The sequence below is a fragment of the Amblyraja radiata genome, chromosome 20, assembly GCF_010909765.2.
Source record: "Amblyraja radiata isolate CabotCenter1 chromosome 20, sAmbRad1.1.pri, whole genome shotgun sequence".
Taxonomy (NCBI): Eukaryota; Metazoa; Chordata; class Chondrichthyes; order Rajiformes; family Rajidae; genus Amblyraja; species Amblyraja radiata.
The window spans coordinates 2,176,986-2,321,164 of record NC_045975.1 but is presented as its reverse complement, the minus strand read 5'-3'; the positions used below and the strand labels follow the sequence as shown (position 1 = coordinate 2,321,164).

Genomic DNA, 144,179 nt, shown 5'->3' with positions numbered 1-144,179 from the left:
TGCTCTACAATCCCTGGCTCAACTACCTGCTCTGGCAGCTCGTTCCATACTCCCACTTCCCTCACCCCTCAGGTTCCTATTAAAACATTTCCCTCTCACCTTAAACCCATGGGTGCCCTATATCGGAGTGGTGGCGTGGCTCTGGCTGCAGCGGCTCACCGGCAGTCCCGTTTGTTTGTGTTTTTTGTGTTGTTTATTTTGTTTTGGTTAGTCTAGTTTTTGTTTCTTAGTTTGTGTTTTGGGGGGGTGGGGGGTTGAAACGGGGTTTGCAGTCTCTCCCTGCGGGGGAATGCGACTTTTTTGTCGTATTCCCCTTCTCTGTCTCCGTCTGCGCTGAGGCCTAATGGAGCTGATGGCCTCGAGGCTCCGGAGGCAGAGCCCATCAGGACTCGCCCTGAGCTCGCTCCCGTGAGGGTGGTCTGGCTCAGGGCTGGAACAGTGCTGGAACAGTGCTCCCGTGAGGGCGGCCAGCCCAAGGGTGGAACGAGGCTCCCGTCGGAGCGGCCGAGCTCGGGGAGGTGCGGCGCTCGCAGCCCAAGGGAGGTTCGGCGCCCATGTCGCGGCGGCCCGGCCCGAGGGAGAAGCGATGCCCATGTCGGGGCGGCCCGGCCCGAGGGAGAAGCGACGCCCATGTCGGGGCGGCCCAGCCCGGGGGGAGAAGCGATGCCCATGTCGGGGCGGCCCAGCCCGGGGGGAGAAGCGACGCCCATGTCGGGGCGGCCCAGCCCGGGGGGAGGTTCGGCGCCCATGTCGGGGGCGGCTCAGCCCGAGGCTGAAGACGGCACGATACTCACGTGAGGGTGGCTGGGACGGTGTTCTGGCGGTGGTGGCCTGAGTCCGGGGTTCGGCCACGGGCCAGCGGCTGCGTCTGCAGGACGGCAGCTTCGACCACCCCGGGCCGCGGTGTTTGAGCCGCGGGACTGATTTATAACATCGCCCGGGGGGTATCGCCTCAGCGCAGAGGGAGAAGAGGAGGGAAGAGACTGCAGACCTAAGACTTTTGCCTCCATCACAGTGAGAAGGTGTGGGGTGGACTCACTGTGGTAGATGTTAATATGTGTTTATTGTTGTTTTTATTGTATTATATGTATGACTGCTGCAATTTCGTTCAGACTTCAGTCTGAATGACAATAAAGGCTATCTATATCTATATCTATCTATGTCCTCTGATTCTTGATTGCCCTACTCTGGGTAAAATACTCTGCATACACCCCTCAACCTTCTGCACTCCAGGGAATAAAGTCCTAGACTGCCCAACCCCTCCCTATATAAATGCAAAAAATAATTAATACTAATAATGATTGTATAAATATAACATTATTTATAAATAATAATAATATTAGCATCATCATTCAGAGTAGGGCTCTTAAAGATAACAGAGTCAGGGGATATGGGGAGAAGGCAGGAACAGGGTACTGATTGTGGATGATCAGCCATGATCACATTGAATGGCGGTGCTGGCTCGAAGGGCCGAATGGCCTCCTCCTGCACCTATTGTCTATTGTCTATTGGAATCTGGGATTTTCCCAAGATATTGACGTGGGATGCCAGTGTTGAATAATCCAGTCAACACATGTTTCACCATCAGATTTATATATTTACTTGTATCTTAGGAACATGTAAATATTCCTGGGATATAAGTAAAACTTGTATCCCTCTCTCGCTCAGAGTAGGGGAATCAAGGACCAGAGGACAGCCACAAAATACTGGAGAAACTCAGCGGATCAGGCAGCATCTGTGGAGAACATGGATAGGTGACGTTTCACAGAGTGCTGGAGTAACTCAGCGGGTCAGGCAGCATCTCTGGAGAGAAAGAATGGGTGACGTTTTGGGTCAAGACCCTTCTTCCAGAAGACATAAGTTTAAGGTGAGGGGGGGAAGATTTACGAGGTACCTGAGGGGTAACTTTTTCACACAAAGGGTGGTGGGTGTTTGGGACGATTTGTTGCAGGAAGTAGTTGAGGCTGGGACTATCGCAACATTTAAGAAACATTTAGACATGTACATGGATAGGCCAGGTTTAGAGGGATATGGGCCAAACAGAGGCAAGTGGGATTTGTGTAGCTGGGACATGTTGGTCAGTGTGGGCAAGTTGGGCCGAAGGGCCTGTTTCCACACTGTATCATTCTATGACTATGATTCTAATATTATTTATAAATAATATTAAAAGTATAATAATTCATAAATGTTGGATCTTCCCTGGATGCATTCCAATGTCAGGGTTAATTACTCCAGCCTGAGGATTTATAGCTCTACTTGCACTCCAGGAGTGCATTGATGTGGGATTGTGGGCAAGTGGCCTAATATATAACAATTTGCTCTGGCAAGCTTGCTCCAGCATAGAGCGACATAACTTCAGTGACATCCTAACGCAGTCGTAAGAATCGACAAAGACACAATTGTGTTTTTCTTTGCACGAATGGATCAGCCATTAACGAGCTACAGTTCTTCAAATTTTAATTTAATGACTATGTCAAGTTTTGCCTATTTGATCTGATCTTTATATAAGAGATTTGAAGAAAAACTCTAAATTTATGTATGATTCATATTATCCCTGGGGTTAATGGTATCATTATAATCCATTTATTCCATTTGGTCACATAAACAGCCTTTGTCAGAGAGACTTGATGATCTATGTACAGAGTGTATTGTGGAAACTATCAGTTGTAATTTGTCTGGAGCTGTGAAATGTACTTGTAGCAGTTGCCAGAGGCTGGGACTGGTCTACACAGTAAAACAGCAATTCATTTGTGCAGATCCCCCTTTGTCAACTTGCTGCTAAGTCGTGTATGTACGACTGAGTCGTGAAAAAATCATGAGAGGAATATATCGGGTAGATGCACAGAATCTCTTGCCCAGAGTAGGGGAATCGAGGACCAGAGGACATAGGTTCAAGGTGAAGGGGAAAAGATTAAATAGGAATATGAGGAGTAACGTTTGTAGCGTGTTGTCGTCAGCAGAAAGACAATACGTGATTATAATCGAGCCGTTTACAGTGTATAGATACATGATAAGGGAATAACGTTTAGTGCAAGGTAAAGCCAGCAAAGTCCGATCAAGGATAGTCCCAGGGTCATCAAAGAGGTAGATAGTAGTTCAGCACTGCCCTCTGTGACCTTGGTGCTCCGGTATTCTTCCACGCTCCAAAGACGTTCAGGTTGGTAGGACAATTGGCTTCTGTAAATTGTCCCTTGTGTGTGTAGGATAGTGTTAGTGTGCGGGGATCGCTGGTCGGCACGGACTCGGTGGGCCGAAGGGCCTGTTACCACACTGTATCTCTAAACTAAACCAATGTACGGGGTGATCGCTGGTCGGCGAGGACACGTTGGGCCGAAGGGCCTGTTTCCGTTCTGTAGCTCTACAGTCTAAAGACATCAAAGGTTACTGTTTGAGATGTCCTGCTAAAGCTGCAGAGCAGATGTGGAGCCAGCAACATCCACAACTAGCAGAGACTCAATGTGCAAGACACATGGATGGGCTGGAACTGAAGAGGGGAAGTTACATTATCTAGTCAGGAAATCTCTTCAGCTGTCTCAGGATACAATAGCCCCGTTAATAGAGGCAAGTATGTTTCAACGTTGCCTCATGGAGAACTGTAGGGAACAGTGACTGAGGGATCGGGAATGTTGAAACCGTTCCCTTCAAACTTTACCTTAGTTTAGTTTTGAAGATACAGCGCGGAGACAGGCCCTTCGGCTCACCGAACCACACCGACCAGCAATCCCCGCACATTAACACCAGCCTGCGCACACTAGGGACAATTTACACTTATTCCAGGTAAATTCCAATTCACCTACAAACCTGTATGTCTTTTGAGTGTGGGAGGAAACCGGAGATCTCGGAGTCAGCACCCATAGTCGGGATTGAACCCATCTCTCTGGCGCTGCAAGCGCTGTAAGACAGCAATTCCACCCTGGGCGTCTGGGCAGCAAAGCTGTGCTCATTATGGGGCCATGGTCACTCAGCAACACTCCACTTTTCATTAGACACATGTCTGCTTCACGCACGTACACATGGTGGGGAACAAAGTAGTCAAAATGCTGCAGTAACTCAGCGGGACAGGAAGCAACTCTGGGGAGAGGGAATGGGAAACGTCACCCATTCCTTCTCTCCAGAGATGTTGCCTGACCCGCTGAGTTACTCCAGCATTTTGTGTCCATCTTCGGTGTAAACCAGCATCTGCAGTTCCTTCTGACACGTTGAGCAGAAAGTATTTCATCTCAGAAGACAAAATTTACAATTAATTTAGTTAGTAGTTAATTAATTTATGTCTCGCATATATAACAAGACTGCCGCATATTCATTAATGGGTGATACTCTTTGAGAAATCTAAATATGAAACTCAGCATTTGAATTCAAATGTTGAATTGAATTGAATACTTTATTGTCAAATGTGACAAGTCACAGTGAATTTTGCTTTGCCAAGGTATGCAAATAGTTCCACATAAAGGGCGTTTACAGAGTTACAGAGTAACATCCACGCCGGCTCCCCCTTTATTCTTCCTCCCCCCTCCCTCATGATGCCCCCCCCCATGGTCGAGTCCCCCTAGTTCTCCCCCCTCCCCATCCCACACAGCGTCCCTCCATGCTAGGCCCCCCTTTATTCTCTCCCCCCTCACAGTGCCCCCCCCCACGTCGGTTCCTCCTTCGTTCCTTCCCCGGTAACGGCGTCCCCACTTCCACGTGTCCATTCACGTCTCCCGGTCGGCGCCATCATCAACCGCCCCACGTCAAAAATGTTTTGACACACAAGTGAGTAAAATAATAAAGGATGGAAATGTCAAAGACTAGAGGGCACAGCTTTAAGGGGAGAGGGGCAACGTTTAAATGAGATGTGCGGGGCAAGTGTTTTACACAGAGGGGGGTGGGTGCCTGGAACGTGCTGTCAGGGGTAGTGGAGGAAGCAGATACGATCGTGGTGTTTATGGGATTTTGGATCGGCACATGGATATGCAGGGAATGGGGGGATATGGATTACGTGCAGGTAGATAAGAGATGGTCTTGGCATCATGTTCAGCACAAGGGACCTGTTTCTGGACTATACTGTGCTTTGCATGTTCTAATGTACACAAACCATGGGGTCTCGTTAACTATAAACATAAGGATAAAGTAATTAAAGACACAAAGTGTGCAGAAAGGAACTGCAGATGCTGGTGATAGACACCCAATGCTGGAGTAACTCAGCGGGTCAGGCAGCATCTGTGGAGAACATGGATAGGTGACGTTTCACAGAGTGCTGGAGTAACTCAGCGGGTCAGGCAGCATCTGTGGAGAACATGGATAGGTGACGTTTCACAGAGTGCTGGAGTAACTCAGCGGGTCAGGCAGCATCTATGGAGCTAAGGAAATAGGCAACGTTTCGGGCCAAAACCCTTCCGGGTTTCGGCCCGAAACGTTGCCTATTTCCAGAAGGATTTCGGCCCGAAACGTTGCCTATTTCCAGAAGGATTTCGGCCCGAAACGTTGCCTATTTCCTTAGCTCCACAGATGCTGATGCACCATAACTCAGCGGGTCAGGCAGCATCTGTGGAGAACATGGAGAGGTGACGTTTCAGGTCAGGATCCTTCTTCAAACTTCTTCATCAGGTCTGAAGAGTCCTGACCAGAAATGTTGCCTGTCCGTGTTCTGCAGAGATGCTGCCTCGCCCGTTCAGTTACTTCAGCACTCTGTGTCTTTTTTTTTGTAAAACTGCATCTGTAGTTCCTTGTTTCTACTGTATGAAACACCTGTTGTGAAACCAAATTTTCTGAAGCAATTGCCCACATGCATCCCGGTTGGGCGACCGTATATGAACCAGGCATTCTCCCAACTAAGGATCAACATTTAACACCGGTGAACGAGGGTAGCCTGGACCTATTCTGCTCGGCCAGTGAGCTCTGCGGGCCTCTGTACCAATATAGAAGTTTCTTATAGAAACTTACAAAAGTCTTAAGGAGTTGGACAGGCTAGATGCAGGAAGATTGTTCCCGATGTTGGGGAAGTCCAGAACTAGGGGTCACAGTTTAAGGATAAGGGGGAAGTATTTTAGGACCGAGATGAGAATTTTTTTTTTCACACAGAGAGTGGTGAATCTGTGGAATTCTCTGCCACAGAAGGTAGTTGAGGCCAGTTCATTGGCTATATTTAAGAGGGAGTTAGATGTTGCCCTTGTGGTTAAAGGGATCAGGGGGTATGGAGAGAAGGCAGGTACAGGATACTGAGTTGGATGATCAGCCATGATCATATTGAATGGCGGTGCAGGCTCGAAGGGCCGAATGATTTGTGATTTGTGCTTCTTGGTAAAACATTGACGTCGGTAGTTATCACTTATTACAGTTCAGTTCATAAGGTCATAAGTGATAGGAGCAGAATTAGGCCATTTGGCCCATCAAGTCTACTCCACCATTCAATCATGGCTGATCTATCTCTCCCTCTTAACCCCATTCTCCTGCCTTCTCCCCATAACCTCTGACACCCGTACTAATCTAAAATCTATCTATCTCTGCGATTAAAAAAATATCCACTGACTTGACCTCCACAGCCGTCTGTGGCAAAGAATTCTACAGATTCACCTTCCTCTGACTAAAGAAATTCCTCCTCATCTCCTTCCTAAAAGAATGTCCTTTAATTCTGAGGCTGTGACCTCTGGTCCTAGACTCTCCCACTAGTGGAAACATCCTTTCCTCATCCACTTTATCCAGGCCTTTCAATATTCAGTAAGTTTCAATGAGGTCCCCCCTCATTCAATACAATACAATACAATACAATACCTTTTATTTGTCATTTGAACCTCACATGAGGTTCAAACGAAATTTGGTTTCTGCAGCCATACAAGAAAAGAACCAAGACACACTCCAACACAATTCACACAAACATCCATCACAGTGAATCTCCTCCTCACTGTGATGGAAGGCAAAGCCTTGTCTCTCCCCTGCTCTCCATTCCTCTCCCGAAGTCGAGGTCAAAGCCCCCGGCGGGCGCTAGTAAGTCCGCGGCCACTCAAAGCCACGCCGGGCGATGTAGAGCCCTGCCCCGGGTCTTGATGTTGGAGCCCCCGGCGGGCGCTAGCAAGTCCGCGGCAATTTACAGCCACGCCGGGCGTTGTAAGGCCCCGCTCCAGGTCACTCTCAACCCCGCAATTCGAGCGGGAGAAGTCGCCGTTGCCGGTGCCCCGCAAAGCGGTCTCCCACCGGGGACCCGCGAGCTCCCGGTGTCACCATCCACCGGAGTCGGGTCGCAGCAGCGCGCCACCGCAGCTCTCCACGCTCCGTAGCTGGCTAGCTCCATGGAGGTAGGTCCGCAGCTCCACAGCTCCGCAGGCTCCGTGACTTGAGCCTCCGGGTCGTTCCGGTTGGAAGCCGCTCCACGGCGCTAGGCCCCAACGGCAACGGAGACCCGACAGGTAAAAGGTCGGGTCTCCATGCAGGGAAAATATTTAAAAGTTTCCCCCACCCCCCACACATACACATTTAAAAACCCACTACAAACTAAACCCTCAACGGGACAAAAAAATAAAAAATACACAGACAGACTGCAGAGGCCGCTGCGACCTTGGTCGAGCCGCCCACTAGCAATTCTTCTGAACTCCAGCGAATACAGGCCCAGTCGCTTGTTATTAATCATTACATCTCAGTGCAAGTGGCTGAATGTCTGGTAAATACGTGTCTACACTGAAGTGGTTGGCTGTAGGCATGGGTGAATTAGGGACATAGAGAAAAAAATAGGTGCAGGAGTAGGCCATTCGGCCCTTCGAGCCTGCACCGCCATTCAATATGATCATGGCTGATCATCCAAAATCAGTACCCCATTCCTGCTTTCTCCCCATAGTCCTAGATTCCGTTAGCCCGAAGTGCTAAGTCTAACTCTCTCCTGAAAGCATCCAGTGAATTGGCCTCCACTGCCTTCTGTGGCAGAGAATTCCACAGATTCACCACCTTCTGGGTGAAAATGTTTTATCTCATCTCAGTCCTAAATGAGATTTATTCACCCCTTATTCTTAACGCATGACCCCTGGTTCTAGATTATTTTTGAATTATTTTGAGCGACAACTCAGTGAGTCTCCTGGATAAATCGAACCTTCCCCCTGCCTGTGGACCAGACACACGCCAATAAATCTCCCGTTTGATGCTTGGAAGTGTTGACCTTTGGAATATTTGAGCCGTTGTCGGCACGGCTAGGCCATGTAAAATATACCAGCTGACACCTAATAACTGCAGCTACTCTGGAGAGCTCTGACAATCACAGTCAGTGCCTGACAAGAAACAGATCCATTGACTAAGAACTAATTTGATTGCAATCAACAATTTGCCTTCTGCCAGCAATATATGATCTCATGGTCACCCCCCACCCACCGACCGTGTGTGAATGTGTTCATTATATTGTCTACAGGATTGAAATATGCAAAACAGTCATTTGGATCCAATTGGCTAATTGAAGTGTTATGATTCACTACAATTACAATTCTACCTCCTGCACCTAAACCTCTCAACACAACATTCAAAGCCTTTCTCTCTTTTAGTTTAGTTGAGTTTAGAGATACAGCGCAGAAACAGGCCCTTCGGCCCACCCAGTCCGTGCTGACCCGCGATCCCCGCACACTAACACTATCCTACACGCACTAGGGACAATTTACAATTATACCGAAGGCCAATTAACCTGCAAACCTGTACGTCTTTGGAGTGTGGGAGGAAACCGGAGCACCCGGAGAAAACCCACGCAAGTCACGGGGAGAACGTACAAACTCCGTACAGACAGCACCCGTAGACAGGTTCAAACCCGGGTCTCTGGCGCTGTGAGGCAGCAACTACTGCTGTACCACCGTGCCGCCCTTTTGTACTCAGTCTCTCCCTTTGAAAGATGGATGGTGTTTGCATCAAGTACTCCTGCTGGGAGACTGCAGCAATTCCACATTCTCCAGGTAAAGACCAGTTTTGCAATCTGATCCGGGACCCTCTGTCTTCAGATTCCAAAAATATTAATACAGGTCCACCACCGATTGTCCGGCAACCACTGAAGTGGCACTCCCTTTAATCCGGACAGAATTACGAGAGTGCACTTGAAATCCCCCTCTGGAAGCCCCCCCCCCCCGAAAATGTGACGCCTAGGCTGCGTAAATCTAAATCTGATGACAATCTGAAACACAATGGAAAACCTCGGTATGTCAGGCAGTATCTGTGGAAAGAGGAATAGGTCTTTGTAGAACATGGAGCTCCCAACACTCAACATGCAAAATACAACATACAACACGCAACATACAGCACGCAACATGCAACCTGCAACGCGCAACATACAACGCGCAACATACAACACACAACATGCAACATACACCATACACCATGCAACATACACCATACAACATACAACATACAACATACCACTACAGCACAGGAACAAGCCCATTGGGCCACAAGGTCTGTGCCGAACATGATGCCAGATTAAACTAATTCAAAGAAAGAGTCACACATCATGGAATCGGGCCCTTCAATACCAGCATGGGCAAGTTGGGCCGAAGGGCCTGTTCCCGTGTTGTATGACTCTATGATTCAAAAATGGAAATCCAAGAAGAGCATAGACTATAATTAGTGTCCGAGTCGCACAGTGTGGAAACAGGCCCTTCGGCCCAACTTGGCCATGCCAACCAACATACTCCAACTACACTAGTCCCAATTGCCAGCGTTTGGCCCATATCCCTCTAAACCTGTTCTATCCATGTACCTGTTTAAATGTTTCTTAAGCGTTGCGATAGTACCTGCCTCAACTACCTCCTCCGGCAGCTCATTCCATAAACTTAACTCTGAGCTTTACGCGATGACATTTCATGATGAAAGTGTGTCGCAGCCCATGGTTCTGGGAGCAGGCGTGGTAGACATGGCAGTGAGCTCCTGGATGCCTTTCACAACGTGATCCTGTGGTGCCTGCGTGGCATCATTTCACACCCATGTTGTCCATGAAATGAATTGTAACTGTAACTGTAACTTTAAGAATAAGGGGTAAGCCATTTAGAACGGAGACGAGGAAACACTTTTTCACACAGAGAGTTGTGAGTCTGTGGAATTCTCTGTCTCAGTGGAGGCCGGTTCTCTGGATACTTTCAAGAGAGAGCTAAATAGGGCTCTAAAAGATAGTGGAGACAGGGGATATGGGGAGAAGGCAGGAACGGGGTACTGATTGGGGATGATCAGCCATGATCACATTGAATGGCGGTGCTGGCTCGAAAGGCCGAATGGCCTCTACTCCAGCACCTATTGTCTATTGTCTATTGACTATTGTAATTGTAATTAATTGATTAGCCAAGTATGTAAAAACATGCAAGGGATTTGATTTGCTTTACAGCCGTACCGAGAAAGCACCAAGACACACAACTACATAAAAATCAACATAAACATCCACCACAGCGCACTGTGATGGAAGGCAATCATCTTCTTCCCTCGGTACACAAAATTGCTGGGGAAACTCAGCGGGTGCAGCAGCATCTATGGAGCGAAGGAAATAGGCGACGTTTCGGGCCGAAACCCTTCTTCAGACTGATGGGGGGTGGGGGGGGGAAGAAAGAAGGAAAAGGGGAGGAGGAGGAGGAGCCCGAGGGCGGGCGGAGGGGAGGGTGGGAGGAGACAGCTAGAGGGTTAAGGAAGGGGAGGAGACAGCAAGGGCTTGCCAAATTGGGAGAATTCAATGTTAATGCCATAAGGACGCAAGGTCCCCAGACGGAATATGAGGTGCTGTTCCTCCAATTTCCGCTGTTGCTCACTCTGGCAATGGAGGAGACCCAGGACAGAGAGGTCGGATTGGGAATGGGAGGGGGAGTTGAAGTGCTGAGCCACCGGGAGGTCAGGTAGGTTATTGCGGACTGAGCGGAGGTGTTCGGCGAAACGATCGCCCAACCTACGCTTGGTCTCAACGATGTAAATCAGCTGACATCTAGAGCAGCGGATGCAGTAGATGAGGTTGGAGGAGATACAGGTGAACCTTTGTCGCACCTGGAACGACTGCTTGGGACCTTGAATGGAGTCGAGGGGGGAGGTGAAGGGACAGGTGTTGCATTTCTTGCGGTTGCAACGGAAAGTGCCTGGGGAGGGGGTGGTGCGGGAGGGAAGGGAAGAATTGACGAGGGAGTTGCGGAGGGAGCGGGCTTTGCGGAAGGCAGACATGGGGGGAGATGGGAAGATGTGGCGAGTGGTGGGGTCACGTTGGAGGTGGCGGAAATGGCGGAGGATTATGTGTTGTATTTGCCGGCTGGTGGGGTGAAAGGTGAGGACCAGAGGGACTCTGCCCTTGTTGCGTGTGCGGGGATGGGGAGAGAGAGCAGTGTTACGGGGTATGGATGAGACCCTGGTGTGAGCCTCATCTATGGTGGCGGAGGGGAATCCCCGTTCCCTGAAGAACGAGGACATTTCCGATGCCCTGGTATGAAATGTCTCATCCTGGGAACAGATGCGGCGTAGGCGGAGGAATTGGGAGTAGGGGATGGAGTCTTTACAGGGGGCAGGGTGGGAAGACGTGTAGTCCAGATAGCCATGTGAGTCAGTGGGTTTGTAATGTATGTCGGTCAGGAGTCTGTCCCCTGCGATGGAGATAGTGAGGTCAAGGAATGGTAGGGAAGTGTCGGAAATCGTCCAGGTGTATTGGAGTGCCGGATGGAAGTTGGTGGTGAAGTGGATGAAGTCAGTCAGTTGTGTGTAGGTGCAGGAGGTGGCACCAAAGCAGTCGTCAATTCCCTCCTTGTCTGTACGTCTGTCTAAGTGAGCATTGAGAGGCAGTAACAGTTGTAGCATTGGGGCTGGGAATGCAAGTAGGGCCCAGCGTGGATGGGATACAGAGCTGGCAGTGAACGCCAGGAGTCGCCGGCAATGCTCATATTATCAACACACATTCTGTCTGATTGACTCTCTTATAAAACAGTGTAGGAAGGAACTGCAGATGCTGGTTTAAACCAAAGGTACACACAAAAAGCTGGAGTAACTCAGAGGGACAGGCCCTTCTTCAGACTCGACCCATTCCTTCTCTCCAGAGATGCTGCCTGGCCCGCTGAGTTACTCCAGCACTCTGTGAAACGTCACCTATCCATGTTCTCCACAGATGCTGCCTGACCCGCTGAGTTACTCCAGCATTTTGTGTCTATCTTCTTTTTTAAATAGGTTTCTTTAGCTTTTGGTATCAAGTAAAAGCTTGCTGCTTTTGTGAGGGGACAGCATAGGACCATAAGATCATAAGTGATAGGAGTAGCATTAGGCCATTCGGCCCATCGTCTACTCTGCCATTCAATCATGGCTGATCTATCTCTCCCTCCTAACCCCATTCTCCTGCCTTCTCACCATAACCCCTGACACCTAATAATAATAATACATTTTATTTATGGGCGCCTTTCAAGAGTCTCAAGGACACCTTACAAAAATTGAGCATGTATAGGAAAAACATGTAAGGGGAATGAAATAAATAGTAGAGACATGACTAGTACACAAAGTAAAGACAGAATTCAATACAAAACACAGTATGAGGCAATTAATGCACAGATGAAAAGGGACGGGGACGTGGGGCTAAGGATAGGCAGAGGTGAAGAGATGGGTCTTGAGGCGGGACTGGAAGATGGGGAGGGACACGGAATTGCGGATCAGTTGGGGGAGGGAGTTCCAGAGCCTGGGAGCTGCCCTGGAGAAGGCTCTGTCCCCAAAACTGCGGAGGTTGGACTTGTGGATGGAGAGGAGACCGGCTGATGTGGATCTGAGGGACCGTGAGGGTTGGTAGGGGGAGAGGAGGTCAATGAGATATGTGGGGGCCAGATGGTGGAGGGCTTTGTAGGTGAGGACCAGGATTTTGTAGGTGATCCGGTGGGAGATGGGAAGCCAGTGAAGTTTTTTGAGGACTGGAGTGATGTGATGCCAGGATTTGGTGTGGGTGATGAGTCGGGCGGCTGCGTTCTGGACCAGTTGGAGTCGGTTGATGTAGGTGGAGCTGATGCCAAGGAGAAGTGAGTTGCAATAGTCCAGTCGGGAGGAGATGAAGGCATGGATGAGTCTTTCAGCAGCAGGCGGAGTGAGAGAAGGTCTGAGTTTGGCGATGTTGCGGAGATGAAAGAAGGAGGTTTTAATGACATGGCGGATGTGAGGCTCAAGGGAGAGGGTGGAATCAAAGATCACGCCAAGGTTGCGGGCCTGGGGAGATGGGGAGACAGTGGTGCCGTCGATGGTGAGAGTGGGGTTATTGATTTTGCTGAGTGTGGCTTTGGAGCCTATGAGGAGGAATTCTGTCTTATCGCTGTTGAGTTTGAGGAAATTATGTTGCATCCAGGTTTTTATAGCTGACAAACAGGAGTTGATATGGGAGAGGGGGGGGTTGTGGGGGGATTTGGTGCCAAGGTAAATCTGGGTGTCATCAGCGTAACAGTGGAAGTCCAGGTTGAAGTGGCGGAGTATCTGACCAAGGGGGAGGATGTAGATGATGAAGAGGAGGGGGCCGAGTACGGAGCCTTGGGGAACGCCTTGAGTGACTGCGGCTGTAGCAGAGGTGTGGTTGTGGAGAGAGATGAAGTGGGATCTGTTGGAAAGGTAGGAACGGAGCCAGCTGAGTGCAGAGCCTTCAATGCCGAGGTCCTTGAGTCTGGTGAGCAGGATGTTATGGTTCACTGTATCGAAGGCTGCGCTCAGGTCGAGGAGGATGAGGATGTTGAGGGAACCAGTGTCAGCAGAGGTGAGGAGGTCATTGAGGACTTTGAGGAGAGCAGTTTCTGTGCTATGGAGGGGGCGAAAGCCAGATTGGAGGGGTTCAAGTAGGTTATACGCAAGGAGGTGGGAATGAATTTGCGACGCAACGATACGCTCCAGGGTTTTTGAAAGAAAGGGGAGGTTTGAGATTGGGCGGTAGTTAATGAGAGAGGAGGGATCAAGACCAGGTTTCTTTAGGATTGGTGTAACGGCAGCAGTTTTGAAAGCGGAGGGGACAATTCCTTGGGACAATGAGGAGTTGAAGAGATTAGTGAGGTAGGGGCAGAGTACGGGGAGGCAGGACTTCAACAGGGGAGAGGGGAGAGGGTCGAGGGAGCAGGTGGTGGGTTTGGAAGAGCTGATGAGTTTGGAGATTTCAATAGGGGTGACCAGGTCAACCTGTACTAATCAAGAATATATCTATCTCTGTCTTAAAAATATCCGCTGACTTGGCCTCCACAGTCATCTGTGGCAAAGAATTCCTCAGATTCACCACCCTCTGACTAAAGAAATTCCTCATCTCCTTCTTAAAGGAATATCCTTTAATTCTGAGGCTGTGATCTCTAGTCCTAGACTCTCTTGAAGAAGCAGTTGTCCTTCTTCAGAACAATGGGTTTTAATATCTCACCAAACATTAAACACTACTGTTGACATTATTCAACCTCATGGTCAAGTCGGGGGGAGTCCCCCCCGCCACGGGTACCATGTAATCCCGTGCTACCTGCTCCATGGTCGGATAGTCGGAGACTAAACCGTCTCCCCCACCTGGTTTGCCAGGTGAGGAGGGGGCTGTGGACCCCCAGCAGGACCTAAAGCAAGACCTGTCAAAGGGCGGATGAGCTCCTAGCGAGCCAAAGGCCATCCACACTTCAGTAGAAGTTGTGATCACTGTCGTACGTAGCATTGTAAGGCACCGTGCCCGTTGATGGTTTCAACGACGATGGTGATGGTGATGGTGATGGTGATGGTTATTATTATTATTATTATTATTATTGTGGAAAAACAAAGCTTGCAAACATGCACATCTTATGTGAAACCTGTGCACACATTGCTGCAGTAATGCTGGCACAGAGAGGAGATTGCCAAATGTTTTTTCTGTATTAATGGGTTTTCAGCTCCACTGTTCTGTATCAGCGACGTCGTGTAGCAAATTGCCCACCTTGCACCCACGGCAACGTGGCACTCCTTCACCACAGGCCCTTCGGCCCATCAAGTCCGCGCTGTCCAGCGATCCCCCTACACTCCACTATCCTACAGACAATTTTTTTATTACCAAAGCCAACTTCATTGGGTTTTCTCCGGGATCTCCAGTTTCCTCCCACACTCCAAAGACGTACAGGTATGTGGGCTAACCAGCTTGGTATAATTGTAAATTGTTTTTTCTGTATGTGTGTGTACGATAGGTTAGTGTGTGGGGATCGCTGGCCGGTGCAGACTCGATGGGCCGAAGGGCCTGTTTCTGCGATGATTCTCTAAACTAAACTAAACTGGACCGTATGATTTTTTTTTAAACTGGAGATAGCCGGGCTTTTTACGTCCACAGATAATATATTTTTTTAAAGGCTGATTGTCAACAAAGTGCTTGTTACTCTGCAGATGCCGATTAAAGTACACGTTCCAACCATGGGGAAGGGTTTCATACAAATGTTCATTTCCCACGGTTTACGACAATCTCTGCAAAATAGACAGATTCGGCCAGTCTTAAAACAAAATGGGATCTTGTGTGTTTTAAAATAACTTGGCAAAACAGATGGATTTACACCTTCACATTTTATAAAATCCTTCGGATTATTTTTTCAGCTGCAAAGCAAAGAGATTGTATAGCTTCAATGACACGCACACTGACAGTACTTGTCTGCTGCAAGTTTCCACTCCCTCAACAGCCTTGCAATCCCTTTTTAAATTACTTTTGCAAGTGATCTACAATAATTATAGGCAGCATGGAGTAAATGAGGTGCTTGTGGAGTATAAGGAATGTAAAAAGAATCTTAAGAAAGAAATTAGAAAAGCTAAAAGAAGATATGAGGTTGCTTTGGCAAGTAAGGTGAAAGTAAATCCAAAGGGTTTCTACAGTTATATTAATAGCAAAAGGATAACGAGGGATAAAATTGGTCCATTGGAGAAACAGAGTGGGCAGCTATCTGCAGAGCCAAAAGAGATGGGGGAGATATTGAACAATTTCTTTTCTTCGGTATTCACCAAGGAGAAGGATATTGAATTATGTGAGGTAAGGGAAACGAGTAGAGTAGTTATGGATACTATGAGTTTCAAAGTAAAAGAAGTACTGACACTTTTGAAAAATATAAAAGTGGATAAGTCTCCAGGTCCTGACAGGATATTCCCTAGGACATTGAGGGAAGTTAGTGTAGAAATAGCCGGGGCTATGACAGAAATATTTCAAATGTCATTAGAAACGGGAATAGTCCCCGAGGATTGGCGTACTGCGCATGTTGTTCCATTGTTTAAAAAGGGTTCTAAGAGTAAACCTAGCAATTATAGACCTGTTAGTTTGACTTCAGTGGTGGGCAAATTAATGGAAAAGATACTTAGAGATAATATATATAAGCATCTGGATAAACAGGGTCTGATTAGGAACAGTCAACATGGATTTGTGCCTGGAAGGTCATGTTTGACTAATCTTCTTGAATTTTTTGAAGAGGTTACTAGGGAAATTGACGAGGGTAAAGCAGTGGATGTTGTCTATATGGACTTTAGTAAGGCCTTTGACAAGGTTCCTCATGGAAGGTTGGTTAAGAAGGTTAAACTGTTGGGTATAAATGCAGGAATAGCAAGATGGATTCAGCAGTGGCTGAATGGGAGAAGCCAGAGGGTAATGGTGGATGGCTGTTTGTCGGGTTGGAGGCCAGTGACTAGTGGGGTGCCTCAGGGATCTGTGTTGGGTCCTTTGTTGTTTGTCATGTACATCAATGATCTGGATGAAGGGGTGGTAAATTGAATTAGTAAGTATGCAGATGATACCAAGATAGGGGGTGTTGTGGATAATGAAGAGGATTTCCAAAGTCTACAGAGTGATTTAGGCCATTTGGAAAAATGGGCTGAAAGATGGCAGGACAAATCAAAATAGGACGTACATGATAAATGGTAGGGAATTGAAGAATACAGTTGAACAGAGGGATCTGGGAATAACCGTGCATAGTTCCTTGAAGGTGGAATCTCATATAGATAGGGTGGTAAAGAAAGCTTTTGGTATGCTAGCCTTTATAAATCAGAGCATTGAGTATAGAAGCTGGGATGTAATGTTAAAATTGTACAAGGCATTGGTGAGACCAAATCTGGAGTATGGTGTACAATTTTGGTCACCCAATTATAGGAAGGATGTCAACAAAATAGAGAGAGTACAGAGGAGATTTACTAGAATGTTGCCTGGGTTTCAACAACTAAGTTACAGAGATAGGTTGAATAAGTTAGGTCTTTATTCTCTGGAGCGCAGAAGGTTAAGGGGGGGACTTGATAGAGGTCTTTAAAATGATGAGAGGGATAGACAGAGTTGACGTGATCAAGCTTTTCCCTTTGAGAATAGGGAAGATTCAAACAAGAGGACATGACTTCAGAATTAAGGGACAGAAGTTTAGGGGTAACATGAGGGGGAACTTCTTTACTCAGAGAGTGGTAGCGGTGTGGAATGAGTTTCCAGTGGAAGTGGTGGCGGCAGGTTCGTTGGTATCATTTAAAAATAAATTGGATAGGCATATGGATGAGAAGGGAATGGAGGGTTATGGTATGAGTGCAGGCAGGTGGGACTAAGGGAAAACAGTTGTTCGGCACGGACTTGTAGGGCCGAGATGGCCTGTTTCCGTGCTGTAATTGTTATATGTTATATGGTTATAAGTACAGAATGTGTGCACTCGCAGTTTTGGTCAAGTTACTCCTGTGTCTCTTTTTCTCCCTGTCTTATGAACTGATCTTCATTAGTATGATGGGCCTGTCCCACTTAGGCGACTGTCATAGCAGGTGGCCGAAAAAACGGTGACTGGACCCCCCCCCCCTTCGACATAAAATTTGAAATAGAATCATTACTTTAACACCAAAAACAAAGTCAGCACCAGCGACAACCTACATCACCCGGCGACAACTACGACAGCGCCTACGTCAGGAGAAGTCAAGCTTTAAATCCAGCGGCGACCAGAAAGACGCTACGACTCTTTGGGCGACTGAGGAGACGACTCACGACCGTACAGGCAACACCCCGGCGACCATGTGGGGACCGCCTAGTCGCCTAAAACATCGCCTTTAAGGGTGTCAGGGATTATGGAGAGAAGGCAGGAGAATGGGGTTGAGAGTGAAAGGCAGCATAGAGTCATAGAGTGATACAATGAGGAAGCATGCCCTTCGGCCCAACTTGCCCACAATGAACAACATGTCCCACCTGCCTGCTCTTGGTCCATATCCCTCCAAACCTGTCCTACCCATGTACCTGTCTAACTGTTTCTTAAATGATGGGATAGTCCCAGCCAAATGACCTGCTTCCATGTTGTATGATTCTGGGACTCCATAACTCAATGCCCAGTGACGGAAGGATCTGCAGTTCCTTGTGTCTCTGTGAGTTATAGAGTCACAGAGAGGCCCTTCGGCCCAACTTGCCCACACCGGCCAAAAATGTCCCAACCAAGCTAGTCCCACCTGCCTGCTCTTGGTCCATATCCCTCCAAACCTGTCCTATCCATGTACCTATCTAACTTTCTTAAATGATGGGATAGTCCCAGCCTCAACTACCTCCTCTGGCAGCTTGTTCCATACACCCACCACCTTTTGTGTGATTAAGTGACCCCTCAGATTCCCATTAAATCTTTCCCCCTTCACCTTAAACCTATGTACTCTGGTCCTCGATTCCCCTACTCTGGGCAAGAAACTCTGTGCATCTACCCGATCTATTCCTCTCATGATTAAACACACAAATTCTATCAGATGCATTTCAAATCTTTGTTTAGAGAATTAAGATATTTTTTCAATTACGTCAACATCTGAATAAGAGAGTAATTCTTCAATTCAAGAAGCATTCTGGAAATACCTTGACATTTAGTAATTAGAAATTAAAATATTAAATTAATTAATATTAGTTAGAATATTTTATTCCTTCAAAGGGTTTCTCTAGGTCAAGAATTAAATCTTATATTAATTCTTAGGCTATTGATTTAAAATAATGTCTTTTAAATTCAGCAATACAATAAATATTGAAAAAGCTCCAAACAATTTAAACACAAAATGCTGGAGTAACTCAGCGGGACAGGCAGTGTTTCTGCAGAGAAGGAATGTGTGATGTATCGGGTCGAGACCCTTCTTCAGAATGAGAACCCTTAAGGGCCTGTCCCACTTACGCAACTTTTTCGGGGACTGCCGGCACCCGTCATAGGTCATTGCAGGTCGGCGAAAATGTTCAACATGTTGAAAATCCAGCGGCAACCAGAACAAGGTACGACTCTGGGCGACTGAGGAGACGACTCACGACCGTACAGGCGACATGTCACGGGGTGAAGACTCTACGGTCGTGAGTAGTTGCCCAGAGTCGTACCTTGTTCTGGTCGCCGCTGGATTTTCAACATGTTTTCGGCGACCTGTAACGACCTATGACGGGTGCCGGCAGTCGCCGAAAAAGTCGAGTAAGTGGGACAGGCCCTTGACCCATAGAATTTAATTTCATCTCTATTAGGGTCAGTCATAAAGTGATACAGCGTGGAAACAGGCCCTTCAGCCCAACTTGCTCACACCGGTCAACATGTCCCAGCTACACTAGTCCCACCTGCCTACGCTTGCTCCAAACCTGTCCTATCCAAGCACCTGTCTAACTGTTTCTTAAACGTTGGGATAGTCCCAGCCTCAACTACCTCCTCTGGCAGCTGGTTCCATACACCCACCACCGTGTGAAAATGTTACCCCTCAGAATCCTATTAAATCTTTTCCCCTTCACCTTAAACCTGTGTCCTCTGGTCTTCGATTCCCCTACTCTGGGCAAGAGACTCTGTGCATCTACCCGATCTATTCCTCTCATGATCTTATACACCTCTATAAGATCACCCCTCATCCTCCAGCACTCCAGGGAATAGAGACCCAGCCTCCTCAACCTCTCCCTGTAGCTCAGACCCATAGGCACCGGAGTGCAATGAAATCTCCTGTACGGAGCAGTGTATAACACAGCAATGATAAATACAGCAATAAGTACAGAGGGTGAACCAGCAGAATTGTCTGAGTAATACAAAACTAGAATAAGTGAATGATATAGAACAAAGCACAAGTGTACCTGGGACTGGGATATCGGAGAAGTGATTGGTTCTCTGGTCAGGCAGCAATGGGGAAGAAGCTGTTCCTTTGTCTGGGCATCTGGAAGTCTGGACGTCTGGACGTCTGGGCATCTGGAAGTCTGGACGTCTGGACGTCTGGGCGTCTGGAAGTCTGGACGTCTGGGCTTTCAAGCTCCTGGATCTTCTCCTTGGATCATGGGGAATGTCCATGAAGGCAGCATCCTTGACGGTACGCAGATAATGGAGTGGGTGGGAGGAGGTGCCCAGCCTGAGATGGACCGGTTGGTCCACCACTCTCTCAGGGTCAGGCGGTCAGGATCAGACCAGCGGCCACACTACGCTGAGATCCACCAGAATACCTTCCGTAGCGTGTCTGTGGAAGTTGGAGAGAATCCCGGTGGACATGCTGAACCTTCTCAGATGCCCAAGAGAGGAACAGCGATGGTACGCGTTCTTGATCATTGCAGGGATCCCATTACACTGGCGGTGAGGTTCGTCTGAAGAAGGGTCCCGACAAGAGGCCATCCATCCTGTATCTCCAGAGATGCTGCCTGACCCGCCAATGATCAGAATGGTCACGAAAGGCATTCAGCTCACCTGTAGATCTGTTCAATGCAACAAAGGCACGGACAAGAGTTTCATCCGCAGTTAAGTGGAGGAGGGGGGGAAGGGTCAGTGATTTTAGAATGTCTGAGTGGTGGCAAAAACACACAAAATACATGAAACATGAAATTAAAGTGACGAGTGGAAAGGATTGGGGGTGTGGGGGGGAAGGGGAGTGTGTGGGGGGGGTGTGTGGGGGGGAAGGGGGGTGTGTGGGGGGGGGGTGTGGGGGGAGGGGAGGGGGTGGGGGGGGTGTGTGGGGGGGGGGGGGGTGTGGGGGGGGGGGGGGGATGTGTGGGGGGGGAGGGGGGGATGTGTGGGGGGGGGGACATCTCAGTCTAGCCCACGACAGAAGGGGGAGGAGTTGTACAGTTTGATAGCCACAGGGAAGAAGGATCTCCTGTGAGGTTCTGTGCTGCATCTTGGTGGGACCAGTCTGTTGTTGAAGGTGCTCCTCAGGTTGACCAGTGTGTCATGGAGGGGGTGAGCTGTATTGTCCTCAAACTGTGGAGCATCCTCCCCTCCAAGACCAACCTCCCATGAGAGGACACTTTGGTTCCGTCTTCTCTAAGGAAGACATAAATAATCTGCCGGAAATAGCAGGGGACCACGGGTCAAATGAGATGGAGGAATTGAGTGAAATCCAGGTTAGCCGGGAAGTGGTGTTAGGTAAATTGAATGGATTAAAGGTCGATAAATCCCCAGGGCCAGATAGGCTGCATCCCAGAGTACTTAAGGAAGTAGCTCCAGAAATAGTGGATGCATTAGTGATAATTTTTCAAAACTCTTTAGATTCTGGAGTAGTTCCTGAGGATTGGCGGGTAGCAAACGTAACCCCACTTTTTAAGAAGGGAGGGAGAGAGAAAACAGGGAATTACAGACCAGTTAGTCTAACATCTGTAGTGGGGAAACTGCTAGAGTCAGTTATAAAAGATGGGATAGCAGCACATTTGGAAAGTGGTGGAATCATTGGACAAAGTCAGCATGGATTTACGAAAGGTAAATCATGTCTGACGAATCTTATAGAATTTTTCGAGGATGTAACTAGTAGAGTGGATAAGGGAGAACCAGTGGATGTGGTGTATCTAGACTTCCAGAAGGCTTTCGACAAGGTCCCAAATAAGAGATTAGTATACAAACTTAAAGCACATGGTATTGGGGGTTCAGTATTGATGTGGATAGAGAACTGACTGGCAAACAGGAAGCAAAGAGTAGGAGTAAACGGGTCCTTTTCACAATGGCAGGCAGTGACTAGTGGGGTACCGCAAGGCTCAGTGCTGGGACCCCAGCTATTTACAATATATATTAATGATCTGGATGAGGGAATTGTAAGCAACATCTCCACGTTTGCGGATGACACTAAGTTGGGTGGCAGTGTTAGCTGTGAGGAGGATGCTAGGAGGATGAAAGGTGACTTGGATAGGCTGGGTGAGTGGGCAAATGTTTGGCAGATGCAGTATAATGTGGATAAATGTGAGGTTATCCACTTTGGTGGCAAAAACAGGAAAGCAGACTATTATCTAAATGGTGGCCGATTAGGAAAAGGGGAGATGCAACGAGACCTGGGTGTCATGGTACACCAGTCATTAAAAGTAGGCATGCAGGTGCAGAAGGCAGTGAAGAAAGCGAATGGTATGTTAGCTTTCATAGCAAAAGGATTTGAATATAGGAGCAGGGAGGTTCTACTGCAGTTGTACAGGGTCTTGGTGAGACCACACCTGGAGTATTGCGTACAGTTTTGGTCTCCAAATCTGAGGAAGGACATTATTGCCATAGAGGGAGTGCAGAGAAGGTTCACCAGACTGATTCCTGGGATGTCAGGACTTTCATATGAAGAAAGACTGGATAGACTCGGTTTATACTCGCTAGAATTTAGGAGATTGAGGGGGGATCTTATAGAAACTTACAAAATTCTTAAGGGGTTGGACAGGCTAGATGCAGGAAGATTGTTCCCGATATTGGTGAAATCCAGGACAAGGGGTCACAGCTTAAGGATAAGAGGAAAATCCTATAAGACCGAAATGAGAAAAACATTTTTCACACAGAGAGTGGTGAACCTCTGGAACTCTCTGCCACAGAGGGTAGTTGAGGCCAGTTCATTGGCTATATTTAAGAGGGAGTTAGATGTGGCCCTTGTGGCTAAAGGGATCAGAGGGTATGGAGAGAAGGCAGGTACGGGATACTGAGTTGCATGATCAGCCATGATCATATTGAATGGCGGTGCAGGCTCGAAGGGCCGAATGGCCTACTCCTGCACCTATTTTCTATGTATCTATGTATCTATGTAGGACACCATGGCTACAAACGGTGTGTTGGGCTTTATTTGAACGGAGAGGGAACTGGGCCAACAGCTCAGGAAAGGAGTTTGTCAGGAAAGGTCCTTAGGGTTTGACAACCAGCTCAACACATAATGACCTGAATTCCCATCGTTGCACCTGCAAACATTAGTGTGAAAGCTGCAATAGCGTTTGTTGTTTTCACAGCGACTGAGCTCAGCATATCACAGCATCCTCTCCGCCCCCTCATAGCCCATCACCCCTGCTTGACATACGCCACACTAGGACATGGATTGAGACAGTGTGCAGGTGACTGCAGTGATATTTACATGGATGTTGCAGGCTCCCGCTCACTGCCACCTTGAACTACACCCGCTACTCATTGCATGAGCTGCCACCGTACTTGTTAATAAACCCACATTCACACTGGCTTTGTGAATGTGCGTGCGCTCTGTACGTTAGATAACACAAGTCTTGCATTTTAATATAAAAACTATCTGTCCACATGCTGGAATGTGAAATAGTTGATAGGAAGTGGGGACAAGAGGCTACTTGATGTACAGTAATGTACTAATCACAGTCATGTTTTCCTCATTGACTTGAAGTTTGGCTGGAATTCCATGGCTTCAGGACTTGTGTTTCAAACACTGACTCTGACATCGTTCTTCGCCTTAAGCTGCGTTTCTCCTGCAACAGCAGGATGTGGCCTTGGGCCGAGGTCTCTGCTGGCCCGTCCGTAACACTGAGGCTGTGGCATCCATAACCTTACTATTGACACATGGGTTTCTGACTCTGGAGAGCACGGCCTCTCAGTCAAATGCAGTCTCTCAAAATAGGTGCAGGAGTAGGCCATTCGGCCCTTCGAGAAGCTGGCTGACCCCCTGAGTTACTCCAGCACTCTGTGAAACGTCACCTATCCATGTTCTCCACAGATGCTGCCTGACCCGCTGAGTTACTCCAGCACTGCGTGTCGTCGTGTTGTACGTGGGTGCAGCATGTTCCAGGCACCCATTGCCCTCTGTGTAAAATAAACAAGCCCCGTACATCTCCTTTAAACTTTGCTTCTCATCTTGAGACTACGCCCCCTATATTTGATTTTTCCACCTTGGGGAAGAAGGTTGTGACTATCTACCGTATCTGGGCCTCTCATGATGTTCAACACTTCTATCAGTCTCCTCTCACCCATTGACACTACAGAGAAAACAATCCGTCTGTCTAACCTCTTCCTGTAAGATTCTCCCTGTAGCAGATAATACCTGGTAATCCCAGCATCATTCTAATTAACCTCCACGACACCATTTCCATTGCCTCCACACCCTCCACCCTGGGGAAAAGCTTCTGAATGTCTACCCTATCTACACCACTCATTATTATGTACATTTTGATAAGGACTCCTGACAACCTCCGGCGTTCCAGAATGTTCTCCCAGCAAGAGCATCCGAGGCATGATCATAAGTGATAGGAGCAGAATTAGGCCATTCGGCCCACCAAGTCTGCTCCGCCATTCAATTATAGCAGACCTGTCATATTGTCAAGCTTGAAAGGGTTCAGAGAAGATTTACGAGGATGTTGCCAGGACTAGAGGGTGTGAGCTATAGGGAGAGGTTGAGTAGGCTGGGTCTCTATTCCTTGGAGCGCAGGAGGATGAGGGGTGATCTTATAGAGATGTATAAAATCATGAGAGGAATAGATCGGGTAGATGCACAGAGTCTCTTTCCCAGAGTAGGGGAATCGAGGACCAGAGGACATAGGTTCAAGGTGAAGGGGAAAAGATTTAATAGGAATCCGAGGGGTAACTTTTTCACACAAAAGGTGGTGGGTGTATGGAACGAGCTGCCAGAGGAGGTAGTTGAGGCTGGGACTATCCCAATGTTTGAGAAATGGTTAGACAGGTACATGGATAGGACAGGATATGGACCAAGCGCAGGCAGGTGGGACTAGTGTAGCTGGGACATTGTTGGCCGTTGTGGGCAAGTTGGGCCGAAGGGCCTGTTTCCACACTGTATCACTGTGACTCCAACTAGTTAGTGACCTGGTGAGTTCTAGATTCCAATTGTTCCAATATTACATTTGTACTGCCTTTGTTTTGAATTAATAATTCCATTTGAATGTAAAAACAAGGAACTGCAGGTGCTGGTTTATACCAAAGACAGACACAAAGTGCCGGAGAATACTCAGCAGGTCAGGCACCATGGGTGATGTTTCGGGGTCGGGACCCTTCTTCAGCCTGAGGATGTTCAAATAATGGAAGCGAAACTGATGCGTATTCAATGTCTTTGCTCAGACGCAGCTGTTCATGAGAATGTCTTCTTCAGTCTGAAGAAGGGTCCCAACACAAAACGTCTCTGCCACAGAATGTAGTTGAGGCCACAGTTCATTGGCTATATTTAAGAGGGAGTTAGATGTGGCCCTTGTGGCTAAAGGGATCAGGGGGTATGGAGAGAAGGCAGGTACAGGATACTGAGTTGGATGATCAGCCATGATCATATTGAATGGCGGTGCAGGCTCGAAGGGCCAAATGGCCTACTCCTGCACCTATTGTCTATGTTTCTATGTCACCCATCCTTTTACTCCAGAGATGCTGCCAGCCACACTGAGTTACTCCAGCACTTTGTGTCCATCTTTGGTATAAACCTGTACCTGCGGTACACCAGGTGGCAGGTGGGACAAGTGTAGCTGGGGCATGTTGGCCGGTGTGGGCCGGTGTGGGCAAGTTGGGCCGAAGGGCCTGTTTCTACTCTCTGCCACTTTAATTCCGTGCAGCCGTGACTATTTTGGGTACATTTCTCTGATAATGGGGTGCAGATTAAGTTTCTTGTTTTTGCTTATTGGAAAAGTTGAAAAGGTTTGACTGACAACTGGCTACATGTCTTCATTTATGAGAGGGAGCAAATTAATATGAAGCAGACAACAAATCGTGTTGAAGATTAAGTGGTAAATTTATCTGCCTAATGGAATCAAAGTGCCTTGAATATATTTACAACTGCAAGTAATGAAAGTAGAGCAAAGATGATTTATTTGATCTCAATTGATAATATATGAGGAAGTTGGCTTATTTTTCCAAAAGTTAAAAACATGGGTTAAGGAATGAACAGATGTCTTTATTTTTAAAAATAAGGTTAATTTCAGGAAACGGCTATTTTTGTAATTATTTCCTATAACTAGTTGAAATTCCAGAAAATAATATCGTTCTCCCTTCACTTCGGAGACTGTTGTGATGAATTAACTGTCCTAAATCAGTCATAGTGCTTCATATGGTTCATTATAGCACAGCTGAAACAAAACAGATCATGGAACGTATACACATGAGCAGCCTATTGATGTTCCTGGTGACCCATCTTAGTCTGAGCCACCAGACCCAACATCTATACACCTTTCCCACTCATCCACACATCAGTTTTCTCCTTCAAAGTAGCCATGTTTACTTTAGTTTAGTTTAGTTTAGTTCAGAGATGCAGCACGAAACAGGCCCTTCGGCCCACCGAGACCGCACCTACCAGCGATCTCCACACACTCACACTTTCCTACACACACTAGGGACAATTTACACTTACACCAAGCCAATTAACTTACAAACCTGTACGTCTTTGGAGTGTGGGAGGAAACGGAAGGCCAGTCTGAAGAAGGGTCTTGACCAGAAACGTCACCCATTACTTCTCTCCAGAGATGCTGCCTGTCCCACTGAGTTACTCCAGCATTTTGTGTCTATCTTCGAGTATTTGCAAGCCGCTGTGTTTGCCTTTCATTCTGTGACGAGGCTGTTGCTGCTGCTTCCACAACCCCAATAATAAAGAGGAAATGCTGTCTGCTTCATCTCAGGCCGTTTATCATTTGTCTTGACCTCCTGTTTATTTGGTCTCTCAACACAGCCTGCACCGTGTTCCCCAGAGCCATCTAAAGGCAGTGGCTGTACATGGATCACAGCCACGCTCTGTGCTTGCCTGTGTCCTCCCCACGCTGCCCGCTCCACTCGAATGCCTCCGACAGCGCAACAGTCCGTCATAGAGAGACTGCATGGACACAGGCCCTTCAGCCCATCCAATCAGCGTAGACTACCTACATTAACTACTATCTACCTCATTGGTGACCCTCGGACTATCTTTGATCGGACTTTGCTGGCTTTACCTTGCACTAAACGTTATTCCCTTATCATGTATCTGGACACTATAAACCGCTCGATTGTAATCATGTATTGTCTTTCCACTGACTGGTTAGCATGCAACAAAAGCTGTTCGCTGTACCTCGGTACATGTGACAATAAACAAAACTGAACTGAAATTAACTGAACATTAACTTTGCACTAACCATATATTCAGTCTGGGGAAGGGTTTCGGCCCGAAACGTCGCCTATTTCCTTCGCTCCATAGATGCTGCTGCACCCGCTGAGTTCCTCCAGCAATTTTGTGTACCTTTTAATTATCAAGTCCTCCCCTCCATCCCTGATTTTCCCACTCGTCTCCACGTTCCCTGAAAGTGGAAGCACAACAATACAATACAATACAATACGAATTTATTGTCATTTGAGCCCCAGTGAGACTCAAACGAAATTTTGTTTCCACAGCCATACAAACAAAGACAATGTCCTACAACGAGATAGAACGCACCACCAGACCCAGGAACAGCTTCTTCCCCTCTGTTATCAGGCTTCTGAACGGTCCTTCCATAAGCTAGGGTACTGTCCGATTCACCTCTACCCCATTGCGGACATTGGACTTTGTCTGTGGAACTGATGCGCTACAATGCTGAGAACTATATTCTGCACTCTGTATCTTCCCCTTTACTCTACCTATTGGATTTGAGTTTGACTCGATGGTATTTATGTCCAGTATATCTGATCTGTGGATAGTTTGCAAAACAGAGTTTTTCACTGGACCTCAGTACCTGTGATAATAAACCCAAACCCAAGATCTTAGTGATTGGGGATGATCAGCCATGATCACATTGAAGAAGGGACAACAGATGGCACAATGGGCTAAGTGTTCGGCTGGCAACCGGAAGGTAGCCGGTTCGAATCCCGCTTGGAGTGCATACTGTCGTTGTGTCCTTGGGCAAGACACTTCACCCACCTTTGCCTGTGTGTGAATGTGTGTGAGTGATTGGTGGTGGTCGGAGGGGCCGTAGGCGCAGATTGGCAGCCACGCTTCCGTCAGTCTGCCCCAGGGCAGCTGTGGCTACAGAAGTAGCTTACCACCACCGAGTGTGACTGAGGAGTGAATGAATAATGCGATGTAAAGCGCCTTGAGTATTAGAAAGGCGCTATATAAATCCCATCCATTATTATTATTATTATGGGTGGTGCTGGCTCGAAGGACCGAATGGCCTACTCCTATTGTCTATTGTCTATCATCGTGTGGGTAGATAGTGACCAATGAATCTACCGTGCCCGTGGTAATGCCGAACCCTACAGCTGTGGCAGGTCGATACAACCTGTTCTCTCCAGGTTTCCATGCAACATCAGCAGAAGGTACAATATTACACTGCACATAATCACAAGGAACTGCAGACGCTGGTCTACGCAAAATTACACAAAGTGCTGGAGTAACTCAGCGGGTCAGGCAGCATCTGTGGAGAACATGGATAGGTGATGTTTCAGGTGCGACCCACAACATCTTTACACCTACAACAAACTGCACTACAACAAATTACACTAAACAAATTAAATTGTTTTAATTGAATTGTGAAACAAGTTACACTGCAAACTGGTTACAAAAATGCTGGAGAAACTCCCACTGCTCTGGGTGTCAGCTGCTCTACATTGGTGAGACCAAGCATAGGCTTGGCCATCGCTTCACTTACTCCACTGCAAACTGGTATAGTCTCTGTGGGCCAAATAGCCTTTGTATATGTGCTGTAGATGCTACAAACAAGATAATACTATCAACAATCCATTCTGGGTCTTCTCCATGAGATTCCAACATGTTATTGTGAGAAACATGGAATTCAAGCTGATATGAAACTGATTTCAAATGTAATGATCAATCAGTAATTCACTTTCATTGAAGTGAAAGGGGATGAGAAGTTACACTTGAACAACTGGACAAGTGTGTGGGTTGTACGGGGTTGGGTAGATATGGGCCAAACATGGGCAGGTGGGAGTAGTAAAGATGAGGGTCTTGGTCAGCGTGGGCAGGTTGGGCCAAATGACCTGTTTCCATGTTGTATGATTCTGGGACTCCATATCTCAATGCCCAGTGACGGAAGGATCTGGAGTTCCTTGTGTCTCTGTGAGTTGAGTTATAGAGTCACAGAGAGGCCCTTCGGCCCAACTTGCCCACACCGGCCAACAATGTCACAGCTACCTTAGTCCCACTTGCCTGCGCTTGGTCCATATCCCTCCAAACCTCTCCTATCCATGTACCTGTCCAACCATCAAAGCATATACTGCGTAGAAACAGGCCCTTTGGCTGGTTAACAGGAAAACACAAAGTGCTGGAGTAACTCAGAGGGTCAGGCAGCATCCCTGGGGAACATGCATTTGTGATGTTTCGGGTCGGGACTTTTCTTCAGACTCCAGAGTCTGAGGACACTTCAGAAGGTGATGAATGTACCCATAGGATAGACACAAAATACTGGAGTGTGTGTCTTCGGTGTAAACCAGCATCTGCAGTTCCTTCTTACAATGTATTTGTGTTCTCCAGAGATGCTGCGTTACTCCAGCACATTGAGTCTTTTTGTTGGGTAAACCGGCATCTGCAGTTCCTTGTTCGTCCAACATCTGATGATGCTCCAGGAGTCAGTCGCTCGGTGCAATACCTGCACGATGGATGTATGCATCGGTAGCCACTGCCACGGTGATCGGAATGCTTCTGAGGAAGTCCGTGGAGCTAAATTCCGCCTCTGATCCCTAATCCCCTTCTTTGACCCCAGGTTATTCAACCAATATGTGTTGAAAGCTTGTGCTCCAGGCTACTGGAGCCCAGGACCTGATTGGTGGGGAGAAGGGACACAGTTGTATTGAAGTTAGGTCAAGTTAACAAACAAAGGGCAGTGGGCAGAGAGAGCTCACGACATCTTTGACTAAAATAGCACTTCAACTGGTTCACTCTCAATAGGAGATCTTTTTTTATAGATGACCTCTCTTTAGGGTCACCGTTTTTGTGTCTGTTTCTTTACTTTTATCAAATTTTCTTTCCTGACTCGATTATAATCACATGCCTTTTTTTTTTTAAAAGGAGAAAAAAAAGTCCTGTTTAATCCTGATTTTCAACTCTTGGGAGCAGGGCAAATTTCAACTCTGCGGTGAAACAGACCTCTAGTTATTCTCACTGCTGCATCTCAGTCCCAATAAAGGGATTGACTGAGGTTATTTTTATCCCCAATAACCAATTATGGATATTAATCCATTGGCATAAAACAAAGCAGCTCAAGCAGTTACTTAACTCAAATCACACCATGTTTTGTTTTTATTTCAGAGATTCCACACAGAATATATTCATCTACTGGCCACATGTCTCACAGTCGAAGACTTCCGGTGATTGGTGTAAGGATGGCTTAGAAATAGATATTGACTGAAAATTACCACATGCCATTCTAGAAGTGCAGTAGATAAAAACTCTGTAATATTGGCTGCCACTGTGCCAATCATGTCTTTCATTGTATGCTAATTTCATTACCTATTGAACGAAAATCAACTAATGTATTCAATTAGAAAGGTCATGTCTAAAGTCTAGATACGTTTGAATGCCGCGTAAACAAACTCCATGCTTGCAAATGGTTTGTCAAAACCGCGAGTTCTATGCATCTAATTTGAACACTATCTCTCTGAATTATGATCCTTTTGGCCAAATGGATCTCTTGCTTGGTGGCAACACAAGTGTGCACAGATGCTGGAATCTTGAGCTGCGGCATCTGTGGAGAACATGGATAGGTGACGTTTCACAGAGTGCTGGAGTAACTCAGCGGGTCAGGCAGCATCTGTGGAGAACATGGATAGGTGATGGTTTGGGTTGGGACCTTCTTCAGACCCAGCTTCAGACTGACTCTATTTCATGGCACAAACATTACAACAGTGAGTATCAGAGTGACAAACACACTCAAGGCTCCTCAACATGGCTGTGTTGTGAAATAAAATGCCCGTCACTGTGGTGACTTGTATTGAAGGTACAGGAGCCTAAAAATCAAAGATCATAGAACGGAGCAAGATGGTCCACTCCTGCGGAATCCAATGGACTGACGTGTAGTACGCAATGGAGCGTAGCTGCCGCCATTTCAGTAACCCCGGCCCGACTTCAGTTATGCCTCTCGCAGTGTAATCTGTGTTGCGGGCGAACAGTTTGTGTGTTTTTAAATGTTTTAAATGTTTTTTACATTTTTCTTTTTAAATGCAGTAAACCCCCATCACCGTCAGCACTGCCTTGGTCACTATTTGCTGAAGTAAGTGTATGTGTGGAAACCTGTCCGATTGTTAATCTGACTGGAAGCCAAATCTGACTGGACACACGCTGATACACACGGAAACGGCACATGCCTCGTACAGGGAGGAACTGCAGATGCTGGTTTAAACCGAAGACAGACACAAAAGGCTGGAGTAAATCAGCGGATCAGGCAGCATCTCTGGTGAAAAGGAATAGGTGACATTTCGGGTCGACTGGTCTTCTTCAGATTGACAGTCAAGGGAAAGAGAAACAGGAGATATAGGCAGATCTTCCATTCATTTGTCCTTAGTACCGTCTATATCTCTTGTTCCTCTTTTCCCAGACTCAGTCTGAAGACGGGTCTCGATCCGAAATGTCATCTATTCCATTTGTCCAGAAATGCCGCCCGACCCGCTGCATTTTGTGTCTATCCTTTAATCTCTCAGCCTGATGTAGCAGAATCTCCCTGAATTAGCTTGTGCTGCCTCTGCATGAATCTTAGATACAGAGCAAAATTGTCTTGATTCTGGATCAAGGACACAAAGAATCCAGCTATAGCTTCATACACCAGCCTAGAACCTACTCCTGCCAAAGGTGAGGTCAGTTTCATCAATCTCCAGAACAAATACAGAAGACAGGAACACGATGTTACTAAATTGACCGCAGTATCGCTGTTAATTTACTGGGCAAGGTGGGACTGGGTTGGCCAGGATTTTTTTACTATTATTGATACATTTTTCTTGTGATTTCTCTCTGCTTCGCCTACTTCATTCAACTCCAACCTGTCTCCTTTCATTCTCCAATTTCATTATCGCCGTTGCTGCAATTTTCTGAAAAAAGGCGAGTGTGTGGATACATGTATAAGCTTGACATCAACCGCTTGGTGTCGTTTAGACAGGCGGCACTATGTGCCAAACATGTTAAAACACACACTGCTTCGTAGACTCACCATGCCAGCACCAGTCGAGTAACAGTCGTTCCCGTCAAAGATCGTTTTTCGTGTGGAACCTGAAGAAAGACAGGTCGGTTCGCCTACATTGTCCTGTCAGGACTTTCATATGAAGAAAGACTGGATAGACTCGGCTTGTACTCGCTAGAATTTAGAAGATTGAGGGGGGATCTTATAGAAACTTACAAAATTCTTAAGGGGTTGGACAGGCTAGATGCAGGAAGATTGTTCCCGATGTTGGGGAAGTCCAGAACAAGGGGTCACAGTTTAAGGATAAGGGGGAAATCTTTTAGGACCGAGATGAGGAAAACATTTTTCACACAGAGAGTGGTGAATCTGTGGAATTCTCTGCCACAGAAGGTAGTTGAGGCCAGTTCATTGGCTATATTTAAGAGGGGGTTAGATGTGGCCCTTGTGGCTAATGGGATCAGGGGGTATGGAGAGAAGGCAGGTACAGGATACTGAGTTGGATAATCAGCCATGATCATATTGAATGGCAGTGCAGGCTCGAAGGGCCGAATGGCCTACTCCTGCACCTATTTTCTATGTTTCTATGTTTCTACATTGGCGATTCCAGCAAATTATAGCAGAGCAGTACGCTCCGCTTGTAGATGTAAGCCGGCTACGGGAATGGTGCTGAAGATAACCCATCACCTACTACAGCTTTGTATCAGAGTGAACCATCTTGCTCCACTCTGTGATCTTTGCTCAACACTGTAACATCCAGGTCCAGGCTCATTGTTCCATATCAGGACAATGCAACATTCTTGACTCTAGACTGGGCTCTTCAGTGCAGTAGGAAGTAAGTTTAATTAATTGTGATACACTTGATCAATTAGCTTTGCTCTTTAAATCTAAATTAAACCTCAGTGCCTCTATTGAACGCATCAAAGAAGCCAAATGGGTCATGGGACTTGTTTCCTTCCGCTTCTTCTCATTGTATGAAACAATTTCAGACTAAAGTGCCTCAGTACAGACGGCTACTCGTTAGATGAGCTCGCCTCGTTAATTCTGGATTGCTAATTATAGCTGAATACTTATATTTTTCCTCCTATTCAAAATATTTATTAATAAACTCAAACAACATAATTCAAATTCTTTTTTAAAAAATAATACTAAAACCAAGACAAGTGAATCTACAACAAATGGATGTACAGCATGGCAGCTCAAACAATCCCTTTCCTGTTAGAATATTGCAATAATCCTCTACGTGTTCTAACTGCCCAAAGGGAATACCAGCTATGGATTCTTGTGTTTCAATCACAGCATTAAAGGATGTTCTTATTTAATGCTGTTTGTCTAGACTTTGGTCAAATTGTTGATGGGGAGAACATTTTACAGTAATATACACGAGAGGCTGTGATGATTAGTGAAGTGTTTAGCAGCCCATGTAAATCTCGCATCGATCAGTGACCTCTGGAGCATTGGTGTCAGAGAATGTGGAACCAAATCATATCTTTGTGTTGCAAGAAGGGTCGCGACCTGAAACGTCACCTATCCATGTTCTCCACAGATGCTGCCTGACCCGCTGAGTTACTCCAGCACTCTGTGAAACGTCACCTATCCATGTTCTCCACAGATGCTGCCTGACCCGCTGAGTTACTCCAGCACTCTGTGAAACGTCACCTATCCATGTTCTCCACAGATGCTGCCTGGCCCGCTGAGTTACTCAAGTATTTTGTGTTTTCTGGTTGTACCATTCTCATTTATTTCCAACCTATTCATCATGGAGTCAATGTTTAAGAAAGAACTGCAGATGCTGGAAAAATCGAAGGTTGACAAAAATGCTGCAGAAACTCAGCGGGAAACTGCTGAATTTGTCCAGCATTTCAGTCTACCATCACAGAGTCATAATCCCTCACATGTTCTAATTGCCCAGATGAAATACCAGTTATGGATTCGTGTCTGAGGGTTGAAATCACAGCATTAAACAATGTTCTCATTCAATGCTGCTTTAACCTGGTTAGTGGAGTGAATGAATAATCAGCATGAAAACAGGCCGTTCGGCCCAACACGTCCATGCCAACCAAGATGTCCCATCTACACTTGTCCCATCTGCCTGCTCATGGCCCAAAACCCTCTAAACTCTTCCTGACCAAATGTCTTGTACATCTTGTTTAAGAAGGAACTGCAGATGCTGGAATATCGAAGGTAGACAAAAATGCTGGAGAAACTCAGCGGGTGCAGCAGCATCTATGGAGCAAAGGAAATAGGCAACGTTTCGGGTCGAAACCTGTCTTCAGACTGATAGACTGTCTTGTACATCGTGTTACACATCCTCCTATTTGAGTGGACATGGCTTCACCTGGACGTGGCCAGTGGGGCCAGAGATTCCATTTCCTCCACTCCATGGACTTCTTCACTTAATCCCCACTCTCTCCAAGTAGAGAGAGAGTGCTCTAGTCTTTCCCAGTCACCCAGCAGCTGGCACCTCCAGCACCTCATCCTTCATCATTACCCCCGCTACAGTGGCATCCCACCACCACCCACATCCTCCACTCCCCTCCTCCAGTCTTTCATGTTCCCACACACAAGAGGGAAACGCTCTGACTACCTTCTCTAAACCTCTCATGGTTTTATTTCCTTCTCTCAGGTCTTGCCTCAACCTCGAATGCAGAGCTACATAAACGTTGAGCTACATAGACCTGGGGACATTGGCTCTGTCTTTATGCACTATAATTGTTTGGTTTATGTGTGTGTGTGTGTGTGTGTGTGTGTGTGTGTGTGTGTGTGTGTGTGTGTGTGTGTGTGTGTGTGTGTGTGTGTGTGTGTGTGTGAGTGTGTGTGGCTGTGAGTGAGTGTGTGTGTGTCTGTGTGTGTGTGTGTGTGTGTGACTTTGTGTGGTTGTGTGTGAGTGTGAGTGTGTGTGTGTGAGTGTGTGTGTGTGCGTGTGTGTGCGTGAGTGTGTGTGTGTGTGTGTGTGTGAGTGTGTGTGTGAGTGTGTGTGTGTGTGTGTGAGTGTGTGTGTGTGTGTGTGAGTGTGTGTGTGAGTGTGTGTGTGTGTGTGTGAGTGTGTGTGTGTGTGTGTGTGTGTGTGTGAGTGTGTGTGTGTGTGTGTGTGTGTGAGTGTGTGTGTGTGTGTGTGTGTGTGTGTGTGTGTGTGTGTGTGTGTGTGTGGTTGGGCTGGCATCAAAGCCTGTGTTAAAATGAATATTTCCTACTTGCTCCACCTTGTGGTCGTGTCTTGCAACTGTACTCCAGGTTTGCCAGCGCTGTCTCAGGGGAGATGAGGTCGAGGGCCACAAACAGCAGCCTGGACAGTAACGCCCTGACACGGAAAACTAATCAATTAATTTAAAAAATATTGAGAAATGCTCTTTAATGTCATAAAATTCTAATTAACACTTTTGACATTAGAAACACAGCGCAGAACCAGGGGATCGGTGTGGCCATGGAGCGGCACGGTGGCGCAGCGGTAGAGTTGCTGCCTTACAGCGCTTGCAGCGGTGGAGACCCGGGTTCGATCCTGACTACGGGTGCTGTTGGTGCGGAGTTTGCACGTTCTCCCCGTCACCTGCATGGATTTTCTCCAAGATCTTCAGTTTCCTCCCACACTCCAAAGACGTACAGGTTTGTAGGTTAACTGGCTTGGTGTAAGTGTAAAATTGTCCCTTGTGTGTGTAAGATATTGTTAGTGTGCGGGGATCGCTGGTCAGCATGGACCCAGTGGGCCGAAGGGCCTGCTTCTGTGCTGTATCCCTAAACTAAACTAAACTAAATAATGCTTGAAGTCTGGGAATGACAGTCGGGGAGTGTGGATCAGCTGAATACTGGCCGAGGGAGAAATAATAGTGAATTATTAGCTCAAAGTTGAAAGCAGCAAAGTGGAATGGACATTTATTTTATGAAATCCTTATTTGGATTGTCTGTAGTTGGCTTCAGACAAAGAGACTGGTTCTGGTATAAATGATGTGTGTAATAGAACGATGTGAGAAAGATTCAGAGTTGTGGCTTGTTTCACTTCAATAGACAATAGGTGCAGGAGTAGGCCATTCGGCCCCTCGAGCTGGTGATGTGCGGGGAGAACGGTCACAGCTATAATTGACAAGAGTTTAGTTGTGGAAAAAGGTGAAAGGAGAATGGAGCATCCTGGTACATCTGACGAAAGACCGTCACGATGGCATGAGGCTTTAAACTCGTTCCACAATGCATGGATCTGAAAGTTATGGCCAACTTCATGTTCAAACTTTAAGGAGCATATTGTTCAGAAAGTGGTCAATGTTCACCAGAAAACATTTGAAGTCAAAGATCTTTGAAAGCATAAATTGACGAGTCTTGTCCCATTGTACCATGGATCGGACAGGTTTGGAGGGATATGGACCAAATGCTGGCAGGTGGGACTAGTGTAGTTGGGACATTGTTGGCCGGTGTGGGCAAGTTGGGATGAAGGGCCTGTTTCCACACTGTATCACTCTATGACTGATTGGGGATGATCAGCCATGATCACATTGAATGGCAGTGCTGGCTTGAAGGGCTGAATGGCCTACTCCTGCACCTATTGTCTATTGAGTCTATGTCTCCATTAATCTACAGGAGGAAACAAGCTGGTAGATATTAACTATCCTATGTACGTAATTTAGTTTGATTTTGGAACATATTGTGCTAAGTTGCACATCACGGAAACAGGCCCTTCAGCCCAACTAGTTCATGCTGACCAAGATGTCCCATCTACACTAGTCCCACTTGCCCATGCTTGGCCCAAATACTATAAACCTTAGGTAGATGCAAAGTGCTGTAGTAACTCAGCGGGACAGGCAGCATCTCTGGAGAGAAGGAATGGGTGGCGTTTCAGGTCGAGAGGATCACCTATTCACCTATTCCTTCTCTCCAGAGATGTTGCCTGTCCCGCTGAGTTACTCCAGCATTTTGTGTCTGTCTTCGGTGTAAATTTCTTCCTACCTATAAACTTTTTCTATCTACTGTGTGCAAATGTTCAAATGTCTTTTAAATTGTGATATAGTCCCTGCCTCAACGAGAGTATCTCATCTGGCAGCTTGTTCCATGCACCCACCGCCCTCTGGGTGAAAAATATTTCCCCTTGAATTCCCAATAAATCTTTCCCCTCTCACCTTCGATCAGTTCTTGATTCCCATCTCTTGGGAAAGAAAGACTCCATGCATTTGCCTATCCCCCACATGATCTTGTACACATCTATAAGATCAGCCCCCAGCCTCCTGCGCTCCATGGAATAAAGTCCTAGCCTGCACAACCTTTCCCTATTGCTCAGACCCTCGAGTCTTGGCAACACTTCTGATTTTCCCTTCTCACTCTCAAATTGTAGATTAAAACTTATCATATAATGGTCACTACCTCCTAATGGTTCCTTTACCTTGAGTTCCCTTATCAAATCCGGTTCATTACACAACACTAAATCCAGAATTGCCTGCTCCCTGGTAGGCTCCAATACAAGCTGTTCTAAGAATCCATCACGGAGGCACTCCACAAACTCCCTTTCTTGGGGTCCAGTACCAACCTGATTTTCCCAGTCTACCTGCATGTTGAAATCCCCCATAACCACCACAGCATTACCTTTACTACATGGTAATTTAAATTCTTGATTCAACTTGCACCCTATGTCCAGGCTACACTTTAGGGGCCTGTAGATAAGTCCCATTAGGGTATTTATACCCTTACAATTCCTTAGTTCCATCCAAACTGACCCCTCATCTCCTGTTTCAATGTCACCCCTCACAAGGGACTGATTTCATTCCTCACCAACAGAGCTATCCCTCCCCTCTGCCCACCTGTCTGTCTTTTCGATAGGACGTATACCTTGGATATTCAGTTCCCAGCCCTGGCCCTCTTGCAGCCATGTCTGTTATTCCCACAACATCAACATTTCTAACTGAGCCCCAAGCTCATCCACTTTATTTCTTATACTTTGCGCATTCATATACAACACTTTTAATTCTGTATTCACCTCCCCCCTCCCACCAGTTCCTATTTCACCTGACCTTACTCTCTTATCCCTTCTTGCACTTTCCGTCCCATTAATTTTGTAACTTTTCCTGTACTCTCTTCCCCTTTAACTCCATCTTTATATTCACAATTTGTCGGCCCCTCCCCCCCGCTATTTAGTTTAAACCCACACGTGTAGCACGAGCAAACCTGCCTTCCAGAACATCACTCCCTGATGATGCTGCCTGACCCGCTGAGTTACTCCAGCACTTTGTGTGTATCTCCAGTGTAAAGCTGCACCTGCAGTTCCTTCCTACACAATACTCCAAGTGCGGCCTCACCAACATCTTTGACAATGTCAATATTGGTCAATTCTGACACAATGCATAGAGTCAGAGCTTCCTGCCTTGTACAATTGCAAGACCAACAGGCATCTATAATTGTGAGACAAAATACTTGCTATTTTGTACAAAACAAGCGAGCGTACTTATAATCTGGTGAACTACTCTCTACATTCACAGGCAATTATAATCAAGGAGTAAATGAGAGCATTTAACCGGTGCTCCACTGCTTAAACTGTGGATATTTGTCAGACTCCTGCCCCTTCATAATGTCAACATGGATAATAACCTTGCAGCTAATGGCATGATCTCAAATATCCTGAACAAAGCAAATGTTCTCATCAAACCCAGATCAGACCATCACCATGAGATAGTTTTCAACATCACGTCCACCTTAGGAAATCATAGAAACATAGAAAATAAGTGCCGGAGTAGGCCATTCGGCCCTTCGAGCCTGCACCGCCATTCAATATGATCATGGCTGATTATCCAACTCAGTATCCTGTACCTGCCTTCTCTCCGTACCCCCTGATACCTTTAGCCACAAGGGCCACATCTAACTCCCTCTTAAATATAGCCAATGAACTGGCCTCAACTACCTTCTGTGGCAGGGAATTCCAGAGATTCACCACTCTCTGTGTGAAAAATGTTTTTCTCATCTCGGTCCTAAAAGATTTCCCTCTTATCCTTAAACTGTGACCCCTTGTTCTGGACTTCCCCAACATCGGGAACAATCTTCCTGCATCTAGCCTGTCCAACCCCTTAAGAATTTTGTAAGTTTCTATAAGATCCCCCCTCAATCTTCTAAATTCTAGCGAGTACAAGCCGAGTCTATCCAGTCTTTCTTCATATGAAAGTCCTGACATCCCTGGAATCAGTCTGGTGAACCTTCTCTGTACTCCCTCTATGGCAAGAATGTCTTTACATTTGTTTTATCATCTACGTTTTATCATCAATAACAACATATATGTTGTGGTCCTTCATTCACTGCTGCTTATGTTTACAATGTATTGGACGCTGGCCAGTTACACCGATATCAGTGTACATGTCGACATCTTTATAGTCAACGTGTGGTGAATCCATGGAACTCATTGCCACAGTCGGCTGTGGAGGCCACAAGTCAGTGGATACATTTAAGGCAGAGATAGATAGATTCTTGATTAGTACAGGTGTCAGCGGTTATGGGGAGAAGGCAGGTGAATGGGGTTGAGAGGGAGAGATAGATCAGCCATGATTGAATGGCAGAGTAGACTTGATGGGCCGAATGGCCTCATTCTGCTCCGAGAAGTTATGATCTACGTTCCATTTAGTTGTAGGTTAATTTAGCATCTCTACAGTGTGAGCGCTCCATTGTATAGTTCAATGGTTTCATGTGCTTTATTGTGATATGAACAAAACACAGGGAAATATTTGGACAAAAGTGCTGGAGAAACTCAGCGGGTGCAGCAGCATCTATGGAGCGAAGGAAATAGGGAACGTTTCGGGACGAAATCCTGAAGGAAATAGGCAACGTTTCGGGCAGAAACCCGGAAGGGTTTCGGCCCGAAACGTTGCCTATTTCCTTCGCTCCATAGATGCTGCTGCACCCGCTGAGTTTCTCCAGCACTTTTGTCTACCTTCGATTTTCCAGCATCTGCTGTTCCTTCTGAATCAGGGAAATTATTTTACAGGTCGCCAGAATTGAACCATTTCCAAAGTCCAGTCCACGTGCTCTGTCTTGTGGAGCGCTGCCGTAAGAATCTCATTACAATGAAATAAAAATCTCACTGTGTTTTGCACATGTAAGCTGACCTAGTGTAGTTTAGTTTATTGTCCCGTGTACCGAGGTACAGTGAAAAGCTTTTTCCTCGTGTGCTAACCAGTCAGTGGAAAGACAATACATGATTACAATCGAGCCGTCCACAGTGTACAGATACAGGATAAGGGAATAACGTTTAGTGCAAGGTAAAGCCAGCAAAGTCCAATCAAGGATAGTCCGAGGGTCTCCAAAGAGGTAGATAGTAGTTCAGCATCGCTCTCTGGATGGTTCAGTTGCCTGATAACAGCTGGGAAGAAACTGTCCCTGAATCTGGAAGTGGGCGTTTGTTTTCACACTTCTGTACCTCTTGCCCGATGGGAGAGGGGAGAAGATGGAGTGGCCAAGGTAAGACTGGTCCTTGATGATGATGCTGGCCTTGCCGAGGCAGCCTGAGGTGTAGATGGAGTCGATGGAAGGGAGGTTGGTTTGTGTGATGGTCTGGGCTGCGTCCACAATTCGCTGCAATTTCTTCGACTTCCTCTGTCTGAACATGCTTACATTCAAATAGTCAAGAAAAGGAGATACAAGGAACTACAGATAGACACAAAGTGCTGGGGCAACACAGCGGGTCAGGCAGTAACTCTGGAGATAAAGGATGGGTGACGTTTTGTGTCGGGACCCTTCTTCTGTCTTCAAATTCTGACCGAATCTTCACCTATCCATGTTCTCCACAGATGCTGCCTGACCTACTGAGTTACTCCAGCACTCTGTGTCCTTTTTTATCCTGTAGCTAATCATCACATCTCGATTGCTTTCTTCATTCGGGAACTAAGTTTGAAACAACATATTTTTCCAAAGTGATGATGAATCAGTGTGCAAAAAACCATGGAATATACGACAGAACATTCCTCTCTTCCCAACACCGACTCTCAGGGACAAACTATTTTCTTGGTAAGAGGCAGTCACGGTGGCGCAGCGGTAGAGTTGCTGCCTTACAGCGCTTGCAGCGCCGGAGACCCGGGTTCGATCCCGACCACGGGCGCTGTCTGTACGGAGTTTGCACGTTCTCCCCGAGACCGTGTGGGTTTTCTCCGAGATCTTCGGTTCCTTCCCACACTCCAAAGACGTGCAGGTTTGTAGGTAAATTGGTAAGTATAAAAATTGTCCTTTGTGTGCGTAGGATAGTGTTTATATGTGGGGATCGCTGGTTGGCACGGGATCGATGGGCCGAAGGGCGGCCTGGGGATTATTTACACCAGCGGACAACTCCAGGCCAGGGAATGCAATGCTGTCCCTTCCTGCCAGTGAAACGATCCACTCTGCCCCCCATTTCTGTCCCAGGCTCGAGACTTGCAAGAAGACTTGTGTTTCTCTCACTTGCGGGCGTGTGGAGACCACCCCTGCGTTGAGGAATGCACCACCCAATCGTTGCAGTTGTTATTGTGAAGTTGGTTGCAATGTTCAGAGTTTGCCAACAGATATTGCCCACAAACATTCTCCAACGTGGTTTGTGTTGAAGAAGGAACTGCAGATGCTGCAAAAATCAAAGGGAGACAAAAATGCTGGAGAAACTCAGCGGGTGAGGCAGCATCTAAGGAGCGAAGGAATAGGTGACGTTTCAGGTCGAGACCCTTCTTCAGACTGATGTGGAGGTGGGGGGCGGGTCAGTTTCTTTGTTGAACTAAAGTACGGCGCATGTTGCAATCAAAAGCGCTTGAACAATTGGTTGGGAAGAAAGCCAAACCCCCCACCTCCACATCTGTCTGAAGAAGGGTCTCGACATCAGTCTGAAGAAGGTTCTGGACCCGAAACGTCACCTATTTCCTTCACTCAATAGATGCTGCCTCACCCGCTGAGTTTCTCCAGCATTTTGGTTTATGTTTAGTTTAGTTTAGAGATACAGCGTGGAAACAGGCCCTTCGGCCCATCGAGTCCACGCCCACGACCAGCGATCCCCGCACACTAACACTATCCTACACACACTAGGGACAATTTTTACATTTGCACCAATCCAATTAACCTACAAACCTGTACGTCTTTGGAGTGTGGGAGGAAACTGTAGACGCCGGAGAAAACCCACGCAGGTCACGGGGAGAACGTGCAAACTCCGTACAGACAGCGGTCGTAGTCGGGATCGAACCCGAGTCTCTGGCGCTGTGAGGCAGCAACTCTACCGCTGCGCCTCCGTGCCGGCCTGTCGTGCATGGTGTGACTGCCAAAGGCGGCAAGGTGTGGGCATTGAGGGGAAGAGGGGCAGAGGTCATGGGTCTGGGTCTTGGTTCACAGGGGTACAAATATAGTGGGAAGTTTGAGGAAGAAAGACAGGGAGTGATCAGTGGGTGACGGAGGAGGTACTGCAAGGACACTCACACCAGCTGGAATAATGACACCATTAAGACAGCAGAGAAAATCCCGTAAGGATGTTCCCAGGACTCGAGCGCCTGAGGTAAAGGGAGAGGTTGGGCACAAGTTCATAAGTTATAGGAGTTGAGTTAGGCCATCCGGCCCATCGAGTCTACTCCGCCATTCAATCATGGCTGATCTATCTCTCACTCCTAATCTCATTCTCCTGCCTTCTCCCCATATCCTCTGACACCCGTACTAATCAAGAATCTATCTATCTCGGCCTTAAAAATATCCACTGACTTGGCCTCTACTGCCCTCTGTGGCAATGGGTTCCACAGATTCACCACCCTCTGACTAAATGGTAGGCTAGGATGCTCGACCTTGGAGTGCAGGAGGCTAAGGAGTGATCTTATAGAGATGTATAAAACCATGATGGGAATGAACAGGGTGAACACACGGAGTCTTATACCCAGAGTAGGGGAATCAAGAACCAGAGGACATGGGGTTAAGGTGAAAGGTTTAATAAGAGGGTGGGGGTGTGTGGAACGCCAGAGGAGGTAGATACAGAGTGCTGGAGTAACTCAGCGGGTCAGGCAGCATCTGTGGAGAACATGGATAGGTGACGTTTCACAGAGTGCTGGAGTAACTCAGCGGGTCAGGCAGCATCTGTGGAGAACATGGATAGGTGACGTTTCACAGAGTGCTGGTGTAACTCAGCTGGTCAGGCAGCATCTGTGGGGAACATGGATAGGTGACGTTTCACAGAGTGCTGGAGTAACTCAGCGGGTCAGGCAGCATCTGTGGAGAGACGGAATGGGTGACGTATCGGGTCGAGACCCTTCTTCAGTCTGAAGAAACGTCACCCATTCCTTCTATCAGTTACTCCAGCAATTTGCGTCTATCTTCAGGTTAAACTAGCATCTGCAGTTCCTTCCTACACGTATTGGCCAGTTCTATACACCCATAGCTTACTCTAAGTAGACAATAGACAATAGGTGCAGGAGTAGGCCATTCGGCCCTTTGAGCCAGCACCGCCATTCAATATGATCATGACTGATCATCCACAATCAGTACCCCGTTCCTGCCTTCTCCCCATATCCCCTGACTCTGATATCTTTAAGAGCCCTATCTAACCCTTTCATGAAAGCACCCAGAGAACTGGCCTCCACCGCCCTCTGAGGCAGAGAATTCCATGGTATGAAGGGTTTGGTACATGTTGTGAAAGTTACAGTCCACGTGATCTTGGTTCATTATTCTGCTGCAGGCTCACAATGAGAATGAAAGTCATTAAAATATTTGGGCAGCGGCTGCAATGTTGCAGCAACCACTTAATCTCCTTCCTAAAGGTCCAACATTAACCCAAATTGAGAATGTCGTCCAACCATGACCAGCTAGAACATTGCATCGTGACGGAGACCGTATGGTTTTGGTTTTAAATTTGAAAACCTAATTCTATTCACAAAAGTGAAATCTGGAGCCAATTAGAGCAGTCTCGTCTGTGAGCCTTCATAGACAGCAAGGAAAAGCCGATACATTCCTCACACCATGCTGGTAAGAAGCACATACAAATGGCCAGACCACCAGGGAATCCAACACTGACTCACTCTACCTGCCCTGTCAGCATTCTGCTCCTTATTCCTGCATCTCCTCAACATCGCAACAGATTCCACCCAGAGGCCTGGCCTCCAAAGTTGTCTTCAAGAAGCCTCTGTTTCCAAGGCCCTCCCCATCATCATCTTTACAGACACAGCATGGAAACAGGCCATTCGGCCCACTGAGTCCACGCCGGCCATCGCTCACACTAGTTCTATGCTATCCCACTTTCTCATCCACTCCCTACACACTAGAGGCAGTTTACACAGACCAATACCTCTTGCCCCCTCCCCCCTCCTTCTCATTCCCTTCCCTCCACTTTCTCACAGCGGGTAGTGCTGCTGCCTCACAGCGCCAGGGACCCGGGTTCCATCCTGACTATGGGCGCTGTCTGTACGGAGTTTGTACGTTCTGAGTTACTCCAGCACTCTGTGAAACGTCACCTATCCATGTTCTCCACAGATGCTGCCTGACCCGCTGAGTTACTCCAGCACTCTGTGAAACGTCACCTATCCATGTTCTCCACAGATGCTGCATGACCCGCTGAGTTACTCCAGCACTCTGTGAAACGTCACCTATCCATGTTCTCCACAGATGCTGCCTGACCCGCTGAATTACTCCAGCACTCTGTGAAACGTCACCTATCCATGTTCTCCACAGATGCTGCCTGACCCGCTGAGTTACTCCAGCACTCTGTGAAACGTCACCTATCCATGTTCTCCACAGATGCTGCCTGACCCGCTGAGTTACTCCAGCACTCTGTGAAACGTCACCTATCCATGTTCTCCACAGATGCTGCCTGACCCGCTGAATTACTCCAGCACTCTGTGTCTGTTTATTTTGCTCTCAGTCTGACCGAGAATGAAAGGCATTGACAGCTTAAATTGTTGAACAGATAAAGTCCAGTTCAGAGTTCAGGGACTCTGTCCCATTAGTCATAAAATCATCTATTATTGTCCTGCCCCCCCCCCCCCCCCCCCCCCCCCCCCCCCGACACCTTTGTGTATTTCATCTCATTGTTAAATAGATAAATGGTTTCTGACTAATTTAATTAGAAAATGATGTTCCACAGTTGGCCTTCCTTTAGATGAATAATGTCTGAATGATTGAACGTTCAACATGACAGTCCACTTTGACCTCCAGAAGTCCCCGTGCTGGATGTATCCAGGATTTTCCAGTTTTCCGCTGGAATGAATGAAAGATAAAGGGAATGTCAAAGTGTTTATCGGGTCAGTATGTTGAATTCCACCCCGTCACGGTGAATCACTATCCACACTCATGCCTAGGTTGGAACTTCAATTGAAACTATCAAAATGGACTGCAGCAAAAACATCGTAAACTAAACAAAATGAACAGCATGCTGACATATTTAGACTGTAAACCACTGGCAGGTTTTATTTTGGAAAGATAAGTCATCTGCTGCTGGCCACGATAAACAACAGCCTTTAGAAGTAGATGTTGTTGTTCAGCAGAGAGTTTGAGAAATACTCAGTGATACAATATAAAATGAATGATACTGCTCTAGCCAGAGGCCATCATAAATGAATGAAAACCCCTCTGATGAACAGTTGGCAATCCGTTCTTGCAGAGCTGCACGCCGTATGTTCCTTGGCTGTGGGTAATGTTGTAATTCAAAGCCCATTGGACAGGTAATCACACACCTGGTTGGCTGTATTCATCACTGCAGTGTGGGCAAATAGTCTGGGGAATATCAAGACATATTTCGCTTGGGCAGTTTACAGCCCAGCAGTATGAATATTGATATCTCTAACTTCAAGTAACCCTGGCATTCCCTCTCTCTCCATCTCTCCCCTACCCAAGTTCTTGTACTAGTTTCAAAGTTGTCTTGTTGAGTCATTGACTGTAACTTGTTTTCACCTAGCTGCCGCTAACAATGGCCTGTTTCCTTTATCATAGTTACTTTTCAGCATATCTTTCATTCCTTTGCTCTGTATTTCTCTATATCAGGGGTGGGCAACCTACGGCCCACGGGCCGAATCCGGCCCGTAACCCAAAATCATCCGGCCCGCAGGCGGTTTTTTAAAATTTGTTTTTGTGACCTGGGAACTGCAGCCAATCCCCGGGAAGTGAGGAATCTGGGAACCGCAGCTCGTACCGGTAGGTGATCTGCGCAATACAACCAGTCCCCGGGACGTGAGGGATCTGGGAACTACAGAAAACAAATTGGAAAAACTCGTGAAAACTAATGCGAAAAACAACACCAAGTGTCACACTAGTTAGTATGTATTATTAGTATGTATTATTACTATATGTATTATTACTAATTTATGTATTATTACTATATGTATTATTACTATATGTATTATTACTAAATGATGTATTATTAGTATGTATTATTACTATATGTATTACTAATTTATGTATTATTAGTATGTATTATTACTATATGTATTATTACTAAATGATGTATTATTACTATATGTATTATTACTAAATTATGTATTATTACTATATGTATTATTTATGTTATTACTAATTTATGTATTATGGGTAAGTATTATTACTAATGACTAATTTAGTTTGTATGTATTATTATTACCTCCATTCATTAACCATGGCGATAGACGTGGCCTGCCATCCGCTCCCCAACGTGGGTCCTGGCCCCGTTGCAGAACAAGGTTACAAACCCCCTGCTCTATATCGCCGTCTATATCTCTCGTTTCCCTTTCTGTCTCGACCAAACTCGTCACCTAGTCCTCCTCTCCAGAGATGCTGCCTGGCCCATCGAGTTACTCCAGCTTTTTATGTCTATCTTGGGTTTAAACCAGCATCTGCAGTTCCATCCTGCATATAAAGAAATTGGAATTAGCTTAAAGATTCAGATCAATTCTGGTTAAAACTGCCAAATGGCCTTTGGTCGTACGTAGGCAAATGTTGAAACAGAATTTAGTATCTATCATTTACAACTCTTGGATAACTTTTATGAATGATGATGTTTCAAACCAAATATTCTTGGAAAACAATTTGTTTGAGAACACAACGTTCTCTAATTATGACTTGAGTTAGGATTAGTAAGATACACTTCCTAGATAGAGAATGGGACAATTCCGCACTGCCTGAGCCAATAACAATAACTGTTGCCAGGAACTTTACGCGGACTAGCGACGCAGGTTCTAAAGTTGCAGTAGAGTTTGACAATTGGGTTCTAAATGATTCTTGTGAAACTTGACTTATTCAAATTAAATAGACCATCAATCATTGAAGAACGAATGCCAAAACATTGACCTGTCATTGTCCAGCAGATTGAGACGTCCAATATCAAATATTCCCACAATATTTCCCCACAGTCAGTCTGAAGAAGGGTCCCCACCCAAAACGTCACCTATCCATGTTCTCCACAGATGCTGCCTGACCAGCTGAGTTACTCCAGCACTCTGTGAAACGTCACCTATCCATGTTCTCCACAGATGCTGCCTGACCAGCTGAGTTACTCCAGCACTCTGTGAAACGTCACCTATCCATGTTCTCCACAGATGCTGCCTGACCCGCTGAGTTACTCCAGCACTCTGTGAAACGTCACCTATCCATGTTCTCCACAGTTGCACCACAGAAGGTTGTTTCTCAGACTGGAGGCCTGTGACTAGTGATGTGCCTCAGGGTTCAGTGCTGGGCCCGTTACTGTTTGTCATCTACATCAATGATTTGGATGAGAACATACAGGGCAAGATTAGCAAGTTTCCAGATGATACAAATGTTAGTGGTTTTGCAGATAGTGAAGATGGTTGTGAAAGATTGTAGCAGGATCTGGATCGATTGGCCAGGTGGGCGGAGGAATGGTTGATGGAATTTAATAGAGAAGTGCGAGCTGTTGCATTTTGGGAAGTTGAACGAGGGCAGGACCTACGGTAAATGGTAGGCCACTGGGTAGTGATGTAGAGCAGAGGGATCTAGGAGTACAGGTGTATGGTTCCTTGAAGGTCGAGTCACAGGTAGATAAGATGGTCAATAAGGCTTTTGGCACATGGGCTTTCATCAGCCAGAGTATTGAGTATAGAAGTTGGGAGGTCATGTTGCAGTTGTATAAGACGTTGGTGAGGCCACATTTAGAATATTGTGTTCAGTTCAGGGCACCATGTTATAGGAAAGATGTTGTCAAGCTTGAAAGCGTAGAGAGAAGATTTACGAGGATGTTGCCAGGACTAGAGGGTGTGAGCTATAGGCAGAGGTTGAGTAGCCTGGTAGCGCAGGAGGATGAGGGGTGATCTTATAGAGGTGTATAAGATCATGAGAGGAATAGGTCGGGTAGATGCACAGAGTCTCTTGCCCAAGAGTCTCTTGAATCAAGGACCAGAGGACATAGATTTAAGGTGAAGGGGAAAAGATTTAATAGGAATCTGAGGAGCAACTTTTTCACACAAAGGGTGGTGGGTGTATGGAACAAGATGCCAGAGGAGGTAGTTGAGGCAAGAACTATCACAACATTTAAGAAGCAGTTAGACAGGTACATGGATTGGACAGGTTTGGAGAGACATGGACCAAGCGCAGGCAGGTGGGACTAGTGTAGCTGGGACATGTTGGCTAGTGTGGGCAAGTTGGGCCGAATGGCCTGTTCCCACGCTGTGAGTCTATGACCCGAAACATCACCTTTTCCTTTTCTTTAGAGATGCTGCCTGACCCATTGAGTTACTCCAGTACTTTGTGTATCTTTGCTAACTTTACAGACACCTAGCCAGCCATGTGTCACCAAGGCTGGTGAAAGTCACCTTTGGGCAAAACGCTAACCTATACTGGAAAAAATATTACAAAGTTATTTTCCCAACCTCAGGACAGATTTCCTTGTAGCAACTACCTTTGAGGCGAGCTCCTATGAAGTGCAATGTGCCAAGGTCATTGGCCAGCCACAGAGATGCCAAGGTCATTGGCCAGCCACAGAGATGGCATCACTTTCTAATAATATCATGTACATATAATCAACAGAAATGATGGAGGTCTGTGGAAGTTCCTCACCAGAACATCAACTCTTTACATGCAACGACCCCTCGATACAGACATGGAATGTCAAACTGATCAATAGACATCAGGCAACACGTGCAGGAGTAGGCCATTCGGCCCTTCGAGCCAGCACCGCCTTCAATGTGATCATGGCTGATCATCCCCAATCAGTACCCCGTTCCTGCCTTCTCCCCATATCCCCTGACTCCGCTATCTTTAAGAGCCCTATCTAGCTCTCTCTTGAAAGCATCCAGAGATCAGGCCTCAACCGCCCTCTGAGGCAGAGAATTCCACAGACTCACAACTCTCTGTGAGAAAAATTGTTTCCTCACCTCCATTCTAAATGGCTTACCCCTTATTCTTAATCTGTGGCCCCTGGTTCTGGACTCCCCCAACATCAGGAACATGTTTCCTGCCTCTAGTGTGCCCAAACCCTTAACAATCTTATATGTTTCAATAAGATTCGCTCTCATCCTTAACTCCAGATCGCCATCAACAAGGCTGTGCGGACCAGCGCTTGAACCCAGAGCTTCTGACCTGGTTGTGGTTGAGTCGATATAACCTCCCTCTGACAACTTGGAGACAAAACCATTTATCCCTCATTCCAAAAAAGTCGAATGATCTAATAAAAGGGGTCACGGTGGTGCAGCGGTAGAGTTGCTGCCTCACGGCGCCTGGAGACCCGAGTTCCATCCTGACTACAGGTGCTGTCTGTACGGAGTTTGCACGTTCTCCCTGTGACCGTGTGGGGTTTCTCCAAATCTCAGTTTCCTCCCACACTCCAATGACGTACAGGTTTGCAGGTTAATTGGCTTCAGTAAAAACTGTAAATTGTCCCCTAGTGTGTAGGATAGTGATAGTGTATGGGGGTCGCTGGTCGGCACGGACTCGATGGGCCGAAGGGCCAGCGTTGTATCTCTAAACTAAACTGAACTAAACCTCTCACTCTAGATTGATATTACTGATGTTGCAAGTGCTGATTCTATTCAGATCAAAATTATTTGTGTGTAGTTTCCCCCGATTTAAACAATGTGGTTAATTTAATGTTCACTTCAGACTGAGGCTGAGCTGACATGTTTTATGATTGAGCAGATACTAAATATGTTTTAACAGTTTTCAGACAACAGAACCAGTCAAAGTAACGCAAGGTTTTAACAAAAAATCATATTCAGACCATCTGACGAGATCTGAAACACAGATGATTATCTTTAGCAAGCATCCCTCAGTCAGGTTTCATATGGATCTCACCGTCTGTAATCAAAGCAGCAACTTGAAAATGTTTTGGAGCATGGCTTGTCACACCCTCGTGTTGTATTAATGTAGTCCGCAGCTTAGAATTTGTCATCTAACACACAAAGAACTGAAAGGATGTCACAGCCAACAGATAAATGGAGAGTGGAGATATAGACGTTGATATAGAGAGAACAAATGAATGAAAGTCACCAGAGATGCTGCCTGACCCGCTGAGTTACTTCAGCATTTTGTGTCTCTCTTTGGTTTAAACCAGCATCTGTAGTTCCTTCCGACACAGGTAAATGCAAATATGGTTCGACACACACAAGTAACTTAGGGTGGTGCAGCGGTAGAGTTGCTGCCTCACAGCGCCAGAGACCCGGGTTTGATCCCGACCACGGGTACTGTCTGTACATAGTTTGTACGTTCTCCCTGTGACCTGCGTGGGATTTCTCCAAGATCTTCTGTTTCCTCCCACACTTCATAGACACACAGTTTTGTAGGTTAATTGGCTTGGTATGAATGTAAAATTGTCCCTAGTGTGTGTAGGACAGGGTTAGTGTGCGGGGATCGCTGGTCGGCACGGACTCAGTGGGCCGAAGAGCCTGTTTTCCCATTGTATCTCCAAACTAAACTCAGCTATCGCTGTGTTAGGGCCACTACAAGATGGATGCTTTTCCAGAATGTAAAGGTAAATTGTTACAAAGGAAATATTTACGACAAAGATGAAGCAAAAAAAAAACCCCCAGAAAAAACAGCAGACTGCAATTGTACAGAAAATAGCCAATTATAAGATTTAAAATGTTGGCTGTTGATTAAATCTAGAGTAATGCGACTTGTTACACTTGCCATCTGGTAAGGATTGGTTCTGGCAAATTATCGGGAACATAACTGACGGGGCAGCTCCAGTCGTGGGTTAGATCAGGAAACACGAGAGTCCACAGAAACCGTGACTCCGGGCAGTGTTTAAATACTTCACGGGAACTGCTATCACTTACCCTGCCAATATTAAGTGTTGTGAACCAGAAGATAGACACAAAATGCTGGAGTAACTCAGCAGGTCAGGCGGCATCTCTGGACAGAAGGAATGGGTCTTCAGACTGATGTCAGGGCTAGAGGGAGATACGTAGGTAAGGAAGTACAAGGTGTGAAAACAGGACAAGGGGGATGGAGATCAAGGAACAATAGATCCGTGCTAGCTGGGAGAAGGTGACAACAAAGATAACAGAGATGAAATGTAGTCAGAGACAGTAGGACTGGTGGGAGAACTGAGAAGGGGGAGGGGATAGAGAGAGGGGGAAAGCAAGGGCTATTTGAAGTCAATGTTCATACCACTGGGGTGTAAGCTACTCAAACGAAATATGAGGTGCTGCTCCTCCAATTTGCGCTGGGCCTCACTCAGACAATGGAAGAGGCCCAGGACAGAATGGTCAGTGTGGGAATGGGAGGGGGGAGTTGAAGTGTTGAGCCACTGGGAGATCAGGTAGGTTTAGGTGGAATGAGCGGAGGTGTTCACCGGGCCACCTGGTCGAGAGGAAGCTGCAGGAAAAATGTTCCCAATGTTGGGCGAGTCCAGAACCAGGGGCCACAGTCTTAGAATAAAGGGGAGGCCATTTAAGACTGAGGTGAGAAAAAACGTTTTCACCCAGAGAGTTGTGAATTTGTGGAATTCCCTGCCACAGAGAGCAGTGGAGGCAAATTCACTGGATGGATTTAGAGAGTTAGATAGAGCTCTAGGGGCTCGTGGAATCAAGGGATATGGGGAGAAGGCAGGCACGGGTTATTGATTGGGGACGATCAGCCATGATCACAATGAATGGCGGTGCTGGTTCGAAGGGCTGAATGGCCTCCTCCTGCACCTATTGTCTATGTTTCTATGTATTTACAGCCTGCAGGCAGGGTGGAGAGGGTTGTAATGGTGAGGGGAGAGAATGGGGCTGCAGTTACTGACAACTCATGAGAGCCTATGGACCACAGGCTCCATGCTGAACCACAAAACCCACCCACAGACACCCGCCATTCATGTAAACGCCTCTATTTACCCCCTATACAGCCACGACACAAAGGACCACTCCACCACTGATTCTCCAGCACCCTTGGTTCCAGAGCCTGTGTGGATTATCCCTGTTGCACAACCAACAGAGGTCACGGAGTCCAATGGTCCCGGAATGTTCCGCCTCGGCCGCGGAGGGGGGGGGGGGGGGTGGGGGGAGACACCGGCCAGCAAAGTCGGCCGTGGAAGTCGACTACAGGAACGGATCTGCCGGCTCCCAGTTCCAGAACCCCAGCTCCAGGGGGCAGGTTTCCTTCTCTCCAGAGATGCTGTCTGACCCACTGAGTTACTCCAGCTCTGTGTGTCTATGTTGGAATGACTACACTGCTCTCTCCTTCTTTACTGTCAGTTAACCAATTTATCCATTCTAAACTATTACTCACACCAGCCCTTAACTAACAGAGTAGCCAGAGACCCGGGTTTGATCCTGACATCAGGTGCTGTCTGCACGGAGTTTGCACGTTCTCCCTGTGACCGCGTGGGTTTTTTCCGGGTATTCCCGTTTCCTCTCAAATCCCAAAGACGTGCAGGTTTATAGGTTAATTGGCCCTCTTGCCAATTGCCTGCAATAAAGGTTCCATTGCCACTTGTGGGCGGAGCACCAAGATAAATTCCTTGTATGTGAATACTTGGCCAATAAACTTATTCATTCGGTACACAAAATTGCTGGGGAAACTCAGCGGGTGCAGCAGCATCTATGGAGCGAAGGAAATAGGCGACGTTTCGGGCCGAAACCCTTCTTCATTCCAGCATCTGCCTTCGATACTCCAGCATCTGCAGTTCCCTTTTGAAAACTTATTCATTCATTTGGTTCTACTTTGATTTGCAAACATAAACTGCATAATAGGAAGATGTTGTGAAGAGGTAGACACAAAACGCTGGAATAACTCAGCAGGACAGGCAGCATCCCTGGAGAGAAGGAATGGGCGATGTTTCGGGTCGAGACCCTTCTCAAAGAAGTATATTAGACTGCCATTATAAAATTTTGCTTTATTCCAATTTACAAATGTCACTATCTGCAAGATATTGCTTCTTGTTGAATTTGTTGTTCATTTCATCGTGTCGAGATTTCATTTCAGTTCAAATGTAGTCAATTTCTAACCTATTTCTGAAGGATTGGAGATTACGAAAAGGGGAGGTGCAACGAGACCAGGGTGTCCTTGTACATCAGTCACTGAAAGTAAGCATGCAGGTACAGCAGGCAGTGAAGAAAGTGAATGGCATGTTGGCCTTCATTGCGAGAGGAGTTGCGTATAAGGGCAAAGAGACCACACCTGGAGTATTGTGTGTAGTTTTTGTCTCCTAATTTGAGGAAGGACATTGAGGGAGTGCAGCGTAGGTTCACCAGGTTAATTCCCGGGATGGCAGGACTGACATATGAGGAAAGAATGGGTCGACTAGGCTTGTATACTCTGGGTTTAGAAGGATGAGAGGGTATCTTATGGAAACACATAAAATTCTGAAAGGATTGGACAGGCTAGATGCAGGAAAAATGTTCCCGATATTGGGGGAGTCCAGAACCAGGGGCCACGGTTTAAGAATAAGGGGTCGGCAATTTAGGACTGAGATGAGGAAAAACTATTTCACCCAGACAGTTGTGAATCTGTGGAATTCTCTGCCACAGAAGGCAGTGGAGGCCAATTCACTGGATGTTTTCAAGAGAGAGTTAGATTTAGCTCTTAGGGCTAAAGGAATCATGGGATATGGGGAGAAAGCAGGAACGGGGTACTGATTGTGGATGATCAGCCATGATCATATTGAATGGCGGTGCTGGTTCGAAGGGCTGAATGGCCTACTCCTGCACCTATTGTCTATGTTTCTATGTTTCTGTGTGTAAGGAACGTTGCCACATTTGAAGATGATTCGGCAATTTTGGTTTAATTTGAGTGGATCACGAAGATGATATGTTAAATATTTATGAAGAATTTTTCAACAAATATTTATTTTTTTTAACGCAAGTTTTGAAATGAATGTAAACAATTTAATCTACAAATGAAAATTGCAAAGATTTGCGGCAACAAGAAGTGTTGAGAGTGTGAATGTTACACAGTGCCTGTAAAATTCAGCTAACGGCCCTCAGAGTGAATTCAGAAAATAATTCAACTTGACCTAACTCTGCGGGCTGGTGTAACCCTAACCCTCCACGGCAACTGACATGGAGATGTAAACACTATCAGCTCGATCTGACACGCAGGCCGCGGAGAACATTAGTTGGGGACTCTGCTCCTCTCCAAGATCAGAAATGAAATTGCAAGTTGCATTCTGACAAAGGCCACTTTTGATTTAATTAAGTGCAGGTATGTTATTGAAGTTTCCAAGCAAGGTAATTGCAACTGACGCCGGCACCATTGGTAGTCTCACGGCCAGACTACACAAGCAGGGCTGGTGTTTAGTGTCTCTGAGGAGCTGCGGATCCATCCGTACTCAGTGTGGTCAGGAATGTGGTGTGTGTGAGGGAGACCACTGCCCCCGGGGGAAAGCAGCACAGCCTCAAAGAAAGAATCAAAGGTTCATCTCCTCCACTTGGCATTGCCCCAGCAGCTCCGAAACACACTCAGCAGCATCAGCGCTCCATATGGGCAGAGACAGTGGCCGTCAATCCCCTCATTAACACTTCCCCTCCCAACACATCTGCAGCGATTAGCGCAAATCACTCCCTCTACACTGTAGAGTCCACAGAGACCAGGTCAAATGTGGAGGAAGGAACTGCAGATGCTGATTTATCAAAGGTAGACACAAAATGCTGGAGTAACCCAGCGGGACAGGCAGCATCTCTGGAGAGAAGGAATAGGTGACGTTTCTGGTCGAGGCCCTTCTTCAGACTGATGTCAGGGGAGTGGGTGGGACAGAGATAGCATGTAGACAGAGACAGTAAGACTGGTGGGAGAACTGGGAATTGGGAGGGGATGGAGAGAGAGGGAAAGCAAGGGCTATCTGAAGTTAGAGAAGTCAATGTTCATACCGCAGGGGTGTACGCTGCCCAAGCGAAATATGAGGTGCTGTTCCTCCAATTTGTGCTGGGCTTCACTCTGACAATGGAGGAGGCCCAGGACAGAAAGGTCAGGTAATCTGCTAATCAGGTCATCAGGCCATCAATGCATCAGTTCATAAACACGTAGGAGCAGAATTAGGCCATTTTAGACCACTCAATGGCCGGGGGGGGGGGGGGGGGGGAAGGAGGAAACATTTTTCCAGTCACTTACCTCGACAGAGATGCGATTTTTCTCCGTGTCGCATCTCCGCGACCTTTCCTGGAGACCGGCGCGGACTTGCCATCACGGAGCGCGGCTCCCTTTGCCAAGGATCGCCAGAAGAAGAGCTCGGACCGCGGGGCCTGTGGACTTTAACACTGTGAAGCACTAAGAAGAGGCTGACTCGGGAGCTCCATGCCGCGGAGTGTTCCAATCCGCCCCAACGCCGGAGTTTCCATCATCCCGACGAGAGGGCTTCGGACATCGGACATCGGACCGTCGGCAGCGGCGACTGCGGAGGGTTCAGCCCCGACCACCACGGGTGAACAAAGGAGGAAGATGACTGAACTTTATTGCCTTCCATCACAGTGAGGAATGTGGATTCCACTGTGGTGGATGTTTATGTTAAATTTATTTTATCTGTGTATTGGGGTCTTTTCGCTTAGTATGGCTGTATAGTAACTCAAATTTCACTGTACCTTAGTTGGTTAAGCGACAATAAACGCAGATTTGAACTTGAACTCGAAGAAGGGTCACGACCAGAAAGGTCACCCATTCCTTCTCTCCAGAGATACTGCCTGACCCACTGAATTACTCCAGCATTTTGTGTCTATCTTTGATTTAATCCAGTATCTGCAGTTTCTTCCTTCACAATATATTTAACAGTATGTCCAGCGAACTCCAGTGAATTATAATTGTCCATGAAGCACTTTGCTGATTTGTGTTCGGACCCTGGATTCTGGACATCCTGGTCAGCGTGACCAACCTTACACCTCCCATCAGTCTCGAGCCTCTTTGTGTATCTTCTCTCTTCTTCCTTGTGGGGAATAATCTGCGGCTGGGGTTCCAGGTGTGATCTCGCCAAAGCCCTGTGGAATAGCAGCGACACATCCTCCTTCTTCAATAACACCAATATACTACTTGCCTCTTGGTGACACAGTGGCGCAGCAGGTAGTGCTGCTGCCAGAGACCCGGGTTCAGTCCTGACCACAGGTGCTGTCTGTACGGAGTTTGCACGTTCTCCCTGTGACCTACCTGCGTGGGTTTTTTTCGGGTGCTCTGGTTTCTTCCCACATGCCAAAGACGTACAAGTTTGTAGGTTATCCAAATCTGAGGAAGGACATTATTGCCATAGAGGGAGTGCAGAGAAGGTTCACCAGACTGATTCCTGGGATGTCAGGACTGTCTTATGAAGAAAGACTGGATAGACTTGGTTTATACTCTCTAGAATTTAGGAGATTGAGAGGGGATCTTATAGAAACTTACAAAATTCTTAAGGGGTTGGACAGGCTAGATGCAGGAAGATTGCTCCCGATGTTGGGGAAGTCCAGGACAAGGGGTCACAGCTTAAGGATAAGGGGGAAATCCTTTAAAACCGAGATGAGAAGAACTTTTTTCACACAGAGAGTGGTGAATCTCTGGAACTCCCTGCCACAGAGGGTAGTCGAGGCCAGTTCATTGGCTATATTTAAGAGGGAGTTAGATGTGGCCCTTGTGGCTAAGGGGATCAGAGGGTATGGAGAGAAGGCAGGTACGGGATACTGAGTTGGATGATCAGCCATGATCATATTGAATGGCGGTGCAGGCTCGAAGGGCCGAATGGCCTACTCCTGCACCTAATTTCTATGTTTCTATGTTAATTGGCTTCAATAAAATTGTAAGTTGTCCCTAGTGTGTGTGGGATAGTGTTAGTGTGTGGCGTGCACCAGTTGGCGTGGTCTCAGTGGATCGAAGGGCATGTTTATGTGTTGTATCTGTAAACTAAACTAATAGCTTGGTGCAATTGCACATTAACTTAGTGATGTGTGCAAGAGAGAGTTAGATTTAGCTCTTAGGGCTAACTGAGTTAAGGGACATGGGGCAAAGGCAGGAACGGGGTACTGAATCTGGATGATCAGCCATGATCATACTGAATGATGGTGCTGGCTCAAAGGGCCGAATGGCCCTACCCCTGCACCTATTTTCTATGTTTCTATATTTCTATGGAAGAACTCACTATGTGAACCACCACTTACTCATCTCTGCTCTGTGAAAGTGGTTGTTAATCTTCTCAATTCTCACATTAAACTCAGTAATGCTTTGTTCACATTTCCATTGGCTTGGACAAGTTCAGGGATGGGAACGTTTCAGAGGGATTTGGGGCCAAACAGGGGAAAATGGGACTAGCATCTTGGTTGGCATGGACAAAATGGGCTGAAGGGCCTGTTTCCGTGATGTATGGCTGTGTATATCCCATGCAACCTCTTTGCCTCTCACACTTGCCACTCAGATCACTGCGACAGCTAACTGCTCCATAAAACCTAGAACAACCATAACATTAGCTCTGATCATTAAATAAAGTGTTAAAAGAGATAAGCAACAAATATTGGAGTCCACTTATCCTTCTGCATCTCTTCAACTGTGCGAAACCAATTAAAGGAAAATAAATTAAACTTTGAAAGAGTGTTAATGTTTTAAACGGGCAGGATTTATTCTCCAGGGTGAAATAATGGCATGTAGACCTCCAGAAGTATTACATTATTCACACTTTTATTAGTTCTGAATATTTTTCTGAGATGTAGAGGCTTTGAACAATCCCGCAGCTTGTCAGGAGTATTTTATGGACCGTGAAGAAGCTTCACGGATTTACTCCACCAATAACATTCGACAATGTCGCTTAGTCTTTTTAGTTGCATAAATGGACATCAGAGATGCTGGTTTAAACCGAAGATAGACACAACATGCTGGAGTAACTCAGCGGGTCAGGCAACATCTGTGGAGAACATGGATAGGTGACGTTTCACAGAGTGCTGGAGTAACTCAGCGGGTCAGGCAGCATCTGTGAAGAACATGGACAGGTGACGTTTCAGGTTGGTACTGGGGGGGGGGGGGGGGGGCGTAGAACCAACAGCCAGATTTTGGCATCAACTACCAGTTTGCTGTTGCTATGGCTGTAAATGGTACTGGATAGACTCGGCTTGTACTCGCTAGAATTTAGAAGATTGAGGGGGGATCTTATAGAAACTTACAAATTCTTAAGGGGTTGGACAGGCTCGATGCAGGAAGATTGTTCCCGATGTTGGGGAAGTCCAGGACAAGGGGTCACAGTTTAAGGATAAGGGGGAAATCTTTTAGGACTGAGATGAGAAAAACATTTTTTACACAGAGAGTGGTGAATCTCTGGAATTCTCTGCCACAGAATGTAGTTGAGGCCAGTTCATTGGCTATATTTAAGAGGGAGTTAGATGTGGCCCTTGTGGCTAAAGGGATCAGGGGGTATGGAGAGAAGGCAGGTATAGGATGCTGAGTTGGATGATCAGCCATGATCATATTGAATGGCGGTGCAGGCTCGAAGGGCCGAATGGCCTACTCCTGCACCTATTTTCTATGTTTCTATGTAAACTGCAGAATGATCCAATCATTCAGAACGTAGTGACAGTGATCATGAGTGCAAACACACCAAAAATGAACAGTTTTCAAATATAACTTATCCCAAACATTAACAATTGCCTGATAATGATTCAAAAGGCTTTCATTTAAATTAATCACCTATTGAGTAGAGCAATCATTTCTACTCTAATTTAATCCAACTTCAGTTAAAATAGTAACTATGTCCGACTTTGCAAAACCAAATTCCCTTTAGTAAATTCAGAAAACATATTCAGATCTGTCTGTCTGTCTGTCTGTCTGTCGGCCTGTCTGTCGTCTGCCTGTCGGCCTGTCTGTCTGTCTGTCTGTCTGTCTGTCTGTCTGTCTGTCTGTCTGTCCTGCAGATGTTGGTTTAAACCGAGGATAGACACAAAAAGTTGGAGTAACTCAGCGAGACAGGCAGCATCTCTGGAGAGAAGGATTGGGTGACGTTTCGTGTCGAGACCCTTCTTCTATCTATCTATCCTTACTTCTCTTTCCTGTTACAAGATTTAAATAATTACTGAATATTAAAACAAGTGTTTAATCATTAAAACAGTATGTGTTAACTCATAATTACAGATGTAGCCCCACACATCTGTGACCCTCACCATTTGTTGCTCAGACAAATATTGTCAGCACCCCAATTGAATATTTACTCATTTCAATTTCAAAGTAGGTTTGGCGAAGATCAGTTTGAAGTACCAGACTATTTCTACGTACAAACCTTAGACCAAATAAGGTCAAAGGGAAATATGTACAGGGCCAATGTGGTGAATCCGTGCTTTATCCAGTTTCAGATGCTTCCATTGTAGAAACTAGATACAGTAGACAATGTCCCCACAGGGTACGACACTCACCGCAACCACGTACTGGTTTGAGTTTGGGTTTCACAGTCCTGGCTCAATCTCTAGCTGGATCCCGTCAGAAATGAGTTTGAAACAGAGGAGAGTTTGGCTTTCGAAGTCTGTTATAAATAAATGGAATAATCAGTTTCTTCCCAGCTGTTATCAGGCAACTGAATCCTCTGGGTGGCACGGTGGTAGAGTTACTGCCTTACAGCGCTTGCAGTGCCGGAGACCCGGGTTCGATCCTGACCATGGGTGCTGTCTGTACGGAGTTTGTACGTTCTCCCCGTTACCTCGTGGGTTTTCTCCGAGATCTTCGGTTTCCTCCCACATTCCAAAGACGTGCGGGTTTGTGGGTGAATTGGCTTGGTATAAATGTAAATTGTCCCTAGTGTGTGTAGGATAGTGTAATTGTGCGGGGATCGCTGGTTGGCATGGACTCGGTGGGCCGAAGGGTCTGTTTCTGCGCCGTATCTATAAACTAAACTAAACTAAAGATCCCACCACCTCTACAGAGCAGCGCTGAACTACTATCTACCTGATTGGCGACCCTTGGTCTGTCCGTGATCGGATTTGACCAGTTTTACCATGTACTAAACTGCATCCCCGTATCATGAATCTATTCACTGTAACTGGCCCGTTGTCTTTACGCTGTCTGGTTAGCACGCAGCAAAAGCTTTTAGCTGCCAACCATTGAATACCCGTTCACACTAGTTCTTTCGCATCCATTCCCTACTCACTAGGGGGCAATTAGCAAAGGGACAATTAATCTCCATTCCCGCACGTCTTCGGGATGTGGGAGTAAACCGGAGCATACACACATGGATATGTAGGGAATGGAGGGATAAGGGTTTGTGGCATCACACTGGGCACAGACAGTGTGGGCCGAATGGCCTGTTCCTGTGCTGTACTGTTCCACAGTCTATGTTCCTCTACAACTGGCAGATGTCTAATTCATTAAACACTGACAATCAGCCCTTTGGTTTCTGTGTTGATCTAACTCTGTGTAGTTGAGTCTGTGGTTGCGTGTTGACCTGTGACCCTCTTCAATGTACCAACTACAAAGTGGTTTGGTTTTGGACCTTTGACCGTGACAGGATATGAAGCCGTGTGTCACGTTATGAACCTACCCCTCACGTAGCACTCACATGCAGAATGGAAATGAAACAGTGCAAGGAGTTTTTGGACCACCTCCGTATGCTGCCTGCTCTATCCTATCGGATATTATTACCCTGCCTCCTGTCTGTCCATTAAAGCAACGTTACTTTCAGCAACACTGTATATCTGCTCTAAACATCAAACGCAGCTTTAAGTTTTACATTACTAGGGACAAAAATAAACTTTAGCTGCCCGGACTACCAGACTAAAAATAGCCACCGGTAAATGAAACTTGGAAAGTTTGCATGAGGCCTGCATGAGCCAGTAACGATTCACTGTGACTGATTAAAGTTGCCCACTCGAGTTTAGAGAAAGCCTAGCGGTGTATTTCAAGTCTTGTGCACAGAACATCTGGAGCATCGACTCCAGTTTCGTTCAGCTGCCAGAACTCTCTCTCTCCCTCTCTCTGTGTGAAGTTGTGTGTGATCGTGTGGAGGGAGATATAACGGTCTTTCTCCAAGAGGGGTCCCACCAGCGAATCATTCCACACGATCCCGCCACAACTACGCTCTCCCCTTGTACACATTGGTTTGAAGAAGTCGTCTGAAGAAGGGTCTCGACCCGAAACGTCACCCATTCCTTCTCTCCAGAGATGCTGCCTGTCCCGCCGAGTTACTCCAGCTTTTTGTGTCTACCTTCAGTTTAAACCAGCATCTGCAGTTCCTTCCAACACATTACAGATTAGTTTATTGTCACGGTACAGTGAAAAGCTTTTGTTGCGTGCTCTCCAGTCAGCGGATAGATAATACAGGATTACAATCGAGCCGTTTACAGTGTACAGATACATGATAAGGGAATAATGTTTAGTGCAAGGTAAAGCCAGCAAAGTCCGATCAAAGACAGTCCAAAGGTCACCTTGATGTTATGCCTTTTAATTTTTTAAACTTCCACCCTATCTCTGCCTCTCATAATGTTGTAATCCCAAAGTATTGGATATTTGCAACATACAGCAGCTGCCTGTAGAGTGAAGGGCAAGGTGGACAATTCAAACTAGATCAACAATGTGGAAACAAGATGAAAGAAATTTACCAGAAAGAGAAACAAAATGTTGCCGCGGAATCCTAACCTGTGCCGGTTATTTGTATAAACTCCACATGTAAAGTTTCTGAATGCTAGTCAAGCATCCAACCACAACTAGACTGCAGTCCTGAACTGAATTGGAAAAAACAGCACCTCATATTTCACTTGGGCGCCCCAGAAGTATGAATATTGACTTTTCTAACTTAGAGTAGCCCTTGCTTTCCCTCTCTCTCCATCCCCTGCCCCTTCCCAGTCTCCGACCAGTCTTACAGTCTCCGACTACATTCTGTCTCTGTACCGCGCTCTCCCCTGTCATCTGTCTGAAGAAGGGTCTTGACCCAAAACGTCACCCATTCCTTCTCTCAAGAGATGCTGCCTGTCCCGCTGAGTTACTCCAGCATTTTGTGTCTACCTTTGAATTAAACCAACATCTGCAGTTCCTTCCCACACATTTTGTACTGAACGGTTTACGGGCCGGTTAACAAGGTGTAGGTGAAACGTGTAACAGGCATGTATGTCCCTGACGTGTTACACCTCCACTGCTTTATGCAACTCTATCACTAGTTAACATGTGTAGCGTTATACGAAGCGATGTGTTCTGCCACAGAAAGACTGGATAGACTCGGTTTGTACTCGCTGGAATTTAGAAGATTGAGGAGGGATCTTATAGAAACTTACAAAATTCTTAAGGGGTTGGACAGGCTAGATGCAGGAAGATTGTTCCCGATGTTGGGGAAGTCCAGAACAAGGGGTCACAGTTTAAGGATAAGGGGGAAATCTTTTAGGACCGAGATGAGAAAAACATTTTTTACACAGAGAGTGGTGAATCTGTGAAGCTCTCTGCCACAGACGGTAGTTGAGGCCAGTTCATTGGCTATATTTAAGAGGGAGTTAGATGTGGCCCTTGTGGCTAAAGGGATCAGGGGGTATGGAGAGAAGGCAGGTACAGGATACTGAGTTGGATGATCAGCCATGATCATATTGAATGACGGTGCAGGCTCGAAGGGCCGAATGGCCTCTACTCCTGCACCTATTGTCTATGTTTCTATGTTTAATCAGCATGCCAAGACCAATGTCTACAGTACATGGACTTTGATGGGAAGACAATTATTTCATATAAAATATTTATTTCTTCAGTAATTCTCATTTGCAGAAGTAAGCAAGTAGTCTTCCAGTCTCACAGTTAGATCTTATAGAAACATATACTTCTTAAGGGATTGGACAGGTTAGATGCAGGAAACATGTTCCCCATGTTGGGGGAGTCCAGAACAAGGGGTCACACAGTTTACGAACAAGGGGTCAGCCATTTAGAACTGAGATGAAGAAAAGCGATTTCACCCAGAGAGTTGTGAATCTGTGGAATTCTCTGCCACAGAAGGCAGTGGAGGCCAATTCACTGGATGTTTTAAAGAGAGAGTTAGATTTAGCTCTTTGGGCTAAGGGAATCGAGGGATATTGGGAGAAGGCAGGAACGGGGTACTGATTGGGGATGATCAGCCATGATCATATTGAATGGTGGTGCTGGCTTGAAGGGCCAAATGGCCTACTCCTGCACCTATTGTCTATGATTCTATGTTAATTAGGCAACCAGCTCCAACAAGACATCAGTCCGCTCACTCAGAACTCGTGGTCTCTGTGGGTTCCAACAAACCACAGCATCCTTGACCATTGGCTGCAGCATCCGACCAGTGTAGTGTCCACAGGCAATGGAACCCAATGGAACTAAACAGTGGTTTAGAGATACAGCGTGGAAACAGGCCCTTCAGCCCACCGAGTCTGCACCGACCAGCGATCCCCGCACACTCACACTATCCTACACCCACTAGGGGCAATTTACATTTACACCAAGCCAATTAACCTATAAACATGTACGTTTCTTGGAATGTGGGTGAAAACCAAAGATCTTGTTGAAAAACCATGGGCTCACGGGGAGAACGTACAAACTCCGAACAGACAGCACCCGTAGTCAGGATCAAACCTGTTTCAAGTCGAGACCCTTCTTCAGACTCACTGAGTTACTCCAGCATTTTGCATCTACCTTCGATTTAAACCAGCATCTGAGTTCTTTCTTACTCACATTGAACTATTGCTTAGAGACAGTTCGTTAAAATGGTGGCAACCTTTCTAAAGACTAATTATATTTGCCTTAAGCTGAATTAAATACATAGGTAATGGGGTATTTTCACTTTAGCTGCAGTTTAGTTCAGACTGTGGACGAGTTTACCACATTGAAGCTGAACTGCGGAGAGAAGGAGAGAGAGTGAAGGAATTCCAATGCAAGATGCTGAAAGCAAGGAACAAGAGGAATGACAGATGAAAATAGAATGAAGTGTCAGCTCAGCACTGCGTACCAGGATCACACATGGCGACCAGATCTGCCCAAGTGTTTCATTTGAACCTGATTTATACAGGCAAGGGCCGGGCAGCCTGGGGTCCATGTGAGAGGCTGAGCAAGTCTCCAAGGAAAAGGAATATTCTTTCTTAAACTCAAATAATTCAACTTGTTGGCACTGAAAGTGACTTCATTCTTGTAGTAATATCAGCTGTGGGCCGAGGCTGTTCAAAAACAGATGCTGAGTTCAAACACAACAGCAACCATGAAGCATTCTCACATTCTAACTCAAACCACAACTCTGAAAAAATCCATTTCACTGTTACTTGACATGTAGTTAGAGCAATTAATTGCAATGACTGAAGCTTTGCGGTGTAGTGAACCAGTAGTTAGGCTGATTGGATAAATATGGGTCTGAGCAACTGTACTTTATATAAAAGCAACACGGGGTTCCTATGGAAATGACGAATAGGGTGAGAGTGAAGGGGCAGAATCCAGAGAAGTTAAAACAACATCTTTGCTCTGTGAGTGGGGCAATATATCGGCATCAATATTGGGCAGCAAACGTTATTGCTTGTTGATTGTGTTTCTGTGCTCAATGTGTTTTACATAGAAACATAGACAATAGGTGTAGTAGGCCATTCGGCCCATCGAGCCAGCAGTGCCATTCAATGTGATCATGGCTGATCATCCAAAATCAGTACCCCGTTCCTGCTTTCTCCCCATATCCCTTGATTCCTTTAGCCCTAAGAGCTAAATCTAACTCTCTCTTGAAAACATCCAGTGAATTGGCCTCCCCAGCCTTTTGTGGCAGAGAATTCCACAGATTCACAACTCTCTGGGTTAAATAGGTTTTCCCTCATCTCGGTCCTAAATGGCCGACCCACATTCTTAAACTGTGGACACCCCCAACATCAGGAACATTTTTCCTGCATCTAGCCTGTCCAATCCCTTAAGAATTTTAAATGAATAAGGTTGTAAGAATTCTGTACGATCCACTCTCACCCTTCTTAATTCCAGTGAAAACAAGCCCAGTCGACCCAGAGGACAATCTCCTCTGTTGCCATCCTGTTAGAGGCTCCCACAAATAATACAGAAGATAGACACAGAGTGCTGGAGTAACTCAGCGGGTCAGGCAGCATCTGTGGAGAACACGGATAGCTGATGTTTGGGGTCGGGATCCTTCAGAGTGAGTGTATTGCGGGGGGGGGGGGGGGGGGGGGGGAGAAAACTGGAAGAGAGGTGGGGGTGGGTCTAAACCTGTCGAGTGTCACGTGGATACAAGAACACAAGGACTACTGGATAATATTCCAGAAAGAAGAAAAAATACTCACGCATGGAGTCACTTTATACCTTCTGAATAAATGATTGATTTTGTCTCTGTCTTCCAATAATGTCAACGTTCCTATCCTATGTATCATAACAGCATTCAAAAAACATTTGGACAGGTACATGGACAGTAAAGGTGTGGAGAGATATGGGGTAAATGTGGGCAGGTGGGACTAGCGCAGGTTGGGCATCTTGATCGGCATGGGCCAGGTGGGCCGAAGGGCCTGTTTGCACGCTGTGTGTCTCTGTGACTATGGCTCTAATCAAGATCCAGTTTTTCTAGCATGTTCCGACCATCAGTTTCAGGGGGTGAGGGGGTGTGGGTGGAGGGGGGAGGGGGTGAGGAATGGGAGGAGGTGAGGGAGGGTGAGCGGGGTGAGAGGGGGTTAGGAGGGGTGAGGGGGGGGTGAGGAATGGGTGGTCTCGGGGTGAGGAGAGGCTGTGTGGGGGGGGGGGGGGGGGGAACTCTGCAGCACTACAGCATCCAGCCCCATTTTCATTTGAGAATCGTCACCTCTCCTTCATTTACCGAGGGCTCGTGATCTAAAGCTGCTCTTGTGGCACGGCAGCGGAGGCAGGGAGTGTGAAACACAACATTTTAATCCCTGTTCCATAGAGACTGAGAGTCTGGTTGATTCTTTACAACATGGCCCTATGCAATCTGTCACAACAACATTTAAAAGACATTAGGACAGGTACAAGTGAAGGACAGGTGTGGAGAGAGTTGGTGAACGTGACCAGAGGATATAGGTTCAAGGTGAAGGGGAAAAGATTTAATAGGAATCTGAGGGGTAACTTTTTCACACAGAGGGTGGTGGGTGTATGGAACGAGCTGCCAGAGGAGGTAGTTGCGGCTGGGACTATCCCAACATTTAAGAAACAGTTAGACAGGTACATGGATAGGACAGGTTTGGAGGGCTATGTATTGTATTGTATTCAAATTTATTGTCATTGTCTCAATTAGTGACAACGAAATGAATTTCCTTTTACAGTCAGTATCATAAAAATAAATAAATAATAAATAATAAAACATATTAAAAATAAAATAGAATTAAAAAAAAAAGCACAACACAGAAAGTCCACGACACAACATAACACAATGGCACCAAGGTGAGGAAGGCACCATAGTCCAGCCTGCCTCCCCTCCGATCTTCCCAGATGTTCACCCGTGGTCGGGGCCTTCCAAGCACCGGCAGTCGCCACCCCGGGCGGCCCGATGCTCAGGCCCTCTCGCCGGGCTGATGGAACGCTGACGCCGAACCCCGACGGTGAAAATCCTCCTCAGCGGCCCGGACCCCCCGATCAGCCGCCTCCCACCGGAGTCCGCAGCTCCCGAGTCCGCAGGCCGAGCTGGGCAGAGTCGCAGGACCCCACGATGTTTGTCAGCGCCGCCCGTGTTGGGAGCTCCGCAAACCACAGCTCCAGGATGTTGGTGCCGCAGGTCCAGCACTCCGGGCTCCAGACGGCGATCCCCGGTAAGGCATCGCCAGCCCCGCGATGTATCAGCGCTGTCCCGCCGCTGCTGGAGCTCTGGTCGGTCCAGGCAGGAAAGGCCGCGCCAATCCAGTAGGTAGGCCGCTGGGGGGGGGGGGGGGGGGGGGGGCGAGGACGCGACTCGAATAATAGTCGCTTCCTCTCCAGGAAGCGACTGAAGGACGGTATCCCCCGCACCGTACCCTCTTCCCCCACATTAAAACATTAAAAAAAACACACTTCAACATAACAAAAAAATAAAATAAAATAGAATTTAAAAAAAAGCACATATGGGCCAAATGCTGGCAGGTGGGACTAGTGTAGATGGGGCATGTTAGGCCTTCATCAACCAAGTCCGCGCCGACCAGCGATCCCCGCACACTAACACTATCCTGCACACAGTTACATTTATACCAAGCCAATTAACCTACAAACCTGCACGTCTTTGGAGTGTGGGAGGAAACCGGAGCACCCGGAGGAAAGCCACGCAGGTCACGGGGAGAAGGTACAAAGTCCGTACAGACAGCGCCCGTAGTCAGGATCGAACCTCGGTCTCTGGCGCTGTGAGGCAGTAACTCTACCGCTGCGCCACTGTGCTATCCAAAAGATAGATAACATAACAAACAAACAAAAATAAAAGTTCAATAAATTAGAAAACATAATATTAGTGCAAATCAAAAGGCCAAAGTCCCCCGTGTAACCGAGACAGATGATAGTTCATAGTTCAGTTGGTGTTTGTCGTGTTCAAGAGCCTGGTGGTTGTCCATAACACTGGGCATCTTGTCTCATCAGTGTCTGTCTCTCTTCCATCTGACGAGTTCAACATACTGATAAAATGCTACAGACTACTCTTCCCAGAACCACAATATATCGCCAGATGTGGCTGTACATGAAAAGCATTCTTTCCAGAGGTCAACTGGCCTTTCAATAACACATATGGTAGTGAAATGTGAATGAATGTACCTGATTTGTACAGGGGGTTTCATCGTCTGCTAGACGAATCATCAGACAGATTCTCAATCTTAACCCGCGTCTGGCTTAAAACATCACCCATTTATCTGCTTGCCAATCTCCGCCCAGCCAATCGGTGATTTATCCAGAGAGGATTTAGCAATAAGGTACAACCTCAGTCATCCTTGTAGAGAGGCCACACAATCAGGTCAGAGCTTCACCGCTTGAAGTCAACATCATCATCTTCTACAGACATACAGGGTGGCCCGATCCCTTTATCATCGTTACTTTTTTGCATATCTTTTAATTCATTTGTTCTATATCTCTCTATATCATCGTCTATATCTCGTTTCCCTTAACCAGTCTGAAGAAGGGTCTCGACCCGAAACGTCCCCATTCCTTCTCTCCAGAGATGCTGCCTGTCCCGCTGAGTTACTACAGCTTTTTGCATCTATCTTCGGTGTAAACCTGGGTGCGATCCCGACTACAGGTGCTGTCTGCACGAAGTTTGTACGTTCTCCCCGTGACCTGCGTGGGTTTTCTCCGAGATCTTCGGTTTCCTCCCACACTCCAAAGACGTGCAGGGTTGTAGGTTAATTAGCTTGGTATAAATGTAAGATTGCCCCTAGTGTGTGTAGGATAGTGTTAGCGTGCTGGGAATCGCTGATCGGTGCGGACTCGGAGGGCCAAAGGGCCTGTTTCTCTCTGTATCTCTACACTAAACTACACTAAATACCATTATAAAACATCCTTCCATAATAATTCTTTGCTGAGCAATATTCAATGTATTTTATAGAAGTAAAATTGAGTTTCTTACCCAGTGGGTATGAGTGTTTAAAATCACAAGGAGAATAGATAATGGGAATGCACACAGGTGGGGGGTCAACATAGGTTGAAGGTAAAAGGGGCAAGATTTGGTCAGGACCTGAGGGGCACAGAGGGTGGTGGGTATACGGGTACACGGGTATATGGGTATATGGGTATACGGGTATATGGGTGTATGGGTATACAAGTACATGGGTATACGGGTACACGGGTATATGGGTATATGGGTATACGGGTATATGGGTGTATGGGTATACAAGTACATGGGTATATGGGTGTATGGGTATATGGGTACATGGGGTACAGGTATATGGGTATATGGAACGAGCTACCAGACGGGTAGTTGAGGCTGGGGCTATCACATGTAAAATATATTTGGACAGGTATATAGATAGAGGCAGGTAGGACTAGTGTATATGGTAAATCCTGGTCAGCATGGACAATTCGGGCCGAAGGGCCTGTTCTGTGCTATATAACTCACCGAGTGCAGATGTGGTAATTCCATCTATGTCCTGGATAGTAACAGACAAAAGAAAATGAGGTTCAGACAGTTTGAATTAAAACAAGGCCCTGCTAAATAGAAGGTCGATGGGTTAAAATTACACTACAATTCAATTACTGTTATTCTTTTAAAGATGTATTTACTTAGTAAAATTAAACTTGTACTCAAGTTCAGGCCATGCAAATCCAGCTGGTCTACATTTTAGATTCGTAAAACAAATAGCGACTTCATGTTCAAACTGATGGGTGTCTCGTGTCATTCTAGCTCAGCACCAGAACCTGCACTTGTCAAGCAGTGCGATTGGATTGCCAAAGAAACAAAACGATTTATTGATTACAGACCATCTCCATCTGGGATACTTTAGAATGGCATTCAACTGACAGCCTCAGTCTGCAAATATTTCTGCCTACAAGCAATAAATAGCAAAACATGTATACTGGGGCTTGGTGCTGGGAATGAACAGGTATCACCACTGTGATTGTGAGGCAAAACCTCCCTTTGCAGTGAAAATACTCAGCAGGTCAGGCAGCATCTGCGTGGGAAGAAATAGCATTGGTTTCAGGTGAAGAATCCCTGGTCTGAAATGGTGACTGTTTCTCCTCTCCGTAAGGCCCCACCTATTATTTTCTGTTTTTCTTTCAGCTTTCTGGCGATGAGGGGCGGAACAGTGTCGCAGCAGGTGGAGCTGCTGCCTAACAGCGCTAGTGAATCTGTGCATCTGAGGTGATGGGTGATGTCTGTGTGGCCACTGCCCACCCTGACAACTGTTTCCAGCAATTCAGCTCAAGACAAAAGTGAAGCGAAACACAAAATGCTGGAGTAACTCAGCGGGACAGGCAGCATCTCTGGAGAGAAGGAATGGGTAACGTTTCGGGTCGAGACTCAGACAAAAATGAAATGGGTTAAGTCAAGTGAATGTGTCGGCCAATAAGGTATTTCTGTCGTCAGCTAAAGAAGTCCCAAGAATTGGTCTGAAAAATGAACTGGACCCAAATCCGTTTCCCCCAGAGCCCCTGCCTAACCCGCTGAGTTACTCCAGCACACAGTGTCTATCTTTGGTATAAACCAGCCTTTGCTGTTCTTTGTTTGTTAAAAATTTGGATGGTATTAGTGCCCAAGCTATGTTTCAAATTCGGCATTTGGATAGAGTTACTCCAGCTTTTTGTGTCTATCTTACGCATTTGGTTAGTTTAGTGAACGCTGTTTAAACTATTCAATACATCTGGACTGATGCATACATCACAGATGATCAGCACATCAGTCCCAGGCAGAGGGTGGTGGGGCAGGCAGACAGGCAGGCCTTGCAAGCACTTCATTATTTATTTTTTATTAAAACAGCAACATTACAATTTCCACCGCAGAAATTCTCTCTCCTATTTCAGAGTAAATCCTGGTTTCACAATTCACACTCACCCACAGAGCACATATTTCACAACCAACTTGCCTGGATAAGGCTTGAATTCTCAACGAGATTTTAAAATGCTCAAGAGTTAGAGAAAAGTAATAATATCATGACTTCATGAAACTGTCCAATCCAAGACTCATTTCAATCAGTAATAATTCTGTGTTTTACAACAACTTACCATTTCGCATCATTTGTAACGAGACGTCAAAAATAAAACACAGATTATGTCGTTTTGTAGAACAATAGGAGTGATTTTGCCGAGCTAGCCCTGACTGGAAAGAATTATTAAACAAACATTTGACCAACTTCACAAAACGTTTGAGAAAACCGTTGTTGAAGAAGCTCACTACGTTGAGCCCAGTGTGAAATCTTTCTTCTCAATCACCGGTGAACTAAAGAACAAAGAGGATTATTTAGTTAGAAAATGCGGAAATGCAAAATAAAAATGAGCGCACTAAATTAAAACATCCTAGAAGGCAAAGTGCCAAGATTAGAAATACTCACGGTGTTAAAAAATATATTCCTTCTCATCATAGATAGGCACAAAAAGCTGGAGTAACTCAGCGGGGCAGGCAGCATCTCTGGAGAGAAAGAATGGGTGACGTTTCGGGTCGAGACTCTTCTTCAGTCTGAAGAACCATCCATTCCGTCTCCAGATGCTGCCTGTCCCGCTGAGTTACTCCAGCTTTGTGTCTATCTTCGGTTTAAACCAGCATCTGCAGTTCCTTCCTGCACATTCCTGCTCATCGTGTTGTCCTTAATATTACTTTTCTCCCCCTCTGATTATTAAACGCGTTCAAATTAAAAAAAAAACAATACAAAGAGGCCTTGCAAAGATTCCTTTGATCCGCTGCGTACTTTTATACTATAGATTAAACTGCTACATGCGTGAAACTGAAGAGTCAGACATTGTGCATTAAAATAGGAATGGCTGTAAGATGGTTTATCCATTAACAGGTTATGGATAGGGCAGCACTGAAGTGGGTCATTTTAACTCAAAGGAATAGAACTAGTGATAATAAACTGACAGCTCAAATTTCCTTTGCATTAGAAGCTGTGGTCAGAGGTAAATATTGAATTGTTTCGTTTAGTTTCGAGATACACCATGGAAACAATATTTATGCCACTGCCCAAGTGACCAGCAGATCTTTATGGGATCAAACTGCAACAGCATCAAGTCAAGAGTGTTTTATTGTCATGTGTCCCAGAAAGAACAACGGCATTCTTACTTAGAGCAGCACAACAGAATTTGTAAACATGGTTCACTGTAAATAATATAAAAAATGAGAAAGAAAAGGTTCAGTGTGTATATGTACACACTCACATACTCACACACACGCACATACTCACACACACGCACATACTCACACACACACGCATACTCACACACACATATATTATACACATACATAAAAACAATAACATACATACATACAAGCAATAACAATAATAGTCTATGTTCAGAGCTTAATGGAGGTTGTGGTGTTATATAACCTAATGGCTTTAGGGAAGAATCGGTTCCTGAATCTGGAAGTTAGTTTTCAGACTCCTGAACCTTCTTCCCAACGGCAGGGGTGAAATGAGTGTGTGGCCTGGGGGATGTGTGTCTCCGATGATGCTGGCTGTCTTTTTGAGGCAGCGACTTCAGTCGATGGTGGGGAGGTCAGAACTCGTGATTGACCGGGCCGTGTTCACCAAAGATCCTATATGTTTTGCAGTCTTCTTTGACTCTGGGCATTCAAGTTGCTGAACCAGGCCGTGATGCACCAGTCAATACGCTCTCTACTGTACACCTGTAGAGGTTCAAGAGAATCCTCTCTGCATACCGAATCTCCACAATCTTCTCGGGAAGCAGATGTGTTGAGGTGCTTTCTATATAATTGCATCAATGTGCTGGGTTCAGTAAAGATCTTCAGAAATATACGCACCTAGGAATTTGAAGCTTTTAACTCTCTCCACCATCATCCTGTCGATATAGACAGGTTTACGGGTCCTTATCCTTCCTCTTCCAAAGTCCACAATCAGTTCCTTGGTCTTACTTACATTGAGAGGCAGGTTGTTGTGCTGGCACCATTTGGTCAGTTCATTTCATTATTACCACCGGCCATCCCCAAGTTACAAATTCCCCTCCTGTAGACTTTCACTACACACCAACAAGTTCCTGTAACTTTCAATAAAGCCTGACCTACATGCTCGTGCACATTCCCAAATGTGGAGAACAGGTTTTCTCTATCCCCACTTTTAGTCAATGTTCTTTCTTATCAGCTGTGCGCTTTTCATGTCCTTCATTCCAATAATGCTACCAAAGACTGATTTTCCGACTTACAAACATTGACAGAGTGCTGGAGTAACTCAGCAGGCCAGGCAGCATCTGTGGAGAACATGGATAGGTGACGTTTCACAGAGTGCTGGAGTAACTCAGCGGGTCAGGCAGCATCTGTGGAGAACATGGATAGGTGACGTTTCACAGAGTGCTGGAGTAACTCAGCGGGTCAGGCAGCATCTCTGGAGAACATGGATAGGTGACGTTTCACAGAGTGCTGGAGTAACTCAGCGGGTCAGGCAGCATCTGTGGAGAACATGGATAGGTGACGTTTCACAGAGTGTTGGAGTAACTCAGCGGGTCAGGCAGCATCTCTGGAGAATATGGATAGGTGATGCTTTGGGTCGGGACCCTTCTTCAGACTCAAAATTGATGTTTGGATGTCTGGCAAAGCCAAACCTGTTCGTAACTCAGGGTATTATCCCTGTATTTTCCTTGCTTGCTTTCCTGTAACTCTGCCTATCAACCCAGTGAGTTTCAGATTTTTATATCCATGAGCAGTTTTTTTCTCCAGCATTACCATGTGGAGCTGATTTACAATTTTACAACAAGGGGATTGGAGCAAATTCTGTCACCATTTCAAGATTTCACCATCAGCCAAGCTCTTGATGAATGGTGGAAAAGGTTTGCACATTGGATGATCTACTGGTGCAGTGTTATGTTCTTAATCTTTCAACCATTAGTGTTACATTCATTTGCACTTCAGATGACGCAAAGGTCAGCGAGGAAAGCCGGATTCAGGTACACAGCAGCAGATGTATTGATTAAAGAGCTTGAGTAACACAAATCCAAGGTGACGAGGGAGTATTTATCATCCCGTGGCAAATTTGTATTTGTGATCCATCACGACAAATTAAACACCCAATACCTAAGCAATTAAACGTAAATAATCCGCTGTCATACATCCTAGGAATTAGTGGGTTAACTTATGATGAGCGTTTGACGGCACTGGGCCAGTACGCGCTGAGCTTTAGAAGATTGAGGGGAGGACCTCATTGAAAATACAGAATAGTGAAAGGCTTAGATAAAGTGGATGTTTCCACTAGTGGGAAATTCTAGGACTAGAGGTCATAGCCCCAGAATTAAAGGACGTTACTTTAGGAAGGAGATGAGAAGGAATTTCTTTAGTCAGAGTTTAATTAGGTGAATCTCTGTAATAGCTGTGGATATTGTTAAAGCGGAGATAGATTCATGATTAGTATAGGTGTCAAGGGTTATGGGGATAAGGCAGCTGAATGGGGTTGAGAGGGAGAGATAGATCAGCCATGATTGAATGGGGGAGTAGCCTTGATGGGCAGAGTGACCTAATGCTGCTCCTATCACTTATGACCTTAAACCCCTGTCTCACGGTGCGAGTTGACCCACGAGGTACCGAGTTTAAAACAAATTTAACTTGTGGTAACTACGTACAATTAACGTAGCGGGAACGTCGGAACTCGTGGACGCAACTTAGCGACTCGTGGCGCTAACGGCAGGTACCCGTGAAACTTACAGCAGGTAATAAAATGGGCAGGAATATAGGGTTGGCAATCTTCAGTTCCAGCTTAGTTTATTGTCACCTGTACTGAGGTACGGTGAAATGCCTTTGTTGCTTCTATAACTGATGATCTTACATCAGGATATTTGTGCAGCAATGGGGAAGCAGATGTGCTCTCTCAGGCAGCTGGAGGTTTGCTTCTTCAATAGGAAAGAAAATTGAAGGCTAAGTGGGAGAACAAAAATCAGACTAGAATTCCAGAAACCTATCTGAAAACCTATGTGTAATCCAAGTGCACATTGGTGAAAATGACAGAAACTAGCAATAATTAGAACATTAATAAAATACAATAATATAATTCAAATAATATTTACATAGAAACATTGATTTTATTATTTACTAATTTCAATTTACTAAGACCAAGGTCTTATTACACATCTTATTCCATCCAATGTCTATTATATTGAGCAAAATGTTAACCTCATTCATGCATATAGAACATACAACCAGCAACTTATACAACCCTATATTCCACTTGGGTAGCTTACAACTTATCAACATTGAATTCTTGAATTTTAGGAGAATTTTCCTCTTCATTTCCATCCTTTTATCTTCTCCCCCACCCCCATTCTTTTACCCGCCGAGTTTCTCCAGCATTTTTGTCTACCCATTCTTTTACCTGTCACTCTCCCACTAACCCCCCCCCCTCCCCTTAGACCCCTCCTTCAGGCTTCACATTTCACTTCTCTTTGATCCTCAACATTTTTTTCTCTCCTTGTCCTTATTCGTTTCCTTAGGCCACCCTTTTGTCTCCTTTTTATCTCAAGCTTTTGTCCACCCATCTGCCTGTAAAAAAATTCCCTCGCCTGTATCCACCTATCACTTGCCAGGTTTTGTCTCCCCTCCCCGGCACTATAATCATCCCCATCCCAAAACACTCATGCATGTGCTCCAGAGATGCGGCCTGCCCCGCTGAGTTACTCAAGCACTTCTTCTGCATATTATACTATTGATGTTTATTCAATTTCAATGAAGATGGTTATCTGAATTTAAATCAGCAATTATTTGCTGTTTTAATGCCGAAGAACAGAGCCTTACATAACCAAATTCACTTAGTAGAAACAAAGAACTGCAGCCTCCAGTTAATACACAAAAGAACAATGTGCTGGAGTAACTCAGAAGATCAGGCAGCATCACTGGAGAACATGGTGGAGTGACATTTTGGGTTAAGACCATTCTTCAGGATCACTTTGTTTGAATCAATAATCTTGGTTTTATAATAATAATAAAGCAGCTATTGAGAGATGCATACCAATTAATGTTCCTATTGGATCTGCAACAATTAACTAATTAATATAAGCTAGTAGGTCGTACTTCTTTATAAACTAATGTCGGTTCCATCACATTGAATGCTATTGTCAGGTTATAAAATACTACAGATGCTGTAAATGTGACTGGTTGGCCTGGCCAGAGCTGTCGTTGTCCTCTATAACTCCATGCCACTGCAGGCATCGTCCGATCCACACTGTCAAATACACATGGTTGAAATGAATTCTGTGGGCAGCCAAATCTAAGAAGATTGTTTCCCTGGCCATTGGACATAAAGGCTTTGCAACAATATGCCATGCATAATGGTTGATGCTGCTCCTGGCTTTCTATGCAGGAAGGAACTGCAAATGTTGGTTTAAACCAAAGATAGACATAAAAAGCTGGAGTAATCAGCAGGACAGGCAGCATCTCTGGAGATAAGGAATGGGTGACGTTTTGGGTAGAGACCCTTCTTCAGACTGAAGAATATGAGACTCTGACTCTCTTGCTGCTGTCCTCTCTGCCACTAAATGCATCTTGGCAACATGGAGCTGTTTGCTGTTCAAACCAAAGATCTTATAGTGGAGCGCTTCGCTATAAGATCTTTGGTTCAAACCCTGTGCATCAGATTCGCAACTCGTCTGCATTTCCTTGGCTATTGTTCCCGTCCTGAATATAACTTCTTTGCAAACCAGTGTTGTGGCAGAACCTTGCCACAGCTCCCCCTGCTGAACAATTGCCCAGAAACAGCTCGATGAGGAAGGATGCTGACTCCCGTTCCAAATCAGACCAGCCACTGCGCCCAGCCACACTGGGGCAGCAGACACAGTCTATACACAGGGGCCTCCACTCCCCAACTGAATCATCCTCATCCTCGCAGTGGTGCACTACCATCTCTTTGGTTACCCTTGGACTATGTGTGATTGGACTTGGCTGGTTTAACCTTACACTAAACGTTATTCCTTATATATCTATACACTGCAATAGCTCAATTGTAATCATGTATTGTCTTTCCGCTGACTGGATAACATGCAACAAAATATTTTTACTGTACCTTGGTACACGTGACAATAAGCTAAAGTGAAACAGCCCAGCCCTACACTAGGTGAAGCAGGTAGAGTGGTTACTTGGCTTCAGGTGGTCAATCCAGCATGTATGATTTTAAAATGCTCATTTTGTAAATTAGTGATACTACAAAAAGGAAAATTAAAAAGATTAACCTCAAGTTACTTTTAAAAGAGAGTTGAAGATTCCACTTAAACCAAGAGGACATTTTAATGAGCGGGGTTGCTGTGCCCAGTAGTTTCCTCCAGCATGCGTGTAGGCACAGAGAGGAAGGAAACAGTGGATATCTGAAAGAATAGAATCAAAAACTGCAGATGCTGGAAGTCTGAAATGAAAACTAAATGGTAGAAACATCCATCAGGCCAGGTAGCAAAGGAGAAATAACCACCGTGATGATTAAACATTTCCTTGGAACCGTGGCTGGTTATTCACCTTCTTCCTCAAATTCCTATTCAATATTTACCCCTTCACGCTGAACCTATCCTCTGGCCTTCAATTCCCCTACTCTGGGCAAGACGCCGTGCATCTACCTCATCTATTCCTCATTGTTTGTGTTGTGTGTAGGTATGTGTGTTTATATAAATATGATCTATGTGTGTGTATATATACTTTCTCTCTCATTTATTATATTGTTTACAGTGTACTATGTTTACATATTCTGTTGTGCTGCTGCCAGCAATAATTTAATTGTTCTACCTGGGACACATGATAAAATACTCTGGACTCTTGACCCACGCCCAAAATACAAAAGTCCTTTGCAAATTAACATATAAAATTAAAATATAACTGAAACCATAGATATTATTGTTCCTGAACCTGTATGTTAGTTTTTCCATTCTTCCCGATGGCAGGGTGAAATGAGTGTGTGGCCAGAGTGGTGTGGGTCTGGTGATGCTGGCTGCCTTTGAGGCAGTGACCCCGCTCTCGGTAAATTCTTTCGATGGTGGGTATGCGTTGGCAGTGTTCACAACGTTTTGCAGTCTTCTTCACTCCTAGGCAGTCAAGTTGCCGAACCAGGCCATGATGCAACCAGTCAATGCGCTCTCTACTGTACACCGGTAGAGGTTCAAGAGAATCCTCTCTGCATACCGAATCTCCACAATCTTCTCAGGAAGCAGACGCGTTGAGGTGCTTTCTTTATAATTGCATCAATGTGCTGGGTCCAGGAAAGATCTTCAGAGATATATGCACCTAGGAATTTGAAGCTTTTGACTCTCTCCACCATCATCCTGTCGATATAGACAGGTTTATGGGTCCTCATCCTTCCTCTTCCAAAGTCCACAATCAGTTACTTGGTCTTACTGACATTGAGAGCCAGGTTGCTGTGCTGGCACCATTTGGTCAGTTGGTCGATCTCACTTCTATACTCATCACCATCTGTGATTCATCCAACAACGGTGGTGTCGTCGGCGAACTTGAAGATGGAGTTGCCAGTGTCTGGCTACACAGTCGTGAGCATCGAGTAGAGCAGGGGGCTGAGCACGCTGCCTGAGGTACTCCCGTACTGATTTTTATTGAGGAATAAGTGTTTTTGCCAATTTTGCCGCCGGTCGATACTTGAGGCATGATACCCAGGTGCCCTCTTAAAGCAGGTGGGAACCTCAGCAATGAGAGGTTGAAGATAGAAACTTGATCTTTGAGCTCACGCTTACCTAATTGATTTGAGGAGATGTTGATGGACTTTGTTGTTCGACTTGCAGAAAGCAGAAGCAAGTCACCTGAAATCAAATCTCACCAGGTTTGAGGGAAACAATAAGTAGAACCCAAATGGATAGAAATATTTATCATTTATTATGTTTATATTAATGCTTCCCTAATGTTGAGAAAAATGTTTTCCAATTGTAAAATTTCTCTGATCATGATCTTTTCATGAACTTTATAAAATGGTAGGCTTACACAGGCCCCTAGCTAGAAAAGTACCAATTTAACAGCTACAACTATACACATTAAAAGTTATTGCTTTAACAGATCTTTAAATTATAGTACAGATTCATTTGGTTAATATTGTAACACAGATTTTTGTTTTTAATTGACTTTATTTAAAAAAAACACAAATATTCATAACCTCATGCCATGCTTCATGATTCCATACAGAATCAACACATTTCAAAGCAAGTTGATCGATCACAGGAAAGAAAAGGGAAACACAAAACGAGCAATAGTTAAACTTTCTAAAGGAACTAAACAGATAGATCTAGTCAGATAACAGACTTCCTTCTCAATATTTAAAAGGCAGTGCTGCATTAGTCAAGACTAAAGCACAGGGGGCATGGTTTGGATTGACCCACTGGAGCCCCTTTTATCAACCTGATGAAGTGACTGTAAATGGAGATGTGAGCAATACACAGTAGCCAACGTTACTCTGATTCCACCCGGAGCGTCTCCAGTTTGAAAGCAAGTGGAGAACATTAGAGATAACTGAAATAGTTTAACTAGTTTTACAGGAGTTAGTGTGAAAGTGTCCACAAGTTCACAACAGTTCTTAATATCTGGTCTTGCAGTCCAGAAGCCTATATACAGAAATGAATTATGCCACAATATACAGTTATTCACTGTATTGTACATAAAGAAATTATACATACTAGATTAATAGAGGCCAATAGCTATGAAGAGACCTTCTATTTCAACAGACTTCATTGCACCAGTATTCACAGGCTGTCTATTTGCGACTGCTCTTTATTCGTTCCAGTCTTTTCTTCAGATCGTCAAGATTAGTTGCTGAAGTTGTACTACTGTTGGTTTGTGTTGGTGGATGAGATTCTTGCTCTTGGGTACACTCTCGTGAATCTCGAAGATGGGTGAGTTTATTGTGCAGAAGTTCAGATGAAGATGCCACAGTAGGTACGGTTGGTTTGGACAGAAGAGAGGTTGGGGGTTGTCTTTCTTCATGCTGCACCAAGACAAACACGGCAAGTTTGCCAAATTTTGTTTTGATTAGAATACATGCAGGCAAATGGAAATATTAAACTAGCAAGTTAAACTCCTGATGAGAAATGCATTGAAGATCATAAACCCCAAAGCATGAATGATCTGCATATAGACTGCTTCACAATTTGGTTTGATGAGGCAACATTCATCCCAGAGGGGAAGATCCTTAAACTATTCAAATTTAACCAGATGACTTCAACCCATCTCTAATCAAATCAAGGTTGAGATTAAAGCCAAAATGTATGACATAATCCAGGTGTAGCCCGACCCATATCAGCCATGGGAGTCAGTTGTACAACTCAGAAATGAACCCTACAGCTCAACCCAACCAAACCAATTACAGACCCAAGACAGAACGTCCTATAGTCCAGTGAGAATAGACGCAGCCGATGCAGTCTCTCCTCCAACAGCTCCATTATGGGCAACATCCTGGTGAATCTCTACTGCAATCTTTCCAATGCTACCACATCCTTCCTGAAGTGTAGCAAGCAGAACTGAACATAATATCCCTAGTGCAACCTAACTAATGTTTGATGCAGGTAGACACAAAAAGCTGGAGTAACTCAGCAGGATAGGCAGCATCTCTGGAGAGAGGGAATGGGTGACATTTCAGGCAGAGACCCTGCTTCAGCTGCAATATACGTAATGCCTCTGCCTAGGAACGCAAGCAGGTCCAACCCACAAGACACCACAAAAGTGTTTGTCACATGCACTGGATATGAACCAGAACAATTAGTTTTATTTCAGTAAATGCTGCAACAAAAGAGAGCGAGAGAGAGAACACCTTAGACTGCAAGGGTCTTTAGTGTGGCAGTGGAAAGCACATTTCCTCATTGAAACACTTTAGTTACAGCAAATTATTTTAATTGGATTGAGGAAAGTCTTGCGGCAACAATAAACCTGCAACATCGACGATACACAAGTGCTAACCTGAAATTGGAAAATGTATATCATTTCATAACAATTTAAACAATTCTACATGATAAAACTACTATGAGCTGAAGGTGACAAAAGAGATGAACGTTACCTTGGAATTATTTTCTAAGCCACACCGTTGTCGCAGGATTTTTAATCTTTCCAGGTAAACAGCAGGGCCGAGTTCTTCTCCGTTCCCCGAGGGAGGGATGGACATGGAGCTTGCCACATACGGCATCTCATCTGGAGGCGACGAGAATCCTGCTAAATACACAACCAATAATGAAAAGCAACTTCTCTCATTAGCTCTCAACTTGTGGTCGGCAGCTCTGCCTTGGCCCCGTCAAGTGAAAGTGCACTTGGTGGACAACAGCTGACACTAGAATTACCTGTTGCTGATTACCTACTGCACTACTGTCCCTTTGGAATTAGTCTTCCCAATGTGCATTACCTCACGCTTCCCTGGATTAAGCCCAGTCTGCCGCTGTTCCGGCCAACCTTCCCGTTCATCTGCACCCCGCTGGATCCTAGGGCAGCCTATCAGATCTACAATTCCACAAATGCCCGTGTCTGCAAACCTAGGAATGATACCACCTACATTCACATCCAATAGTAGTATGTGTGTAGTATGAAATTATTCAGAATAGGAAAATCACAGGAGAAACCCACCATTCTGTTCTAGCACCTTTCCTTACATTTCGTAGTCACGGCACTTAATATTTACGTTCTGATTCATGTTTTAAAGTATTGTGAGACAATACTTGATATGGTTGAATAATTTATTTTTCAACAAAGAAAGATAAAAAGTTCTTACCAGAACTGGATGAAGAAGATATCCTTCCTTTCCCCTCCCTCTCATTTTCCACAAGTCGCAGACCTCGTTCAATATAATTCTGAAAGAACTGGGAAGATTTCCTCAAGAATGGTTCAATGTCAGCATCCGAGTACTTCTTTCTGTATTCATAGAGTTCTGCTAACCCCTATTCAGAGATGGAAACATAGGCGTTAAAGACAGTAACATACTGACAAAATGTGGGAAGTCAAGTCAGGTGGAGGGTTAAATGTTTTAAAATTCCCAAACAAATTGGACTCGAGAACTAGAAATCCAATTCCACAACTATGTGCGTATCAGTAAATAGTGCGACAAAGTACATTAACAAATGTGTAAATTAAGTGCGTTAAATGTTAGTAGATTGAATGAGGCCACATGTACTTTGTAAAATGGACGCAATGAGGGAGCCATTGTATTTCTAGACATGCATATTAATAAACACTGGCAGAACAATATCCTTTGTAAAGATTCAGCAAGAAAACATCTTTGTTCATCATTCTTCACCACGGTGGCTGGCAATAAAGTTTTGCACAGGAACAGCAAATAGCAAGTGATCGACCCTTCAATTTATTTCCCTAGATAGTACACATCTAAAAACAGATTGATCTTTTGCACAGATTTGCACCAAAGTATTTCATTGATGTAAACAACTTCATAATTTAGTCAGCACCATATGAAAGCCAAGAATTTATATTTTTAAAACTAAAAATCCAAACATACCTCTCTTGTGTTTTCCTTGGAACCAATCTTCTTGAATATTTCTGCCAAAGTTTCACTTATTTTTGCTTTTGATTCTTTATCCTCCTACAAGAAATAAATGAAATTACAATGACCACAGACTACTTCATTTTTAAATCTTTAAATTTGAATTGCACGTTTATTCTTATTTGTGATTTAGGGTTTGCTCATTCTACCACTAGAAATCAATTTTGTTTTCCAAATTCCTAAATTTCCAAAAATGTCCTTTTCAACTTTGCTGAAATCAGATACTTTTATTAATGGAACTGCTAATACTAAATGGCTCCATATACTAAATAAAGCTGGAGCGTTCTTCTTGCAATGCAATGTTTAAAAGCAGAATTAAATCCAACTGCTTTATTTAGTGCGAGATTCATAATAATCGGTGGCAACACCACCGTTGTTGAACAAATTACAGATGATGAGTCAGAATATAGAAGTGAGATTGGTTGACTGACCAAATGGTGCCAACACAACAACCTGGCTCTCAATGTCAGTAAGACCAAAGAACTGATTATGTTCCCTGGTCTTCACGGGTTTTGACCTCCCCATCATCTAAGGGATTTACAGGAGACGCTGCCTGAAAAAGGTAGCCAGCATCAGAGACCCACACCACCTTGGCCACAATCATTTCACCCCTGCCATAGGGGAGGTGGTACAGGAGCCTGAAAACTGTAACGTCCAGGTTCAGAAACAGCTTTTTACCCACAGTCATCAGGTTATCAAACACTACAACCTCCAATAAGCTCTGAACTACATAGAATATTATTGCACTCTTATTGTACATACATACGCATAAAAAACAAACAAAAAGAGTACAATAATAACAATACATTCTGTTGTGCTGCTGCAAGAAAGCATGTCATTGTTCTATCTGGGACATATGACAATAAAACACTCTTGAATCTTGGTCAAATGTGATGCTTTTTCAGTTCAATACGTACTATTGTGGAACCACCCTTTTCTGTTTCTGAGTCAGTCTTTCCACCTGACAAACCCACTGAGTGTTTAATGACACGCCGTAGATGAGCCTCGAGCTCAGATTCATTCTTGTTCTCAATCAGTGTCAGATGATCCATAATCTGGTGCAAGGAGAACATTTTACACAAGTTAAGCATTGTGGCCATTTTGTTTTCCAACTTGCTAGTTTTCAATTCTGATCATCTTATGGACAGTACTATCTGACCCGATTCCATAGCATACAAAACAAAGCTTTTTGTTGTGGTACACGTGGCAACAATAAACCAATTAGGTTTCAAATCTTTCAGTTATCTCGTTCATTTAATAAACATTCCCAACGAGACTGCATTGAGTGTCAATCTTTGAATTCTCTGCAACTCAAAATAATCCTTCACCACAGTAAAAGAAAAAAGTTCCTGGAACCAAAACAAGCCACACTAGTGCTGAGGCCATTACTAATGAACTACACTTCTCCCCATCCTCACAGAAGTCAAACCTCCAAACAGAAACAAAGTGAACAAATTCTCCATTGAAGTTTGAGGAAGAAGCTGGAGCACAAGGCCATTTAGATGGGAGAGTGCCCTGATCCTAACCCCGCAGTTGGCCAGGCGCGATCTTTCTCCTCAAACACAGGGTCAAATATAAGCTATCCCAAGGAGACAACATGGACAATAAAGTTATGAAATCCCAGGTCAGTTCTGGGTTGAGAGGTCAAAGCTGCATTAGTGCAGCCAAATGCTAACATGTCATTACCCAGTTGCATGCACGCTCAGAACTTTAATGTTTCCTTCATGCCACATGAGGCCTTCAATTAGTCTTTCATCATGGAAGCCTACTCATTCATGTATTATAACCACCCTTCCTAGAAGACTTCCTTTTCCCATTTTGTCAAGAAGTTGGCAAAATTAATATTTATTGTCCATTTCCAATTGCCCTTAAGGAAGCAGTGAGCCATCTTTGAATCTTTGTAGTCCTGCTAAATTCAGTTGGGTATAGGCCTGAGGAATTCAGACTAATAGGCAATGATACTTTCACTCCAAGTGTGCCTGGTGTGCAGCTTTGTAAGGGTAGTTGCTGGTGATGCTCTCACCTTGTCCTGTATGGTTTGCTGGCAGTATTGAGGGGCGAGCGAGTAGCTTCACTGATCCACTACAATTCTACACATTGTTGCCAGGGTGTTTCTAAATCTGCTTCATGCTTCCACCATTCTGTTTTGGTGTTTTGATTTAATAAATGCCTTCTGCAATCAAGTATGTTCCTCGACTCACCCGTAACCTGAGAATTACATGCAATGGCTTCCCTACACTCTCATTAACTTCTAATGTCCTTAAAAAACTATTTGTCAGTTGCATGCTCTTGATATTATCCAGTTGCCTTGAAGAAACCCAAAGAAAGGCTGACCAAATATTGTATAAATCACAAATGCTATCTGATTATTCAAAACATGAATACAAGAGCAGGAAATTTGCAACATGAACTGAAATGAGGCAGGATTATCCAGTTTCCTCGCGGCATACCTTGCAAAACGCACACTTGAGGCATTGTCGTTTTGTTACATTGAGAGATCAACAACTGCATCACTTCTTAAACCTAAAAATATTCCATCAGTCAACAAACCTTTGGTCCCAGGAGCTTGTATAGTGCATGCAGCAATGTCTTCTGTGTTCTCATGGGAAGGTCACATTTCATCTGCTTTAACCTCTCCTTTGGAAAGACTCGCATGAAATTGTGTAAATCCAAAAGTATTCTGTCGACGTTAACATCGTTGATGTTATTTGGGAGAAGACGTATCACCCGCCACAAGCACTAATCAAAGAGGAAGTGTTTAAATATGTTACAAAGACGAATGTCAACATACATTGCTGATTTTGTTTTTAAATTAATACTTTCATACATTACCTTCAATATTAGCTCCGAAAATTTAGGAGAGTTATTTGGAGTAGCTAGAAGACTATCTTGCAGAAGTACAATCAGGGAACTGCAAAAGAATGTTCATTTAAACAAAACTGAAAAGTACATGATCATGCCCAAACACTAATGATTTCTACAAAGGAATGTATATACGGTTCCAAACAGAAATAATGGTATAGATTCATAGCATTTAAAGCTATTTAAGGAAAAACTCGTAAATCAAGCCAAATTTAAAAGCAGTAACAAACCAAAAACCTGCACGCAGGATTTGTTCAACAGATGTACAGAGATATTTGTCATACAAATTGCTGAGAATTTATGCCATGAAGAATTGTTATTAGAAAACATAGAAAAATAGGTGCAGGAGTAGGCCATTCGGTCCTTCGAGCCAGCACTGCCATGCAATATGATCATGGCTGACCATCCAAAATCATTACCCCATTCCTGCTTTTACCCCATATCCCATGATTCCTTTAGCCCTAAGAGCTAAATCTAACTCGCTCTTGAAAACATCCAGTAAATTGGCCTCCACTGCCTTCTGTGGCAGAGAATTCCACAGATTCACAACTCTGGGTGAAAACGTTTTTCCTCATCTCAGTCCTAAATGGCCTACCCTCATTCTTAAACTGTGAACACTGGTTCTGGACTCTACCAAACATCAGGAACAATTTTCCTGCATCTAGCTTGTCCAAACCTATAAGAATTTTAGATGTTTCTCATCCTTCTAAATTCCAGTGAATACAAGCCCAGTCGAACCATTCATCATAAGTCAGTCCCGCCATCCCGAGAATTAACCTGGCTGCACTCCCTCAATAGCAATAATGTCCTTCCTCAAATTAGGAGACCAAAATTGCACACAATACTCCAGGTGCAGTCTCACCAGGGCCCTGCACAACTGCAGTAGGACCTCCTTGCGCCTAAACTCAAATCCTCTCGCAATGAAGGCCAACATGCCATTAGCCTTCTTCACTGCCTGCTGTACCTGCATGCTTACTTACAGTGACTGATGTACAAGCACACCCAGGACTCGTGGTACCTCCCCTTTTCCTAATCTGACTCCATTCAGATAATAATCTGCCTTCCTGGTCTTGCCACCAAAGTGGATAAACTCACATTTATCCACATTATACTGTATCTGCCATGCATCTGCCCACTTACCCAACCTATCCAAATCACCCTGCAGCCTCATCGCAGCTCACACTGCCACCCAGCTTTGCGTCATCTGCAAACTTGGAGATTACATTTAATTTTCTCATCTAAATCGTTAATATATATTGTAAAGAGCTGGGATCCCAGCACCAGGCCTTGCGCCACCCCATTAGTCACTGCCTGCCATTCTGAAAAGGACCCGTTAATTCCTACTCTTTGCTTCCTGTCTTCCAACCAGTTCTCTATCCATGTCAATATCCTACCCCCAATACCATGTGCTCTAATTTTACACACTGATCTCTTGTGTGGGACCATGTCAAAGGCTTTTTGAAAGTCCAGATACACCACATCCAGTGGCTCTCCCTTATCTATTCTACTTGTTACATCCCCACAAAATTCCAAACGATTACTCAAGCATGAATACCTCTTCATAAATCCATGCTGACTTTTATCGATCCCGTCACTGCTTTCCAAATGATCAACTCAACTCAAGCATCTTCCCCACCACCGATGTCCGGCTAATTGGTCTACAATGATCACCAATGCATTCTCTGGCCAATATCTATTCCTCTTTCTTGGATTTAACAATATCCTTGATTTCCCTCGTCAGCCAGGGTTGAGCAGCCTTCCCCATTTTATTTTTTCCCCGGACAGGGATGAACAATTTTTTTGGAGTTCTTCCATGCGGTCTTTAATCTTTGCCATTGCATCTCCACCGTCAACCCTCCAAGTATAATTTGCCAGTCTATCCTAGCCAATTCCCGTCTCATACCTTCAAAGTCTCCTTTCTTTAAGTTCAGGTCCCTCGTCTCTGAATTAACCATGTCACTTTCCATCCTAATGCAGAATTGCACCATATTCTGGTCACTGTTGCCCATGCTGCTTTGCACAACAAGATCGCAAACTAATCCTTCCTCATTAAATAATACCCAGTCTAGGATGGCCTGCCCTCTAGTCGGTTCCTCTACATATTGGTTTAAAAAACCCACCCAGTATACATTCCAGGAAATCTTCCTCCTATGCAATGTTACCAATTTGGTATTGTGCAAGACCAGCTCTACTCCTCAGGTTGTCAAGATATTTGGCCAACAAATATTCCCAAACCAAGACCCAGAAAGACTAGCTTCAAGAAATCTAGTCTGTAATGCAATGTTGTTACATCACTAATATTCTTTCTTTACCTCAAAATATTGGTTGGATCAGATTTTTCCAAGACTTTTACCATTAGCAGATTGATTGATCGTATAACTTGTGGACCTTCATCCAAATCTTCCAAGCGCGAATCCAACATTAATAATATTAATCCATGCATCAAATCCTTCAGCACTCCCATCGAAGCCTCCTTGGCCAATGGCTCTATTTGGAATAACTGAAGAAAAAAAACCTAATTGGATCAGGTAATTAGATGATTGCACCAAAGCAACAAGTCAGGTTGATAGTTCCATGAAGGCGGATGCAAAGGTGGCCGGGACGGGTGAAGGAAGAGATGGGCATGCTTACCTAGGTTGGTCATGGTATTGAATACAGGAGTTGGGATATTATGAAGGGTAGGAGGCAGAAGGGGACCTTGTGAAAATATTTAAAAAATCATGATGGTCATAGAAATGGAGATTATGCCAGGATAGGATTGCGTAAAACTAGACGGCATAGGCTTAAGGTGAGAGGGGAACGATTTACAAGGGACAACTTTTTTCACATAAAGGGTGGTGCGTATATGGAACGAGCTGCCAGAGGAAGTGATAGTGGCAGGTACGATTACAACATTTAAATGTCACCTTACCAGACAGATGGATAGGAAAGGTTTACTGGGCTGCCGACCTATATGACTAATATTGTGCACAATATTTTACAACTCCACAATTTTTTCTTTAAAGAGAGAATGAAGCAGAGAGATCTTGTGCAAAAAACTTTACTCATTCATTTTGCATACAGACTGTTTGTGAGTCAGATGGCCCCTGTGCACAATGCTTAGTCTTCAGGGTTCAGAAGGAGTAGCTATATCACTGTACAACTACTCCTTGAATAGTGCAACTCATCACTCTCACATTTCCATTACTCTAGAACATTCCAACTTTAATATGCAATCTAGAGCTAAATAAACCCCATTTATGATTTAATTCAGAGCATTCTTTACTGGTGTAGTCTAGAAAATTCAAATTTGGCATATTTGTACCACTGTCAAATGTGCTCCTTTTTTGGCAGTGTGCATGGGACATAACAGCCACTGGAAGTTCAACGTTTAATCTTAGTTACAAGCTAAATCAGTCTAATATAAACCTGGAACAAAAATCTGTACGAAAAAAAGTAGCATTGCAACATTCCAAAATAGCATTGAAAACCATACCGTGATCATGTTCCCAATAATACAGCTGTAAAGCTTTAGGATTTCACTCTTGTTAAGTTTCTCATCAGCCATATGAGTATTGTATATTAATCGAAGCTGCATGAAGGTTGCAATCAGAAACTGGTCAATGTGGCCAGACATGGCATCAACTTTGCTCTCCTGTCGCAAAACCTCATCAATCTGAAAACAATACACACTCAAGTTACAAAACCATCTGAACTCTACATAATGGATCCAGAATACCCACACCACAATGGCTCTTCAATAACATACATTTTATCTCTGTACCACCCACTCCACTGACATCACCCACACTCTGAAGAAGGGTCTCGACCCGAAACATCACCCACACTCATTAAACCAGGGAGTAATAGGTCCAGAGATGCTGTTCTGCACTATTAGAACCATCAGGAACATTTCCCATTTAGCACAGTTTCTAAACATTTTACCCAAGAGAATAGGTATTAATAATAAAATAGTGTAAGAAAGAACTACAGATGCTGGTTTAAATCGAAGGTAGACACAAAATGCTGGAGTAACTCAGCGGGTGAGGCAGAATCTCTGGAGAGAAGGAATGGGCGACGCTCCGGGTCGAGACCCTTCTTCAGACTGATGTCAGGGGAGGGGCTGTTACATAGATTAAATAGTCATGTTTAATTATTCACATGGTTATACTGCTGAGACCATAAGCAGCACTGGGATCCTACCTGGGCAAGAGCTTGGATGCTGGTGTTAATTTCACTACTTGCCACCTGAGATACAACAAAATTGATAGTAGAATCAGTGGTGCCATGCATCTCATCATAGTGTGGAGAAACTGAACGATTTCTGAAATATTGAAGGAAATGCAAGGTGAAGAGCAAAGTCAATGCCACAGAATCACAACAGCTATGGTGTAGAGGTGGCCATGAAACACCATCATGCCTGGTCCCTGAAATACCAATTAATTCAACCTGCCTCTTCCCATATTGTCACCTTTGAATGGCACAATTGAAACTGCCTCCATTACTCTCCATGGCAGTACATTTCAAATTCTAGCCTCTTTCCTCGATTCATGGTTTGTTCTCGTCACTTGCATTCCATCTGCTTATAAAACGATATTTGTCCAGACAGCCAGTTCTACCATCAATGTTAAATTGACTGGCATGATATGACTGGATTTATTCCTGTCATTTTTTCTGCGTAACATTTACAACTCCAATTCCTCATGCACCACCTCCTTTTTATTTGGAGCATTAGAGCTTTCCTCAAACTTAAGAGGATACATGGTCAATAAAGATGAGATGCAATCCAAGTGTAGATGGCCTTTCTTGCACTTATTCTACTTTTAAAATTCATCCAACATTTAATCTTTATCTTCATTTGCTGGGACTCCAGCAATTTCCTTCTTGGGAAGAGACCATCGTGTCAGTTACATTCTCCACCTACTGGACTAGGCTTTTTCATCGCCAATTAGTCCTAATTTTGTTCTTCATAAATATTTTCTGTTGACAAGACTAGAAACAAATGACATGCCCTCATTTCTATCTACCCTAGCATTTTCTCACCTTTGTTCCTTCCTCCACTTAGTGAAAGGCTGCACCTCAGGTACTGGATACTCACACATAGATTAAAGCTCCCGCTTCTCAAACTCTCTTCCAACAATTCCCCTTTTTCTACCAGGGTGTTGGCTCGATGTACAACAACTTCAAGTTTACCCCCTTGGCCACAAAACTATGAACACTCTCATAAATGTTCTTTACCCTGGTAGCTAGATGGCAACACATTGCGGCAACTCACATTGATGTGCGCAGATAACCCGAGCATAGAAACTAGGTGCAGGAGTAGGCCATTCAGCCATTCGAGCCTGCACCGCCATTCAATATGATCATGGCTGATCATCTAACTCAGTATCCTGTACCTGCCTTCTCTCCATACCCCCTGATCCCTTTAGCCACATCTAACTCCCTCTTAAATATAGCCAATGAACTGGCCTCAACTACCTTCTGTGGCAGAGAATTCCAGAGACTCACCACTCTCTGTGTGAAAAATGTTTTCCTCATCTCGGTCCTAAAAGATTTCCCCCTTATCCTTAAACTGAGCAGAAAGGCGCAACCACAAAAGTATGGAATTGCTAAGTCTACACGTCCACTTACGTGCCACATATAAACATGCATCATCCCACCTGCAGCTGGTCATTGTTGGTTGCTCCTCATGTACTTTTATATTTAGAGTTTGCATTATTACCATCAAAAAGTACAAATGGTTACTCACAACCAGGCTCTAGAGAGGGTCCAGAGAAGGTTTACAAGAATGGTCCCAGGAATGAGTAGGTTAACATATGATGAGCGTTTGACGGCATAGGGCCTTGTACGCGCTGGAGTTTTAGGGGGACCTTATTGAAACGTACAGAATAGTGAAAGGCTTGGATAGAGTGGATGTGGAGAAGATGTTTCCACTAGTGGGAGAGCATAGGACTAGAGGTCTTGCCTCAGAATTGAAGAACGTTCCTTTAGGGAGGAGATGAGGAAGAATTTCTTTGGTCAGAGGGTGGTGAATCTGTGGAATTCTTTGCCACAGTAGGCTGTGGAGGCCAAGTCAATGGATATTTTTAAGGCATAGATAGATTGATTAATGAACCAGATTAAAAGTTTAAATGAAATATGCAAGTTTGGGAAAGCTGCAGGATACACACTGCAGCGCAACTGAACAAATAAAACTGTAGAATTTTAGATTACCAACTAAATCTTCACTCAATACAACGTGTTCAACCATGTTTCAAGCCTCCTGCACGACATTGGTTACTTACTTTGGTTCTGGAATGCAAACTGGTTCATAGAGCTCATCAAGCTGGTGCTGCACCAGATCTGGTAGCTCACATCTACCAGCATGGTTGTCATTTTCTATTTTATCAAGATCCAGTTGGAATTCTCTTGGAATCGTGTGAGTAGACTCTGATGCGGACTGTGCATTATTGCAACGTGCTTGACTGCAAGAAATAAGTGGGAAATCTTTTTAAATCATTTTTATTACAACATGAAAAATCGCCAAAGTGCTGGAGGTGGTTTTAAAATTACTTTTAAAACTAGGTGAGCTGCTGGATGAAGCATTGTATTAAACCAGATTCTGGTGCATAGATTTAACATCTGAAACAAACCAAGTAGTTCAAGCCATTGCGATACATCTTGGTTTCTGAGATTAGAATGGAAGAACTGCGATACTAGTCACAAATGGCAGCCCTTGTGCTGGTTTGAAAGCAGAACACTGCCAACCAACAATTAAGAATATGTTTTACTCACATTCGATATGTTCGATACATTATTCTTTCCAGGGAAATGCGGTGAAAGAAGTCAGAACATAGATTTAGACAAAATAATAGAGCAAATAAGCACGATTATAAAAGCAATACAGGGCACAACAAAGGTTAAGCAACAGAAACAGTATTTGGTCTCAATATAAATTTCTTACAGCAATTACTGTAGTAGAGTTTGAGTTAAAGTTCCAATCTATTCACCACAAGCATTCAATACCCGACCCTTGCAGGCAGATTAGACTTATCTCAAATTAATTTAATACCCAGAAATGAACCCATCCTTGCTGACAGATGAAGATTGGATGAATTTTAAAAAGCAGTGTCGTGGGCAAATGTCTTGGGATAACCACAGGTTAGTTCCGCACCAGTTGTGATGACGGACTTTGTTCAAACAAATCAATCCCCAAAATTAGCACATTGTATCTCTATTGGTACATGGCCACTTTCTACCTTCAAATCTTACAATGGTACCACAGCAAAATTAGCCAAATACACAACCACTTGAATTGGACATTCGGGCCTCACAATGGACTAAATCCCTTCCCCGCAGATCAAACCTCTCTGCCACAGAAGGCAGTGGAGGCCAATTCACTGGATGTTTTCAAGAGAGTTAGATTTAGCTCTTAGGGCTAACGGAATCAAGGGATATGGGAAAAAGCAGGAATTGGGTACTGATTTTACATGATCAGCTATGATCATATTAAATGGCGGTGCTGGCTCGAAGGGCCTACTACTGCACCTATATTTCCACATTTCTATCCTGTATATTAAAGTCCTGCAGCCATTAATGACTTTATTAAGAGAATTCCTCAGATACAAATCATAATCGCAAGCTCAAGCTTTAATTGCTAAACCAAGCTTGGCTTTAAAGGACATACTTGTTGCATTATTCCAAACTGGGATACGCACTTTTTCTTGAAGAACATCAGTTTGAAAAAGTCAATTTCCAACAGCTCTGTTTTACAAAGGAAATGAAAAAGGAAATTTGACAGCCATTAAGCCATTTCCACTGCTCCCACTTTTCAAGATTTCACTCCTGCACCTTCCCACCTACAGAAAACTCACTTGCACCTCCCTTTTGCAAAGGGCCACACATCCAAAAGATTACTTGTTTTTTTCTCTTGGATGCTGTCTGATCTGCTGGGGTTTTCCTGCATTTTCTGTTTCTGGTGAGCTTTGCTTGCATACTGCGGCAATCATAAAATAACTGCATACGATACAAGGATTGGCAGCATTTTTCAAAGTTACAGATTCAATTCTGCCAAGACCTTCCTCTTCTTCTTGCGTATGGCTTGCACAGCCTAAAGTTGCAGGTCAACTTGCTATATTTGATCTATTTATTTGTGCACGTTGGGTTAATTGCATTAGTCGAAACAGGCTGGACCACATGAAAAAGGGTCTGAAGAAGGGTTTCGGCCCGAAACGTCGCCTATTTCCTTCGCTCCATAGATGCTGCTGCACCCGCTGAGTTTCCCCAGCAATTTTGTGTACCTTGGACCACATGAAAGCCTGATTACAACCTTGCTACACCAGAAGTAGTAACTAACTGCACTTTAAGATCAAGGCTGTCTTTGATCACGAGGTTCTTGGGGTGGAGAGGGGTGATAGCGGTATAAAGGGGAGGGTAGTGTCTTGTGTTCTGTGTCTTGTGTCTACTGTTTGTGGGTAAGTGTGTCTGTTTAGTGTTCAGCCATGAGCGAATGGCGGTGCGGGCTCGACGGACCTGGTGGTCTACTCTCGCACCTACTTTCTATGTTTCTATGTTTGACCTAATATGGCACAGAGATGATATTGCAAACCATTGTTTTGTGTCAGGAGCCTTCAGACTGAACTTCTTTGACTTCCATCAAAACTTGCTTTAATCAAATTACAACGCACTTAAACAAGGCAAACGTTTTACAGGCAGTCAGGCCAATTCCAAGTTTGTACACTTAATCACTTGGAAGGCAAAAAGCAGTGGTAATAAAAATAGCATTACAAGCTGGAACCAAAACAAGGTAGAGACTCCAGGGTAAAAGTTGTAATGTCAATAACCACAATAGTTTTTCCTACTGAATGTAGTTGCAGATAATGAGGGCTATCAAAGGATGCAGTGTGGATTGGATCAGTTACAGATGAGTGGAGAAATGACAGATGGTGTTTAATACAAGCAAGTGTGAGGTGCTGTACTTTGGGAGATCAAACCGATGGGGAATGGATACAGTTAATAGTAACATGGGCCAAACCACCAACATTTGGAAAGCAGTATCATCAGATTGGTAGTCCAATGGATTTGGATCCTACTTCAAAAACAGAAAATAAAGAGTTTGCAAAAATAAAAAGTCTCAAGAAATCCAAAGATTGGAGTGGGGCATTTAGCATGAATTTAGGATGCTGTATGGCCAAGTAAAACCAGGGTTGAAATTTGTAGCAGCCAGGAAACAAATTGGGGATCGTCGGGAAACACGAGGGGATCATCACACAATTCAGTTGAACACCCTCAAAGAGCCAATCCAGCATAGGATCTTCAAAGCGGTTCAATGTTTTAATGATCCCAATACTGACTAATCAAGATCATGCAACCAGATGAGGTGACACAATACATACTTCAGTTTGGATGGCACATCCTCACAGCCCTTTCGTGGCATGCCTGCATTCTGATTTGTTCCCGGTGGTCTCTGCGTCTTCTCCTCTTGTTTTACAGATACAGTCGAAGGCTTTTTAGCTGATCTTTTAATTCTTTCCTCTAACATGCTCATCTCTTTTTCAGAAAGCTAGAAATTAAAAATAGGTCCAAGTAAATAAGACATGAACAGATTCATATGGTAACTATAAATTAATCAAAATAACACTGTTTAAAAGTACAATCTGTACAATAATTTAAAACAAAACTTAACTTCCAGCATCTTACTAATCAGAGACAAAATAGTTTTAACTCTGATTAGTCTATCACAAAAGCCAGAATGAATGCAAAGATTGGCATAATATTGACACTACTAAAAATTGTTGAGTTTAAAAATAATCATATTTGAAAAGATGACCAAATGAAATTAACTGTGGGCATTAATCGAAACAAGAAAAGCACCAATAAGAATGAATGTGCCCACATGACCCAGATGTCCAAAGGAGGCAATCGAAAAAAAGTATCAAAGTGCTAATGCTTAGTATTTGCCGGTTCTTGTACGGCATGGTCAATTACAGGGAGACCTTGCCGGACCTCAAACCTGACTGTATCAAGCTTAAGGAGTACTTCAAAAAAGTGCCATTAATTTGGAACAACTTGCCACTCAAACACTTTTCTATAATGGTCCATACATACAAGTCCCAACTTGAAAATGAGTCGTCTTATCAAGCAAAATCCTACCATAGACAAGTCAGTTTCTCTCAGGAATCTCAATGAACGTTTGTCCCTGCGTCCTGACAAGGTCAAACCATCCTTAAAGTGACAGCCCAAACTTAGTTAAACTACTATGTTCCTGGTTCTCACATCTTATAATTGACTCCACCATTTACATATCATCAATGCCTGATCTATTAAGCTTTGTCACCGTTTATCATGGCCAAACCTTGTATATTTCCCAGAAGTATACTGTGTAGAACTACCACAGAATATTCAGATCTGAAAATTGCACCTTACAGCTCAAAACTATTAGACCAGACGAATATATTTCTAGAAACCAGAAACTGCAGATGATGGTTTACAAAAAAAAGACAAAGTACAGGTGCACAACCTTTTATCCGGAGTTCCGGAAACCGAAAAACTCCGAAAACCGGCCATTTTTTCCAGGATGTCGTCTGCACACCAAAGCTCGCGTTTGGCGCCAAACTTGACCCGAAACGACCCACGGTCAACCCAGGTCTGTACTACTGTAGCGGCTGCCTCCTCCCTGGAGACCGGGGAGACACTTAAACATCTGTAAATCATTGCTTAAATGTTAGTCAGTTAGTTTGGAGGGCTTTTATGTGAAGGGGGAAACTTTAATTCTTAGTCCCCTACCTGGTCGGAGAGGCGGGGAGCGGTCAATGCCTTACCGGGTCGCCGTGCAGTAAGCTCCGGAGCGCTGTGGCCACCGACTCCCAGCTGGGGCTGCGGGCGTCCGGCCGCGGGCGGCGCCGGTTGTAGCTCCGAGCCCAGCAACTCTACCCCTGGCTGCGCGGCGCTCCAAATCCAGCGCGGCCCGCGGCCGGACGCCCGCAGCCCCAGCACCGCTGTGGCCGCCGACATGTTGTGTGTCGGCGGCCACAGCGCTCCGGAGCTTACCGCACGGCGACCTGGTAAGGCATTGCCCGCTCCCCGCTGGTATCCCAGCGCTGCTACGCCGCCGACTCCCAACATCGCGGCGCTGGGGCCGCGGGCCGCGCTGGATTTGGAGCGCCGCGCAGCCAGGGGTAGAGTTGCCGGGGTCGGAGCTCCAACCGTGGCCGGACGCCCGCAGCCCCGCGATGTTGGGAGTCGGCGGCCACAGCGCTCCGGAGCTTACTGCACGGCGACCCGGTAAGGCATTGCCCGCTCCCCGCCTCTCCGACCAGGTAGGGGACTAAGAATTAAAGTTTCCCCCTTCACCCCCCCCACCACATAAAATCCCTCCAAACTAACTGACTACGCTAAAAATCTTCCATTCGGAAATCCGAAAAATTCCGAAATCCGACAAGTGTCTGGTCCCAAGGCTTCCGGATAAAAGGTTGTGCACCTGTACTGGAATAACTCAGCAGGTCAAGCAGCTTCTCTAGAGAAGAGAGATGTTTTGGGTTGGGAGCCGAATGGTGCCTGATGGAATTTGCTCATGTTCCCTTAACATTATGCTGTGTAAGCATAATAATTTGCAGAAGAGTTGTTTGTTACATTAAGGTTCTTCTAGTTGCAGTTTCATTAATTACATAGATGGCATTAATCTGACTAGAAATCAAGGATGTCAAAAGATGAATTAAATAAAATGCATGGAATTAACAAATTGGCATTTTTTAATAGAAAACTGAAAATATTTCATTTATACTAAAGCTCAATCATTCTCAATTTTCTTGCATTTCGTAGATCAAGCTTTTTGACCACATTCTGATTATTTTCTTGCTCATGATAAAGAGATACTTACATTCCCAATCAATTTAAAAACTTGATCGCCACATATGTTGTAGACAGTAACCACAGTATTTAAAGCAGCATTACGGACAGATGTGTCTCTGTCTCCAATCTGACTTGCTATTTCTTTGAGTGCTTTGGCTGGAGTTGGCTGGCAAACATTCAAATCATGAACTTCAATTAAAGAACCCAGCTCCTCTAAGCATTCTGAAAAATAACACAAACAAAAATGTATCGTTTAAATATATCTGCTACTGCACTACAATACATTCAATGATCAATCCTTGAGGCTATACATACCTGTGCTAGTAATTAAACAGTTTTGTTTTATGAAGCAGAGTAATTCAAGAATGCAATCTTGTGGAGAGGTGAGATGAGGGAGGGGGGGAGATGAGGGAGGAAGGATGGTGGCTGGAGAATTTTAGCTACAAAACATTCTTCACTTCTCCCATCTTCCACCAGCAACATGATCATCAAGCCAACAGCCAACATTCTGCAATAAGAAACAGGAGTGCTGGCATGGACACACTCCAGCGTCCATTTTAAGGCACTAATGTACTCTGCATGCACTCACCTGCTCGCTGCTTTGAGTTTTTGGATTTGAGTCCGTCCATGATCAAGTTAAACATTTTGCTGGCTGGGTAAAGCTTGCACAATGTGTTCAGAATGGATCGAACATCTTTACGAATTACATCTTTTGATTCTCCAACCTAAAATACAAATTACCCACAAATTAACCTTCCATCTTGCAGATTTTAACAAACTGTAATACAAGCCACTATCAATGCCATAATCATTAGGAACAAATGAACATGACAACATTTGGACACATTTCCTTCAAAGGTTTATTATTTTTACTCAACTATTTTAGTTGATGCACTTGTGTTCCAATGATCTCTAACAGGCCACAGTTTTCTAATTGTCCTGATTGTAATATTTTCTCTAGGAAGGCTCCACAGCTATATTTCACCTCTAATTTCCAGTTGCAAGATGGTCTTCATTTATCTCCTCAATAACCATGTTGTTCATTTGCATCATGCAACAATATCTGCTCGAAGGCACCATGTAACCACCAAGTCTGAAATACAACTAAACTACCCAATATTACCTTTTGTTATCCAATCCTTAACATTGATGTCTGTGCCACCACTGGCAATGCTCTCGACTTCTGTTCATATTTATTATGAGGTACTTTGTCAACGATCCTTTAACGCTATAAAGGCATTAATTCTTACTTCAAGGAGCTCCAGTTAAATATAGCTTACTGCATTCTTCCAAACATTTAACTAAAACATGGCCCACTTCATTAAGAAAGACTAAGCCAACACTGGTTTCTTTCATTAATGAATTGATGATAGCAAAAAGTGCTTTTGAATTATTTTCTCACCCCCTCTGCAATTTTCAAAACCATTCTAATCTATGAAAGGATAATAAGAGTTGCCCATGACAACTGCCCTGCAGCTCCTGCATCCTCCTTTTGCCTGTACTTTTCTTTTTACACTCCAGTGCACTCTGCTGTGGTTCATAACTTTTCTTTTGACCATCTCAACTAACACTGCATTGTTAGACTACACCAATTGTATAGTAGGAATATCAAGAACAGAAACCTTCCCTAGATCCTTTCTTTTCTCGTTCCTTCTCTCCAGAGACGCTGCTTGTCCCACAGAGTTACTCCAGCATTGTGTCAACCTTATCCTTGATTTAGCCAGGCCCAATACAACTATAAACAGATTCACCCTGCAGCATGTAGTTGAAGCTCAAACTGTTTCTGACCTGTTACTTCTGTTATTGTCTCAGCCATCACGTATCTCCCTTTCACCTTAAGTAGTTCTGCAACCTGCCCACTTCAACCAAGATCTATTATCAATCTCCAACTGGTAGTTTTTTTAGTCTTTGCCCAATGCCCTTCACAGATATGAATGAAGACTGATTCTTTATGAATTACATTTCCATTGAAAACCCTGCAGAGTAATTTACCTTATTAATTAGATATGGAATGAATGAATTTCCCTCATTTTCAGTCAAATGATAATCTTCTTTGCTCAGCAGCGTAAATAACAACTTCAAGTATTCAAGAACTTTCATCAGCACAGTTGTGTTGGTATCAAAAAACCGTAGGGTCAACCACCTCAGAATGAGATCCAGGCAAGCCACTGTCCCTTCAAATTCATTTTCCAAATGCTGAGAGAAAGAGTTACATTGAGCACCATTAGTTTTGCTAAGTGATTACTTTGTGTTAAATCTTTTCTACATTCCAAGCTATTGCTTCAACAGCCAAATAATTTACTCATTTCTGAACCATTTTCTTAACAAATTATATCCAAGATGTTTAAATGTTGAACTCCAAGGAGAAAATCAATGCTGATTGTAGAGCAATCTTTCAGATCCAGGGCAACTTATACACTGCCAAATTAGAGCCCAAATGTAACCATTAAATTAAGATGCCAATGATGGTGACCATTATATGCATTGGACACCAATAAATAAACTGCATATATATATATATAAATAAAAAACTTTGTGTTCAGTACGGGAGAGGTAGCAGGGAGATAGATATAGAGGGGGGGGGGGGGGGTAGAGAGGAGAGAGGGGTTATGGAGGGAGGGAGGGAATGACTGAGGGTCGGGAAAAGGAGAGGTAGGGAGAGGTGAAGGAGTGGAGGTGGGGAGGAGGAGAGGGGAGAGAAAAGGGAGGGTGAAGAGGAGGGGGAGGGAGCTTTGGGGAAATGAGCCGTGCCTGCGCAGTTGGGACTGTGGGCGAGTGGTGGAATATTGCGTTGGGGGAACGGATGAGTGGTGGAAACAGGTTGCGTTGGGGAAGGGGTTGCGTTGGGAACTGGTGAGTGATGGAATATTGCGTTGGGGGAACGGGGCCCAATGGGTCCCCACTTGGTCTAGTTTACTATTTTTTTTAAATTGGTAGACCACTCATTAACAATTCAATTCAGCAAAGGGAGCACACGATTGCTTGCCTTGCTCAGTTTTCACAGTCTAAACACATCCATCACAGTAAATTCTGGCTTTGTGTATCACAAATTTAAGAACAATAAATATCCCGTTAAATGCACGGCTATTATAAAAGTAATGATTATAAACTTGCAATGATACAATGTTGTTGAAATAAAACTCTTGTATCATTAGCAGGACAGAATTGTAGAAATTGCCAGTGACATCACATTAATGGACAACATGAATTGTTATTCTGCATGAAATTGCAGCTGTGGCTGTAGCCCAGTCCATCACACAGACCAACCTTCCCACACACATCAACTCCATCTACACTTCACACTGACTCAGTCAACAGAATCAAGGAACTTCTTCACCCCAGTCATTCTCTCTTCTCCACTCTTCCATTGGGGAGATACAAAAGCTTGAAAGCATGTACCACCAGATTCAGGAGAAGCTTCTTGCCCGCTGTAATCAGACTACTGAATGGCCCTCCCATAAGGATTTAAGATAGAGCTCTAGGGGCTAGTGGAGTCAAGGGATATGGGGAGAAGGCACGGGTTATTGATTGGGGACGATCAGCCATGATCACAATGAATGGCCTCCTCCTGCAGCTATTTTCTATGTTTCTAAGTGATCTTCCAACTTACCTCATTGCAAACCTTGGACTTTAACCAATGCTACAATGCTTTAACATTATATTGTGCATTCTGGTCCTTCCCTCTCCTCTACCTGTTGCACTCATGATAAACCAAACATAAGCACTAAGAAAATCGAATTAAACAAAACTATAGTTTCTTTTTAATTCCTTACCTCCAGCAAGACTGTTAAAGCTTTAATATGGTGGTGAAAATCTGAATGAAACATTTCATCTTGCACCCACTTAGCCACACAGCTGGACATCTGAGTTTTCAGTTGCTCGGAATACTCATCCCGGGGGGTTGTGAAGTTCCATTTCAACACCTAATGCAAAACATGCATTTCAAAAAGTTAAATTAAAATTTTGTTAATGCAAAATAAAACTCTAAAGCATTCAAAAAGCCAATTCTACCCTCAGCAAAGCAGCCTCACCTTTAAAGCTCTTTCATCCTTTACTCTTTGCTCTTTTGCATTGGGAATAATTATGAAGAGAGGTCCAGATCTATCATCATCATCTTTGACATTTGGCTTACTTGGCACTTTCTTATTGGGTGCAGACTGGAAGAGTAAAGAACAACTCAGAACAAAACCAGTATATCCACTCGCCCTTGCTGACATCAAAGGCAATATTGGAATTAAGATACTGTTCCTACACGCACACGCACAGTAACAAAGGTGCTTTCTGAACAAAAGGATTTTTGAAATCAAAACAACATTTCCAATTACATTTTGAAAGAAAATCACACTACACCCCTTCCTTCGCTCCATAGATGCTGCCTCATCCGCTGAGTTTCTCCAGCATTTTTGTCTACCTTCGATTTTCCAGCATCTGCAGTTCCTTCTTAAACACTACACCCCTGGGGCCAAGGAAAGAGCGTTCACGTCGCGGCCCTGTTTCAACCAATCTTTCCACCACCACGCACAAGAAGCGCAAGACAGACACCATTGTGCAGATGCCGAGAAGTGTGTTCAGCTCTGGCTGAACAACTTCTAATCTTGTGTGTGGACTCGATAAGAAGAGAACTACACCCCTTTATTTCCTCAAATATAGTGCACAACTTTAGGAATAAAAAACATTTCAGTTAAGTATGTTCAATTAATCTACACGCCCATTTAGAGCAATGAGCAGTGGAATAAGGGATTTATATTAATTATATCTGATGGGAGAGGAGGGAAATTTCTGGATAAAGAATAATATTTGCTTGATAACTTGATGTCAAGGCATTATGCTGGCTGATTTCTTTCTGCTGGTGACTTACTGGCCGACACCAAGGATATTCCCACCATCTGGTACACAAACAGGTACAAATTTAAGAGATGGAAAACTCTCCAGTTACCCAAAGGAACACAACAGCATTGATGCAGTTCTATATCAAGAACAAAGCAGCCCACTTGATTATCACCCCATCAGTTCTGCCACCACTGTGCAGTGTGCATCATCTGCAACATCCGCTGCAGTTACAGCACATTGGAAACAAGTCATCGATACCACCCAGAAGGACCAGGCTAGTTCGTGCAGGTGAACAGGACTGTTTGCACGTATTCTGTCCAAGTTATTATTTATTCTGACTTGGATGTACATCACCACTTGTCTAAAAATTGTGCAAGTATTTTCATTAGGTAGTACAGGTGCACAACCTTTTATCCGAAAGCCTTGGGACCAGACACTTTTCGTAATTCAGAATTTTTCGGCCTTCGGAATGGAAATTTTTTAGCGTAGATTATAATGGCTGGCTCAGTGATAGAGTGCTCGGCTCATATCCGCAAGGTCGCGAGTTTGCGCCTTGATCCCGGCAGTTACTCGGTCGCGAGTTTGAGTCTTCAATGTAGTTTTTTCTTGCAGAATAAATGTTTGTATGAAATGCAGTGTAGGAGAGGTGTACTGACTGTGTGGGCAGAACTTTGGAAGTGATTGCCCACCAGTCTAAAAAGCCGCTGTGTCTCCCTGTCCCTGGGATAGCAGGAGGCGATCAAACAGCACAATACCCCCTCTCCCTCCAACTCCAGAGGAATCCGCTCCCCGATGGGCCGCTACGGCGACAAGTGGCAGTTTGCCCACAGCCCGAGCTGCGCCCCCTCATCCGCCACCCCAAGAACAAGACGTACCTTGCACACCATCAGCTTCTGCCCCTACGTGTTCCTCTGGAGTTGGAGCGGGGCTGGGCTGGAGTTGCTGCTGGCTGTGGGTCTCTGGGATCTCCGTGCTTGCAGTGGGCCTGGGGGTCGGTGTCCCGTTGGTCCTGACGTCTCCGGCCACCCCCCTGGACTGGAGCTGAGACTGGGAACTGTACCGCCCTTGCCCCCTCCCTCTGCAACTGCAAACAACCCCACTCTCCTGCAAGGGCGGTACAGTTCCCAGAGGATGGCAGGTGGCCGGAGACGTCAGGACCAACAGGAACCCGCTCCCCGATGGGCCCCTACGACGCCCCGAGCTGCGCCCCGTCATCCGCAACCCAGGTTCCTCTGTAGTTGGAGCGGGGCTGGGCTGCTGTTGGTTGTGGGTCTCTGGGATCTCCGTGCTTGCAGTGGGCCTGGGGGTCGGTGTCCCGATGAGGGGGCGCAGCTCGGGGAACGGCTTCTGGTGGTCCTGACGTCTCCGGCCAGTTTGCAGTTTTCCTCTGGAGTTGGAACGGGGCTGGGCTGCTGCTGGCTGTGGGTCTCTGGGATCTCCGTGCTTGCAGTGGGCCTGGGGGTCGGTGTCCCGTTGGTCCTGACGTCGCCGGTGACTGGCACTGACCTGCTGTTATCGCCGACATGAAGACAGTGCAAAGCCCCCGCGCCGGTGCAATGGGCGGGGAGCTGGAGAGGGGAGGGAAGGGGGCACACACATGGCCGGGAAGCAGAGGGGTGTAGGTGGGGTGAAACTGAAGGGAGTGACAATCTGCTGCTGCCTGCCCGCTGAGTTAAAAAGTTCCCACGCAAGACTCACGATACACTGTGTATCGTGAGTCTACCGTGGGAACTTTTTAACTCAGCGGGCAGGCAGCAGCATATTGTCAATTATTAACCCTCCCGCGCAATATACCCTCACCTTCTCTTTTATGAATGGGGATTTAGTTCCCCTTTCTTCGAGGACCGACCAGAGGTTCCGCTGTCACCTCTGCGGGCCGCCCTCGGTGAACCTTTCTTCAAGGACCTTTCTTCAAGGACCGAAAAAATGTCCGCTATTCGGAGGTTTTCATTATTTGGATCTTCGGATAAAAGGTTGTGCACCTGTACTCAGATCAAAATGGTGATTCACCACAATTTGAAGTAATAAATGCTGGCCTTTCCAGATGCCTGCATCTCAAAAAGTATAGGAAGTAGCAGCTTGAGAGTTCAGGTAGGGAAGGATGGTAGATATTCAGAAGGAAAACCAGGCAGTTCCAAAATAATTAAAGTAAAAGGTACTCGTGTTCAAATCTATTTAACTTGAAAAAGAATACCTTGAGTTTGGAAGCAACACCAGTTGATTTGCCTTTCTTTGCATCAGATTTAAATGAATCTGTCTCATCATTTGCACTGGCACAGTTCACACGTGCTGACGCTATCAAAGAAAACAACATTTGGGATGAGTCGTTAATGATACTAGTTTGATATAAAAACTGCCTAAGTATTAAAAAAATTAACACAATATTTGACTTTGAATTTGCTGAATAAGTGCTGACTCAAGGGGAAAATAAGGCAGATGAAATCTCAGTTCAGAATTAAAATAATAAATATTTGAAATGTTCTCAAACACAAATGGGAAGGGCAAAAATGATTTAGACGTTTGAACTCATGAACAAGATTACATAATGCAGTGTTTAACAGCAATGTTATTACGTTACAGGGACTAGAAGCAACTCAATAAGAACAACCATTGGGAATTCTTCCCTCAAAAGGATAAAACATGTTCTTTACTTGTTATTATAACAAGGGATATATAAATGGTACCAAATACTAAGTTGACAATTTAAAAAGATTAAATTATTTTCCTCATTCTTGAAGGCAGAACGGGGTTGAGAGAGAAAGATACATCAGCCATAATCGAATGGCAGTGTAGACTTGATGAGTCGAATGGCCTTATTCTGCACCTCAAACAAATGAAGTGATTAAGGAAACTCAGCAGTGAAATATATAGAATATTAAATGTATTTGCTACAAAATCATAAGGCATTATCCCAGCATTGAAATTCTGATAACTTCAAATTATCACAACAAATATCTGTCACTCCTGGTGAGTAATGGAAAAGTAAAAACAAATATCTAGTCCACTCTGAGCGATGTGTTTAATAAACTTAAGAGGTGAATGGGGCAGACAATCTACAGAATAACCACTGAAAATACAAAAGCAGAGTGTCGGGTATTACTACATTCAGTAATAGATATTTAGTGGAAAGATGGTGTTACCTGCACCCACTGGCCTAGCTGCACCGGCATTGGATTTCGAGGAGGTTTTCGTTGGTGCAACGGTCTTAGCTGGCACAACTGCTTGTGCCTTCTCAAGGGCTGTCAATACTTGGTCTTTTGAGGCAGGCTTATGAAAAAAAAGAGTATTGCATATGGTTATAATGCTAGAGCAGATGCGCCCAGAATGTCAAGTAAAATAATTACAACTTGAACCAAATTTGGATGGCAGGCTGTATTCTGTTAATGCCACATTTTAAATTACAATTCAAACTTTAACACATTACATAACCAGTCAAAATACATAAATAAATTCAGTATAACCAACCATTTCAATTTGGAAGTTCATTTGTCATATTTAGGGGAAATAAAGCAGAAGCTCACATTCATTAGCGCTAACCATTTGCTGTACACAGAGCTTTACCAACTTCCGCATCTGCAAATCACATGCGAGATGTTCTAAAGGGCCATCTTAAAGTTACTTTCTCAAACTAGGAAAGTGAAGCAACTAGAGGTCACAATAATCAATTGGTGCTAATCCAATACAGTCTGCACGAATAATCTTCTACAAGTGTCAATGAATGACAGCAGCAAAAGATTACAGATATTTGCCCACTCGCAACAGATAGTCATGTTTTATCTAGGAACTGCAGATGCTGATCTAGACCAGAGAAAGACACAAAATGGAGTAACCCGTTGAGTTACGCCCAGCATTTAGTGTCTTAATTATTCATGTTTGTTCTCTTCAACGTTGTTTAATTTTCAAACAATTCTCCAAATTGAAACTTGTTGCATAAAAGCATTAACATTGTTGACATGAATCTCAACAATGCCACCTTGCATCTGACATGTTTTCTTAGTTGTTCTATTTCAGCAACATTGTGTATTTCTGAAAATCAAAACATTCATTTATGAATTTTTCCCCGAAGGAGATACTTTTACAAGATAGTCTGAAAGTTGTGCCAATAATCTTGGTGTGTGCAGGAATGTGGAGAGTGAAAAAAAAAGCATTAGGTTAATGCAATTGTTATATCTTGTGCAATAATTAGGCAGGTACTTCTGGTAGGAAATGAGCCAAGGCTCAAAACAAAATTCAAAACAATAAGCAGAAGCTGCAGGCAGTGAATGCGGCAGTGGTGATGGGCAAGGCTTAGCATGTGTTAGGATCAAGGAGGCACAGCATCCAGCTCGTTTGCCCCATGGCCCATGTAATAGTTCACCAGCCTACCTGAATGGAGAGCTGGCCATTGATCCCTGCCTGCCTACAACAAGCCACGCGCACACTAGTGCTTTTGATGAAAGGTGTAATGAACCAGAGATGAGATCAAATCTTCCGGTTTACAAACTTATGGCAATTTATATTTTAAAGGGAGAAGCACCATACCTTCAACTTGCTAGCAACTTTGTTCATCTTTTCATAGCCAAGGTGCATCATGAAAGTTGGCAATGCATCTTGTGCCTTCTTTCGAACATCTCCATTCCTGTCTTCCAAGCAAGAATAGAGATGGGGTAAACAATGCCCGAGGTCAGCGGGTACAGTTCGCAGTGTTGGTAGTTTCTCAGCCAGCCAACCTAACAACTAAACAATAAACAAAACATAAGCATTCTCTACAAATCAAATATTTTCAAAGATAATAGCTGGTGTGGACTTGCCTCCTGCCTGAGGAAAGGATTTTCTTTCTTCAGCTCCTCTGATAGATCATCACCATCCAGCCATTCTTTCATACCCGTCTTCTCAACCCACAAATTCAACGTTGTCAGAGCTGCTGCCCGAACATTATTCTGGATGAAATAAATAATCCTCGAATTCAAGGTACAAACTTGGATTTCAAAATTTACCATTTAAAACTTTAATTTTTAAATTCACAAAACCAAATGACATCTCAGAAACTTGAATGACATCTCGCAATCAGTTTAACGACATTTAATAATCAGCCAACTATTTGCTTTAATAAGGTGCAAGGTTAACTTAGGAAGAAAAATAAAAATAATTTTGGTACAGATGGGAAATATCTGACACTATCGTGAAATGTAAATTGGCACAACCCAAAAACTGTGAAAGATGCTAACAGATTAAGTGTATTAAAAATATCTAACAAAGTTCAAATTAGTCTCAAAATACATCTGTATTACAGGATAGCAGAGTGGCAGAGAACAAACAAAGGGGCTTGGGCAAAGAAAAGGATCATGCTGGGAAACAATGGGGCATCGATTGGTATTATGACCATCGGAATCCAGAAATGATGTGTGCCTCAAATTTGAATTGAAGGAACATTCTTGACCAGTTAAGTCAATGTACTCAAAACATAGAAGTTGTAAACAAAGGTTAAAAGTAATTTTTACATTTAAATTCTTACCTTGCTATCACCAAGAACTGTAATAATTGGTATACCCAGATGTTTTACATGTTGCCTAATATTTGGCCCCATTGCAGTAGCCATCTGCTGTAAGATTGCAAGTGTTTGTTGAACCTGAAGATAAAACAGATACATATCTCCAAAGTATTTTACAAAGACATGATGAATTTTGACCCGAGCCAGAATTAGATTTGCTCTTAATCTGTAGTAATCGTATTAATAGTTCAACATGAACAGGAAAGTGCAAATTTTAGTTGTCATTTGAATTTTCAACATGGCAACTGAGGGATTAAGAATCTTAAAATCAATTGTGAAAAATGCAAGAGATTCTGAATACTTGATATATTGCATTTCTAACTGGAAATTTTCCAAATCTTATTCATCCTGCAATCTATAAATTGTATCCACAACGGCCAATTTCAGATTACATGACAAATGTTGTCTAAATTTTACATGGTATATTTTAAGACCAAGGCTGTCACCATTCACTTAGGATTCCTGACCAGGAATGGACAAAGGCAATCATAAACCAGTGGACTCTTCCCCATGGAACTGCTGCTCCGGTAACATAGAAATTAGGTGCACGAGTAGGCCATTCGGCCCTTCGAGCCTGCACCGCCATTCAATATGATCATGGCTGATCATCCAACTCAGTATCCTGTACCTGCCTTCTCTCCATACCCTCTGATCCCCTTAGCCACAAGGGCCACATCTAACTCCCTCTTAAATATAGCCAATGAACTGGCCTCGACTACCCTCTGTGGCAGAGAGTTCCAGAGATTCACCACTCTCTGTGTGAAAAAAGTTCTTCTCATCTCGGTTTTAAAGGTTTTCCCCCTTATCCTTAAGCTGTGACCCCTAGTCCTGGACTTCCCCAACATCGGGAACAATCTTCCTGCATCTAGCCTGTCCAACCCCTTAAGAATTTTGTAAGTTTCTATAAGATCCCCTCTCAATCTCCTAAATTCTAGAGAGTATAAACCAAGTCTATCCAGTCTTTCTTCATAAGGCAGTCCTGACATCCCAGGAATCAGTCTGGTGAACCTTCTCTGCACTCCCTCTATGGCAATAATGTCCTTCCTCAGATTTGGAGACCAAAACTGTACGCAATACTCCAGGTGTGGTCTCACCAAGACCCTGTACAACTGCAGTAGAATCCTCCCTGCTCCTATACTCAAATCCTTTTGCTATGAAAGCTAACATACCATTCGCTTTCTTCACTGCCTGCTGCACCTGCATGCCCACTTTCAATGACTGGTGTACCATGACACCCAGGTCTCGCTGCATCTCCCCTTTTCCTAGTCGGCCACCATTTAGATAATAGTCTGCTTTCCTGTTTTTGCCACCAAAATGGATAACCTCACATTTATCCACTGCATCTGCCAAACATTTGCCCACTCACCCAGCCTATCCAAGTCATCTTGCAGTCTCCTAGCATCCTCCTCACAGCTAACACTGCCCCCCAGCTTAGTGTCATCCGCAAACTTGGAGATATTGCCTTCAATTCCCTCATCCAGATCATTAATATATATTATAAATAGCTGGGGTCCCAGCACTGAGCCTTGCGGTACCCCACTAGTCACTGCCTGCCACTGTGAAAAGGACCCGTTTACTCCTACTCTTTGCTTCCTGTTTGCCAGCCAGTTCTCTATCCACATCAATACTGAACCCCCAATGCCGTGTGCTTTAAGTTTGTATACTAATCTCTTATGTGGGACCTTGTCGAAAGCCTTCTGGAAGTCCAGATACACCACATCCACTGGTTCTCCCCTATCCACGCTACTAGTTACATCCTCGAAAAATTCTATAAGATTCGTCAGACATGATTTACCTTTTGTAAATTCATGCTGACTTTGTCCAATGATCTCACCACTTTCCAAATGTGCTGCTATCCCATCTTTAATAACTGACTCTAGCAGTTTCCCCACTACCGATGTTAGACTAACTGGTCTGTAATTCCCTGTTTTCTCTCTCCCTCCCTTCTTAAAAAGTGGGGTTACGTTTGCTACCCGCCAATCCTCAGGAACTACTCCAGAATCTAAAGAGTTTTGAAAGATTATTACTAATGCATCCACTATTTCTGGAGCTACTTCCTTAAGTACTCTGGGATGCAGCCTATCTGGCCCTAGGGATTTATCGGCCTTTAATCCATTCAATTTACCCAACACCACTTCCCAGCTAACCTGGATTTCACTCAATTCCTCCAACTCCTTTGACCCGCGGTCCCCTGCTATTTCCGGCAGATTATTTGTCTTCCTTAGTGAAGACGGAACCAAAGTAGTTATTCAAATTGGTCCGTCATATCCTTGTTCCCCATGATCAACTCACCTGTTTCTGACTGCAAGGGACCTACATTTGTTTTAACTAATCTCTTTCTTTTCACATATCTATAAAAACTTTTGCAGTCAGTTTTTATGTTCCCTGCCGGTTTTCTTTCATAATCTATTTTTCCTTTCCTAATTAAGCCCTTTGTCCTCCTCTGCTGGTCTCTGAATTTCTCCCAGTCCTCCGGTATGCTGCTTTTTCTGGCTAATTTGTACGCATCATCCTTCGCTTTGATACTATCCCTGATTTCCCTTGTTATCCACGGATGCACTACCTTCCCTGATTTATTCTTTTGCCAAACTGGGATGAACAAATTTTGTAGTTCATCCATGCAGTCTTTAAATGTCTTCCATTGCATATCCACCGTCAACCCTTTAAGAATTAATTGCCAGTCAATCTTGGCCAATTCACGTCTCATACCCTCAAAGTTACCTTTCTTTAAGTTCAGAACCATTGTTTCTGAATTAACAATGTCACTCTCCATCCTAATGAAGAACTCAACCATATTATGGTCACTCTTGCCCAAGGGGGCACGTACAACAAGACTGCTAACTAACCCTTCCTCATTACTCAATACCCAGTCTAAAATAGCCTGCTCTCTCGTTGGTTCCTCTACATGTTGATTTAGATAACTATCCCGCATACATTCCAAGAAATCCTCTTCCTCAGCACCCCTGCCAATTTGATTCACCCAATCTATATGTAGATTGAAGTCACCCACAATGTTACAAATGTCCAATTGCCTTCCCAAAGCAAATTAGAAATAGTAATTGGGTCAAATTAACCGCAATTTTAGGTTGTAGCACAGAAGCAAGAAACACCTCTCAAGTATCAAGAAATTCATAAAGTTCGTTTAAAATTATTTATTTTCACTTTAAACTAAACACTTACGATTGATCCAAAAACCTCAGTGCAAGAAATGACAGTCAAAGCACTCAAACAATCTCACAATTTTGAGATTTCATATCAGGCGATCCAATACATTTAAAAAATATAACGGGCAAGATAAAATGTTCACCACCAGTGCATAACTTACCAGAATTTTATTAGAGTCATTGAGCCTTCCTTTCAATGCTCCAGGAAGGTCTCCAATATTGGGCTGTATAAGCTTTGCCTCGTTTAGAATTGCACACAATTCATCCAGTCCCTCCTTTCTGATCTTCCAATTTTTATCTCCCAATTTTGTCACAAGGTCTGAAGTAATCTTGTCCCTAGATATTATACAAGTTCAATTAAAAACTCTTTGTATGGTCTTCCTCTCAATAGCCATATTCACTAAGAAAATGCATTATTGATCGCCAATAAAAAATATACATTCAGCCTTTCCCCAAACAGGTTACAAACTCAATTTGACTTGAAAGCTTTGCAGATTGAGCCCCAAACTGTACACTAAATAGTATTTCTGTCATTGCTCAAAGGCGACTATTTTATATTAGTTCGACTTCAACACAATGGAGTATGGCTAAAGGTTTAGCCTTTTGGAACTCACCCTATATCTGTTCTGGGCAAGAGATCTTGAACATTTCCATTCTCTTCGTCATCTTGTTCTTCAGTTGCCTCCTCTTCATCAGCATCATGCTTAGCCACTCTTCTAATGGCAGCAGGAGGAGCTTGCCCCTGCATCTATAAAAACACATGATTTGAAGACTCAAAGGTCTGAATTTAATCTTAAAAAAACCTAGGGGGCTCTTGGTTGAAGTTACAGCATCAGTATTGCTGGTAGACAAAAATGCTGGAGAAACTCAGCGGGTGCAGCAGCATCTATGGAGTGAAGGAAATAGGTGACGTTTCGGGCCAAGACGTCGCCCATTTCCTCCGCCCCATAGATGCTGCTTCACCTGCTGAGTTTCTCCAGCATTTTCGTCTACCTTCGATTTTCCAGTATCTGCAGTTTCTTCTTAAACACCAGTATTGCTAATAGTTTAATTATCCAAACGAAACTGTCTAAATTGACTGTTGATAACATGGTGTTAATCTGGTGCACTGCAATGGTCAACCTTCATTAGGAAATACACAATCTCATCAGTAAACCAAGTGCATCAAGTATAGGATGATTACGGTTACCTTCTCAAATTCAGCATCAATTTGAGACAGCAAAGCTGGCTTTTCATCTTCAAAAAACATTCGTAGAGGTGCTCCCATGTACAAGTACATTACACCTAATAAAGCGACTGCTGATATTCGCACTGCCTACAGAAATAAGTTAAACAGAACATTTAGAAACCATCACAACATACACAAACAGACCATGAACACTGACCGCTTTACTCACAGGGTTTGTTGCAGCCAAAGCAGTTTTCACATGACTGATGAAGGCTTTAACATTAAATCTAGAAAAATAAATTAATTGACAGAATCAAATAACCAAATTTCATTAATTTCATGTTTTTGAATTGAAGCATTTGTAATGAAATTGCTAATTAATTTTAATACTAACACTAACATAAAACCAAGCTCAAATTTGTTTTAATGTGTGTCTTTTTACAATACTGCACACAAGAATTTGACAAAGAGGAGTCAAATTTCAAATTCCTTCAAAAAGGTTGACAAGCACTTTATTGGGTTCATGACTAATATGGTATCAACAAAATAAAAGAAAAAATAGCATATTGATGGAAAGTTTCCAAAAATGGCATCAGAATACATAAAACATTTTGTGTAACGGTTGTCGCGTGGTGTCCACCAGTGACCAAATATTTTCACCAATGTGACCTAAACGGTAAATTACTTATGGATTTGAGTTATCGGTGGTCGATGATTCGTCAGATCATTTGATTTGGGCTGATTTTTTTTATTAAGTAAAATGTCTCCGTAACGGTAGTTGCGGAGCTTCCTGAAGTTGACACGAAGGAATGAAGTTCGCAACTTGGTCCGTACGAAAGGTAAACAAGAGAGTGTGTTGCCAAATTGAAGATTGGCTCAGTTTTGTAATTTTGATGACCAATTTATGTCCATTTTTTTTTAAATTGATTTAAAAAAGTCGGAAAATACATCGTAAATGGTTGTTGCGTTTTTAACACCAATGTTTTTGATATATTAAATTGGAAAATAAGAAAAAAAAATAATTAACTTGCCCAAAAACCACTACTACCATAGGATACCTCATTGGGTTTTTGAAAAGCATTATTTTGGAGTCTGCATGGTTTAACTTACGGAGGTACCAACCCCGATAATGGTCGTTGTGACAATGGACACCAAGCACAATGACCATTAAGGGATCTTTACTGGACTGTATTATCTTTATGTTATTGTTTTTTTCTCCTGGTATTGATGATATTTCCCTAGATCATTATCAAAAGGTATATGTATGAGGGGCCATATGAAGTTTATTTATGAATTTAATAGTCATGACTAAATGAATGTCACATTTTTGGTGTCCAAATTGGTGGTAAAACTATGATGAGTTGTTTGTCATGAAAACTTTTTGACTTTCGGTCTTGAAGTTATCTAATTTATATCTGTTAATTATAAGGTTTCACATGATGGATAGATTTTTGTTAAGAACAGTGTATTGGTGTAAAAAACGGAATAATAATCTTATTCCTCAAATCTCGCCAGTATTGTAAAAAGACACATATTATTTGGTTTAATATATTCTACAATTAACCCCAAACAAATGCAAGCAGTTACAACAGAAATAATTGAAAGTCTACTCAACATCTGATAAAATAAGCCTACCCAGCAAATCCAAACTCCTTGATGGCAGCTGCCAACCAGTTTAGAATTTCAGATTGGTTTTTGGGATTTTTCTGTGCAAAAGCCATGGCAACAACCTGCAGACAATGCACATACAACTGCTTTAAACTCAGTGTTAAAATGTGGGAAGACCTTGAACTGCATTTGAACATATTCTTTGGTCTATTCCTTGTAAGAGAAACAATACATAAGAGCTTTGCACAATAAATACTGGGTCTCTAAGTACTCATTCACCACAAACAATATCATTCCTTTTACTAAATTGCTGTTTTTTTCTAATTCTATCAATAGGCAGACAATTTAAAAAAGCAGCAATCTAGGTAAAAATACAAAAACCATCTGCAGAGTTGCAAGAAGTGATGTGCTACAATGCTGAGAAACATTCTGCACTCTATCTTCCCCTTTGCAGTATCATTCTCGAGGTTGAACTTAATTTATTGAATGATATATCTGATCCGTTTCGATAATACGTGACAATAATAAACCCAAACCTAACTAACATGCCATTCAGCTAAGAGCTCCTTGTGGCCGATTCCATGGGTTTGTGTAGGAAAGAACTGCAGATGCTGTTTTAAATCGAAGACAGATACAAAATGCTAGAAAAATTCAGCGGGCTACATCATCTCTGTAGAGAATGAATGGGTGACGTTTCTGGTCGAGACCCTTGTTCAGACTGGATCCCTTTCGGAATGGCCCAAGATGTCACCCATTCCTTCTCTACATAGATGCTGCCTGTCCAGCTGAGTTACTCCAGCATTTTGTGTCTATCTTCGATTCAACGTGTTTGTTGTATTATTACGAGATTTATTTTAAAGCCAAATATCCAAAGTATTTCAATTTACAAATCATGGAATTCCTGACATTCTTGAAATTAGAGCGCACTTAAACCATTTAACACCAGAGTGGTTCATCAGGTATTCCCATGAGCATAGGAATTAAATTGCTACTCATTCCCCAAAACCTGCTCTATCATTTGATAAGGTTATGACCGAGTCATTACAATCTCAGCTCTGCATTCTCAACATACATGGAAGCCATCCATCCGCCCCCTGCTTCAGAATCTATCAGCCTCTGCCTTAGAAGTAACAACACTTCCATCACTCTCAGCAAGAACAAAGACGCACAACCTTCAGAATGTGTTTTACCTCGTGTGCTTAAAATGGATGGCCCTACTTCTAGCTCCTTCCACAAAGGGAAGCCACCCTGACAAGACCATTGGATCCTGTCTCATTCATGGCTTATTTATTCCTAACACAATTTATTCAGTTACATTCATTTGCTTTGAGGCATATTTTTATTTTTTTAGTTAGAATGCCAAAAATACTCCGTAATTGCAAAATTATTTCTGTTATCAAGAGCAAGGATGTAAAAAGCATGGTATTACCAAAAGCACCATTTTAACAATGCAAGGGGACTTTGCCGGTAGTTATCTGAACAATTAAATGCTGTCATTATTTGTTGTCATTACAAGCACATTCCTTGTATGTGAATACTTGTCCAATAAACTTACTTACACATGCAGCCGACAATGCAAATTCACTCTAACCTACACCACTTAGAATTATCCTTGTTCCCTGGTCCTAATCATTTAAATATAATTGTTATACTTTCCAATATCAACTGTACTTCACTTCAGTCCCAGGGTTCGATTGAATGGCATTTCTTTTGCAGGAACATCACTGAGTCCCGCTGTACACACCAACACAATATCCGATTGTCTCTTCTTCGTTAACTTCCAATTCCTTTCTCACATTTTTCTATTTGGTCTTTCCCCAGCTGTGTATTTGATTAAAATCTGTTCATCCCTGCTACCCCTCATCCCACTGATGTGTAAGCACCATCAAGATAGTGGCAATTTTTCTGGATGGATGGTAATTGACTTGTTACATCGATACAACCTGCATTTTGTATTTCAATTTTTCATTTGAAGAAATAAGTTATAAGAACTAATTTGGATGTCAGATTTTTCTTACCTGTTCAGCAGTCCAGGGAAGAGAACATGCTGCTGCAATAGCAGTCAGTGCTTCCTTTGCTTTAACTCCACATTTTATATCTCCTATTTTGTCAACCAGCCCATCCATTACAACTTCAGCAGATATTCTAGAAAAGTTCCCTTTTTGGGCGATCAGTGCAACAATGTGTAATTTCATTTGCATCACCTGAGGGGTTAACAAGAGCATTTTGTTAACTGAAGCATGGCAGGGTCACTGGCACAATGTGCCCATGTGTGACCAGATCTATGGTGGCTACGCTCATTCTGAGCAGAAGATTATTGGCATACCATCATCCACCCAGTGAGTGCACCCTCAGGTGCCCCTGTACCAGTCAGTATCACATACGTCACATCAGTCTTCCTGAAAGTGAACCAGTGGAAAGAACAGTGGCTCTGACATCCACCATCAGCCTCTCAGACACCCTTGGCCCATTGCAGTTCACCTACTGTCACAAAAGCAGACATAATCTGACAAGGCAATGGATCAAGAACCAGAGGACATAAGGTGACAGGGGCAAGAATTAAATAAGAGCCTAATGGACAACTTTTTCACTCCAAGGGTGCGAGGTATATGGAACAAGCTGCCAGGGAAGGTAGTTAAACCAACATTTCTCGTTAGAAATGCAATTTATCTTATCGTACCCATATCATATTGTTCTGCACTTTCTATACATTACTCTTCCTATAATTCTCCCAAATTGGCATGTAGTCTGATTTCCACAAGCCAGTTCTTCCCAGGGAACCCCTGCAATGTAATATCCATGCACACAGCGTTTACAGTGCACCATTCCTCAGTGAACAGCAGCACACAATCCCTTTAGTTTTCACACCCAAAAGTTCAAAAAGAAAATTGAGTAAAATATCTGTAGAGGAATAGATCTAGAGTTTATAATCATACCTGGAAATTGGTTTCCTTCCAGCCTGGCTTCTTAGCAAGCATCCGTACAAGTGCCTGACAAGGCAGCAATTTCTTCTCCGTGACTTCTACGCCCTGCAGAATATGATGGTAAATTGACCACTTGGTTCTAGTCAACCGCCTCACCCCCACCCACTCTTCCCAGGAACTTGAATGCAATATTCTAAACCATTATATAAAAACGGCAATAGCCACTGATACTTTCAGAAACAGTAGCCACATCAATAAAACATTAATACAGATCTGGTTGTTGAAATGTGAACATTTACAAGTTAAATTCAAGATAAATCAGGTTGATGGAAGTTGAAGCGAGGGGAAAATAATCCTAAAGGGGGGTAATTCTTGGAACTAGCAATGATAGCTCTCTAATTTACTTAACATTAATCATGCATTTAACTTAGTAAAAACATTGTATTTTATTCAAGAAATATTTGGCATTCCATTTATATTTTAATCAGAATAAAGGCGCGTACAAACTGTTCCCCGCTTAAGTGCGCTTCTAAACAGAGGCCTCAAACCTTTGTTTCAAATCTTCTCCTGGCTAAAGATCACACTCCTCCAGTTTTGGAACAGTGCAAATTCAACCTCGATCACTTCACTATAAGCCATTAAACCTTCAACTGCCGAGTGGAAAAACTATTGGAGAATATCTTCCTTGTCTGCTTCTAACTGCTGCAACGATTTGGAAATTCCTCCTTGCATCTTTCAGTCTCCACTTTATAACCTCTAATCAAGCCTTCAATTATTTATCTAATTTCCCCTTGCGGTCATGTATCAGCGTTTTATTTGATGAAGCATCACAGAAGCTTTTGCTACATTAAAGTTTGATATCTGAAAGTTGTTTATATTACAAAAAGAGGCATGGCATATGAATGTTATTACTTGATATTCAAAATAAGATTAAAATGATCACTTAACCAGTTGGAACAAGAATAGCTAATACAATACACACAACACAATACTGTCTATTGTCATTTGAACCTCAAATGAAGTTAAAACGAATTTTGGTTTCTGCAGTCCTACAACAAGAACCAATTAACAAGATACACAATTAATATAAAAATCTATCACAGTGAATCTCCTCCTCACTGTGATGGAAGGCAAAGTCATTGTCTCTCCCGTTTTCCATTCTTCTCCCGATGTTAAAGTCCCCGGCGGGCGATAGCAAGTCCCGCGGCCGTTAAAGCCGCACAGGGCGATGTAAGGCCTCGCTCCGGGTCGTTTTCAATCCTGCAATTCGGGTAGAAGTTGCCATTGCGGGAGCTCCGAAAAGCAGTCTCCCATCAGGGACCCGCGAGCTCCCAATGCCATCGTCCACCGGACATGCGGCTGGAGCCTCCAAAGCTCCGAAGTCGGGTCGCAGCCGCGCGCCACCACAGCTCTCCACGCTCCGAAGCCGGCCAGCTCCACGATGTTGAGTCCGCAGGCTCCGCGACTGGAGCTCCCAGGTCATTCCGGTTGGAGGCCGCTCCACGGTACAAGGCCCCAACGACAAGGGAAAAGGTCGGGTCCCCCGTACAGGGAAGAGATTTAAAAGTCCCCCCCCCCCCATATACACAGCTAAAAACAATATATAAACTACAACCAAACTATACACTCAACAGGACAAAAATAAAAAAGACAGACGGACTGCAGAGGCCGCTGCCGCGAGGCGCCGCCATTTTGAGACATTTAAAATATTAAAGTGTTGCACAAATTATAATATTTAACATCAATATTTATCACTAGATAGACACAAAGCTGGTGTTTCAGCAGGTCAGGCAGCAACTCGGCAGAGAAGGAATGGATGACGTTTTGGGTCGAGAGCCTTCTTCGTCTCGGGCTGAAACGTCACCCATTCCTTCTCTCCAGAGATGATGCCTGTCCCGCTGAGTTACTCCAGCTTCGGTTTAAACCAGCATCTGTAGTTCCTTTTTACACAATATTTAGCACTCCCTGGCACACACGTTTTATGCTCAACTTGATTTGGAAACCCTAATGAAGTTAGCATATTGATGTAGCATGCCACAAATTAGGAAGACTAAATACAAACATCAACAACACTACGTGTTATTCCTCGGGTTCGCACAAAACATTACTCCAAGCCTGTTAAGATACCTTCTGGAACTCCTCCATACTGGCTAACCTTTCCTTCCAATTGCTGCTGTCAAGTTGCTGTAAGCAGGTGGCTGGTAGTACAGCTGCAGCTTGCTCTTCACAAACGTCAAACTTCCAAAGAAGGAGAAAAAAAAACTTTAAACATTGAAAATTTGAAATAGTTGCAAAAATCCTGAAGACAATCCTAAAAGATACAATGGAAACAGAGCAGAATCGCAACGCATCACCACAAAATAACAATAGGTTTAGATTTGAAATAACAAAATTTTTGATTAAGAGCCAGTTTAAAGAGAACATCAAGAAAGAGTTAATTTGTCATATTCATTACGGCCCCATTTACCCCCCACCAAATAATTCCACTGTTTTGCAGTTAAACATGGGAGATCATTTTGAATGTTAAGCAGGTTCACAGGTATTTCAAGTACAAGTATTCAAAAGTGATCACTTACAGACAGATCCTCTTTAACTTCAGCTGCTTTTTTCCCTTTCCCACTTGGACCAGAAGGAGGCACAACTGCCTTCATTTTTTTGGATGCCCCAGCAGACTGTAAAATATCAAGTGCAAATGTTTCTTAAACAATTATCCTCACTAAAGTACTTGAAGTGATTCTTATTAATTACACTACCACAGAAGCATTATTGATCAGATGTAATATTTTCCATTTGTGAAATGTATTACTCAGTACAAACACTAAATTTAGCTCCAATGTATTCAATGTGGAGTGTTGGTCAGTAATTTTGCAGACAGCACCAGGTGTGCAAAATAACCATGCATCTATACTGAATGCAACTCTAACCAACACCATTGCATATCATTAAAATGCTAAATACAAATAAATTTTACAACCACATTATTCAGGACAAAATAAAAAATCACAATCACAATCATACTTTTAGCCAAGTACATTTCGCAACATACGAGGAATTTCATTTGCCAAGTCAGTCATACAAATAAAAAGCAAGGAACACACAAAATACATTTTAACATAAACATTCACCACAGTGACTCCTCCACATTCCTCATTGTGATGGAAGGCAAAAAAAAAGTTCAAATCTCTTCCCTTCTTTGTTCTCCCGCGGTCGGGGCCTCAAATCCTCCGTTGACGGGGTGATCTCGACTACTGTAGCCGGCGTTGTTTGGGCCCTCCCCATCGGGGTGATCAGCTCCTGCATCGTGGGGATGTCAGATCTCCCGTGCTGGCGATCAGACCTCGGGTCAGGGCTGGTCGAGCCTCTGCGTTGTTGAAACTTCCCTACTCGGCCTCTCCCTAGACTGTGAGCTGTTGATGCCAAGTACACAGGCCGCAGTTGGAACGATCCCAGGCAAGGGATCAGCTCCGAGGTTAAGTCCACGCCCTGCGGTGGGGCTCAATTCAGTCCCATGAGGCCTCCAGCTCCATCCATGGTAGGCCGCAGAGCGACCCGAAAATTAAACTGAAAAAAATTTCCCCCGACCCCCTCCCCTACATAAAACAAACCGGAGGACATTTACACGAACTTGTAACACACTAAAAATAAAAGACAAAAAAACAGACAGACTGTTGACGGGGCTGCCAATCGTGCGGTGCCCGTTGGCAGAGTGACTCACTACCTTGTTTGCAGAAGTCTTCTTTGACAGCACACCAGTTCTGGTCGCAGAAGCATCTGCTTTGTCCCCACTGCTTGAGGCTGAACATCCTTTTCCCGTAGCTCCAACATTTGCCTCTTTTGATGCATTACTTTTCTTCCCGTGAGCAAGTTCTACTTTATCTGAAGCTTCTTTAATCTAAAACGACAGACAATATTCAAATCATAAAGAACATTTGTGATACCAGACATGATCTTACACCATCTCAAAACAGCGTCAACTCAGAGTCAACACCCAAACACCAGAGGTTGCAGGGAGATCTGATAGAAATATATAAAATGATGAGAGGCATAGATAGGGTAGACAGTCAGAACCTTTCCCCTGGGATCAAATACTACACAGCTTTATGGCGAGAGAGCAAAATTTGAAGATGACGCTCAGTGCAAGGTTTTTTTATACACAGAGGGAGGCGAGCGGTTGGAACAAGCTGCCCAGGGGGTGGTGATTAAGGCAGTTATGATAGTGGCATTTAAGAGACTTTTGGATAGGCCCATGAATATGTAGGAAAATGGAGGGATATGGATTATATGCAGGCTGATAAGAATTGGTCATGTTCAGCACAGGCATTGTGGGCCGAAGGGCCTGTTTTGTACTGTACCGTTGTATGTAAACCTCTCAACCCTTTACCTTGTCTGCTCATGACTGATGGCAGCCGCATTTCTCAAATGTAATTATACACAAAATTATTCCACATTATTCTTCAAACTATAATCTTCTCCTTTGAAAATTGATTGTATTGAAAGCAGAATTTGCAATTTAAGGCAGTGGAAAGAGAAAGCAGATTCTATAACCTTGCATTGTGTTACTAAGACACAGCGGCCCTTACCGCATGCTTAACCGTAAAAATCTAATCCAGGATTCCAGCCAGGAGTAGAAATAATTACCCGAGGATAGAGATCGTCTACATGGATTTTAGTTAGGCATTTGATGAAGTCTTTAATGTCCCTCAGGGCGGTTGATCCAAAAGATAAACACGCATGGGGTCCCAAGTTATTGGTCATTCAGAACTGACTTCTTCGTAGTAGGCTGGGTTGTGGTGGGTAGGTGGGTGTTGTTTTGGCTGGAGGTCCGTGACCAGTGGTGCTCTGCAGGGATTTGTGCTGGGTCCTTTTATTTGTGATACATACAAATGGCTTTGACCTCAATGTGGAAGGTTGGTTAGTAAGCTTGCCAATGACACCAAAAGAAGTAGAGTTGCAGATAGTGAAGAAGAATGGCATAGATTAGTGGAATATGTCTGGAATATCCTGTGTTTTGTGTCAAGTCTAAGTTTGTGTGCCAAGTGGCCTTATTGAATTTAAGGCAAGAGGAAAACCACATAAGAAAATATTCCACACCTAAAAGACACTTGGACAGGCACATGAACCAGAAAGATTTATCAGGATATGGGCCAAATGTAAGCAGGTGGGACTAGTGTTGGTGGGGCATCTTGGTTGGCATGGGCCAAAGGATCTGTTTCTGTGCTGTAAGGCTCTATGACCCCATCAGCAAGTACGTGAAACATTATGATTTAAAAATGAAAATCTTGTTACTTGTGAAACATTGATTATAAAATGTAAAACATTCATTGCATAATGACTCACCTTTTCAAGTTTCAACTTATCAACATCAGCAAGGAAAGGATTCATGATTCTCTCGCCAACAACTTTCAGAGCAGTACCCAGTGCTTCAAAGGCAGCATCCCTCACTTCAAGTGCAGAATCATTAATTTGCTGAGCAGAATAGGATTATATTAGTTTTCTGGGTTCACAAATTATTTTATTTATAGACAATATATTGTTTAAAAAAAAGCAAAAAGATTTCAAAAAGAATATTTAAATCACAACAGGTTCATAAACTTTCATATTCTGTTGCATACCTTAAGCAGTGCAGCACAAAGTGGTTTTAAAAGGCTTTTTGGCAATGTGGATGGAGTACAGTGACAGAAGCTTCTTGCCAAGAAGAGTGCTGCTTGTTGCTTGATGGATGGATTTTTGTTATCCATTACAGCCAACACATCTTCACTCAAGTTCTGTAATGTGGTCTAAATGCAAACATTATTAAATTTGTTACTCCTTTCTACATTTTCTGAACAATATTTTGGCAGCATTTGTTCATGCAAAAGTTTCAATGAAATGTGATGGACAAGATACAAGACCACAAAATTAATGTTCCAATCTAATAAATTCTAAAATTTGACAATTAACTACGACAACTGCCATAGATAATCGTTTTCATCAGATAAGCCAAATGAACTGCTGGCATTTACCAAAGAACAACAATTGTCGACTGAAGTCAAAGAAAGTAACAAAAAGCCAAAGACAAAAATTATGAGCGAAAAATAAACTGCTGGAGGAACTCAGCAGGTCACGAGTTTGTGGCGGAGAGGCATCAGGTCGAGACCCATCTTCAGAGTCAAATAAGGCGGCTGAATCTCTGCAGTGTTAGACAGGACCCATTTTTCATGCGTTACTATGCAAACGTCGCCAGGATCAGCAGTCACAGAAAGTGTCACAATTGGAGATTTGGGATATCAGGTGATCACGAAACTCATAATTCACACACAAGTCTCTTTCCCTATTCTTGGATGATGTACAATGCCCTCCATGTTTGGGACAAAGATCCATCATTTATTATTGGCCCCTGTACTCCACAATTTGAGATTTGTAAAAAAATTAAATTAAATTAAAAAAATCACATGTGGTTAAAGTGCACATTGCCAGATTTTAATAAAGGCCAGTTCATGGACATCACCAGTTGTTGAGTGTCTTCTCTGGTGATGCTCTGCCAGGCATGTATTGCAGCCATCTTTAGCTTCTGCTTGTTTTGGGGGTTAATCCCCTTCAGTTTTCTCTTCAGCATATAAAAGGCATGCTCAATTGGTTCCAGATCAGGTGATTGACTTGGCCACTCAAGAATTGGCCATTTAAGCTTTGAAAAACTCCTTTGTTGCTTTAGCAGTATGTTTGGGATCATTGCCTTGCTGTAGAATGAACCGCCGGCCAATGAGGTTTGAGGCATTTGTTTGAACTTGAGCAGATAGGATGTGTCTATACACTTTAGAATTCATTATGCTACTATCAGCAGTTGTATCATCAATGACAATAAGTGAGCCAGTTCCTTCAGCAGCCATACATGCCCAGGCCATAACACCCCCCACCACAGTGTTTCACAGATGAGGGGGTATGCGTTGAATCTTGGGCCGTTCCTTCTCTCTTCCATACTTTGCTCTTGCCATCACTCTGATACGAGTTAATCTCATCTGTCCATAAGACCCTGTGGTTGCTCTTTTAAATACTTCTTGGCAAATTGAAATCCTATTTTTGCAGTTAACCAGTGGTTTGCATCTTGCATTGTAGCCTCTGTATTTATGTTCATTTAGTCTTCTGCGGACAGTGGTCATTGACAAGTCCACACCTGAATAGTGTATCTCATCTGTCGGACAGGTGTTTGGGGAATTTTCTTTATTATAGAGAACTCTTCTGTCATCATCTGTGGAGGTCTTCCTTTGGCCTGCCAGTCCTTTTGCAATTAGTAAGCTCACTAGTGGTCTTTCTTCTTAATGATGTTCCAAACAGTTGATTTTGGTAAGTCTAAGGTTTGGCTGATGTCTCAGTTTTATTCTTGTTTCTCAGTCTCATAATGGCTTCTTTGACTTTCATTGGCACAAATTTGGTCCTCATGTTGATAAACAGCAATAAAAGTTTCCAAAGGTGATGGAAAGACTGGAGGAAAAACTAGGTGCTGAGAGCTCTCTTATACATACATTAAGGAGGCAATTAAACACATTTGAGCAATTACAAACACCTATGTGTCCCAAACATTATGGTGCCCTGTAATGGGGGGCTACGTATAAGCACTGCTCTAATTGTATAAATATGGCCTTTATTAAAATATGATAATGTGCACTTTAACCATGTGATTTTTTTCTATTACAAATCTCAAATTGTGGAGTACAGAGGCAATGATGGGTCTTTGTCCCAAACATTATAGAGGGCACTGTACAATACGATAAAACTTTATCCCAAGAGGGAAATTGATCTGCCAACAGTAATAAAAGCACAAAATACATGAAACATTAAATTAAAGTGATGAGTGGAAAGGATTGGGGATGTGCAAAGAGTGGGTAGGGGAATCAGTCTCAGTCTACGCCACAACATAAGGGGAAGGAGTTGTACAGTTTGATAGCCACAGGGAAGAAACATAAAAAAACATCCTGGATGCAAAGTAGAAGTGTATCTACAGAAATCTGAATGCATGATTATATTTTGCTACAGGAGAGGAAAAGTGGAAAATTCAAAGTTTCCATGGTTGCAATCATTGCATCAGCAAAGATTCACATGCACTGATATAGGTTAAAGGGCCTGTCCCACTTGAGCGTCATTTGCGCGTAATTTACGCGACATCATTTACGTGTCACGACGCAAGTCTACAGTTCAAGTAACGTGGACTCAAAGTAAAATTTTCTCTTGTGGAAATACACAATCTAGGACAAGTACCATCGTTAGCCAAAATGTGACAGCTATATATAAACAGCCGACAACTATTAACATATCAACACATTCTTTAGAAGTGTGAACGTTGAACTTACTGTAAGAAAAACTGTATCAATGGCTTCTTGCAAAGCTTGAACTACTTGAGGTTTTTTCTCTTTAAACTTTTCCAATAGTGTTGGCATCACCTGAAAGATTAAACCCATTGATGAACAATTGTGGGAGACATTAAACATGGAATTATAGCATTTAAAAATGCACATGACAATTCAAAACTATATTCGCAATTGATTCATGCGACAACCAGTGATGGTGATACAGATTCAGGCAGATGTCATGTTGGCCTGTGGAATAGGTGAAAAATATTTGCGGTTTTGGTTGATTAGAAGTCCTAATCTTAACTGAAAAAAAGGAGATCTAAATGGATGTTAAAAGAAGCCATGGCATTGCATAAAGGGCAGTAATCATCTTGGATCCTCAACACAAAGTTTCTCCAAATTTCATTTCACGCTACTCAGAATTACAAATTCTATTTGAGAAGCAGTCTATATGTGCATCATATATTTGCACCAATCTTAAACACTTACATGTCCAGCATAGGTTTGGAACTTTTTCCTTAACCCAGCAGCTAGGCCAGTGAGACACTTTGCACCCAATGCGACAAGCAGCACGTTAGAGTCTTTTCCAATGACCTAGAGTGGAGATCAAAAAGATGATTTCAAAATTCAGATCTGGCAATCTGAAATAAAAACAAGGTTGGAGATGTTCAAAAGCATCTGCAAAGAGAAATGTTAACGTTTCAGATGGACCACCTTTCCACAATAGTATGGATCAGATTAGTGGACAAGACATTGCTGGAGGATCATTGTGACATTACGAATGTTAGCATTATTTGTGACCTATCAACTAAAATGTGTACTTGGCAGAAATATACAGCAATGCTATGAAAAGGCGTAGGAACACTGTATCCAGCGTCTTTGCCAACTTGGTCAAAGTCTACTTTGGAGTCCCCAATATAAAATGCAATCTACTTAGTTTGACTCAACTGGTCGAGGTATATCAAGCAATAAAGATGCAATTTTGTTTTGCGGTCCAGTACAATTGTGAGGAAGTGCTACACAAGCAAAAATCGGCAAAGGCTTTTTCACAAGCAACATGACAATAGACTTATCCTTTGCCCTTGGGTGGATGTAAAGGATCCCTAGGCACCATTATAACATGTTCAGTAGTTATTCCACAATATTCCATGCAGCATTTATTCCTCATTCTACATTTACTTAAAGATCCTTATCAAAAGCCATAAAGCATAACTACATTCCCTCTAAGAAAGGGTCATCTTAATAAGAAAAATTGCAAAGCCAAAAGAAATTTAAAAACAAAACTATGTGGCAAAATTTGAAACTAAAGCCAAAATACTATGTGCAGGAAAAAAGCAACCTCTTTCATAAAACACAAGACAATCAATTTTTACACTTATGATTGATTATAATTGAAATAGAATAGATTGTGCTGCATCGCTCAACATCACTTGAAATCCAGTGCTCACAATCCTATTTCTTCTTCCCTAAAAACCCAGCATGAATGAAAAAGAGTTGCAAGGGCCAAAAATCTAGTTTATATTCTTGCACAAATTCTTCAATTGGGGTATTTGCACTAAAGAAACAATACAGTACAGATCAGCAGCGTTTACAATTAAGCACGCTGGTGAAAAAGCAAGTACATATTTACCCTTTTAAGTGCTCTCACAACATCAGAATAATCTCCTGATTCTAGTCTGGGATTTTTTACAAGCAGCTCAAGGGCTTCCAGCGCTTCTTTGCGCTCCTGCCATTTTTTGGCTTCCTATATTAAGAGAAAAATTAGGTTAGTTTGATCAACACATCAGATCTAACGACAACCAATCATTGCCAGATTCTTAAACTTTTGCCAAATTAAATCCCTGCTTGAGATTATTGGTCAAAAAAATGCTGACATTAAATATCTTTAAAAAAAAACTTCAATGTGAACACAAACCATATAGCTTGTTGTTTTGAAGCAATTTACCTCAACCACGATGCCAATTGAAACAAGTTCAATCTGACCAATTTCATAGAAGTATTTAAGCCAATATCTTGCCAAACATGACCCATTTACACCAGATCTACCATACAACATGACAATTTACAAAGTGAACAAAAAAAAGTAGCCCCTATTTTTCTACATCCCCAATTTGAACTGCAGGCTGTAGACTGAAGCTTTCACTCCTTCATAAAACTACATCCAGGTTCAAATAGGTCTCCCTTCAGCAGCTATGAAAGTCATTATAATTTTCAAAATACACGAATGAAAGATAAAATCCTAACAAGAAATAAAAGCATCAATCCTACCCAAAGTAAACCTTAAATATTTCAGTTCAAGTTAGTTTATTATTGCATTCAAACTACGACATTGATTTAAAGTTGTAAAAATGCAGTTTTTACATGAAAACTGGAGACATTAAATAGAATTCCTTCATTTAATCTCAACCAAAACAAAGTGTTCCAAATATGCAAGATTACAGTAATTTAAACACACTTACAATTTTATCATAGAAATCTTTTGGAAGCTTTAAAAGAATCTCAACAGGTTCTAAGAGTTCATAAGCATCCACAACAGGAGCATCATCTTCCTCATCATCTGCAAGAAGATCATAAGATACCTTCAATATGTTTGCCTTCAACATAAACAAAGTTGGCAGCCAATTTTCTTCCTGCTTCTATTTCTATGTTCTATCCATGGAAATTAACTGATGCGAAACAAGTTTAAAAATCAAACTGTGTATTTACACTGTGTTTTTTAGAATCAATGTACTTTACTGACCCCCTTCTTCATCGCCTGTTGCTTGCTGCTGCTCAAACTTGGCTTTGAGATCTTGTTGAGAGCGCAGAAACCTAGTTTGTTTGGGGGCCGAGGTTGGCAATTTAACCCATTCCTCTTCAAGTTCTTTCAACTAAGAGAAAAATAAGAGACCAAATACTTATTACTTAACAGTTAGGAAACATGATGCAGCAATATCAATTAATAAACATGTATGAATGTACCATACCTGCACAGAATTAATATTTTGCAGTGGTGGACGCAAGGCATCACGAATCCATTTATATACTTCCACTGCCAATAATTTGGCCTCATCTCGAACTGCTTTTTCGCGCGATTCAAATAATTTTGGCAACACCTTGACAATTGGCTTGAGTTGAACTATTTTTGAACCAAATTCACTAGAAAGAATAGTTAATTCTTGTTAGTTGTCAATGAACTTGATCAGCATTAAAAATGCAGTGATGCGTTTACTAAGGATATTTTAACACAGCATTCCAAAATTGAATCAGGCAGGACATGATTTTTTTTCATGGTTCAAGGTACAAACTTCATCAGAAAGCAAGCACTTGAATAATCAATTACTTTAAGGAAATCAGTTCACTTTTCTTTGGGATAAAGCTTTCTAAACTAGCAAGATGTAATCTATAGATTAGATGACATCCTATATTTACCCGAGGGCCTTCCTTAGGGTTTCGATGCAGGCGACAATAATCTTGGGATTTTTGTTGTCCAGTCCTTTAACCAGCTCCTCTTGCACAGGCTCAGTCTTCTCTATTTCCATGTACATAAGACATATTTCTATCCCCATCTCCTTGGCTCTGACTTTTGGTTGATTAAAGACCTTATTTACAACTCCAGATACCACTTCTCCAGCAGTTCTGAAATAAATAGCAATTAATTATTTAAAAAGTAGTGTAATAATTACATAGCCAAAACAGAAACATGAAGTACCATATCAGGTGCACATGAACAAAAAAAAAAATCTAAAACACAGTCAAAACGATTCCCTAGTATATTTTCCTCAATTTATGTCAGGCCAAATAGTAACAATATGTACTGAATCATGCCCCAACAAATGATCTCAAATCAAGCTAGACCTGCACTTGCCCACAGTGAACAGTGCAGGCAAAGTATAGCTTTATTTATAGTCGTAATGCTTGTATTTTGTTTGTAGTTGAACTGTGTTTAAACTTTAACATAGCTTTGACATTGGACAAAACTAAATAGGAAACAATTTTTGATTTATTTTTTATTTTTTTAAACTGAATATTTTCTACATTAGATGGAAACAAATCATCGGTGACAAGAAGCTGCTGGTACTGGAAATTTGAGCAAAAAGCAAAATGCTGGAAGAACTCAGCAAGCAGGCAGCATCCATGGAAGGAATGGACATATGACATTTCATGTTGAGACCCTTCTGGGAGTGATGAGATAGGTGGGGTTAGGGGGGAGTGGGGAAAAAAAAGGTGAATATGAAAAGCGAGTTGACTATTTTGTGGAGCCACAATGTCATTCCCTCCACAGATGCTGCTCGACTCAGAGTTCCTCCACTGCATTGTTTTTAGCAACAAATCATTGTCTATAAGAATATAAAGTATTTTGTGAAATACATTTGCTATGCATTAATGAAAATCACATCTGATGCAAGCTTGTAGTCATGGTAATTAAATACTTAATTTCCAATTTCACTACATTATGTAAAGATTCTAAAACAAACTTCAACATTCAACCCCCCCCCCCCCCCCCCCCCCCCCCAATGCCACCCACACATTCTTAGCCTTGCCTTTACAGAATTCAAGCCATATATAGAAAGAAAGTTACAATAGATTTTAACTTACTTTCCGGCCACATGAGCATTTGTTATGTAAACAAGTGCTGCTTCCAGTCCTTTCAGTTGAGCTACTGCATTTGAATCTGTTACAAACTTTTTGATTAATCCCAAATATTTTGACCATTCTGGGTTCTTTTCATCAGAAATCTTCTGAAATAGTTTTGCAGCTTCTTCATAGCCGTTCAGTCTAGCCTTCCACACCTGAAACATATTTGCTTTTCAGTCAACATCTAGGATGCTGCACCAATATTAACACATTGCACATCTTGCCATCCCACAACAACCACCTCATTACTCGCTTACACTCTGGGAATGTACCAGGTCCTATCCATATTTGTCTCGATATGAGACATCACTGCTGTTGTCTCTTCTCACTCAATGGCATAAAAGTGTTCTTACAACCCATTGGAAAGCACAAGTGTCAGAAAACAAAGCAATCAAGACAATGGCAACAATCTTCCCATCCCCTGGCAGTGGGACAGGGCCAAATGAATGGATATAAAAGATAACTTTACCATCAACAGTCTACTTCACTGTTCTGGCCATGTGTAGTTGATTCTATCAAGTTCCAGGCACATCTCTAGATCGTAGAAATGTTTTGAGACAAGTAGCAAGTCACGTGCTGTCTTATCACCAGCCTCTGACCTCCTCTTGAATCTAAAGTATTTGTAGTTGGTCCAGTTTAGCATCTGATTAATAATGACCCCTGCCCCCCCCCCCCCCCCCCAAATGATGGCAGGGCAACATGCAGCGCTAACATGTGTGGATGCCAACAATAGGCAGTACTCTTGGACGGCTTCAAAGCCTGGCAATGATAGTACAAATGTTATTTGCCACACTTGAATGTCAACCAAGTCTTGCCATAAGCCTTCAGGCCTTGCCACAATAGGATTGAACATTGTGCAATGAGCACATTCACACTTCCAAACTTATGATAGAATCTGTTACTGGTGAATCAACAGAAGATGGTTGGGAACTGAGCATTTCCTGGAGAACCTGTGCAAATTCCTGGGGTTAGGAAAATTAAGCGACAACCACAATCATTTTTCTTTGTGCAACCATTGAAGCGCTGCCACAGAGCCCATTGACTGAGACTCTTTGATACTGACTGCCTGAAAATCACAGGCAATCAATCACTATATCATGTATACATTTCTGCCGAGAAAGCCGACTACATATTATACACAAAATGTACCGTACTAATTTGTGCACACACCTTTTTAACACAGAGAGTTGTGAGTCTGTGGAATTCTCTGCCTCAGAGGGCTGCGGAGGCTGGTTTTCTGGATACTTTCAAGAGAGAGCTAGATAGGGCTCTTAAAGATAGCGGAGTCAGGGGATATGGGGAGAAGCCAGGAACGGAGTACTGATTGGGGATGATCAGCCATGATCACATTGAATGGCTGGCTTGAACGGCCGAATTGCCTATGCCTGCACTTATTGTCTAATTTCTCTGTACTCTATTACAACTGCTTTAATCTATACTTCAATTCATTCCCTTCAGCAGAGATCAGGTTTGTTGCTATAGGTACCTGCCAATGTCTATACTTACTTATGTATCCTGGTGATGCAAATAAACACATACTTCTGTAAGACCTGATGACTATTGTAAACTTAAAACTTTTGTAGTTACCTTGTGCTGCCTGAACAAAAGAATTCATTATCAAGTCCTGGTTCTTTTCAAAGTTTGTCATCTCAACTTTTCCATTCATTGCTGGTCACCCACAATGTCTTCACTACATTTATCAACATTATATTTGCAATCTCCAACCAACTGTATAAATAGAACTATGAATTATCACTCAATTCATCGTTCTGATACAACAATTGACAGTTTCATTTGCTAGCACAACTGCTCTCATGCAATAGTTATGTTCTTCAAAAGCTATGTTATAGAAAACTCCATCTGATAAACAACTGTTAATGGGGGGGGGGGGGTCAGAGGTTAGAGAATTTCATACTTACGATTAACAGTAAGTCCCTCCCCCACACACAAAATTAGACTTTTTCAAGTCAAGTCAAGTTTATTCGTCACATACACATACGATATGAGCAGTGAAATGAAAAGTGGCAATGCTCGCGGACTTTGTGCAAAAAACAAACAAACAAACTACAAACAGAATCACATATTCTTTTACATATTACATATTGTGGGAGGAAGGAAAAAGGAAAAAAAACAGCAAATTTTGAAAAAACAGTAGAATGGTACAGTATAGTTAGTCCCTGGTGAGGTAGGAGTTTACAGTCCTAATGGCCTCTGGGAAGAAACTCCTTCTCAACCTCTCCGTTCTCACAGCATGGCAACGGAGGCGTTTGCCTGACTGTAGCAACTGGAACAGTCCGTTGCAGGGGTGGAAGGGGTCTCCCATGATTTTATTGGCTCTGGAGTTACACCTCTTGATGTATAGTTCCTGCAGAGGGGCGAGTGAAGTTCCCATAGTGCGTTCGGCCGAATGCACTACTCTCTGCAGAGCCTTCTTGTCCTGGGCAGAGCAGTTCCCAAACCAAATCGTGATATTTCCGGACAAGATGCTTTCCACAGCCGCTGAGTAGAAGCACCGGAGGATCCTCCGAGACACTCTGAATTTCCTCATTTGCCTGAGGTGGTAAAGGTGCTGTCTTGCCTTACTCACGAGTGCTGCAGCGTGTGATGTTCATGTCATATCCTCAGAGATGTGGACTCCCAGGTATTTAAAACAGCTCACACATTTATCCTCAATGGTGTGTACGTCCTCGGATGATGTGCCCTCCTAAAGTCCACGATCAGCTCCTTAGTTTTTTTGATGTTCAAGAGGAGGCTGTTGTCCTGACACCAGGACATGATTTTTGTTACTGCTAAAAATACTTCATGCTGTACTTTGCATTAAGGTGTCAATGTAGAAGTGTCAAGAGAAGCAATTGCTTGTCAATGGCATGGCCACCCATATCAAGACGGACACACTTGAGACAATGGCGTCTAATTACTGTGGTCACGTTCCTACCACACCGCTCCCTCCCAATAGACAATAGGTGCAGGAATAGGCCATTCGGCCCTTCGAGCCAGCACCGCCATGTAATATGATCATGTCTGATCAACCAAAATCAGTACCCCATTCCTGCTTTTAGAAACATAGAAATTAGGTGCAGGAGTAGGCCATTCGGCCCTTCGAGCCTGCACCGCCATTCAATATGATCATGGCTGATCATCCAACTCAGTATCCCGTACCTGCCTTCTCTCCATACCCTCTGATCCCCTTAGCCACAAGGGCCACATCTAACTCCCTCTTAAATATAGCCAATGAACTGGCCTCGACTACCCTCTTTGGCAGGGAGTTCCAGAGATTCACCACTCTCTGTGTGAAAAAAGTTCTTCTCATCTCGGTTTTAAAGGATTTCCCCCTTATCCTTAAGCTGTGACCCCTTGTCCTGGACTTCCCCAACATCGGGAGCAATCTTCCTGCATCTAGCCTGTCCAACCCCTTAAGAATTTTGTAAGTTTCTATAAGATCCCCTCTCAATCTCCTAAATTCTAGAGAGTATAAACCAAGTCTATCCAGTCTTTCTTCATAAGACAGTCCTGACATCCCAGGAATCAGTCTGGTGAACCTTCTCTGCACTCCCTCTATGGCAATAATGTCCTTCCTCAGATTTGGAGACCAAAACTGTACGCAATACTCCAGGTGTGGTCTCACCAAGACCCTGTACAACTGCAGTAGAACCTCCCTGCTCCTATACTCAAATCCTTTTGCTATGAAAGCTAACATACCATTCGCTTTCTTCACTGCCTGCTGCACCTGCATGCCCACTTTCAATGACTGGTGTACCATGACACCCAGGTCTCGCTGCATCTCCCCTTTTCCTAGTCGGCCACCATTTAGATAATAGTCTGCTTTCCTGTTTTTGCCACCAAAATGGATAACCTCACATTTATCCACATTATACTGCATCTGCCAAACATTTGCCCACTCACCCAGCCTATCCAAGTCACCTTGCAGTCTCCTAGCATTTTCCCACCATGTCCCTTGATTCCTTTAACCCCAAGAGCTAAATCTAACTCTCTTGAAAACATCCAGTGAATTGGCCTCCACTGCCTTCTGTGGCAGAAAATTCCACAGATTCACAACTCTGGGTGAAAAGGGTTTTCCTCATCTCAGTCCTAAATGCCCTACCGCTTATTCTTAAACTGTGACCCCCGATTCTGGACTCCCCCAACATCGGGAACATTTTTCCTGTATTTTGCCTGTCCTATCCCTTAAGAATTTTAAATGCTTCTACAAGATCCCCTCTCATCCTTTTAAATCCCAGTGAATACAAGCCCAGTCGACCCATTCTTTCCTCATGTCAGTCCTGCCATCCCGGGAATTAACCCGGTAAACCTACGCTGCGCTCCCTCAATAGCAAGAATGTCCTTCCTCAAATTATGATACCAAAACTGCGCACAATACTCCAGATGTGGTCTCACCAGGGCCCAGTACAACAGTAGGACCTCCTTGCTCCTAAACTCAAATCTCTAATTATACAGGAGGCCATTCTGTCCATCAAGTCTACACAGGGTCATGGTATACAATATTAGTCCTATTCCACACACACCTTGCAACATATTCTCAGCTTTGATTCCTTATGTCATTAACCTACGCCAAAGGACAATTTATCCATATGTTTTTGGGATGCAAGACGGAACTGGAATAGCCGGGAGAAACTCTGCACCCGAAGCATAAATCAAACCCAGATCCTTGGAAGTGTGAGGCGGCAGCTTAACTTTGCACCATGTGCTGCACATGTAGATGTAGATTGCAATTTCTACAGACGTCCTCTGTTAGCTCTGATAGTATTCACAAGCCAGCTTTAAGTTGCAATATGATTTTATTTTCACATTTGGCGTTTTACAGCACCCTATTTCAGGATCTAGGCTGCTTGAGAAGACATGTTAACATGCCAATACTTTAATCATGTTTAATTAACATTTATCTTTAGTATTCCTACCTTTTAGGTTTCAGCTTGCTTAGCTTTCTAGAGCAAATGATTCAACTATTGACCCTCAAATTTTAAGTGATATATCTGCTACTTCCTCTGGCAGATCTTTCAGTACGCGTATCACATCAATACCATGAGGAAACCGTTGCCTTTAGAATTTTTACCCTCTCGCCTTAAAACGATGCTCCATAGTCAGAGCTGCCAAGTAGTACGGATTTTCCGTATTTTGTACGGAAATGCGATAAGAATACGGATGTACAATTTTAAATATGGATTTTTTGTATAAATCGGCCCGACTTCCCGTTTCATCTTGCTGCTTAAAAAATGCAGGATATAAAACTGTAACTCTAAAAATTATAGCAGATTAAATCTATTAGTATTTTAAATTTCAAGATTTAGATGATTATTTTTGTAAGCTTTGATCTGCTTGTCCCGTTTAAAAGCGCAGTTTAGCGCGTGGGAATTTAAACAAAGAGCTGTCCATTACAGCTCTATGGGTTCTAAATATAGCCCTACCGGCTGGAGCGCTATGGGCTTTACACAAAGCGCTAAGACCACAGCGCTATGGGTCACAGACTGTTTGGGGAGGGAGGGAGAGAAGGAAAAGGAGAGAGGGAGTGAGGGAATAAGAGAGGGAGGCTTCCAAAATGGCTTCTACATCATTATCTGATGCTAAAAGCAGGAAGCAGCCGTTCAAACAGCAGTATACAAAGAGATGGCAATGAATGCACTGTCAAGTAAAGTGCGTAGAAGACATGTCAATTGGTAGCAAAGTTATGCATTCTTGATCATGGGTATGACTGCACATTTTTTTCAACATACTGATTTCCTCAGTAAAATACTGATTTTCAGGTACTAGAATACTGAAATGCTCTGACAAAACTAGGCAGCTCTGCATAGTTTATACTCTCTCACCCAGAGGAAAACAGACTCTAGTTATTTACTCTATCTATCTATGCCCCTCAAATTGTGTACATCAATCTCATGCCAGAGCTTGAAAGAGTGATTTTCAGGAACAAAAACACTATGGTTAAAAGACCAGGTCAAAGATAGGAGTACTTGGAATGATACTTTTGAAATATTTACAAAATTATTCAAGACAAGAATGGAACCTAATACTGAAATGATTATATTTGGCGTAATGGAAGATGGGAATAAATTGAACACATCTCAAAATCTATTCCTTAACTATGGTTTAATAATAGCAAAAAAATTAATTCTTAAATTTTGGAAGGGTACATCAATACCAACGCTTAAAATGTGGATTGTGGCTCATCTTGAGGAAATGCGATTCCTCCTAATGGATAAATCAGACCAATTCATAACGAGTTGGTCTCCATTCGTCGTTTTTTTGGAATCATATGGTGCAACACAATTGTAAAAAATTGTAAAAAATAACTGTTTCAGGACTGGACGAGGGTTGGTCAAGACTATAAATAATGATCTCCTTTTCTTTTTTTCTTTTCTTTTCTCTATTCTCTCTCTCAACTTTCTTCATTTACTCGTTTTCTTTTTTCACACACTATATATTTCACATCTTTCTATCCTTTACTATCTAACTTCTTTTTCTTATTCTAATCTTTTTTCAGTGTAACAAAAAAAAAAAAAAAGAAGTTGTACATAAAATGTATTATGAAAATATATATTAGGCACTTTGGTGCCATATGACTGTACTTACTTCTAATAAAATAAAATATTAAAAAAAAAAAAAAAAAAAATAGGAGTAAACCTCAAATGTTTCACCTCTCAACATACATAGGACAGTAGAGTATCCCAATACTCTAATTACCCAAATATGAGTGGGACCAAAGTTCTATCATCCATGGCAAAACTGCCCATCAGAATGCCACTTCACCTCAGAGTTGCTCTTTCCTCAATTAACCATAGGAGTTCAGGGTGTACCAAAAACAAGATGGATTTCAGAATCTCAAAGGTTTCTTAAGAGTGCACGAATGAGGCAGGAAGCAGAAAATCATGTAATCGTGACTCCAAAACATAATTGTTATTCTTTCATGGCTCAGTCAAAATACACAATTTGAATCCCCTGAATTGGACTACTGCAAAGGCAGCTTCAAAAAGACATCTCTAAAAATGGGTAAAGATGCACGAATTATAGACGCTGCTGCTTCCAAAGCATGTCGAGCAAAATCCAAGGTTCTACATCTTCAGTGATATTTTACATGGATTATATATCTCAAATCCAATAGGAACTTTAATTACTAATATTCAATATCAAAATCTGCTTAAATATATTCAAAAATCTTTTACATACCTTATGTTCACACTTTTGATCAATTGGCAATTTTATCCATTCTGATTCATCACCCATGACTATTGTGTATTGTGCTCACTGAAGCCTAGAGAAACAAACAAATATTACTAGCCAGAAAAGAAATAGCCATATATATGTGAAGTACTTGACAATATTACAATCTGATCCCTGCACGAATCAGCTGCAAAGATGCACAAAAAATAAATTCCAATGCAGGTTTCCCGTTCCATGTCAGCACTATATACCTATATATATACCTATACTGCTTAATCTTGATTTACTCAGAAGGATCAAGTCACACAAAAGAATGGTAGAGAGAAGAATTGAATATGCACACAAATGGATATTGTCCAAGATACATCTAAACAAAAACACCAAGGATAACCTCAATGCTCTTAATTTGAAAGTACAAGCATATGAAACTGAACCCCTTTAAACAAAGTTTTTTCATTCACATTAAAGACGAGCGTAAATTGCAGCAAAACAAACAGTAAAAACACATGCAAGTCATTCAATGTAGATTATTTCAATGCAATTCAATCCATATTGATTCAACTATCCAGAGGGAATCTCAGATCAGCCTACCAAGACCAAAGGTTGCACTGCTTTCTTAGGTTTTAGAAATCCTTCTCATTAATGGAAGTAGCAGCAAAAGCTAAATTCATAGCTTTTATTCATAAAAGAGTGAAAATCTTTGAAACACGGTGGCATAGCGGTAGAGTTGCTGCATTACAGCGAATGCAGCGCCGGAGTTCAGGGTTCGATCTTGATTACGGGTGCTGTCTGTACGGAGTTTGTACGTTCTCCCCGTGACCTGCGTGAGTTTTCTCCGAGATCTTCGATTTCCTCCCACACTCCAAAGACATACATTCCTTATTAGTTTTACTAAATGTGTAGTTTGGTAGCAAGCCAGGAACCACAGGTGTTGCATTAGAAAAACTGCCCAGAGACAGCTCATTAACCACAATGAATTTTGCCAACTTACTTTGGTAACTGGATCAACATTGCTTTGTTTCCGCCTAGTCCCTAAGAGCAAACAAACTAACATTTTTTTTCATATAATTCCTCATCCAAGCAAAAATAAAGTAAAAGTCATATTGACATATAGTATAGACCCTTTGGCCCAGCTTTGGCTGACCAAGAAATCTACTCAAGTTAGTCCTATTTGCACACACCCCAGTTGCAAGGAGGACTTTCTTTCTAGTTCGAGGGCTCAGAATAAAATTTTCCTTGCAACTCAGCTTTGGAGCACTTTACAAGCTTCACTGTGGCCTTTCTTTTTTCTAAACTGTAGGCTTGGACTATTTAATCTCTATTCAAGCAGCAAATTCACCATCCCCAAATCCAGTTAAGTTCTGCACTTCCCCATAATCTGTTTTACTGAAAGATGATCAAAATTGCATATAGCGCACATTATTCTCACTAAAGCCTTATTTAATTGCAATAAAATATCACTATTCCTTGTCTCAGAACTTCTTACAAGATGCACCTTCTGTATTTCTTGCTTTACCCGGATGGTAGCTTTTGGAAATTTGGACTAAACTAAACCTAGATCCCTTGGAACATCAGGATTATCTAAATGCATATCTCCAATCCGATTCACATACTTTTGGGGAAGTGCAGAACAAATTCACGTCCTGGGCCCAGCATATTGAGGCAATCACAAAAAGCTCATCACAAGGATATTACATTTGTCTAGAGTTTATTTTTGAGACAGCATGGAAACAGGTCCCCTGGCCTATGTCGAGCATCAATCACCCGTTCACACTAGTTCTATGTTATCCCACTTTCTCATCCACTCACTGCACACAGGGGGAGGTTTACAGCAGCCATTTAACCTACAAACTTGCAAGTCTTTGGGATGTGGGAGGAAACCAGAGCACCTGGAGGAAACCGGATGTAGTGAATATCTACAGATATAGAACATGCTGACTGGTTGCATCACAACCTAGTTCAGTAACTCAACAACCAGGAATGAAGGTTGCTGAAAGTAATACATTGCCCAGCAACGAAATGGAACTGCAGAAGGCACTGCCTCAAAAAGGACCGCTCGTAATCAAAGACCAACATCACCCTGGCCATGCTCTCATCTCACTACTACTGATGGAAAGGTGGTACAGGAGCCTGAAAACTGATCTCCTGCTCAACAACTATTAAGCTCTTGAACTCTGCAATACACTAACCACAACCCTAACTTGGCAACTATGATCTACTATGGACTTTGTTTTGGTTGTACCATGGATTTTGGATTCACATTATCCATGGTCAGGTTATCTAATATTACTAATTATTAATTCACTGTATTCATGATTATGGTATTTGTGAGTTACTGCATCAATAGGCCCATAAAGTGGCAGCAAAGAAAAATTACATTGTTCTGCTGCCGATGCATATGACAATTAAACATATTTTTAAAAATATTTTGTTTGTGGGACCAGTGAATAACTTATATTTATATTGCATCTGCCATATTCCTGCCCACTCACTGCTTGTCAAGAGCATTGTGTTCTAGTCATCATACTCAGAAAATATCCAAACTCACTTTCCCCAATTAATTCAGATGAAAATTTAGTAGCTGCTCAACATTATGTGCAAATGTCTCAGGATATCCGCCGCTCCTTCCCTCAAGTCGACAATCAGCTCAACGTCAGCAAGACGAAGGAGAGCAAGATTGTCACTCCTGGTATCAGGACAACAATGTTTGTGCATCTTCCTGCTCTTGCTCGGAATTGGAATGTTTTATCAACCTTATTTCTAAATTATCTTTCCAACATAGAATGGGTACAATCAGACTTTTGCTCGGAATTGGAATGTTTTATCAACCTTATTTCTAAATTATCTTTCCAACATAGAATGGGTACAATCAGACTTTCTATCTCCCTCCTGTACTCTGACTTGTCATTACCCATTACATGTCCAACAATGGTGGCATAGTTGACGAATTTAAAGATGGCATTGGAACTCTTATTCGGCTAGTCATGGGTATAGTTCGAGTAGACCAGGGGACCTGAGCACAGCCCCAAGGTGCTCCTGTGCTGATGGTTAGGGGTGGAAATGTTGCCAGTTCCCATTGACTGTGGTCTGCTGATGAGGATGTCATGGGTCCAGTTATATAGGGGTGAGCAGAGACCAGTTCTCCAAGTCTGATAAGTTTGGAGGGGATGATGGTGTTGAACGTCGAGCTGTAGTCAATGAACAGCCTGACATACATATTCTTATTGCCCAAGTAGTCCAGTAAAAGGTGGAGTGCCCGATTGCACCCCCCATTGATCTATTGTGGCAGTAGGCAAATTGTAGTGTGCCCCAAATGGGAGTTGATATGCGTCATAAGTAACCTCTCAAAGCACTTCATCATCATTTATGTTAGTGCCACAGGTCAGTACACAAACGCATACCAATTTACTCTATTTGGTATTAATAACCTCCTCCTCATCGAAGGGGTCAACACGAGGCAAGCTCTCATTTTGCTCCTACCATTAGGAAGATGGTACAGGGAGGTTTCACGGCAGTCGGGTCACGACCCATGACCCGTACTGTTGCTACGCTACTCCAAATGGATTACACGCGATGAACTGCAGGTAGGCACTTACCATTGTTTCCAGCGTAGCGGGCCCGTTAAAACCCGCTGAAATTGTCAAATTTTGCGCTGTAAATAATTATGGAAATCGGGATAAGCGTGTGAGACATTTAGCATACTTCACAATTCCAAAAGTGAGGAGAAAAGACGGTAGATAGAAGCGAGAGCTGAAGGGGACAACAACAGCCAGAGTGCTTGGCGAACATTGGCCGTTTGCTCACTGCATTTCATCAACAGTAAGGCATTATTTGTGTTTTTTCTTGATTCCTTTGGCATCTAAAAAGTTTCAGAAGTGATAAATCTGGCTGTAATTTTTTTTAATCGCCCATGGTTCTCGTGGGTTTTTACATACAAAATGAAAACGCATCTGAAGAAAAATTTACAGCCAGATTTATCACTTCTGAGAATTTTTAGATACCAAAGGAATCAAGAAAAAACACAAATTATGCCTTACTTGATGAAATGCAGTGAGCAAACGCGATAATTCCCAATATTTTCAATGTTTACCAAGCACTTTAGCTGCTGTAGTCCCTTCAGTTCTCGCATCTCTATACCTTCATTTCGCTTCACATTTGGAATTCTAAAGTTGGGTACATGCCTCTCACTTACCCAGACTCCCACAAATTTTTTCAGCGCAAAAATTCACCGTTTTGGCGATTTTTAACAGGTAGGAAAGTACGCGTTTCTAGCCTTAATAACATATACCAGAAATGACGGATGTCTTCCAGTTGGATTTAGGGGCTCCGTGCGTCGAGCCCTCTGACCCATTGACCTTTCGTGCAACCCCCCCTACAGGTGCATGGAAACCATGACCACCAGGTTCAAGAGCAGCCACTCGCCCCCCCAACAACTATCAGACTCTTGAACACCACACACTAACCTTATCAACTATGGACTGTCTTTGGTTGCACCTGGTTGGCTTAGGTTTTTGCACTAGTAGTGTTCTTGATTTTTTCCCCTGATGTTATATAATCTGTGTATATTGCATTTACAAGCCTGTTAAGCTGCTGTAAGAATTTCACTGTTCTGTTGTCAATACATAGGACAATTAAACATCCGTGACACTCTACAGCATCATTATCCAAACTAAACTAAAATGGAAACCAAATGCAAGTCTTTGGAATTTACTCAAGTCAGAATTATACTGGGAGTTATTTAAAATCCATTGCTATCGTCGCATCCTTTTCACGTCGCCTAATGGTCAGTCGACGAGGCAAATCATTGCTCTCTTTCGTGGGACGTGTGGCCAGAAATACTCGATTACATTTTATTTTGCTAACGGCTGAATGCAAATAGATCATTGCGTTTGCAAGTGCAGAAACCGCGTGACTAGCGGCAGGCTCACAGCGACACAGGCGCGGATGGGATTTCATCGAGGTGTTTTCAAACAATAACACAGCCAGGCCGCGGCCTACAAAACGGTACGGAGCCCTCGCTCATGAAGCATCATTTGTGATACTGAAAGTCGGCCGATACAATAAAACCCGGAGCAATTCAACTAGTACATCACAAACAGAACACTGGAGCCTTGCCACATATCTCCTCGCTTCCCACCCTGTCCTGACCTGATGCTGCAGACAGTCAAGAGGCCAAACGGGCCAGTTCCCTCCCCACACACACACATCGGCACCCGAGGTGTTAAAGGAGAAGCAGCCACATCGTCAGCTGATGGAACAACACCGTCCCGACCTCTAGGAGCTGCCACTCCCCCTGTCCCATCCCTCAGGGTGGGAGAATGCGCGAGTGAGTGCATCACCGCTTCCCCCCCCAAGACCAACAACTCCCTCATACTCTCTCCCTCGTCACTCCTCACCTTCTCCACACCCCCTCCTCCCCCAGACCTACAGATCCCCATCCACCTTTCTCCCTCCCCCTTTTTGGTTTCCTGGTCCTCCAAAATATTCCAAATGGTATTTAAACCGGAGGTGGTGGAGGGAGGACTTCAGCCAGAAAGGGTTTTGGGGAGGAAAGAGCTACCTTAAATTTAGTTGCATCTGGTTGGGTAACTATGGTAGGGTGAAGACTAAGACTAGTCCATGATTTAATTTCCCCATCCTCCTCACACACCCCCCCCCCCCCCCCAAACCTGCCCTCCAGCATGAAGCGGGTGTGTGTGGGTGGGTCGGGGGCTAAGGTCGGGACGGTGGCGGCGGCCCAGCCATCATTGTGTTCACGGCCGGCTGCTGAGGAAGCAAAATGGATTCACCTTCACCGCGGGCCTTATGTAACGGCGCCGGGTCGGGCTGGTGCGGTGTGGAGCCGCCGCCTGTGTGTGTGCGCGGGTGGAGGCGCTTTCCCGTCACGGAGCCCCCGCCGGGGGGTGATGATGATGGCGCCGCCGCCGCTGCTGTTGTTGTTACCGGGGCCGGTGTTGTGGTGATGATGCCGCTGTTACCGGGGCCTGGCTGTGGTGATGATGCCGCTGTTACCGGGGCCTGGCGAGGGTGATGATGCCGCTGTTACCGGGGCCTGGCGAGGGTGAATGCCGCAGTTACCGGGGCCTGGCTGTGGTGAATGCCGGTGTTGTGATGATGATGATGGCGCCGCCGCCGTTGTTTCTGTTACTGGGGCCGTTGGTCGCGACCGTTGGTGCTGAAGCGCATTTGAAATCCCAGTCGCGCACCCCCGCATCAAGCCGCCCCCTGATTGGCCGCCGTCCGGCCTCCGTAACCCACCTCCTGATTGGTCGGATTTAAACCTGACCGGCCCGCCGCAGCCGTTGCTCCGGATTGACGTGCAGGTCAGCCAATGGGAGAGAGGGAGGGAGGGGGCGGGACATGGGTGGGCGTGAAGGACGGGACGTCGTCGACAAACACGCTGTGACCACTGGACCCCGCACTGGACTGGCCACTGGACCCACTGGCGCCACCACTGGACCGGCCACTGGCACCACTGGCCACTGGTTCTGGTTGTGGCTAGTTACTGTGCAAACACCTCATCAGTGGTTATCTCGCGCAAGTCGGAGTGAGTAGAGTAGTGATTAGATTTTGAAGTGGGCCTTTTTGACCAAGTTGATGATATCTAGATGTTCAATCCCCTTTTTAATTGACTTAACTGGACCGGCCACTGGCACCACTGGGCCGACCACTGGCACCACTGGACCGGCAGCTGGCACCACTGGATCGGCCCGCTGGCACCACTGGACCGACCCGCTGGCACCACTGGACCGACCCGCTGGCACCAATTAACTGACCCGACGGGACCACTGGACTGACCACTGGCACACAGAGCTTCTCAGCGCCGGCCCTTCGGCCCACCTTGCCCATGCTAGTCCCTTTAGCCATGCTAAGGCTCAGTCTGATGAAGGGTCTTGAATTCATGCAAATTCTCATCCACAGAAGGAGGCGAATTCAGTGGATGTTTTCAGGAGAGAGTTACAGATTTAGTTCTTAGGGCTAACGGAATCAAGGGATATAGGGGAAAAAGCAGAAACAGGGTACTGATTTTGGATGATGAACCATAATCATATTGAATAGCAGTGCTGACTCGAAGGGCCGAATGGCTTACTCTTGCACCTATTTTTCAGTTTCTATGAAATGTCACCCATTCTTTCTCTCCAGAGATGCTGCCTGAACCGCTGAGTTACTCCAACATATAAGTGAGTAAGTTTATTGGCCAAGTATTCACATACAAGGAATTTGCCTTGGTGCTCCGCCCACAAGTAACAACATGACATACAGTGACAGTTACGAATGACTCAGAAAACACTAAACATTAATAATAATAAAACATTAATGATACAATGCCATTGATCAAGCATGTGAACCAACAAAATACCAGATCAAAGGGAGGCTACAGATTTTTGGCTGTTGAGTAGAGCAACTAGTCGTGGATAAAAACAGTTTTTATGTCTGGCTGCGGCAGCTTTGACAGTCCGGAGTCGCCTTCCAGAGGGAAGTGATTCAAAGAGTTTGTGGCCAGGGTGAGAGGGGTCAGAGATGATCTTGCCCGCTCGCTTCCTGGCCCTTGCAGTGTACAGTTCAACAATGGAGGGAATAACCTTCTCTCCTGATCGGACGTCTGCTTTGTCTTCTCTGCTGATAGTGTCTGCTTTACATTTCACTGCACATCTCGTATGTGTATGTGACGAATAAACTTGACTTGACTTGATCTATCGTTTTCACACCCTTACCCCTCCATATCTCTCGACTCCCCCTTTCAAAGTTTATTTCTTAAAAAGCAGATAGCAACAAAATTGTTAAAGGTAAACCATGGCAATCTTTAATTGATTCGTCAGACGGGAGGGGCAAGATCTACAATGAGCACAAACGTTGCTCAGTGCT

The 144,179-nt window shown here is 43.8% G+C and overlaps 1 protein-coding gene and 1 non-coding gene across 4 annotated transcripts; both read right to left on the bottom strand.

Moving 5' to 3' along the window:
* Positions 1 to 78,633: 78,633 nt before the first annotated feature.
* On the bottom strand, positions 78,634 to 142,527 carry ckap5 (cytoskeleton associated protein 5). Of its 3 annotated transcripts, none has more exons than XM_033038632.1 (45): positions 142,103 to 142,518; positions 136,320 to 136,404; positions 129,102 to 129,295; positions 127,935 to 128,141; positions 127,490 to 127,661; positions 127,264 to 127,393; positions 126,983 to 127,080; positions 126,154 to 126,267; positions 125,013 to 125,117; positions 124,524 to 124,613; positions 121,812 to 121,976; positions 121,537 to 121,665; positions 119,918 to 120,091; positions 118,776 to 118,871; positions 118,327 to 118,437; positions 116,212 to 116,304; positions 115,294 to 115,479; positions 113,303 to 113,397; positions 111,897 to 111,954; positions 111,689 to 111,814; positions 111,114 to 111,247; positions 110,661 to 110,835; positions 107,300 to 107,413; positions 106,596 to 106,724; positions 106,327 to 106,521; positions 104,946 to 105,072; positions 104,000 to 104,100; positions 101,007 to 101,132; positions 100,749 to 100,898; positions 98,968 to 99,171; positions 97,565 to 97,700; positions 97,004 to 97,197; positions 94,521 to 94,687; positions 91,921 to 91,944; positions 91,431 to 91,610; positions 89,350 to 89,470; positions 88,643 to 88,822; positions 87,480 to 87,667; positions 85,138 to 85,216; positions 84,856 to 85,044; positions 83,223 to 83,360; positions 82,261 to 82,344; positions 81,523 to 81,688; positions 80,821 to 80,972; positions 78,634 to 79,755 (listed from the first exon to the last, which is right to left on the bottom strand). In XM_033038632.1, exons 2-45 carry the CDS (start codon positions 136,374 to 136,376, stop codon positions 79,525 to 79,527), a joined length of 6,084 nt encoding a protein of 2,027 aa, XP_032894523.1. In that variant the 5' UTR covers positions 136,377 to 136,404; positions 142,103 to 142,518; the 3' UTR covers positions 78,634 to 79,524. The 3 variants fall into 3 exon arrangements, with proteins under 3 accessions (XP_032894523.1, XP_032894524.1, XP_032894525.1); XM_033038633.1 differs by having other exon boundaries at positions 80,821 to 80,969; XM_033038634.1 differs by lacking the exon at positions 91,921 to 91,944 and having other exon boundaries at positions 78,882 to 79,755; positions 142,103 to 142,527.
* On the bottom strand, positions 88,237 to 88,344 carry LOC116984878. Its single transcript, XR_004415153.1, has one exon. It is a non-coding gene; the product is annotated as a small nucleolar RNA SNORD67 (small nucleolar RNA).
* Positions 142,528 to 144,179: the final 1,652 nt, after the last annotated feature.

Excerpts from the sequence above, each read along its gene's own strand:
- ckap5 (XM_033038632.1), bottom strand. The coding sequence starts at position 136,376 with ATGGGTGATGAATCAGAATGGATAAAATTGCCAATTGATCAAAAGTGT. Across the intron at positions 127,394-127,489 it reads AAAATATTAATTCTGTGCAG|TTGAAAGAACTTGAAGAGGA; the intron begins GTATGGTACATT and ends TTTTTCTCTTAG. Across the intron at positions 115,480-116,211 it reads GGAAGGAAACCAATTTCCAG|GTGATGCAAATGAAATTACA; the intron begins GTATGATTATAA and ends TTAACCCCTCAG.